The 144179-nt window shown below is 43.0% G+C and overlaps 2 protein-coding genes and 1 long non-coding RNA gene across 3 annotated transcripts in view; 1 reads left to right on the top strand and 2 right to left on the bottom strand.

The window, feature by feature from the left end:
* The window catches only part of MRPS28 (mitochondrial ribosomal protein S28), a 77206-nt gene extending 30984 nt beyond the window's left edge, over window positions 1-46222 (bottom strand). Inside the window, exons 1-2 of the mRNA XM_084849249.1 lie at window positions 46018-46222; window positions 23076-23257 (exon numbers count right to left, since the gene is read on the bottom strand). Of these exons, the coding sequence (XP_084705375.1) occupies window positions 23076-23257; window positions 46018-46179 (344 nt within the window). The 5' untranslated portion in view covers window positions 46180-46222. The remainder of the gene's footprint in view (window positions 1-23075; window positions 23258-46017) is intronic.
* A 4353-nt stretch (window positions 46223-50575) lies between these two features.
* Window positions 50576-98027, bottom strand: TPD52 (tumor protein D52). The gene is made up of 6 exons (XM_084849248.1): window positions 97820-98027; window positions 65522-65637; window positions 64943-65091; window positions 63581-63682; window positions 56250-56298; window positions 50576-54228 (listed from the first exon to the last, which is right to left on the bottom strand). Exons 1-6 carry the CDS (start codon window positions 97851-97853, stop codon window positions 54112-54114), a joined length of 567 nt encoding a protein of 188 aa, XP_084705374.1. The 5' UTR covers window positions 97854-98027; the 3' UTR covers window positions 50576-54111.
* Window positions 98028-98062: 35 nt separating this feature from the next.
* Window positions 98063-111666, top strand: LOC146346833 (uncharacterized). The gene is made up of 3 exons (XR_014790085.1): window positions 98063-98158; window positions 107999-108108; window positions 110467-111666. It is a non-coding gene; the product is annotated as an uncharacterized LOC146346833 (long non-coding RNA).
* Window positions 111667-144179: the final 32513 nt, after the last annotated feature.

The raw sequence follows: 144179 nt of genomic DNA, 5'->3' as shown, positions 1-144179 counted from the left end.
CCTGAGAGTGTGCTTTTCATTGTCATACAGTAACAATTTTCTTCAGTAACATGTTAAGCTTTGCTGTTTGAAATGTTGTGGTATCTTTTCTTTTTGGATTACCCATCCAATGTCTAATACCCAACCCACACACTACCTAAAGTAGATACCTGAGCCCCAGGAAATTTTAAGTCTGGTTTGGTGGAGGCAGCTGGAGGTTTTTTAAAAAGTAGCAAACTTGTAGAAGTGGAAAAGGCCACAGGAAGGGAAGGGCAAAAAGGAGTTGGGGCACACTATTTTGTCTGTTTTTCCTTCCACTCATGGAACAGGACACCACTGGTCAGAGACACTTTCTTAAGGATGTTTTTAAATTTTTCAGTGTAAGTCACCTTATCATAGTAATACATAGCAACTTTCATTAAAACCATTGCAAGTTAAACAATCATGGCAAAATACAAAAGAACTTATGCATAGGGTTTGATAAAAGATAGAGGTGTTCTTCTTGGTCTGGGTCTTTTACCATTCTCTGAAGGCTCAGCAAAAAGCTAACTTCTCTAACCTCTTTGGCAAGACAAGAAGGTTAAACAGTGTTGGCGGTATGATTGAAAGAACCTGTTTCTGGCCACCTCTATCCTCACGTGGATGGGATGGATCACAAAGGCTGGTGACCAGGCCTTCGCTGTTGAGTGGGTTCATATGGGGAGAGGAGGTCTTTCAAAGTATGAGGGTCTCAGGCTGTGCTAGGTTTTAAAGAGCTAAAACCAGCCCCTTAAATTGGGCCTGGAAGCAAATTCGTAAACAATATTAACCGGTGCAAAGACGGTATGTGCACATACACAGGGCATGTTAGGAGACATTCAGCAGTGCTCTGCACCAGCCAAAGCTCCCAAAACACCCAGCATGACAGAATGTTGAAAGAAGTTCCCCACGAAGTAACACTAAGGCGGTCGAAAAGGAACTGAGGGGAAGGCGGGAACCCATGCTATATATGCCAGAGACGGTGGGGGAGGGGTTCCCACCAAAAATCTATGCAACTTGGAAGTTTCCTGAACAAGTCTCCGTGCAGTCGCAGAGCCCATATGTGTGATACACAGAGATCACGAAGAAGAACTAGCATTGCAATGTGTCAGACACACAATTCCTCATGACATGGAATGGGCCTGTTTTCTTCTAGCAGCTACAGAACGACCTCTTTCTATCTGAGTCTTCACACTCACAGTTTGTTCTAACAGCAAAAGCCAATACAGACAAGGTGCTTTTTTCAACCCAGTATGCTCAGTGAACTTGTGCTGCTGTCATGCTTGATTTACTGAAAATTTGAAAGCACACTGCTTTGGGTCTGTGGTGCTACTGCTCCTCTGCATGCATTGTATATAGAAGGATTATATCTACCTATGCTCTTACGAGATGATTTGTTTTCTCAACTCAACATGCTTTCAAAACACATTATTACATACATTACAATAGGCAGCTCATCTAGAATCAAATATCAGATGCTGAGCAAAGTAGTAAAAGAGATATCAAGCCGAAGAAAGAACAGAAGATCTGAAAGAAAGCCACTTTTCTACATCTGGTACAGCCTGAGAAAGCCGACATTTTTCCACAAGTTCAATTAGTCCATTATCCTGTGACAGAGTGTTATTAGGTATAGTAGAGCATAACAGTGACCATGTTCGCTAACAATTAACCTTTCTTTCCCAAGCCTCTTTAATATTTTTAGATTCACAATGGAAAAAAAATATCCATCTGCTTTTTGTCAGGCCTGGAAAGCATCTTGCATTCTCACAACAGGTAAGCACAAGCAGAGAATACTGCTAGAATAGACGAGACCCTGCAAAAAATGAATACAAGTTTCTGCTATTGTCTTAGGAAATTCCCATTTTCTACTGACCATGGCTTCCTTCCAATATCTAATTAAGACTCTTTAGACTACAAAACAGAGAAAGATGTGTCTTTTATTTAGCCCATAGGGCACTGCAACTATTGCAACTAAGCGTTTAAACAACACATTGTTCTTCAGACATGGCGTCCACAGCAAAACTGATTTAGTTTCATGTCATAACATGCCAGGGCCTTTGGTTACCTGGGTGAATCTGCTGCTGTTTTAGTTAGGCTGAAAAAAGCAAAAACCCCAAGCAGACTATGTTAATGAGATTATAAACAGGCCTAGATATTTCAGTTTATACAGATTTTCCAGTGACAAAGGTACACAATAGAAAACCACCAAAAGTGGCAAGACATTTCTCCAACATTTATGTCATTCAATTGTTATAGAATCCTTGAAACGTAGACAGAAGAGAAAGCTGCACAGACTATTATTTGTTAAATCTTTACACAAGGCATACAACTTCTTAGTAAATATCCAAACATACCGGATTACATTGCAGACAAAATTACAATTTTATAAAGCATGCTTGAGCATGTATATTTTCCCAGCTGGTAAGATATCTGCATACAGTCAGTATCTGCCACTCCACACACACATTTTAAGGAAAAGAAAAAGAAAAAAAACAAAACAAGCCAGCATTTTTACCAAGCTAAATCTGGAGACAGCTACCTATTTCCTCTGGGAAGATACTATATTCCCATTCTAATAAAACCCTAAAAGATCCAGGTTGGACTATTGTAATGTATGAATATTCTCTTATGTGGAACTGCTCCAAAAAGTGTTCAGAAACTATAGTTGGTCCAAACCACAGCAGCCAGATTTTTGATATTATGCCAACTCTACTGACAGCTATTTGTTTCTGGGCCCAATTCAAAGTGCTGGTGCTAACCTTTATGGCCTTAAATCACTTTGGGCCAGGATAACTGAGGGGCGCCTCATTCCACATGTGCACTCCAGTCAACTTCTGAGCCCCTCTCTGTGTTCCCCCACCTTCAGAAGTGAGGTGGGTGCACCTGAGACAGGGACTTTTCATTCACAGCATCACAATTAAGAAATTCCCTCTTAAGAGAGGCAGCCTTGACCTAGTCACTACTTGCATTTCACAGCAGGCAATGAAAACCTGGCTCTTTTAAGCATATGTTTGGATGCTAATATTTTTATTATCATGCTGCAGCTTTAATATATTTTTTTCTTGCTCTTTGTATGCATTTGATATTACTGTCACGTATAGAGGGTAATATCCAGTGCCGTCCCAATGCTAGTGCTAATGATGTTGCGCTAGCGTACACCAACGCTTGTGCAACATAACTAGTGAAACAAAGTACAGTGGTGATTTGTCTCTGAAATTTGGTGACACAGCAGCAAAAAAAGGGGAATTTTTCTTCAAAAGAAGGCAGCACGCCCCCAAGAACAATGCTGGATACTACCCATATTGTTTGTCAAATATAGTTTAACTCTTTATGGCTTTTATTTGTGAAATAAACCTTGGAAGTCCTTCTGTGTACAAAATGTGGGGTACAAAATAAATAATAAATGAAAAGGCAGAAGTAAAAACATTACAATGGCCATCTTCTCCCACTTATTTAAAAAAAAAGTAAGTATACGACACAATGTTGACATCTATTAATATTGTCTACTGATCTCATGCAACAAACAAAAATGAATAAGGGGAAGCAGCCACAATGGGCAGTGTAAGAGAAAGGAAGCTTACAGTGAAGTTGGCATGTGTGATTGTAATAGATGTATTCCTAGTTCAGAACTTAATTTAATTATTACACCCTGAAGAGAAAATTAAAGCATCACTGAATGTAAGGAATAGAAAGATTTGCGACAATGTATTCGTGTGCCTTGTGACACAGAAAAGTGGAAAAAAGCTTTTGTTTAGAAAAGTTTGAAAAAACAATGGCATGTGCTCCAAATGAGTTTAAGCAATGAGTAAGCGGTGGTGGAAAAGATGTTTTACATCACTGCTAAGGATGGCATTCAACTCTGTAATTAGCATGCAGTACTCTAGTACTGCATGTCACAGGCAGATCATATTTCCTAGGGGTGCAGCCCTTCAAGAAAAAAGACAGGGAGTTGCAGGTAAATATGCATTTTATTATCTTTTGCATTTACAGGGAGATTTCCTTTTTGGAACATTATCCGATTCTTTTTTAAAGCTAAGCAACATCTACATCTAGAGGTCATGTCTCTTGTATCTTGGTTAAGACGCACACATCTTTTAACAGAAGCAACAACCAGTAGGATACGCTTGTGATTTATTGAATTGTTAGAAAGGATTCCTCTTGACCACTTTGGCGGAGCGAAATGTCTGGGAAACACAGGAAATGCAACAAAACTCTCTTTGGAAACAAATGCGGAAAGATCAAGAAGAAAATGCAGCAGGTTTTAGAGGAATCCTCAGCAGTCTAATATGAATGATTTCTGAAGAACAATGCAGATAAAACCCACTTGTATCTGCTCCAACTTGGACTCTATGTTAGCTTCAGCTCCAGCTCGATCTGCAGTGTCCTCTTGTCATGATTATATGGGCTCTTCAATTTGTGCAGCCTGAGAATAGGGACAAGATTCTTTGAAGTGAGGCCTACCACAAGCACACTTGAACCATATTGTTCTTTGCTTGTTCAAGTAGCCAGAAGGGGACTGACCCATTGAGTAGTAGAGGTTGTCAGTGCTTCACTAAGAAAAGGAGCAGTCTCAATGGCATTGAAGGAGGTTGTAGTGAGAACCCTTCTCAAGAAGCAGTCATTAGAGTCCAAGATTTGAATAACTATTGGATAGCTTCAGATTTGCCATATCAGGACAAGGTGCAAATATGTGTGCTGTGGACAGAACTCGAGGTTTTCTCAAATCATATTATCTGTTGATCAAGCTTACATCCTGGTTTTGGAACAAAAATGAACCTGATCACCCTGGTGGACCTGTGCTGGGAGATGGAGGAAGAGTGCAACTCTGTTGATTCTCCTGGACCTGTGAAATGCATTCAGTATCAACTCTGGGCTGATTTACAAGGATGGGAAAGGTGGTGGGGAGGCATACCATGTTATAGTCATGTCAGTAGTCCCTGTTAGGTAGGTCCCAGATAAAATGTGAATGAAACACTGCTCCACCATATGGTCATTACTTTATGGTAGGGGTGCAGGACTGGGGACCAAATATGGCCCTCTGGGGCTCCCCAGATGGCCTTACGCTCTTTCCCCTTACCACTGATTGTTTTGTGCTTTCCCAGCTTTTCTGCAGTGTTTTCCCCATTCCAAAATGTTGAGATGCCTCTCATGAGGCTGAACTACTGGCGATAAAAGTTTTAAGCTAAAATAGGCTTCCATTCTTGGTATTTTGGCCCCAACTCTTTTGCCTTGAGCCCCACCCATTGTTGGAATGCAGCCCTCAAGAGCTTCTCCAAAATGGAATTTGGCCCTCAGAATGAAAGAGGTTCAACATCCCTGGTTAATAGGGTGCCACAAAAGTCTGTTGTCTCCCATGGCATTTTACATCTACATGAATCCATGGGGAAGGTCATCCAGAGATTTTGGGGCATGGTATCATCAGTTTACATTCCAATTCCAAAGAAGGGCAACGCCAAAGAGTGTTCAAACTACCACACAATTGCGCTCATTTCACATGCCAGCAAGGCGATGCTCAAAATCCTACAAGCTAGGCTTCAGCAGTATGCGAACCGAGAACTACCGGAAGTACAAGCTGGGTTTCAAAGAGGCAGAGGAACTAGAGATCAAATCGCCAACATTCGCTGCATCATGGAGAAAGCAAGAGAATTCCAGAAAAACATCTATTTCTGCTTCATTGACTACGCTAAAGCCTTTGATTGTGTGGATCACAACAAACTGTGGCAAATTCTTAAAGTGATGGGAGTACCAGACCACCTTACCTGTCTCCTGAGAAACCTGTACGAGGGTCAAGAAGCAACAGTAAGAACCAGACATGGAACAACCGATTGGTTCCAAATTGGGAAAGGAGTACGACAAGGCTGCATATTGTCACCCTGCTTATTTAACTTATATGCAGAGTACATCATGAGAAATGCTGGGTTGGATGAATCACAGGTCGGAATTAAGATTGCTGGGAGAATTATCAACAACCTCTGATATGGAGACTATACCACCCTAATGGCAGAAAGCGAAGAGGATCTCAAGAGCCTCTTGTTGAGGGTGAAAGAGGAGAGTGCAAAAGCTGCTTTGAAACTCAACATTAAAAAAACGAAGATCATGGCATCTGGCCACATCACTTCCTGGCATATAGAAGGGGAAGAAATGGAAGCAGTGACAGATTTTACTTTCTTGGGCTCCAAGATCACTGCAGACGGTGACTGTAGCCATGAAATTAAAAGACGCTTGCTTCTGGGGAGGAAAGCTATGGCAAACCTAGACAGCATAGTAAGAAGCAGAGACATCACCTTGCCGACAAAGGTCCGTCTAATCAAAGCTGTGGTTTTCCCAGTAGCAACGTATGGCTGTGAGAGCTGGACTATAAGGAAGGCTGAGCGCCGAAGAATTGATGCTTTCGAACTGTGGTGCTGGAGAAGACCCTTACGAGTCCCCTGGACTGCAAGGAGGTCAAATCAGTCCATCCTAAAGGAAATCAACCCTGAGTGCTCATTGGAAGGACAGATAGTGAAGCTGAAGCTCCAATATTTTGGCCACCTAATGCGAAGAGAAAACTCCCTGGAAAAGACCCTGATGCTGGGAAAGACTGAAGGCAAAAGGAGAAGGGGACGGCAGAGGATGAGATGGCTAGATAGCATCACCGATGCAATGAATATGAACTTGAGCACGCTCCGGGAGAGAGCGCAGGACAGGAAGGCCTGGCGTGCTATGGTCCATGGGGTCACGAAGAGTCGGACACGACTGAACGACTGAACAACAACATCATCAATATGCTGATGATTCCCAACTTTCTCTCTTCCTCTCCTTTCTATCAGATCAGGAGGGTGGGGGGCATTATGATGGAGATCCTGAACCAGGATCTCAAGTAAATGACAGACTGGAGAGCCAGCTGTTGATGACCTATATGCATGTATTTTGTATTTGTGTGGGCATCAACCTAGCACCTTGTTTAGTATGTCTATGTCTGATACATTTTCACGCTGGAAAAGCTGCATGAGCAAAGAACTCATGACAAGGAGAAAAAGGATACTGAAGGTAGTAAAGCTACCTGCTTTTAATTGAAGATCATGACCTGCATGCCCTCTAGCCTAACTGAGTTAAGAGGAACTGCCCTTCTGCAATATGCAAAGTATGGGAAATCCAATTAAATGCAAATGCCTTCCAGACCTCCAAGTCACCAGCTTAGTCAAGTAACCCAGAAATGTACCTTTAAATTAGCTAATCTAAAGCCATGGCAAGAAACACGTTTTAAGTGAACTGTAATTGAGTTAATGGGGTATTGTAATGTATTATAATTATGGCTACTGTACTTGTTTGTTTTTGTGAACCACTTTGAGCAAAATGTATTGTGGAAAATGCTGTATAAATCGACTATGACTACACATGGTTCAATCTAAAAACATTCTCACCTTAAGATAGATCAGCAGGTTACAGTACCATGTGGGTACCCCTCATCGTATCCTTTGTTCTTAGGAACCTCCACCTGTTTGTTTCTCAGAAGCATGGTCTTTGTAATGCTGAATCAGCCAACCCAAATCCAATCAAAAAGCCAGGAAGACTTGTATTCAGTCTAGGAGCCACATTTTTGATTGTTTAAGTTCGACTTGAGTTTTTGTCCCTTTTGTGTTCTGTGCCTGAACAGCTGCCTGTGAACCTAGTCCCTCTGAAAGATTTTGCCCACAAAATTCAGCATTTACAGACCCTCTGTTCCACTGACCTGTGGGTCTCCTGGGCTTTATGTGGCTCTCTAACCATTCCTCATGATCCTTCTCCGTAGCATTATCCTCTTCTCTGAGGCAAACCCTACATTTCAGGCTCAGAGTTTCTCCTCTTGCTTGCACCACTGTGTTGCCTTGTACATCTAGATATAACTCAATACTCCACAACACACCCATTGCAGCATTCTGAGCACATCCATTTCAGTGTGATTGCTCATTCACACTGGGATCTCAGATGCATGTGAGTGGTAAGGGACCTCCACTTCATGAGCAACTTGTAGAAGTGCAGATCTTGGTGGCTTACCCTCTTGGACCTACAGGATAACTGTGTTGCATGGTGGAGCAACAAGGGTGTGGCCATTAAGCTCAGTGGTTTGCCTTTCCAATGGTCAACAGAGCTTAGGGCACTGTGCTGAGGTTTTCCAGGGTGTCAAGCCAAGAGCAAGCCAAGACTTAGCTAGTTTCCATTCACTTCCTGGTTCCCTTATCTCTTTCCATGTTTGTTACTTTCCTTCTGGTCAGCCAGGCACCAAGGAGAGGCTTTACTTTACAGCCCTCCATTCCAAATTCTATTTTTACCTGTATTTCGCACCATACAGGACTCAGGAGTTCCCAATAATGGCTCGGCCTACTGTTGCCCCACCCCCATAATCGCCTATATCAACCTACATGGACTGAAGACCACAATGTTGTGGTGTGAGCTAATTACCCCAGTGTGAGATAGTAGCCAGGGTAGCCTGTGCTCACTGAATTTCCAAGTAACTGACCAACCAGGAAGTGAAATTCTTTGTGGTCCTCTTCCTCTGAAACAAGGTAAATATTCCCACTGACTTTATTTCACCCTTTCACCTGATCATGCTCTGAATCTATCCCTCACATGGCTCACCCTGTACCATTGAAATTCAAGGTGTTCCCAATACACTTAGACTTCAAAAAAACCTGTCATGTTCTTTCCTTAGTATTCTCCCGGTTCCTGATTTAGTAATCTATAACTCCCTACCTCCATCTTTTTTTGCTATATCACTATTAGGAAGAAATTGCCTGTCCAGTCCTAGGGGCTGACATAGGGTTGTATCCAACGTTAGTGTAGCTTAAGTCCCATTCATTTCAATGGATATACTTTAAGTAGGATTAACATTGGATACATCCCTTACTAAACAATTTCTTTTCTATAAACATTTGTGGTAAAATAAAACTTTAAAACTGAATCTTTGTCAGTGTTCTTGAGTTACTTTCCCCACTTTAGTGCATAATCTCCCATGTGCACACCATTCCTCTGCAAAAGATCCCAATATTTTGTGGTGTTTGCACAAAATATTGCAACATGCATAGCTGCAAGCTGACATACACGTGTGAACGGAAACCACAGGGAGCAGTCCCAGCAACACAGCTGATCTGTAGTTTTGTGTACAGCCTTTTTGGATGGGTTGCAGTCCCCCACAAGAATCAGGTTCATAGCCTGGGGTGCTCTTGGATCCAGCGGTGCTCCTTAAGAACCAGGTGGCGGCGGCAGTGGTCAGGAGTGGTGTGTGTGTGTTTACCAGCTAAAGCTATTAAATATCATGAGACAGTGATGGCCACCAGTCTAGATGGCTTTAACAGGGGATTAGACAAATTCCTGGAGAAGGCTGTCAATAGGTACTAGTCCTGACGGCTATATGCTACCTTCAGTATCAGAAGAAGTATGCCTATGTACACCAGTTGCTGGGGAACATGGGCAGGAGGGTGCTGTTGCACTCATGTCCTGATTGTGGATTTCCCATGGGCAGCTGGTTGGCCACTGTGTGAACAAAAAGCTGGACTAGATAGACCCTTTGTCTGATCCAGCATGGCCCTTATTATTTACTTATTAGCCAGTTGTGCCCTTTCCTGGAGAAGACTGACCTGGCCACTATACTCTGTTCTATGTGGGCTGCCTTAGATAAGTGTCTCTGTTGTGTGTGTGTGTGTGTCGTTTTAGAAACTAAAACTGGTTCAAAAAGTGGTTTCCATGATGTTAACTGGTGCTCATCATGCAGCACATATCACAATTTTGTTTCATCTTCATTCAGTTTATTTCTTGGCCCAATTCAAAGTTTTTGGCATCTAAAGCCCTAAATAATCTGTGACTAGGCTCTCTTAAGGACCACTTCCTGATGTATGACAAGTGGTCACTTAAGGCAATCATGGAGCCTAGGCTGTGGAATGCCCAGATGCCAAAGCCTGACTGGCCCCATCATTGCTCTCCTTTCAGAAGACATCTATTCTGGAGGGCTTTTGCAGGAGTGGGAAATCTGTGGCTCTCCATATGATGTTGGAATCAAACTCCCTTCAGTCCCAGCCAGCCAATGTGTAGGGATGATGGGGCCTGTGTTTCAACAACATCTGGAGGGCTACAGATTCCAGGGATTCGCAGAGGCTGATTACCACTTAGATTTACTATTGAGGGGGGTGACTGACCTGCTGCTAGCCTTTCTTATGGCTGTGTTTAGTATTTACCATTGATTCAGTAGTTTTATTGCAGTGTTATTTTGTTAGCCACCTTGGGGATCTTTTTGGATGGAAAGAATACGTAGAAATATTTGAATTAAAATAATGAATTAATAAATGGTAAGTGATTGAATCATGCTAACTTAGAAGCCCCAGCTTCCAGCTAGAAGGAAAAAATGGTGCTTGTGAAAATATGGAAATAATTTATATACTAACAGAACAAGTACCTAGAAATTCAAGATTAATTGCCTTTATAATGTCTTCATTTTCTCTTCTTCATATTGGGAAGTCAACTTATCCAACTAGAATTTTACCATGTGAGCTGCAGTGCTGGTATTGACTTTTCTTTCTCACATTTCACCAGCTTCCTCTAATAGGCAAAGACCTGGGAGAAGATCCATCATTTGTCAGGCTGACAAGGCAATCAAACAGAATTCCTGACTTTAATCATGTGAACCATTTTTGGCTTATCAATTATCTGGAACGTCTACAGCTTTGTTTTCTAAATGCAAGACCTTTTCATCACCAAACTTGGAATATTATTAGGCTCTGTGGAAATGTTTGCCTTTTAAAACATCTGCTGTTAACTTTTCTAGGAGTACACTGGAAATGCAATTTTGCACTAGAGAAGGATTTTCAACGAATACAATGTGTGTCAACCTTATATTGCATTGAAAAGCCTCCAGCCAGTATAAAAATAATTCATAGCCTTGAATGTTATTACCACCCCAGCACACTTGCTGCTTAAGGATTTAAGCCTACACATAATAGAACTTTAAATATTGAGCTCCTAGGAACTCAATACAGAGGCACGGTATAACATACATGTGTGCCACAGCAGTGTGTCAGTTATGAAAAAGGAAGTGGAATGGTATTGTAACATGAAAAAAGGTAGGAAGGCAGGATACAAAATGTACTCCCCAAACTCAACTCATAATAATTAAGAAACTATATCTAGAAATAAAAACAGCCAAATCTGGAGCAATGGGAAAGTGATGAAAAAGATAAGACTAAGTTCACATCAGTGGTCAGAGCTATTTTTTCTTACATATATAAAAGTATCCACCTTGTTGACCTGCCAGTCTCACTAATCCATCCTCTACTTCCACTTAATATCATTAAAGTCAAGCTTTCAAGGGCCTAGACACAGTAGAGAAAACCACATATTTTCCCCCCTTAGGGCGGTAACCAGATGTCAATAGCTGCAGCTGTGACTACATAATTACCTGTTTGCATTAACATAGACCACAGTTTAGATTTAATAGGTCAGATGACAATGCTGCAAAATGCATTTACCCTATGATTACCCCTTTTCAAACATTCTCTCACTCGCAACTTCGACCCTGGGAACATTGCAGGCACAGACTTGGGTCAATAAGAAACATTGGCCGGCACAATAGGCCTTGCCTCAAACAGCGCTGTTGACAGACACCAGCACAAAGGAAGTGAATAGAGTCCCCCTCAGTTCTCACACAGAGCGAAGAATGAGTCAGTGTACTGCTGCTTTGGTGCTCTGTTTGTACAGTGTATACAGCTTTTGTCCTCAGCCACTGTTCTTGGCTCAATGGGGGCTAAAGAGCCTAGGAAGTGAAGGAGGAAGAATGGCTCTGCACTCTCTCCTGCAGCCAACAGAATATCCATGTGCACATGACAAGGTCAAATGTGAAGCCTAAAGTCACCAGTTGACTCTCTCCCACCTTAATTACTCCCCCAGCCCTGCTGCTCTTCTACTGAAGCTCCAGCTGTAGGGGCTTGGAGCACCTTCTATCAATAGGTTATGATCTTGAGATCCATTTTTGCCTAAAATTATTTTTTCCTGTTACTCCTGGCACCTAGTACATTACCTCATTGTTAGGCATTGGAGAATTGCAACTTCTAAAAACGGAAAAGTGTACCGGAACACTGAGTATGTGTTAAAAGAGCACTAAGCCAGTAGAGAAAGAACAGAAAAATTACTTGAGCAATCAACAGAAGACTTGCAATATGATGAATGGCCACTTCCATAGTTGCTAAAAAAAATTAGCCATACTCACTGAGGATAGACCTATCAATGGCTATTAGCCATAATAGCTAAAAACGGAACACCACATTCCAAAGCAGTATTTCTCAGATTATCAGATTTCAGGACAAAGAAGACAAGATAGGTATCTCCACCATACCAGATTGTGAGCTTCCAAGGGATACACTGCCTGTTACTGTTGGAAACCAAGGGCTGGTCTAGATGGATCTTTGGTCTAATCCAGCAAAAATAATTCTTACGTTCTTAAGGATCTCAAGCAAAGATTAGGCCTTATGCTAAAAAATAATGAGCCACAAATTTCCTAATATTTAAAAGCTGGTGCTTTGGTCTAGAATAATCTACACAAGGGGTACAAAAAGTGGAGCCCACAGGCAGCCCCTCAAGCCCTGTCTGGTGGCCACCCAGACTCCCAGGGGAACCCAGGGGGGGAAAGGCTTTTCACAACTCCCATTCGCAGTAACCACAGCAGTAAGTGCTCCAAATGGTAGCTGAGAAAAGGTAGGGGGAGCCTAGATCTTCCCTTTCTCGAGTAGCTGCACACTTGGGGAAGTGTTGAGTAGAACAGGATGCTTCAACCACTCCAAAGTGCCGTTTGAGCATCGGTGGAGGGGCAGTCACTGGCAAGGGTAGCTTGAGGAAGCATGGGCAGGCACATTCAGGAAAAGCGGCATGGGGTTTTGCAGCTCTTGCCGAGCACCTCTGTACCCGATTGCTGCAACCAATGATGAAGGGTTGGCTCAGCTGGGTTTGGACAATATGCCAACCCATCGTGGGTTGAACAACCCCTAGAACAAGCAGGGGTTTTCAGGGTGGCTTGTTGTCAAAAAATAAGCCATCCTGAGGAAAGCAGTCTGGGCTCGGACAACATGATAACCCCCTGTGGCTCGCTATCCACGATGAGTGTTGTGTCATGCAAATCCAGTCAAAGACTCTCACTCTCAGCTGCCTCTCCATGCACAATAATTAGGCTAAAAAAGCGCCTCCCCTTAAAGCCAATCTCTACAAAGATTACATCCCACCCACTCCCACCCTGCACACATAGCAGTTAGGCTTGGGGAAAAAAAACAAAAAAAACTTCTGCTGCAAGATTCTATCAAAAAATACCATGTTGGATATCTTCACAAGAAGCAATGCATAGAAGAGAATTTGATAATACGCATAAATGGATAAGATATAATCATTTACTGGAACTGTCACAAGGGGAATATAAGTTAAAATCAAGGAAAGGCTTATTGGAAGAAAGTCATGTATGTCAGTGGTTTTCAGATTTGCAAATTAAAGAAAGGTTTAAAATAGATGAGAAAAATGGTGGATTTGAACAAACAGAATCTGAGTTTGAAACAACACTGTACAAATGATGAACATGTTATTGCTAAACTGTATAAATTACTGTTACGGTATGAGACAGAGGATGAACAAGTAAAAGATTGTATGATAAAATGGGCACAAAATGTTGGTCATAATATATCAATGGAAGAGTGGGAAAATATGTGGGGAAAGTATTTAAAATTTACTTTATGTACAAGTCTTAAAGAGAACTTTTATAAGATGATGTATAGATGGTATATGTCATCGTTTACATTGTCTAAAATGTATAAAGGTGTTTCTGGAAAATCTTGGAAATGTGAAGACCAAGAGGGAATGTTTTATCATTTATGGTGGACTTCTAAAACATTTTGGAAACAAATACAGTCTTTAGTTCAAAGAATATTAAAGAGTACTATAGAACTAAAGCCAGAAACTTTTTTATTGGGACTAACAGATAAACATGTAAAAGAGAAGGGGGGAACCCTCTTTCTCTACATGACAACGGCTGCAAGGTTATTGTATGCACAAAAGTGGAAGAATGAAACAATACCAACTGTGAGCGAGCGGATCATGAAAATGATGGAGCTGGCAGAGATGGCAAAACTTACTATTTTAATTAAAGAAGGGTCAACAACTAAATTTATGTTAGATTGGAAACCTTTTATAGAATTTGTACAAGAAATAGAGAAAAATGATATCTATGTATGTGGATTTTGAACTCTGAGATGGTTCTCTTTTTTCTGTTGTTGTTAAAATTAGGAGAAAGGAGATAATGTCTGTGAACTCAATGTATGATATACAACTAAGACAAGAACTATATAATAATAATAATAAGAAGAAGAAGAAGCATTTGTTGTGTAAGGGGAGCCAAAGGTAGATATCTTACAATCTTAAGAGATATTTTAGTGTATGTGTATTGCTGTTGTGTTTCTGTTTCTGTTGTTGTGTTTTTTTCTTTTTAAAAAATAAAAATATATATTTATATTAAAAAAAACTTCTGCTGGCAGCAATGGAAGCTTCTTCAAAAAAAAAAAGCGTAATGGTTGCGGGGTGGGGGAAGGATGGGCTACTCCCTGGGCTGCATCTGGCCAGCAGGCCAGCTGTTCCCCACCCTACTACAAGCTGTGAGGAGCTTCAGTGGGCCAATTCCCTCTCCTGTCCCCGCCCCTCTACAACTGACACCACACGTTACATAAGTCCTCTAAGCTCACTGGTTCTTCTAGATCTGCTTTTGGGGCCGAGGGTGTTCTTTTAATTTGCAAACTGAAATAAGCCAATCATATGTTTGGGTGGCCTCATTTTGCTTCCAAACTGATAGACATGGGACCATCTGAATTCACTATTAGAAGGAACAAATAGGGATCCTTAAAAAAATGTTGCAGTATATCATCAACCCTCCCCCACAGGCTGGAACAAAAGTACTGCTATTTGGGGATCACAGGGGACACCCCCTTCCCACTATGCTCTATCCTTAAGACTTGGGGTCTGGCCTGGTCCTGAATGCCAGAGCTGATCCTAAGCACTGTATTTCTATATCAATAGAGGTGGGAAAGGGGGGGACGACAACTATAACATGAGAAGGTGTTTTTTTAAACCCCTAGTTCACTCACCTGATACTACTGTTTATCTGTTAGGGGCTGTAACAGGTCAATTCGCTCCCTCTCTACCATATTTTCTTTAAACTGTCACTTTCGACTTTTCATGACTGCTGTCAACCACAGACATAATTTCAGGATTCGAACAGTCTGCCCAACATCTGCCTCCTTTAGGCCTTTAAAAGCACCACCTCTAACCTGGAATAAAACAGCTGTCCTAAATCACTTTCTCCTACTGACAGCCCTTCAACCCAACTTGAATTGGGGATAATGTAGTTTCCGCAGAGAGGTTTGACACTCAATTTGATCAAATGGGACTCCTGTAATACAGAAAGCACTATTATGTTTGAAACTTTGAATACAGCTCAAATTGAACAAATTCCTCAACAATCCAGAAGATAATGTTTGATTCAAACCCCAATTTATTGCACAATATAAGAGAATTTCATAAGACGCTCTCAGACAAAGGGAAATTGATAGTGGTTTTAGGCTCCAAGTTTACTCTGAACTCAACTTTGAATAAACTCCATTGAACGCAGTGGGATTTGGTTCTGAATAAGCACACACAGGATTACAGCCCAATCCTATACATGCGTACTCAGAAGCAAGCCCCACTGAATTTCCATGGGGCTTACTCCCAAGTAACTTTGTATAGGACTGCAGCTCAAGTCACTTCAAACGTTCTGTAAGTGAATGGAGTGGTGTGAAGGATTCAGTTATAAATGGGCAAGGTACCCTTGAAGGAAAAAAAGCAGAATTAGATGCGTAGAAGAGGATTTACTATAGACTGTACACAACTGATTGATCATATGTGACAAAAATATGACCAAATAATGGCTAAGTATTTTTTTAAAACAGTACAACAGAAAAGATAACATAACAATCAATAAGACTGATACTTCTGCCAATTAGAAAGGAATACTTAACTGAAACAATGGGGCAAAACAAGTTCTTGTTTCTGAATTTTAAAAACCCCAGCTACATAGGAGTTAGGCATTTGACTGATTGATCAGTATGTGATAGGAACTCTTATCACCTGGTCAGGTTTTCCATATTTCTTTTTAACTGACACTCAGTGTTCTATGGCAACTGAGCATGCTTTGTCCTCACAGGCCTGTGTGTATTTTTTTTGCGGGGTTGCCTCCTTGTGCTTGTTAATTATACTTCTGCAAGCTCTGGGGCTTCCCCCTAAACATGCTTCTATATCCCTCTTCTTTCTCAATAGCCCCAATTTAGCTCCAAACTTATTAATACTCACCATCAAAGTGAGCTAATAGAGGGAGTGACTGAATACTGAATCAGTGCTCAGTCTTCTTTTTGATGTATGATAACATGTATACTTTGATTATAAACACAATAAAAGGTAAATAGAATTTAAGAGCTATTAACCTTTTTGCAATTCAATTTTACACAAGTAAATTAAAGGTCTTCAGCAAAGGAGATCGTTACCTTGTCGTGGTGCTGGAGCTTGACCACCTCAATGACGTCATGAGCTAAACCATGAAGGGACACCCAAGACAGGAAGGTCATGGCAGAGAGGTCAGACTAAATACGATCCCTGGGGAAGGAAATGGCAACCCACCCCAGTATTCTTGCCATGAAAACTAAATGGATCAGTACAACCAGAGATATGTCGGTATACCATCGGAAGATGGGACTCCCAGGTCGGAAGATGGTCAAAATGCTACTGGGGAGGAACAGAGGATATGTTCAACTAGCCCCGGATGTGATGACGCAGCTAGCTCAAAGCCGAAAGGACGGCTAGCAGCTGATGGTGCTGGTGGTGAACGACGCATCCGATGTTCTAAAGATCAACACACCATAGGAACCTGGAATGTAAGCTCTATGAGCCAGGGCAAATTGGATGTGGTTATTGGGGAGATGTCAAGATTAAATATAGACATTTTGGGTGTCAGTGAACTGAAATGGACTGGAATGGGCCACTTCACAACAAATGACCACCAGATCTACTACTGTGGACAAGAGGACCACAGAAGAAATGGAGTAGCCTTCATAATTAATAATAAAGTGGCTAAAGCAGTGCTTGGATACAATCCAAAAAATGACAGAATGATCTCAATTTGAATTCAGGGTAAGCCATTTAACATCACAGTGATCCAAATATACGCCCCAACCACAGATGCTGAAGAAGCAGAAGTAGATCAGTTCTATGAGGATCTGCAGCACCTACTGGATAGCACGCCAAAAAGAGTTGTTATTTTCATTACAGGAGACTGGAATGCTAAGGTGGGTAGTCAAACGACACCTGGAATTACAGGCAAGCATGGTCTGGGAGAACAAAATGAAGCGGGGAATAGGCTGATAGAATTTTGCCAAGACAACTCACTGTGCATAACAAATACTCTTCCAACAACCTAAGAGATGACTTTATACATGGACTTCACCAGACGGTCGACACCGAAATCAGATTGACTACATCCTTTGTAGCCAAAGGTGGCGGACATCTATGCAGTCGGTAAAAATAAGACCTGGAGCTGATTGTAGTTCAGATCATGAACTTCTTATTGCACAATTTAGAATCAGACTAAAGAGAATAGGGAAGACCCACAGATCAGTCAGATATGAGCTCACTAATATTCTTCATGAATTTGCAGTGGAGGTGAAGAATAGATTTAAGGGACTAGATTTAGTAGATAGGGTCCCGGAAGAACTATGGACAGAAGTTCGCAACATTGTTCAGGAGGCGGCAACAAAAAACGTCCCAAAGAAAAAGAAAACCAAGAAGGCAAGATGGCTGTCTGCTGAGACACTGGAAGCAACCCAAGAAAGAAGGAAAGCAAAAGGCAACAGTGCAAGGGGGAGATATGCCCAATTAAATGCAAACATTCCAGAGGTTAGCCAGAAGAGAGAAGGAATTATTTTTAAACAAGCAATGCGTGGAAGCGGAAGAAGATAATAGACTAGGAAGGACAAGAGACCTCTTCCAGAAAATTAGAAACATTGGAGGTAAATTCCAGGCAAAAATGGGTATGATCAAAACAAAGATGGCAAGGACCTAACAGAAGCAGAGGAGATCAAGAAAAGGTGGCAAGAATATACGGAAGATCTGTATAGGAAGGATAATAATATCGGGGATAGATTTGACGGTGTGGTCAGTAAGCTAGAGCCAGACATCCTGAAGAGTGAGGTTGAATGGGCCTTAAGAAGCATTGCTAATAACAAGGCAGCAGGAGATGACGGTATCCCAGCTGAACTGTTTAAAATCTTGCAGGATGATGCTGTCAAGGTGATGCATGCCATATGCCAGCAAATTTGGAAAACACAAGAATGGCCACCAGATTGGAAAAAATCCACTTATATCCCCATACCAAAAAAGGGAAGCACCAAAGAATGTTCAAACTATCGAACAGTGGCACTTATTTCACATGCCAGTAAGGTAATGCTCAAGATCTTGCAAGGTAGACTCCAGCAATTCATGGAACGACAATTGCCAGATGTATAAGCTGGGTTTAAAAAAGGCAGAGGAACTAGAGACCAAATTGCCAATATCCGCTGGATAATGGAGAAAGCCAGGGAGTTTCAGAAAAACATCTATTTCTGTTTTATTCAGTATTCTAAAGCCTTTGACTGTGTGGATCATAACAAATTGTGGCATGTTCTTGGTGGTATGGGGATACCAAGTCATCTTGTCTGCCTCCTGAGGAATCTGTATAACGACCAAGTAGCAACCGTAAGAACAGACCACGGAACAACGGACTGGTTTAAGATTGGGAAAGGAGTACGTCAGGGTTGTATACTCTCACCCTACCTATTCAGCCTGTACGCAGAACACATCATGCGACGTGCTGGGCTTGATGAAGCCAAGGCTGGAGTTAAAATTGCTGGAAGAAACATTAACAATCTCCGATATGCAGTTGATACCGCTTTGATGGCTGAAAGCGAGGAGGAGCTGAGGAACCTCATGACGAAGGTGAAAGAAGAAAGTGCAAAAGCTGGGTTGCAGTTAAACCTCAAAAAAACCAAGATTATGGCAACCAGCTGGATTGAGAACTGGCAAATAGAGGGAGAAAACGTGGAGGCAGTGACAGACTTTGTCTTTCTAGGCGCAAAGATTACTGCAGATGCTGACTGCAGCCAGGAAATCAGAAGACGTTTACTTCTTGGGAGGAGAGCAGTGACAAATCTTGATACAATAGTGAAGAGCAGAGACATCACACTGACAACAAAGGTCTGCATAGTTAAAGCAGTGGTATTCCCCGTAGTAACCTATGGCTGTGAGAGTTGGACCATAAGGAAGGCTGAGCGAAGGAAGATAGATGCTTTTGAACTGTGGTGCTGGAGGAAAATTCTGAGAGTGCCTTGGACTGCAAGAAGATCAAACCAGTCCATCCTCCAGGAAATCAAGCCAGACTGCTCACTTGAGGGAATGATATTAAAGGCAAAACTGAAGTCCTTTGGCCACATCATGAGAAGACAGGATACCCTGGAGAAGATGCTGACGCTAGGGAAAATGGAAGGCAAAAGGAAGAGGGGCCGGCCAAGGGCAAGGTAGATGGATGATATTCTGGAGGTGACGGACTCGACCTTGGGGAAGCTGGGGGTGGCGACAGCTGACAGGAACCTCTGGCATGGGCTGGTCCATGAAGTCACGAAGAGTTGGAAGCGACTGACCGAACAAACAACAACAACAACAAATTAAAGGTAGGCCTGCACTGGAGGTCACGTTCTCCTCCATGCATTTGGTTGTTCAACAAAGCTTGTGTAAATGGTCATTTGATCCTTCAGTGCTCTCATGTTAGACTCGCATCCTGTGCTTGCATATTGTTGTTGAAGGACAACTGAGTTGTCTGCCAAATATAATAAAAATTCTGATGAATCCTGATTTGCACTGGCTTGCACCTTGATTCCAAGATGTGACTCTTACTAGCTAATGCTTAATTATCTGCAGTACTAAAGACATACTCCAAAAACATTTACACATTCATGGTCTCACCAGTTTGGGCAACACAGTTTTTTGTGGAATATTTAACCACAAGAAGCAGCACCTCAATTTGTGGCTGAAAATAACTTCTGCAGAACAACAAAGTGGGTGGCGAACAAAAAGTACATTGTAAGGCATCTAAGCGAATAATATGATGTCCACAGTAGATAAAGAGTTATAATTTCCAAAGTATACACTACTATAAATAAAGTTGGGAGTTATTTGCTGAAAAATGCATAGGATTCAGCCTGCAATCACATAGCTACTATGTGTGTATGCTATAAAAAAAGCTGTCTACTGTTTGACAGTAGACATGCTGGCACCACATGCATTGTTTGGGCTAAGAGCTATGGTGAATAGCACTGTGTAAAAGAAGCTTTAAAATGCTACCCCTTTGAATTTAACCTCCTTTAAATATAAATAGCAGCTATTCCTTCTTTACATTTCTATGTGCAAAATGGGACAAGAAGAAAAGTCTTGTCAAAGATTTCTTTCTGGGATTTTGGTACTTTGTGGCTAGAAAAGCAAGGTGAAGTATGACTTGCTTTATTTGCCAAAAGACATGGAGGAATCATTACAAGTCACTGAAAACTACATTTCTTTTTTTTCTTTTTTTATAGCAGAGTGCCATTTCTTGTAAAAAAAAATCAAGCTAAGGAAAAAAAAGTAAAAATTTATTTCCTCAGTATATATCAATAAGGCTGTGCCAATGAGGCTTGCTCAGGGAGGAGGAGGAGGTGCAGCACACACACACCCCACCACTAGTTAGCTGTCTCCTTGCGAGCGGGAAACGGCTAGTGGTGGGGGGGTGCGCAGCATCTCCTACCTGGTCGGCTGTTGACCAGCAGTGTGGTGCACATCCCTGCCGCTTGCTAGCTGTCTCCTCGTGAGCAGGACATAGCTAGCAGTCCTTGGAGGTGTTTCCACCAGTGATTTACCCCCTCAGTTGACAAGGCACAGCGCAATCTCGAGGCCCACAACAAACCCATTAGTGTATCCTCAGAAGTAACTCCCATTGTTGTCAATGAGGCTTGCCTTCTTAATGCCCATAGAATTTACAGAAATCCCCCTCAATTGACATGGCACAGTTTAAAGACCAAATTCCCTAAGTATGGTAAAGTGCGATCTCAAGGCTCCGATTCTCCTTTGTTTGGTTTACTGCGTTAGGAAGAAACTACTTCCACCCTTTGTTATAGAGATCCTGTGGATTAAAATGGGGACGGGTTTCTGTCTTTGTGTTTACTGCTCTCTTTCTCAGCACAAGCCTATGTGTGTCTATTCAGCCCTGATTTGGCAACTAGAGTTTCCATTCGCCAAAGCTCCCTCCCCCTCAACCCCTCGCTGAACTTTCTCAAGTTGATACTTTTGGCACCAGGCTGTCCGGGTTGCTCAGAACGAATCACCAAGTTAGACAAGGTGCTTCGTATACAAGCCGCTTCACTTCACGGTGCCTCATTGCTATTCTGCTCCACCTCATATCACATGGAGGCACCTCCAAAGCAGTGCGCTTCAACTCATTATTCGGGCTTCAGACCGTAGCGGTGCACAGCCCTATATATCAGTCACTTATAAAGCAAGAAGAAGACAACAACATGTGCAAGGTACAAGAAACAATACGGCAATGAAAATGAAATTGCTTTCCAGAATCATAATTGATATTGGTGACATTCAGATGATCAAATCCTGACTTAGTAAGACAGGATATGCAATGAGCTCCATGCACCTACACTCAGTCTTTTGCTGCCACTTCAGTCCTGTCTTTACATGAATGGCAAGTGAACTGGGAACTATGATTAATGGCTTCCTGATCCTCGTCTTATCATTTGTTTTATATTTTTATGTTAGATTTGGATCCTATTGTTAATTACTGTATTGTTAGAGTTTTAATTTTGTTTTTATTTGGGATTTTTGTTGTTTAAAGAATGCACTTTATAAAACCACTAACAAATATAACAAATAAATACAAACAAATGTCTGGCTTCTTCGCTTGCCCACATAAACAGAAGAGTGAAGCAGCAGTAAAGGACTGTATGCAGGTATATGGAGACCATGCACATCCTGGCTTATTATTAACCCAGGATTTGACTGCCTGAACCAGGCCACTGTCATTAATCATTACTAACTTTAAGTAAATGTACAGCCTGTAAAAATAGCAGGAGAGTGGGATATCTTGGAACCTTTGTGCAGCTAGTCAAGAGATAAACAGCAAGATGTGATTCCTACAAATTCTGCTGAAGAGGAATTATCCTTAAATTATCCTACAGCCATCCTTAAAAACAAATAATGTATCCATAATACATACAAACTTTCACCACATTCTTCCATATAAAAATGTATGAAAGACTTCTTAAAAACTATGCAAAAACATAACATGGTTGATTCAATAAAAAGATAAATTTACTTTAAAACCTTTTGACCTGTTTAAGGCCATATTGATGAAACCTTTCAAAATATTATAACCTGGCAATACTTAGGTTCCTAAACAGTTATGACATGGAGAAAACACATGCAGCATTAGGATGAAGAACAAGGATACAGTTCAATTTCAGGCAGGCATGGAAACAGCATTTGGGGGTGGGTTTTTTTAACCTGCTAATATTTAGACAGGTTCAACGATAAACTGTTAAAAAGATCCCCTGCCTGTACTCTTCACTCCCTCCCACAGAGATCCTCATACAGATTGCTGTTTTACTGCTGCTAGTGGGGATCGCTGGTGTATATTTATGTGTGCGCGCGCGCACGCATGTCTATATGTGTGTGTCCACATTCATGAGGCCCCCAACTCAGCATCACATGTGGCCCTTGAGGATGAAATGTTGTGCACCCCTATTTTATGCTCACTTCCCTTACCAGCAGGAAGGAAAATGAAAAAAAAAATGAGGTAATGTCTAAAACCAATGAAGGTCTTATAAAATTTCAAAATTTGAGAGTCAGTTATTCAACAATTGTTACACAAAGCCCACTTCATTAGAATGCATAATATTCCATTTCTATCATACATATTAGACTTCAATCATAAATGCTTTACTTACTCGCCATCTACTTCTGGTCGCTTGCATACACAGTGAAATTTGCCACCAAAATCTACATAGAGATCATCCTCTAAGATGTAGAAAATTTGTCCAAGAACAATTTTGTCTTTGGCAGGTCCCATCTGAATTAAAGGAGAGCGCCTCAACATAGATGCAAAGGATTCCATGTTCTTGGAAGGCACCTAAACATAAAAGAATTTTTAAAAAGTTTGTGCGTATAGCTGGTGCACATTTAACCAAGCCTTCAATATTCTTTCATGTACAGAAGATCATTTATAATTGTATATACTTTGTATCCCTTTATTTTAGGTCACTTAGGTCCCCAATCACCATAGGCGGGAGCAGGCTGCATTCAAAGATCCACCCACGCACACCCAAACAATTGGCTGGTGCTATGTTCTGACTTGCTATAGGGAGGGAAGAGATGGACTGAGTCCCTCCACTCCTGCCAAATGAGTGATTAGTACTGTCAAAACTAGCATACCAACTATCAAAATGCTCTGCAATGCTAAGTACATTTACATAAGAAGTTCCATTCGAATCAATAGGACTCATACGTCCATCAAGTTTCCATTTCAAAATAAGAATACAACAGAAAGAAAACGTCACTTTTTTCCACAAAGGCCACTTATTCCAGGAATCTGAAGACTTTTCAATGAGTTTTCATTCCATTTTTCTAAAGCTCCTTTTCTCTTTCTAAGGCCTGCTTACCATCTAAACGGGGTTGGCCACATGGCATCCACGGGTGCAGCAATGCCTGCCAGGACCCTAGGTATACCTGCCAGAGCCCCACCCCACCCCCGCTTCTGCCACCTACCTCTGTACCCACTGGAGCCCTAACAAGATCTCATTAGGGCTGCTGTGGTGAGCATGCAGCAGGAGGAGCACGAAGGGGCGGGGGAGAGGAGCGCGAAGGGGCGGGGGAGAGGAGCGCAGCAGTAGCGGGGGAGGAAGAGTGCGATGGCAGTGGCAGGAGAGGGAAGGAAGTGAGCGCAGCAGGGAAGAATGCATGGCGGTGGAGAGGAAGAGGGGAGGAAATCACTGATGAAGGTGCACCCATCCCCACAGCACCATGTGGTGGTACCCACAGGCACTTTTCAAACTGAAAAATGTGTCTCCAGACCAAGAAGCATTTGCCTACCCCTAACATATAATGATCTTCCTATACATATATACCTTGCATTTAAGCAGCAGCACATGCACCATGTAGGTGTGGTCTGGTCACCACACCTAAAAAAGGATATTGTAGAGCTGGAAAAAGTGCAGAAAAGGGCAACTAAAATGATCAAGGGCCTGGAGCATCTCCCCTAGGAGGGAAGGTTACAATAGCTGCGATTATTTAGCTTGGAAAAAAGGAGGGTAACGGGAGACATGATAGAGGTCTGCAAAATTATGCATGGTGTGGAGAATGTGGATAGGGAAACTTTGTTCTCCCTCTCACAATATACTAGAACCCGAGGTCATCCCATGAAGCTGATTGATGGGAGATTCAGGACAGATAAAAGTAAGGACTTCTTCACATAGTTAAACATGGAATTTGCTACTACAAAATACAGTGATGGTCACCAACTTGGATGGCTTTAAAAGGGGGTTAGACAAACTCCTGGAGAAGTCTATCAATGACAACTAGGTTTGAGGGCTATGTGCTACCTCCAGTACAAGAGGCATTATGCCTATGTACACCAGTTGCTGGGGAACATGGGTGGGAGGTTCTGTTGCACTTGTGTCTTGCTTGTGGGTTCCTGGTCGACCGGTGTTTGAACAGAATGCTGGACTAGGTGGGCCCTTGGTCTGATCCAGCATGGCTCTGCTTATGTTCTTATGCATGTTGTCATGTGTGATAAATTCATGTGTGTCTTTTTTGACATTTCCCAACCTGCTACATGCCAGATGTATTTGATTTCATCTCCTTCAGCCCCAGCCAGCATGGTCAATGGTCAGGAATGCTGGGAGTTGTAGTCCAAAACATCTAGATGGCCGCACCATACATACACTTCTTAGACCCAAACAGTCTTTGTGAAGAATGTTCTGTACTGTGAAGCAGAAAATTGCTTGCTTGTTCTCCCACTGTAGGTTATCAGTGGGCTCTAAGCAAGGGCGGAATCGTATGCATGTTTAGACATAAAAGAAGTCCCTACAACTCCCAGCTGGGATTTGCAGGGATTTTTTTCTGTCTAAATATGCATAGGACTGCGCCTAAAATTTCCAGTGAACAGAGTAAACTAAATAATCTTATCAGATTGGCACCTAGCACAAAGAATGTAAAATATATTATATAAAATAATGGTTAGTGTAAAGCCAAAATAGAAGATCTTGTAACTGACCATACTAGCACAGGAGTATGTATGAGCTTTGTGGTTTAAAAGCTGAAGCAGGAGCAGAACAAAATTGCTGTCTCTAACTACATTCCATAACAACTGGAAGCTAGCAAGTTGTACCACAAGAATTAATTGGAAGTGTTCATTTTAAGAGGTGCATGTACTGTAGTGTTTTAGGATTTTATATATTATGTTTTATTTGAGAAGTGTACACCACCTTGTGAGGGCTCTTATGTCCTGAAAGCTGTTTAGAAAATGTTAAAACAAATAAATGAAAATACTTCAGAAGCACAGGTAAATTAAGTATCAAACAAAGTTGTTAACTGGTGTTTGAGTCTGAATGAAGGAGTGGATTCTTTGAATTAGTTTTTGCGGTGCAAGGTGATTTATTGCAAAACTACGGCTACAATTCAAATGGATATCAAAGATTTAAGATGCATTTAGATCACACACCAACCCAGAATTGGAACAGTCTACAATTTGAACACAGAGAATTTCTACAACATCAGGATACACAAGGAGCTGCCATAAAGTTACTGCTAAGGGGCACTTCACAGTAGAAAAACTAGCTATGTGAATCTTCCCTTAGAACGGTATTCCCAGTTTCAATTCAAAATATGTTTAAGTAACATAGATGGTTAAAATAAACAGTAGGAACCCTAAATATATCCTAAAAATACATATTAATACACAGTAGAAAAGATTATGACATAGCTGGGTTGCAAAGTCAACCTTGGACAAACAACTTAGTCTAGATGGAATTCTCTGTTAGTCAGATAAATGAAGTAGGTAATTTCAAGTAAATACAACATTCAGATAAATACTTAGGATACATTCCACACAATAAGCTTTAGGTAGATAGAGTATGATGAGATATTTAGAATATTCTTGCTCCAAATTCTACGTTGACAGCTTCAGGAAGGGTGTAAGAAGAATGAAAGGAAGTTGTCCCCACCCCCCACTGCCCCAAGAGGAAACCAGGAGGAACTAAGTATTCTGAAAGATATATGTGGGAGCAAGGAAAATGCATGCCTGGGATGTTGCATTTTCATTTACTGTTGAGAGTACATCAGTTATTTCTATTTCTCATCTATCTACTAATGGCTTGCTTAATCATTTAATCCATAGGAAACCAGCAGTAAAAAGAGGTGATTTTGATGACAAGTTTTAACACAAAATCTTTGGACTAGAGAATATGAAATACTTGGATAAATCACACATTTCTTGTTCAGTCTTGAAACAGTCCATATATCTATATAGACTGGGATTCGCACATAACAACAACCAAGAGTTGGGGATTGAGTATTGGTTAAGTACGGGTTGACACTGAATTATAGGGTTTGCACATAATGACAACCCACAGTATGGTTTAACTATGGGCTGTTAACCATGAACAACCCAGAGTTCATAACGCAACAACAAACCATGGGGCCTTTTCATGGGTTATTCATGGTTAACAACCCATAGTTAAACCATCATGCAGGGCTTACACATAACAGCCCAGAATTCAAAAAATAACCCATGATTCAACAACAACCCATGCTCGACCCATACTCTGGGTGAGTCATTATGGGTGAACCAGGTTGTAGTCTATTACCATGAATGCAGCTACAAAATCCAGAGGGAATCTCACAGGTCAAGTATCCTGGCACTAGTAAATTACCCTAAATTTCATAAATTTTGGGTTCCTCTGATCTTTCAGAATTGTTTTTCGTAAAGGAAGCCTGTAGCTCAGTGTAGAGCACACATTGCATGCTGAATGTCCCTGATTCAATCCCTCTCATCTCCAGGCAGAATTGGGAAGATTCCTGTCTGAAATTCTGGAGAGCTGCTACCAGCCAGAGTAGATAATAGTGAGCCTGAGGAGCCAGTAATCTGACTCAGCCTAAGGCAGCTTTCTATATTCCTAGCTCTAGAAATGCACTTACAAGTAATTTTAGGTTAACCCACAGGATTATCAAAAGATGTGTGTTGGGGGTGGGGGGGGGGGAGAAGCCCTCAGTTTTCCTGTGAGGCTGTACTGCTCTTTGAATTCTTTTGTTAGTTTCATACATCTTTAAATTCTGAGACTGATCAGAAAAAACTAAGCTTTAAAAAGAAATACATAGGAGTTTAATACATAGAAGAAATAGGAGTAATGTACTGGAGTGAATAAAATTCATTTTTTTAAAATCAGGTTTTTAATTAGATTTTTAAAAATTTAAATCAGTTCTTTTAAAAAAGCCTTAAATAAACTAATATTTTTCTCATTTTAAAAGACAGTTCCAATTAAATCTCAGCATGAACATACTAAACCTACACTTACAGGCCCTGATCACATTTAACACAAATCATAGAATAGTAGGGTTGGAAGGGACCTATAAGGCCATCGAGTCCAACCCCCTGCTCAATTCAGGTATCCAAGTCAGAGCATCCCTGACAGGTGGCTGTCCAGCCTCGTCTTGAATGCCTCCAGTGTGGGAGAGCCCACTACCTACCAAGGTAATTGGTTCCATTGTCATATTGCTCTAACAGTCAGGAAGATTCTCCTGATGTTGAGCCAGAATCTGGCTTCCTTTAACTTGAGCCCATTATTTTGTGTCCTGCACTGACTGAGTGCAGAGATTCTGGCCTTCCTTTCTGTGACAACCTTTCAAGTACTTGAAGAACGCTATCATATGTCCCCTCAGTCTTCTCTTCTCAAGGCTAAACATGCCCAGTTCTTTCAGTCTCTCCTTACAGGGCTTTGTTTCCAGTCCCCTGATCATCCCCGTTGCCCTCACTTACCCCTCTCCAGTTTGTCTGCATCCTTCTTAAAGTGTGGTGCCCAGAACTGGACACAGTACTCAAGATAAGGCCTAACCAGTGCTGAGTAGAGGGGAACTGGTACGTCACGTGATTTGGAAGCTACACTTCTATTAATGCAGCCCAAAATAGCATTTGCCTTTTTTGCAGCCACATCACATTGTTGGCTCATATTCAGCTTGCGCTCTACCACAATTCCAAGATCCTCCTTGCTTGTAATATTGTTGAGCCAAGTATCGCCCATCCTGTTAACTGTGCATTTGGTTTCTTCTTCCTAGGTGCAGAACTTGGCATTTATCCCTATTAAATGTCATTCTGTTGTTTTCTACCCAGTGCTCCAGCCTATCAAGATCACTTTGAATTTTGTTTCTGTCTTCCAGGGTATTAGCTATCCTACCTAATTTTGTGTTATCTGCACATTTGATAAGCATTTCCTGCACCTCCTCATCCAAGCCATTAATACAAATGTTGAAGAGCACTGGGCCCAGGACTAATCCTTCTGGTATTCTGCTTGTTACCTCTCCCCAGTCTGAGAAGATCCCATTGATAAGCACTCTTTGAGTCCAATTCTGTAGCCAACTGTGGATCCACCTAAGAGTTGTTTCATCTAGCCCACTTTGAGCTAGTTTGCTCATGGGGCACTTGGTCAAAAGCTTTGCTGAAGTCAAGGTATACAGCCAGGGCCAGAAATATTGGAACAAAGATAACTGTTTTGGCAGTTGGCCTCTGTATACCACCACATTGAAGTTGAAAGGAAACACACCCAGATGGGAGCGAAGTCAGGACTTTCAGCTGTAATTCAAGGGGTTTGACAAAAGTGGGGCACTAGCCATTCAGGAAGGACAGCCAGTGGCATACACACACACCCATCGTTGGTGGCTCATACGTAATGGAACAAACCAACATCATTTCAAACTTAAGGACTGCCTTTACTGCCTGGATGAAAATCCTTTGCAGTCAATGACTGCCTGAAGTCTGGAACCCATGGACATGACCAAATGCTGAGTTCCCTCCCTCGAGATGTTTTGCCCGGCCTTTACTGCAGCTGCCTTCAGCTGCTGCTTGTTTGTGGGTCTTTCCGCCTTCAGTCTTGTCTCCAGTAAGTGAAAAGCATGCTCGATTGGATGGAGATCAGGTGACTGACTTGGCCATTGAAGAGCATCCCACTTCTTTGCCTTGACAAACTCTTGGGTAGCTTTTGCTGTATGTTTTGGGTCATCATCCATCTGCAATATGAAGCAGCGTCCTCTCAGTTTGGCAGCATTCAGCTGAATCTGAGCAGAAAGTATAGCCCTATACACTGCAGAATTCATCCTGCTGCTTTTATCAGCAGTCAGGTCATCAATAAACACCAGTGACCTGGTTCCACTGGCTGCCATACATGCCCATGCCATAACACTGCCTCCACCATGTTTGACAGGTGATGTGGTATGCTTTGGATCATGAGCTGTTCCTTTCCTTCTCCATACTTTTCTCTTTCCATCATCCTGGTACAAGTTAATCTTGGTTTCATCAGTCCAAAGAACCTTATTCCAGAACTGGGCAGGCTTTTTTAGGTGTTTGCTGGGGAAGGCTAATCTGGCCTGTCTGTTCTTGAGCATTACCAGTGGTTTGCACCTTGTTGTGAAGCCTCTGTATTTACATTCATAAAGTTGTCTCTTGACTGCAGATGTTGACAATGACATGCCTACCTCCTCAAGAGCGTTCTTGACTGGGCTAGATGTTGTGAAAGGGTTTCTCTTCACCATGAGCAGAATTCTGCGGTCATCCACTTTTGTTGTCTTCCGTGGTCTGCCAGGCCTTTTGCTGTTGCTGAGCTTGCCAGTTAATTCCTTCTTTTTCAGGATGTTCCAAACTGTTGTGTTGGCCACTCCCACTGTTTTTGCTATCTCTCTGATGGGTTTATTTTGTTTCCTCAGCCTAATGATGGCCTCCTTCACCTCGCATGGACACCTCTTTGGACCTCATGTTGGGAGTTCCCGTGAACAGCTACCAAATGCAAACGTAACACTCAGAACCACCTCCAGGCCTTTTATCTGCTTGATTGGTCATGGGGTACCCAGAAAACAGGCCACCCCTGGCCATGCAGCTGCTTGTCAGCCGTTCATTCCATTACTTATAAGCCACCAATGATGGGTATGTGTGTATGCCACTGGCTGTCCTTCCTGAATGGTTAGTGCCCCACTTTTGTCAAACCCCTTGAATTACAGCTGAAAGTCCTGACTTCGCTCCCATCTGGGTGTGTTTCCTTTCAACTTCAATGTGGTGGTGTACAGAGGCCAATTGCCAAAACAGTTATCCTTGTTCCAATATTTCTGGCCCTGACTGTATTATGTCCACAGCATTCCCACAGTCCACAAGGTTACCTGATCAAAAAATAAGATCAGATTCATCTGGCAGGATTTGTTCTTGACAAATCCATGTTGGCTTCGAGTAATCACTGCATTGTTTTTAAGGTGCTTATAGATGGATTGCTTTATCATCTGCTCCAGAATTTTCCCAGGGATTGATGTCAGACTGACTGGCTTCTCTTTTTGTCCTTTTTGAAGATAGGGGCAACATCAGCCCTCCTCCAGTCATCTGGCACTTCACCTGTCCTCAGTGATTTCTCAAAGAGAGAATAGACAGTGGTTCTGAGAGTTGTTCTGCCAGTTCCTTTATTACTCTCGGATGCAGTTCATCTGGCCCTGGAGATTTGAACTCATTCAAAGTCATTAGGTGTTCCTTGACCATATGCCTATCAATCTCAAGCTGCAATTCTGCCCCTTCAGCCTGCACTTCGCCTTTTCCAGGGAGGTCATAGACCCTCTTTCAGGAGAAGACTGAGCTGAAGTAGGAATTAAGCACTTCTGCCTTTTCTTTATCATTCGTTATTGTTTTGCCATCCTCATTGAATAGCTGAACCACCATTTCTGTCCTGTCTTTTACTATGCATTTATCGGAAGAAAGCCTTTTTGTTGCTTCTAGCCTCCCTCGCTAATCTCAGCTCATTCTCAGATTTAGCCTTCCTGTCGCCATTCCCACAATTCTGTGCTACCTGCCTGTACTCTTCCTTTGTAGCTGGGCCTTCCTTCCACTTCCTTTCTTGTTTTCAGGCCATCTCTAAGCTTTTTGTGAAGCCACATTGGCTTCTTCTGTTGTCTTCCACCTTTTTGTCTTGCTGGAATTGTTTGTAATTGTGCCTTCAGAATTTCCTTTTTTAAAAACTCCCACCCATCTTGGACTCCTTTTCTCATTAGAGTGGCTTGCCGTGGGACCTTACTTATCATTGTTCTGAGTTTATTAAAATTGGGTTTCCTAAAATCCAGGGTACACATTTGGCTACACTTGGCTTTTGCTACCTTTAGAAACAAGAACTCAAGTATAACATGGTCACTTTCCCCCAGGGTTCCTGTAACTGCTACTTTATCCACTACTTTATGCTACTTTATCCTTCATCTCTGCTGCTTAGGATCAAGTCAAGGATAACTGATCCTCTAGTTCCTTCCTCCACTTCGTGTCGGGGGAAGTTATCAGCAACCCAAATCAGGAATTTCTTGGAGGGGCCATGTTTTGCCGATTTTGACTCCCAACAAATATCAGGGAAACTGAAGTCCCGCATTACTACTACAAGCCATGATGTTTTGGGAATTTCTGCTAACCATGGTCGCTTTGCATGTCATGTGGGGAGAGAAAACCACGTTCTCCATGGTTAGTAAGCCACCCCCGCTAGCCACGACCCTGCAGAAGTCTTAAGGGCCCCCAGAGTTGCTTACCGTATCATCTGGCGGGCTCTGGAGGCCTTCCAGGCTGCATCCACAGAGTCTGATGGCTAGAGCATCTGCCACTGCAGTGACACTCTAGCCTCCATAGACTTTCTCTATGGTCACATGGCCATTTTGGCCACCGTGAGGCTTTTCATGCAGCAGAGGATGTTGGGATGCACGCTACCCACTCCAGTAAGATCGCCAGGTAACTATGGAAGGAGAGGTTAGCAGAACTGCGTGGCACTATGCGGTTCCCAGTTGTGTGACAGGCCCGCATGTTATTTTGCTACACACACACACACACACACTGTAGTGACCCTAACCACCCTCCCCCTGGGCACATCTGAACAGGCCCACAGTCTCATAAGAATAAATTAGTGGTTCAGTCACACTCACACACATTGAATTAAATACCAATCAAACATGGACATTCATCTCAGTTTTTCATCTCATGAGAATGGCTCTGTCTAGCCTAACTACCAGCTTTTGCTTCTCAAAAGTTCTGGGCTTTCAGTTTCTGTGCAAAGACAAAGGCTGGATAGGATCGCTGTCATTCTGTGTGGTGTGGTGGTAGAGCTGAACCAAAGAGCTTAGTCAAAGGACTTAGGCAATGTACTTAGTTAAGTGAGAAAGACAATACAGTGGGATAGATAAAAACTGATCATCTTGAGAAATCAGAAATCAGTTGTTTAAAGGATTTTTAAAATTAAAAAATGTAAATACTGGGCTGGTTTGCATGACATGACAGCCCACCATGCGTTATTTAACCCACAGTGAGGCTGTGTTGCATGCGGCCACCATTTGGCATATCCAACCACCACTCAGGGGTTGTTGTGTCATGTGAATCCTGTGAGCATGAGTTATGCAAGCGTTAAGCAACTCTCGCATAACCCTAGGACAGACCATGGGTTATGCGAGAGTCATTGAACCTTCACATGACCCACACTAGGCGGGTTCACACAAGACAACAACTCTCGCGCGGTGTCATGCAAAGCAGGTCATTATGTTTTTCATTTCCTACTTTGTTTTTTTGAGGGTGAGGCTCGGCCCAGACAGGGTTAAGCAGAAAGGAGCCAAACTGGAAAGCAAAAAAAGACAAACTTGTCAAGTTTCATTTTCCTGTGTTCCCAGCCTTAGGCTAAGTATGGAATGCAAACTCATTGAAAATAATATCTTAAAGACATTCCCTCTAAAAGTAAAAGAAAATAAAATGCAAACATGCAAAATATACACAGTGAGACAAAGAGATGCAAACCCTGCTTGTAAGAATGAAAGAATATAAATAATACTCTATTTAGTTGTAATTAACGTGGTTTAGTGGTCACATTTGCATCAGGAAATATACGAAAAACTTTCAGTGGGAAACCTGATTTAAATCACTGATTTAAATTAACCTTATTTCTTGCAGATTTAAATCATGATTTAAACCACTGATTTAAATTGCCTTGATTTAAATGAATCTACACTATAAAATACAGAAATACAGAGTATTTGTGAACCGCCTAGAGAGCTTCGGCTATTGGGCAGTATAGAAATGAAATAAATAAATAAAACACTGCCCACTATCCTGACAATTCTATGTATCTATTCATGGTGAGAAATCTAATAGCTAAAACAAGGAACAACCTAAAAGAGCATCAGCAATAAAACTTAGCAAGTAGCTAGAGTACAGTATATAAAAATAAGTATTCTAAATCAACAAACTATTTGAAACTTCAACATCTACTGTATCTTACATAGAAAAATCAAAAGTAAAGAGATCTAGCATAATGAAGAAGTAACTCTACAAACTTGCGCTTTTAAAAGATTAGCAAGTACACCATCGGTAATATCATCTACCAATAATAGGGCAAATCCCATTCCTAAATGAACCATCAGTAGGAAGTAATTGGTGCAACACAAACTTCATTGGCAGAAATCTTAATTATCAATTGTTTTAATTACTGACCAGAGCAAGAGTCAGGAATCAGGGGGTGGGGAGTACACTGCCAATTTGCACACATACATATGCATGCTCACACTGGCCACATTTTGACAATCATTTTTCAGCTTAATAAACCAAGATAAACAAGCCTTTTGCATGTGCACACAGTCCCTTTGCTTCTCCCTTCACGGTATGAGCAAACCAGGAAGTTTCTAACCATTATTAATGAGTATCCTCTCCAAACATGTATGTAGGGATATGCACAGAGATATACACATCTGATGCTGGGAAGGATTGAAGGCAAAAGAAGGGGACAGCAGAGGATGAGATGGCTAGATAGCATCACCGATGCAATGAATATGAACTTGAGCACACTCCGGGAGAGAGCGCAGGACAGGAAGGCCTGGCGTGCTATGGTCCATGGGGTCACGAAGAGTCGGACACAACGACTGAACAACAACAATACACATCTGAAGGGACCTTTTAACATTGGCTGCAGCACATCTTGGCAGATTTGTCCCAATGATTCACATACAAAGGTTTCTTCCAAAAAGGGGGTTATTTTGTTGAACACACAGGAATCAAACATGTACAAAATAATTGCTTTGGGAATTAGTTCATCAGTAATGGGCACTTATATAAACTCCAAGATGGAATTAATCTGTTCATGTACTGCAAAGAGCCTGCACAAACTAAGCATATAAGACAGAAAATATAATGAATACTGGAGACATCCATGCACAGGGTTCGAAAGATGGAGAAATTAGCTCAAAGGCCCACTCAATTTCTAAATCGAGGGCTGGCTGCTGGGCATGGAAGGCTAGGTCACGGACATGCCTGGTGTGTCTGGACTGAAATAGGTTGGACTATACTTCTGGGGTAGCTGAAAGGGTGGGGGCTAGGCAAATCTGGGTTTTAGGGCTTCCTGGGAGAGAGAGAGAGAAGGAAAGAGGCACGCATGAGGAGGTTGGGGAGATAAAGGAAATCTACAGCGGTTTGTCTCTAGCTTGTGGCAAAGCACAGCAGCTAGTCCTTGAGCAAAGTCAGCATGGCTGGACAGAACAGAATGAATGGGGTAACTATACTAAGCACACTCACACCACCTACTTCTTCTTGTCTTCCCCATCAGGAAACAGCTGAGGACTCATAGATGCATTAAAGGCCTTTGTTGGAACATAGACCACTATCTTAAACTGAGTCAGATTGTCAGTGACGACTGGCAGTGGAAACGCTCTCAAAACTCTCCAGAGTTTCAGGCAGTTTTTCCTGCCTTACCTGGAGATGCTGGGGACTGAACCTGGGACCTTCTGTATGCAAAGCACGTGCTCTACCGCTGAGCTATGGCCCCTCCTGAACACTTGTGTGTCAACCTGATTACACCCAAACCTTGATTAAGAGACCCAACTCCTGCACACACTCACATAAGCACATGATAAAGAAAAAGTTATGGCAAAGAAAGCCTTGAAAAAGGCTGCAGATGGGTCACCGCTTCAACTAGAGCAGGTCCTAGGCAGCCAGAATGGGTGTTTTGGGAAGGAAGGTTGACAAGGCTCTCAGACAGAACCCCATCTTCTATGGTTTAAAGTGATTTCAGTTAGGCAGAGAGAGCCAACAGACACAGCCAGGGACACGGGGCTTATTGTGCAAAGAGACACAGGGTACAAAATCTTTGGGAAGGCCAGGAACACTGATCTCAGAACCCTGAGTTCTTACTGTATTTCAACAACAGGCACAAAAGGACAAATACTCTGGACCAAACTTAGACAAAGCTGACAAAAAAGGGGGAGATGACTTTGGTCAGATTGGGCAGTATTCTTAATATGGTGGATTCCTTTCCCCAAATCCTAGTCAGGATTGGATAAATTTAATCAAGGCAGTATCTCTGAGATTGTGGTGCTTGGGGTTGGGAATCTCTGCCCGAATACCATGCTTATCACTAATTTTGTAATGCCTTCGAGGTAGGCAACTCTTTTCCTGCAGAGAATTCGTGCCTAATTCCTGATCGAATCCCTTAATCTAATCACAAGGCATTTCCTTTTGGAGTGGCTTGAGTGAGTTATACTGCTGAATACCTGACTATGTGGCCAGATACTGATGACCGCATGGCACGATCAGTTGTTTTGGCCTCTTCGCCCCTTGCACCTGAAGACATGAGTCCTCAAGGCTTGCCTTTGCTCAGCCTGTGTCAGGTGTCAGCCTGTGCTTCTTAAAGTTATGAGAGGGGCCATAGGTCAGTGTGATAGAGCACATGATTTGCATACAGAAGGTTCCAGGTTCAACTCCCAGCTTCTCCAGGTAGGGTGAGGAAAGAATCCTGTCTGAAACCCTGGAGAGCATCTGCCAGTCAGTGTTGACAATACTGGGCTAGATGAACCACAGGTCTGACTCAGTATAAGGCAGCTTCCTATGTTCCTATGTAAATCACCATCTCACACAAAAAAACAGGGCAGAGTGTCTCACAGGCCTCATGCCAAGCAACCTGGCAATACCATAGTCAACAAACTGTGGTTAATATCTTTGGAACAAGCCAGGACAGCAAATAAACTCTTGTATTCATGCTCACCAATCTCTTTCAAAAGGTAGAACCAGGGAAAAGCAGAAAGGCAGGCAGAGCCTACTTCCATTGTCTTGAGGCAACCTCCTTGCTACTACCAAAATGGCATAATACAGTCCAGCTGAGAATCTCTCCAGTTCATCTCTTCATCACTCCATCTCCCTGTGTGTTTAGTGAGGCATTTTTTCAAAGTTTGGGGGGTCTTTACAGTGAATGTGGGTAGGGATGGAGGAGAAATTCATTCATCCCAAATTTTTATATGATTCTACCCAATTTGCGCCTTCCAACCCTATATGGGAACTCGAATGCACTTGAATGCCGAAATCTACACTTTTCAGAACTTTTCAATGCATTCTGCAACTAAAACATGTGCACAAAATGTATATATTAAACAAAGTTATGCACAAAGATGTATACATTAGGAGATTATGCATGAAAACACCTTATAGTAGGGAAATTTCTTACAATTTATTTATTTATTTATTACATTTCTGTACCACTCCACAGCTGAAGCCCTCTAGGAAAAGTGCATACAAAATAATGCACATATTAGAAGAAACATACGCAAAGGGTATATGAATTCTTGCAAGGAGATTTTTTTGTTCAAATTTGCAAAACCCGTGCAGAAACGGGCTAAAATGAGCTTCTGGGCAGGGAAATGAGAACCTGAAGAAAACCTAGGTCACAGATTCAACCAGTCCTAAATGTGGGGGCTGCTTGCCTATTGTCTTGGCAAAATATTATCCAGATTTCTAACCTGGTACTCTGCAGATACTACTGATTTGAAGGGCTTCTGGAGAATTTGCTATGACCTTCGATAGAGGCAGGGACCAGAAGAATTCCATTCCATTATCCTTCAGTGTCATATTTCTTGGTACAACGTAGTTGTACCTCACAAAGGTACTGGACAGTTTGTACTTCAGACCAGAAAAAAACAAAACTTGTCACTCCCCTTTGCATTCCCCTACTTCTTAAGCCCTACTGCCCAAATATGAAGCCTGCCGCATCTCCCGGCCATAACCCCTTAATTGGAGATCAGTATTGGCAATGCCAGCATTGTGAGCCACAACGACCCCCCACCCATCTCTCTCATTTAAATATACACTATCCTCACAGTAAGGCCATCTAGCTTCTCTGCAGCCAAACGAGCCACAGGCCTAGCCAAATTTTTAATTCACTGCCACATGTGCCCCTGGGAATACTGCTCTACAAGCAAAAGCAAATGATCAGAGTTTATATTAGCTGTACATATACATCACCCTCATAAACACATTAAACAAGGACTCATTATGATTATGAAAACATTTGTATTTTCTTTCAGGACTTTCAACTGATATCTAGCATCTATGCACCAATTACAGAACTAAAGGTTAAAAAATACAATTCTATTGCGACATAACCAGCCCATATAATACATATTCCCATCACTAGCTAAACACCAGCGACACAGCCCAGTAAGTTCTGATGCATTATCAGCTATTGTTAGTGTTATCCCAGCAATTTCACTAAAGTAGTGGTAGAGCCATGCAAGCCCACTTGCAGAACATCAATTGCAGCAACACAGTGAGCATACAGGATGATCCCATTTTGTGCCATCCTGGTCATCAATAAGGCCACTAGAATATAGGAAAGTAATCACAATTCTGTACAAGGCTTTGCTAGTGGTATGGAGACACTGGGACTGGGAACAGAGGGCTGAGTGATTGCCTTTGGGGTTAGCATGCCATTTTAACAGAGACACTAAGTAAGTCCTACACCTACAATCCCCCCCAAAAGGACACGGGATTTCATATATCGCAGGTATCAGATCAGTAAAGAAGGTGAGGTTTTCCCTTTAAGCGTATATAATTGGAACAAATATTTAATCCCAACATTAATGTCAGCAAGTTTATATAGTACTTACTATAATATCTATAGAATTAATGATTATGAATATATATATATGCGAAACAAGCAGCCAGTTAAATGACAAGGTGATGCAACAAACCAAGAGAAAACAAATATTAGCACCATCCTGTTTTATACTAACAAGTACACAGCCTCTCTCATCTCAAACACTGGCATAAATAACTGGGTAAATGAACTAAAAAAAAAAATCCAAAACCACCACCATGTTAGCAGAAAACAATAGCAGAAACTGGTTTTCACCCTAGAAACTACTTGGTGTTTATCTGACAAACACATAGTGCATGATTAGACACATCGTGGTCTGTGAGATAGTAGTGTGCATATGAATTACACATATTTATGTACATAGGTTGAGAGCAAACAAAGTTAATAAGGTGAGAACAGAAGGTAACGAGAATACAAATACATTCAGACTTTTGTACACATACAATGTACGATCTGAATATTTGTTGATGCGTGAAACCCAAAATATCACACAACTACTGAAACACTAGACATAAATACAACACAACTCAGCAGGAGATATGAGAACCACCCCTAATCCTTGTCAATATTGCTTCACAACTAGTAGCGTGAGGACTTGCAAGTGCTGACAGAAAACAAACAGGAGCTACATAAACTGATAAATTATTCTAGGTCAACACTTCATCTAAATCTGAAGCGCAACTATTCTTGTTCAAACACTAACCATTCAGATGAGTCATCTTAAAATACATTACCAATTTTAATATCCTAGTAATAAAGGCATATCTTTAAGCACTAGAGCTGTGATAAACACAGGCATTTAAGATCGTTTTGCAAAGAATATAAGCCTTTTCTAGATACTTGTAGCTCAGCTTTATGTCATTATTATCACACAAAAGTGTGGTAATACATGCCACTCCTATCACTAAGGCATTCTCTCCACTTGCTGCAACTAAAATTCTCTCTGCAATCAAAGCTCTTGTTCACTCATTATTCTTCGTACTGGGCGGTATGACACAGTGATGTAGTGGTTCCAGGGGCAAGGCCTGAAACAAGAGGAAACACTCTTTTCTGGAAGAGGCCACTTGTGGACCAGAACCGGCAAGACTGGCTGTACATGGAAGAGCCTATTGGATATTGCCCACTGACTACTGAAATATTATTTTGCTTTGTCTTTCTGACTCTTCTCTCAAACATCTTTCCTGTCTAATTCTTCACCTCACATTCTGCTTGTTATAGTCATGGTACATCTGTTTTATGTTCTGTACTTTGCACTGGCTTAGTGTTCAGACATGAACACTATTTTAACCATGGTTTGCTGAACAAGCCAGGATCCAGCTCACAGTTGAAGAAACTGCTATTTGTGTCACATAGCGTTGTTTCCCCATCTCTTCTGAGAATACCCGGCTCCTATTCTGAATGCCTGGGAATGAAGGACTGGCATGGCCTTACCACATCATCAATTTTCTCACCACTGACTAGCAGCCAAAATAGGGTAGGGCACATGAACACTCTCCTTCCTGGATATCTTCAACCACTCCAAGCATTCCCCAAACCAAATGCAGCCCTAAAGCTTACCTCCCTTCCACTATTTCTAGACACGCCCCACTAAGGCATACTGAAATTATTTTTTAACTGTTTCATCCCAACCCTTCTGAACAACACAATCCCTTAGTGCAGAACCTCAGCGATGGGCTTTCAATGAAATTTGCAAGCAGCCCAGAAAACATTATGTGAAAATTATCTGTTTGACACTCAACCATGTACCACTGGTTCTGAGGGAAATCCAGCAAACCCAGATGACTCTTACTCAATTTCTGTCTCAGGAGAGAAACCCAGACCTGTGAATTAGCACCCAGTTCTGCAGCTCTCAGCCATGTAAAATGAACTCTTTCCACAGATGTTTGAACCAACTAACATGAGACTCTATAGCACACCTGAACACAACTGAAGTCGTCACTCAACTTCCTGAGGTCACCATCAGCCATGATATGTAATAAACATTTTTAGACAGAAAAAATAAAGTTTCTCCACATTAGATTTTAGACACACACACACACCCCACATTTGTTATATGTGTGCTGCGGATGAATGCCAGGTCAGCTAATCAGAAAGGTAACATCATTTCTGAGCTTATAGCTGAAGAACATGCCAACCTAGCTTGTGTTACCGAAACCTGGATTCGGAGAAAATGATCTGCGGGTGGGAGAGCCAGTGGTGACTCCTTTGGCATGGACAGATCATTATCTGATCAGTCCTGACCTTCAGGTCACCTGTAACCTCTGCAGGGGTGGGGGACCAAATTTGATGGCCCGCCCCCAGAGACTGATGAACCTGGATGGATTTATGAAGTCTCTTGGGGATTTTCCTGCAGGCTTAGCCAGCGGTCCTGCTGAGGTCCTGGTCACTGCTTGGAATGAGGAGATGACCCGGGCTATTGATATGATCGCTCCCGAACGTCCTTGACCTAGTCGCAGAACTGTATCAGCTCCTTGGTATTCTGAGGAGCCGAGGGCAATGAAATGACTGTGTTGATGATTGGAGCGCAAGTGGCAGAAAACTCGGGAGGAGTATGATCGAACACAGGTAGGAATAAACTTGTGATCTTACTCTGTGGCACTGATGGTGGTGAAGAAATTCTACTTCTCTGCCACCATTGAATCTGCTCAGTGTTGTCCAGCGGAGCTCTTTCATGTGGTTAAAGGCCTCTTGGGTGTAGGCCTTGGAACGCAAGAACTCGAACCCTCAAAGGCCCTCTGTGAACAATTTGCCAGACACTTTTCAGATAAAATTGCTCACATTTGAGCTGACTTGGATGACATTGTTTTGACAGAGTCTGATATGGATGGGGCTGGTGCACCATCTAGTCATGTTCTGGATACCTTTTGGCTTGTGCAACCTGAGCGTGTGGACAAACTGCTTGGAGGACTGAGGCCTACTACTTGCCCTTTAGACCCTTGCCCATCCTGGCTTGTGAAATCTGCCAGAGCTGGGCTGGATATCTGGACCTCGGAGGTGGTAAATGCCTCCTTGAGGGACAGCAAGGTCCCTGCAGCTTTGAAAGAAGCTGTGGTGGGGCCCTTGCTGAAGAAACCAAATTTAGATCCCATGGTTCCAGATAATTACCACTCTGTGTCAAATTTGCCATTCAGGGGCAAGGTGCTAGAGCATGTGGTGTCCTCACAACTCCAAGCCGTTTTGGATGAACCTGATTATCTAGATCCATTCCAATCAGGTTTCAGGCCTGGTTATGGGATGGAAACAGCCTTGGCCACCCTAATTGATGACTTACAGCAGGGAATGGATGGGGGGATGCTACCCTGTTGGTTCTTCAGGACCTCTCAGCAGCTTTCGACAGCAATCATAGTATTCTTCTGGATCGTTTATCTAGATTGGGAGGCAGTTTTAAGTGGTTCCAGTCCTTTCTGGAGGAGTGGTCTCAGAAGGTGGTGCTGGGGGCCTTCAGTTCCACCCCACGGCCATTAGCCTGTGGAGTGCTGCAAGGTTCTATCTTGTCTCCCATGCTTTTTAACATCTACATGAAACCACCGGGGGAATTCATCAGGAGGTTTGGGCTGAAATGTCATCAGTATGTGGATGATACTCAGCTCTACCTCTCGTTTCCATCTGCACATGCCAGGGAGGCTGTGGAACTTTTGAATCAGTGTCTGGAGGGTGTTTTGGGATGGATGAGGGTGAACAAGCTGAAACTTAATCTGACAAGATGGAGGTACTCCAGGTTGGGAAACCAACTACTTCGGCTGGGGCGTTACAACTGGTCTTAGATGGGGTTGCACTCCCTGTAGAAGACCAAGTGCACAGTCTGGGAGTCCGCCGAGCTAACTGGGGAAGCCCAGATGGCTGCGGTGTCCAGGAGTGCTTTTTACCAGCTTAGGCTGGTACACCAACTGCAGCCCTATCTGGAGAGGACGGACCTTGCCTCAGTTATCCACATACTAGTCACGTCCAGGCTGGACTACTGTAATGTGCTATACGTGGGGCTGCCTTTGAAGACAGTTCAGAAACTTCAGCTTGTGCAGAATGTGGCTGCACGAGTATTGGTGGGGGCAAGGCAATTCGATCATATAACGCCTATACTGCGCCAGCTGCACTGGTTACCCATGCGTTTCCAAGCCCAATTCAAAGTCTTGGTTTTGACCTTTAAAGCCTTAAATGGTTTGGGACCAAGTTACTTGAAGGACTGCCTACACCCATATCGGCCTGCCCGCACTTGAAGAACAGAAAGAGAGGCCCTTCTCATTTGCCCACCCGTGAGCGCAGTCAAGTGGGTGAACACACTTGAGAGGGCCTTCTCTGCAGTGGCCCCACATCTTTGGAACAAGCTTTGGAATCAAAGGTCCACCATGCCCCGTCATTGCACACTTTTAAGAAGTCCTTACGAACACATTATTTTACCTTGGCCTTCTACTGATATGACTGTTGCTGTTGCTACTGTTGGTTTTAATTGTTGGCTTTTATTGTTTTTACACTTTTATCACTTTTAATATTTTAACTGTTTTTATGTATTTTATTGCTGTAAGCCACTTTGGGAGGGCTTCTGCCCTGAAAGGTGGCCAAGAAATATTTTAAATAAATAAAATAAATAAATATAACATTTACATTGCTGTTTTCTTTCTCTGCCTCTCTCTCAAGCCCGAGTTACATGATTTCATCGGACAAGACCTGCATTCATAAATTCATTTAACACTGTTGTGCTATCATGGTGGGACTGGACTTCACAGCTGGCTAATAGAAACTAATATTTGGCTACTGATCCCAGCCTTAATTTGTGATGTAACCCCTGTACAAGACTTCCATACTTCACTTCCCCTCCTCTCTTATTGCTGGACCTACTGGTAAGCTAAATACTAAACCCATATCTCATATTATCCTATTGTATTGTATGTATATCCCTATTGTATTATCCTAGAAAATTCCCAGTATTTCATTTATCAGCACCCATTATCACCACCACCCATCACTACAACTCACATTTTAGAGAGGAACAAGTGTCAACGGTGTCGAGAGGCAGTAGTACAAGGGATGAGGACAAACAAATTGAAACTTTGTATGGTATGATGGAAGGACTATTGGTTGGGAAGACAGTTGAAGTTGATGGAAGCCTGCAATCGGTTTTGACCAGGGTTACATTCCCCCTGACAAGCCAGATAAGGTAGTCTGGAGGCAGTCTTGGATGCAGTGCTACCCACAGACGACCTCAGTGGTTAGGGGCGCCTTTTACTAGCTTAGGCTGCTTCACCAACTGCAAAGCTATCTGGAAAAAGTGGACCTGGCCTCAGTTACACAGACACCTAGATTAGACTACTGTAATGTTTTATACTTTAGCTGAACAAAATTCAGCTCCCTGAATGTTTGTAGGGACTACGTGGTTCGATCATATCACACCAAATTTACATTAGTGGCACTGATTACACATTTGTCTCCAAACTCAATTTAAACCCACTGGTATAAACTTCTAAAGCCATGAACGGTTTGGAACCAAGTTATTTCGACTGCCTACACCTATATGAAGATGGGTCTCAGAGTCCAGCTCTTGGGCCCACCACTAAGGTTGATCAGATTAGTACATACCATGGACAGTGCCTTTTCAATGGTGGTCCTATGCTTGTCAAATTCCCTCTTGTGTAAATTCCACCTGGTCCCCTCTCATGGCCTCTAACCATAACTTAAACACCTTTTTATTCTGCCAAACTTTTTACTGGTTTTTTGGTGTCAACCATATATGATTTTATCTGATGCTGGTTTTATTAATCAATTGTTTTATTTTTAACATTTTTATTGTAAGCCATCTTGTGTGGGCTTACCCTAAAAAGCAGGGTACAAATATATTAAATAAAAGTCCAATAATATGGCTAAGAGCACTTGAGAGTTCAGTGAACAATCCTGGTTCTCAGACACCATTTGCTCTAGCAGTGAGCACACACTTCTACTTTAAAAAAAGAACCTGTCATTGGTGTGGTAAGATCCATACACATCCTCTATTAAATCAACATTTTAAAGCATGCTAACTTTCAACTACTAATCAAATAGTTCAGAGAGGCCATGCAAGTATCCTCTCTCATGCCCATAGTCTGACAGTTTTTCCATCATCAATAGTCAAGTCATAATTTAAGTTTTATCCCCTCGGATACTGAAGACTTGGAATTGGCTACATTAAGAGAACAACTTCCACCTCCCAAAATACTAGTAAAGGTACCATAATTAGGTCAAGAGCACTTGAAATAAAGAGGAGCAAAGATACCAGTATTTCCACAATTCTAACTCCTAGCTATTTCCCCCCAAATTACAAGGTAGGAAATCTACTCCTCTGTGTTTAGTGGAACAAAGTTATCCTAGATCACACTCAGAGAAGGGAGCAAAGGTATAGCCTAACCTCATCTTATCAGCCTCATGAAAATTGTATAAATACTGTGGAAGACACTGGGAGGTACACGTAGTACAGCACCTTTCCATGTAGTTGCACCTTTCCATGTAGTTGCTGGAGCTCTCTTGCCTCTCCAGTGATGAGAAATGGCAGCACTGTGCAAAGCATTGCCATGGAGTTTACCTGATGGAGGAGCTTTTCAAGGAAACAGCTTGAGTGCTAGGGCTCTCTCTAGCCACAAAAAAGGAACATTTATATCACATATAGTTATGGCTGCTTGTGAAAAGTATTCCTCTGTTTGTTGTTCAGTCATTAAGTCGTGTCTGACTCTTCGTGACCCCATGCACCATAGCACGCCAGGCCTTCCTGTCCTCCGCTCTCTCCCGGAGTGTGCTCAAGTTCATATTCATTGCATCGGTGATGCTATCTAGCCATCTCATCCTCTGCCATCCCCTTCTCCTTTTGCCTTCAATCTTGCCCAGCATCAGGGTCTTTTCCAGGGAGTTTTCCTCTGTTACTGTGGCTTATATCCTAACAACAGTGATTGCCATTGTGAGGGTATTCAGATTATCGTTCATATCACTCCTTTCATATCAAGAACTGCAACATATGGGGCAGGATGGGTGGTAATTTCCCCCCAATCCCTCTAGGGTAAGTAAAAAAGAAAAACCACCCTAGTCACATTAGGACACTCTACACAAACAGCTAAGGCTACAATCCTATGCACCCTTACCTGGGAGTGAGACCCATTGAGCATAATGGGGCTTATTTCCAAGCAAACATACATAGGCTCAGGTAGTCAGGATTGGAAACGAGAGCCCAATATGTTCAATGAACTTGCCTCTCAAAAAGCACACAAAAGTTGGCAAACTAAGGCTGCAATCCTGTGTACATCTACCTGGGAGCAATTTACCCCACTGAATTCTTTAGGGCTAACCCCCAAGTAAAAATATATAGGACCCATCTGTCAGTCTCAGAAACTGTTCCGAGTGCTGATACTCAGTCTTGGAAAATTTCAAATCATGTAATAATAATACAGCCCAGCCTCACAGATATGAGACTGAAAGCCCTCGGGCAAAAAAAAAAAAAAGTACTCCTGTTACTGCAATTCACTTATTATATTTCTCTACCGCCCCATAACCGAAGCTCTCTGGGCGGTTCACAAAAATGGGATCTTACACCCTAGTAACACCACCCCCAGTGGGAAGGGAATTAGGAAGGGAGCATCCCACGGCGCACTCCACCAACGCGTCCGGCAGGAGGGCCGGCCTCGCCGCCCTCCACCCCGGAAGAACCCCCGAGTCACACTGAAAGGAAACGGGGGAGGGCGAGAAGGATGCACGCCGCGCGCAACCGCACCTCGCCTCCGCCGTCGCTGCCGCTTCCTCCCAGGCCCGAAAGGGCTCGGCGCCGCCAGCCGCGCGTCGTTCCTGGGGCCTGCTGGAGGACGCGCGTCCCTGCCAAGCCCGCTCCCCGGTGTAAACGTCGCGCCGCTGCGACTACAATAGGAGCAGCTGCCATGACAAAACCCTGCCCTGCTGCTCCTTCCCTTCGGCCAAACTCCGCCCACGCCGGAAACGGTCACTCGTTACGCCCACCCTAACAGAAAAACCATAGAGGTAGAAAGGCTTATAGGCCTGCTTTTAGACTATGGATATAACCCCGTCCGCGTTTTGCCTCTATGATATACACCGGAAGGCTCTCGGGCGTCACGGCCTAGAAGACTCGGGCCGTACAGAATCCGTTTCATTTTCGTTCCCCCCTCCACGTAGTACGTTGGCAACCAACGGCTTGCCTTTTCCGCTCGTGCCGACGTTCTTTCCCTCACCTGGCATTATCACGTGACTACCATCTCACGGTCCGGAAAGAAACGAACCGGCTCGGCGCCGAGCGCCTTAACGGTGTTAAGACGAGAGAGTCGCGCATGCGCTTAGGCAGCACGCCTTCCTGCAGTTACGCAACTGTATCCATTCGCTGAGTGTGGAAATGAGACACACACGTACGTGCACACAGGAGGGAGGCAGCAGCAGGGTTGGGAGAGGCCCAGAGTTTGCAAAAATGCCCCTCTATGGGGTGGGAACAAAAGACCCCAATCAGGACCAAGCGTGCTCAGTAACCACAAAATGGTGGCCCACCTGGGGATAGGGAAACAAAACAAAGTGGGTAGTAAAATGGAGTGTCCTGGAAAAGGCACCTTTGACTGACTGGCACCCTCAACAGGAGCACTCCACATTGCAACATTTTGTTTCCACTTTAAGGGCGCAACCCTATGGCCGCTAGTCAGAGGCTAGACGCCCATAGGATAGGCCGGTTCCTGGAGAGCTGACCCCCCCCCCCCCACTGCCTCGCAGGCAGTGCGAATCGGCCTGTGCTCCGTGCTCGTAAGAGCAGTGCGGAGTAGCGAAAATGGGGAGTTTCTAGGGACAAGGTTGGAAATGCTGGTGCGAAATATCCTGTGTGTCGTCTGGCCGCCGCTTCCCGCACTCCAACGTCCTGCGGCTAGACAGCCAAAGTTGGCTGTCTAGCCAAGAAAGCAGGGCAGGGGGGGGAGCGAGGAGGAGATCCGCTCCTCACCACTCCTCCCACCCTATACTGGATAGGTGGTCACCCCTGGGCTTGGAGGCAACCATGGATCCACACAGGATTGCTCCCTCTGAAACACGTCTCCATCTAAGCTCCTACTGGGGAAAGAGCCTTGGCAATGTATCTTATTTATTCAGATTTCTCACAAAGAATTGAACTTTCTCCAACTCATTTGCTGCAGGTAACCTAATAGTTCAGTGAGATACTTATTCCTAGTTTGGTCATAAATCAGGCAGTGCAGAAGTTAGAGATCCTCCCTCCCCTTTCATATAGGCAACCTGGTGTGCATTCTGATGGTGTTTTCTCCCTACATCGCTCTGCCTAATGAATGGAATTTTACGTGGATGGTGGATTCAGAGGACGGCATCTTTCGCTCGTAGCCCTCCATCTAGCCCATTACTGTCAGCACTGACTGGCAATGGCTTCCTAGAGTTTCAGGCAGGAGTTTTTCCTGACTTGGGAGGAGCAGAACTGTAGGTGGCAACCACAAACAACATCTGCCTACTTGGACAACCCAAAATTTGTGTACTTGTGCTGACCACCATAATAAATTGCAAGGAGAAGATAGATTTGTGTCTTCGCTGCATGGGAAAAAACAGATATCCAGTTTAGGCCTAACTCATTTCATGGAAGATCAAAATAAGAAGACAGATAAAGGATACTTTCTGTACTGCACTGCATTTTATACCACAGTATAAGTATTCTAAATCACACCCACCAATAACTTTTGCACAGACTCCTATGGCTGTAGTAGAGCAAGTCTGAGAAACCTATAGTTAAGCTGTATTCATGACATGTACAGCGCAGTCCTATGCATGTCTACTCAAAGGTCCTATTGAGTCCAATTGGCCTTATTCTCAGGTAACTGTGTAGGATTGCAACCTCAGTGATATTGCAAAATCGGAAATGTTAAAAGAACATGAAAACAGACTGATTTAACACAGTTCCTCTCTGCCCAGGAGTGTTGGGCGTATTTAAGACCTACCATCCTTACTAAAAAAAAACTACGTTGGTGCTTGGTTTCAGAATGACCAAACAGAGGCCTAACACACTCCGGATCTTTTTGAAGATTTAGAAAACAAATGCCCTCTGCTGTTGTAAGTATAAAGAAAGCCCAATATCTTCACTTAGAATTGTTTGTTCAACTGCTTCCACCTTGTGGCGATTGTGAGGCTAGCCTTTTTAGCTGACTGTTACGATCCTTGTGCCCAAAACATTATCAGGAAGAAGTTGATGTTCTTGGGACAAAAATCTTTTAAAAGGTGGGCAAGCCACTGGGTGCCATCAGTATGACACCCAATAATTAAAAACATCCCCAAACTGATTAACACCTAATCTCTTTCTAGACTTCATCTCTAACTCAGATCCTGGAATCTTTAACTGCTTATTTAGTATCAGGGCCAGTCCAAGACATGTTGCTGCCTGAGGCAAAGAACAAGATGGCAGCCCTCCCATCCCCAGTTCAAAAGCCCAACTGGGCTGGCAATTGAATCTTTCTTCATCACTGGCAATGCGACAGCATCTTCCATGACACCTGAAGTAAGCTAGCTAAGGGGACAGGCCACTTGGCACACAGCTCTCTCCTCAAACACCGTACTGCTGCCTCCCAGCATCTGCCACCCAAGCCAACTGCTTTACTTTGCCTAATATCTGGACCGGTCCTGCTGGCCATGCTTGCGCTACTGGACACAAGAGCCAACTAGACAAAATCGTTGACTGACAGACATGTGAGGAATAGTCTTCCCATAACAGGATTTCCTCTGTTCTCTCAGATCCAGTCTTGGGATACTTGCTGTATCCCATCACAATACCTAGATGTCCAGGTTGGAACAGTGAGCTAAATACTTTCCCCTCCAACTCCATCTGCAAAGAAAACTGTAAATTTTATCTCAGATGCATACACAGAAAGTATTGTTCATGCCTTTGTAATCCTGAGGCTTTACTATGCTGCTCTAGGGAGTTTCTCAAGAAAACGCTACACCCAAAAATGCGTACCCAAAAGTATAAGATCTGTATTGATTTTGGCATAGCTTCTAAACATGCAACTATGATGCACAACATTCCCAGACACCCAGCAAGGTATTCATACCATTTTCAAATGTGACAATGCATTTGGTTTTTCCTATACCCATGTAGAAGTGCATCACATGTAAAGCTACCCCAGTCACTGTGGACCTAAACTACCACAAGATGGTAAAGTCATTTAAATCTCAAGTTTATGCATGTGAGGATATTCGACTAAAAAACTATGACTACTCAAAGCTGGTAGCAACAAATGTTTTAATTTTAAGCAGTTCTCTTGTCACTTAAACAATCTGTCCCATTCATACCAAGATCAAGGAGTCCCCAAAATGCCAGGGGGGAAGACAGGATATCAAAGTTAGGCTCAACTGCCACTTAGGTAAACTAGATTGGTTTGTAAGAATGGTCATGTGCTCCCCTCCTAGTGCCAGTCACCACAATAACAGTGTGAAACCTTAAGCCAGGGGTGGGCAGAAAGTTGGTCTCCAGATGTTTTGGACTTCCAATTCCCTGCATTCCTGAACATTAGCCATACTGGCAGGGGCTTCTGGGAGGTGACATCCAAAACATATGGAGATCTTCTACCCACTCTTGCCATGAGCCATTTTAAAAGCGTACCAGCTATCATAACACTGTACAAACAGAATTGAATTCTTTAGGGCTGCAAAAGTGAGCGAGCTGCACTCACACCCCAAGGAGAAAAAGACACACACACACACACAGAGTTTCCCTGTAGAATCGCTGATGTGCCGTTCAACTACATGTGCAAAGGGAGCTATCCCCATGTGCACTGTGTTCCTGCAGAATTGGGCTCCCAAATGCCTGCCAAACTGCCAGTTGGTGAGCTGTCAGGAGCCCAATTCTGCAGGGAAACAGGATCCTCCAGGATGACAGCTCACACATCTGGTGGTAGCGGTGGCCGCAATGGTTGATATTTGGGGGCAGGGCATCTACAGTGGACCACACAGGTGGTCTCCAAGACCTGTGTGATGGCCACAAGTTTCCTACTCCTGTTGTAAAATATGAGATCCCCTTTATACACAGAATGAGGCAGAGTGCTAGATGAATAAATAAGGTTGCTCCAGTCACATCTAGTTTGACCATAAAACTCCAACCTGGCTAACAAAGGAAAACAAGGTGAATTTAAGGAAGAGAAGACAGGATAGAGATGACTGATGATACGTCACTATGACTACTTGGAAAAGACAAAGGACATAGACTCCATCCTATCTGGAAGCAGTCCTGCACATGAGTAGGGCAGGGTGTTCGCCATCTAGTAGCATTCAATTCTAGATCAGGATGTTAGACCCACCTGGGATAGGATGAACTGTTTGTTGCAGGCACAATTAAAGAACTAGCTTGTGGGGGTCTTCCCTAAACTGTTTGCTGCCTGAAGGCAACTCTTCCTATAACTTGCAAATCCATAGGGCCAAAGTCCTGAAAGAGATGGAAGTAGCTATAGAGGTGACCAACGCTGGAGTCATGTCTGGGGCCTTGCATAGACCAAACCTGTCTTTATGCCTTAGTTCCAAGGGATTGAACTATGGTCAGCATTGTACTTGAAACCCGGTTAGCCACAAGGGTCTGAAAAGCCCCAAGGGTGTTTCTGGATAGGGACTTGAGTTTCTTAGCAAGCATAGTGATCTTTCCTGCTCCCCTCGCTTCTGCTGAAGATTTCAAAGGCAATGTTCCAGCACCGTGGGAAAAATCTTGTTTGGGTTTGAATTGTCAGGGCCCTTGGATGTTTCTAGGGATGCAAGAGCTCAAGTGCTTCAGAGAGAAGTGGCTGGAGCATTCCTCTCTAACTCTGACTTTCCACACAAAGTCCAACTGAAGGAAGAGGCAGAGTGGTGGCAGCAGACAGGGCAGTTATTTTCTACTTCTCTAAATGTCTCGTTCTCCACTTCACCTTATTACAACCTTACGAGCTGTGTGGTAGGCATGATAGAAAATCTGAAGCAGGCACAGAATAAGCTATCAAGAGGTTGTTGTTGTTGTTCAGTCGTTCAGTCGTGTCCGACTCTTCGTGACCCCATGGACCATAGCACGCCAGGCCTTCCTGTCCTGCGCTCTCTCCCGGAGCGTGCTCAAGTTCATATTCATTGCATCCGTGATGCTATCTAGCCATCTCATCCTCTGCCGTCCCCTTCTTCTTTTGCCTTCAGTCTTTCCCAGCATCAGGGTCTTTTCCAGGGAGTTTTCTCTTCGCATTAGGTGGCCAAAATATTGGAGCTTCAGCTTCATTATCTGTCCTTCCAAGAGGTTACCTAGAAATTAAGCGGTGCATTTAAGTGAAGCCTACTAGAGAAGTTCTCCCCTGGCCTGTAACTCTTTCCCCTTAATCCAAGATACCGGAGGCTTATTTAGCGGAGAGGGGAACACTGCTTAATCTCATCCTCTAGGGTTCAGAGTTAGCTATTCCAAATTGAAATAGAATCCAGTTTAAATTTAATCACAGCGGCAGGACTAGTGTGTACATTTACACAAGCTGGGAGCTTTATCTTTATCTCCCCCCTCTTTTGTTCAAGAAAAAAAAACACTATTTACTGATTTGATTTGCACACCACCTCTCTACCAAGAAAAATGGCACTCAAAGGCTGTTAACATTAGCTATAAAGGCAATCGACTTCATCCTCATATATTATAGATCAGTATGGATGAGTGACACAGCTCTCTGGCCCTTTAGCATTATACAATGAGGGACTAGAGAGTTCACACTGGGCATACTTCAGACTCAGATTTTTTTTTAAAAAATGAAAAAAGTGATGCAATCAAGACAACACACCAGGCATCAAGAAGTATCCCTTTCCTACTAGCTGCAAGGTAGGCTAGTCCCCAAACATTTCACGATTTCTCAACTATTTCAGTTTGGTGTATACAAAAAAAATAAGCACATATCACTGTAGTCAGACTTGGTGGGACAATGATGTTGCATAACTGCAACACACTAAGATTTAGTCGTAGTTTGACTATGACTGAAGACATATAAGCAATTTGACTTGCAGATAATGTAGGTTAGCAGACGTCTCATTTTGCCACCTTTTCCAAATACAATATGCGTGCATTTGCTCAAACAATATAGGGCTAGATTAAGTATTTCATTTGGGGATTAATCCAAGTAGCATTGTGTCTCTTATCTGTTTTACATCTTTGGTAACATTTTTTTCAGGTAGCAGCATTTCCATGGATGCATTTCCAGGCATCACATCAGTCACTGAAAGACCACTACTTTTATTTCTAAACACAGCCACTTACTCCACCTCATATGGCAACACCATCCAAAAAAACATCAGTATTAAGGCTGAAGTCCTACACACTTACCTAGAATTAAGTCTGATTGATTTCTAATTAGACTTCCATGTAAACATGCATGGCTCTGGGCTTCAAGAGTTTAACACTCTTGAAACTGTCAAAAGAATTTAAACACACAACTCCCAACGAGCCAATTGAGAATGTAATTCTTTTATTTTTACATGTTATCAAGTATTGGGCTAAATCTGAAATGCTACAGAAGGCTGTCAAATATAGCATAGGTTGCTTTACAGACATGATTTGTGGCAATTTTGGTGCAGCTATGAAGATAACGCCTAAGTTACAATGCACCTTTTAAGAATGTGTTGTAGTTCATCTCAAGCTTAGTGATTAAAAGTGCCAAAAACATCTGCTAAATATAATCTTGCAATGTGCCAGACAGTTATCTAATGTATGCACATAGTATATAAAGGAAGAGTGCATTTCGCTTCTAGAGAAAAAGTCTTTTACAGGACCAGCAACAAGTTTTGGTTAACATTTTAAACAGAAAGTTACTTACACTTACAACATTTAAGTGTATTTTCATGTTTCAATGTAGGGTTGCAAGCTTAAAAGGATCCTACTCCCCTACAGGGCACATTTCAACTGATGCAGATACAGGGTCTCCCTACACTCCAGTATGCACTTGGCAAGATTGGAAGTGTGTATAAAAGTCTGAAAACTTGCACACAAGTAATAGGACAACCGGGGGCGGTGTAATGGGACTAAAGCGTGTTGTAGAAATGGCATGGCCAATTATTGTTCCTTTTAGACAATGAGGGGGGAAATATAAACACTTAATCATTGTACTTTTATTAGCATGGTGCTTTTAAACCATTCCATTTGCTGTGTTAGCTCTAAGACTACATATTTTGCATTAACAATCTGCTTCATATCTTATGAACTCATTTCAGACAAGACAAAAAACTGAATTGAGTTAGCTTGTAATATCCAAGAGAAAACTGTATCTCTGCTTAGCTGGAACAGCCAAGCTACTGTCAGAATAAATCTTTTCGGAGGAACCTCAATAAAGCAATGAAGAATGTGAGTGGGAACCATCCTATTTCAGTGTCGACAGATGCAACATATACACCATCAAGTTTACACTGCTTATTTGCCAGTGGAAGTTCTTGCAAAGAGACCTATTAAGGATGTTCACTTAATGAGTGAATGAAACCATTTCAGGTTTTGGCAGTGAAATAAGTAGGACAGACATGAAATGAGGTAACCACTAATTATCGTAACATCCAACATGTACAGTGTTGAAGCTCCCATTTCTAAACTTTTGTAATGCAATACCTTAGTGATTAGTTTAAACCAGTAATAATCTTATACTCAAAATGCATAAAAATCCCCATCTCACAGATAACACAGGCAAGAGTGTCTTTTACAGTTTCAAAAAAAATACTCTGAGCCTACAGAAACCATTTCTATTCAGTAGCTATAAAGCTAAGTGCTAAATAGAAGGACATCTTGGAAGAGTCAAAAGCAGAGGTGTTGTGCTTCAGCATTTGTTTGCAGCATCTGGCAGTGGGTAGCACAAGGGAGGCAGGACAATCACGGACTCTCCTCTTCTGTCTGCTTTGTAGTAGCTTCTGTGGCACTGGCATTGGCAGCAGAGTTCAAGACTTCTTCAAAGTCACCACCAGCAGGCTTGTTTCCCCCAACCTTATACTGAAGAGAAATTTAGAAACTTCAGGTTAATCTCTTAGAAGTTAAACTACAAATATGGCTTAACGTTCTATGGACCAGTTCACACATCACAGCCACCCACCTGGGTAGTCACGAACGTGCTGGCTCCTGGCCACCCACCCACTCCTGCTGAGCTAAATAACCCAGGGATGCTCTGTCCCTGAGTTGTTTATTATGATGTCCAAACTCGGAATTGTGGGTTGTTGCAGAGGAATAACCCAGACTTGTAACCCATGGTTTGTTCTTGGGTTACAAGTCCGGGTTGTTCCTCCCCTCAACAACTCACAATTCTGGGTTCAGCTGCAGTGGGACCAATCAGGCAGCAAGATCTAGCACACTTGCTCCCATTTCATTCACAATAACCCACAGTTTGTTAAATGTTCTTGTGACATGCAAGCCGGGTCACTATTTGAGATGCCTAAATGTTTTAGTATGTTATTGTACTATCCATTCACCAAACTTCTCCCAAGGTCCAAAGTACAAGCCTGAATACTTCCTGGAAGAGCTGTAAGCTTTCCTCTTCAGGCCATCATTCAGCCACCTTGGGGCAATTAATTCACTTAGTTATTTCTACTGGGAAGTAAGACTGAACGTTTGAAAGTCAGCTTGATAAAATGAATAAAGTAAAATGTATGCCTGAACACCTTAAAATATAGATGGAGGTTACCCTAGGCCATAGCAAAGGATACTTTGCCTGAGAGGTGGAGAAGAAATTGGGAACTCCAGTATTTGAGGCTGCAACTAATGTGTTAGAACATACCATGTTAGCGCTTTACTGGTCAGCTAGAAGAGTACAGCAATCTGCATACATCTCAGTGCAGAAACTGCCACAGCTGAACAAACCCATCCCAACTTTTTCGGTAGGGGCAATCTGTCCCCTCCAGACAATTGCTTAAACACTACTTTCCTTAGAATAGTCATAATACTGGGGGTGTACAAAATGTATCTAGATCAGATCATTTGTGTAGCATGTCTTAAGCATACATTCTGGGAACACTCACAACATTGTAATGTACAAGTTAATATGTAATTGTATGCAAGTTTGACTTCCTGAGAATCTCAGCTGTGTTTAAAATTTGTCCACATAGGTAGAAAGGAAAGGAAAGTTTGGAACTGTGCAACAATTGCCAGAGAGGTAGCCGTGTTAGTCTGTTGCAGCAAAAACTAAGAACAGTCTTGTGGTACCTTGAAGGATAATACATGACATAATCTTCCATGGACACTGTCCATTCATGCATCTGATGAAATGGACAGTGTCCACAACAGCTTATGCTAAAAATTTGTTAGTTTTAAGGTGCCACAAGACTCTTCATTGCTTTTGGAAGTGAGTGGTAGGTAGTTCTTCAGAAGCTGAAGAGGTCTTGGGTAAAAGAAACCTGTTCCCTGTGTAATTCTTTGTTCCCCCATACGGGCAGAACCTTATATCCTGTAGTTTTACATCGAACCAATCCATACAAATGGTGCATTTGGATGCAAAGCTAAGTCAGTGTGCAACTGCATGCGCCCAATTGCTCCCACTTGGCTCCACTAAACCACTAGAAAACTTCCAGGTGTCATTCGTCTAGCATTACATCCAAGCAGGGGATTCTGGCTTGTAATTTCAAACCAGCCAGAATCCAGAAGCCATGGTTTGAAGTTGGCTTCTTGAACACTAAGTGAGGATTCTCTGGAATCCTGGCTTAGTGATATATACAAACCAAGCCAAAAAGAGGCATTAGGTATCAAGCATCTTCAGAAGTGGAACGAAAGCACTGTCCTGCTCCTGCATTTCTCAGCTCCCCTTAAGAACCACAAAGCTGCCCTCCATTTCCTCTTGCAGTTGCAATGGTGCCAAATGTAAGCTTTACTGTGTTGCCCAACCACGTTGTATTGCCAGGGTAGACCACAGGAATTCAGACTGTTTTCCACAGTTCCATGGAAGCTGAACACCTAATCTCAGCATCTTGGAAAATCTCAGCTAAACTCCTTGTATTTTAGAAACCAACTTTGTAGTTAAGATTTACCTTTAGGTTTTCCACTTTTTCTTCAAATGACCTGAATGTTGGTGAATTTCTAGTGGAGAAAGAGACAATAATATAGAAATTCAAATTAGAAGTGTATATGCAATGGGAGGCCAATTAAAGAAAAAGTCCCACATACAGAGTAGAACAGTATTTTAAAAATGCGACCTGTGATGCTCTAACTCAGGGGTAGGCAACCTGCTACACTCCCATGTTTTTGGAACATAAACCCCAACTATTGGTCATGCTGGCTGGGGTTTATGAAAGCTGTAGTCCAAATCACTGGAGGGCACTTGCCTACCCCTGCTCTAATTTTAGTAGCACACCAGAAAAGTTCTGATTATAGATAGCACTTTTGTATATAACTACTGGAAAGTCACTCATCTATTTTTCAGCCTGATCCTACATTTGCTTACTCAGAAACTCCAGAGTCAAATGGGACTTATTCTCAAGTGTGCACAGAGTAGTACCTTACAAATACATTTCTTTCCCACCCCTTTCCTCACTCTCAGCAAAATACTACTGGACCAGTAACAGCATATTCTGGATATGTTCTTGTTTTGATTACAGAGTAGTGGTCCAAATGATTCGTATAAAGCCTAATACACGCTTATCTATTTTAAGCCTTGTATAATTCCACTAACCAAGATCACATTAAGATAATTTGGGGGGTACCAGTGAACTATACATTACCTCATAGCAGGCATGCTAATTGAATGCTGTAGGCAACGTATACTAAATGGCAGCATTAAAAGAAAGGAAAATTAGTCAGATTATAGAAGAGTGGTAAGCATGTCCCTGCCAATTCCATGCAGCGACACATCAGAACACTTTTTCCAACACACTCAAGGTAGGCATGCATATTTATCATCACACACAGCTAAAAGAAGAGCAGTAGCAACATTTACCCCTTCATGGATCACTGCCTTGTTGTGGCGAAGGGGCTTGCGTAACTCAGTGAAGCCATAAGCTATGCCGTGCAGGGCCACCCGAGACGGACAGGTCATGGCAGAGAGTTCTGACAAAATGTGGTCCACTGGAGAAGGAAATGGCAACCCACTCCAGTAATCTTGCCAAGAAAACCCCATGGAACGATAGCATCACTGATGCAATGAATATGGACTTGAGCACGCTCCAGGAGAGAGCTCAGGACGGGAAGGCCTGGCGTGCTATGGTCCATGTGGTCACGAAGAGTCAGACATGACTGAACAACTGAACAACAACAACACGCAACATTTAACACATCATGCTAGTTTAAGAACCACCCTCTGCCATTTGTTTTCTACAGTAACTGATCAGATTTAATCAAGTGTGCCTGTGGTTATGTATTATTTATAGAAGGCCAAATATACACTCATATTTTAAAGCTTCACCAACAGGAATGCATGGACCAGTATGTTAGTCAATCTCAAGGCTTTTTCAGTTAGCTTCTCCCAAAAGTGCTGCTCCTCTTTTATATAAACACTCCACTATCTTTTATGTTCCTCCCCACAACTATCCTGTGGGATAAACCACACACTTGTTTTTTCAAAAATAAATCTGAAAAGATGTCCATGGGAGAACTAGATCTGGACTGTCAAATTGTACACTAGAGCACACTAGCTTTCAGAAACACTAATGCTTGTTCCTTCAGCAACAGGGAGTAGCTAGCGCAACAAACATTAGGCAAGCACAGTGCCAATTCTATGTGCCATTAGTTGTTGCTAAAATTTGATTAGGTGGTTGTTAACTAGCCAGTTGTAATGACATGTTACAGATATGACCAGCAAGCTTTATTTTCTAAAGCTATCTATTCATTACAAGGGACAGCAGTGATTCTCCATAAAATCTTTCTACCTCTAGAAAAAGCAAAAATGGTAATCACATAACCCTGTCCAGATGCTTCAATTCTCCTCCAGATAAGGCATTGCTACAAGTAGTTAGGCAAGACCAATTCAGTTCAACCTTCCAAAAGCATTATGGATACCAACAGTTGGTAGGTAACATCTTATTTCATAGCTCTCTCTCAGCTTGGAGTCACTGGATCCTATTTTACATGTCCACATATGTTTAGCCCTACCAAGACAGTTAATAGCCCCTTTGAATATTGGGCATTGGGAACCCAGAATCCTGCTTTGTGCTCTGGGCATGCCAGCCACTGAACTCTGCAGAATGGAACATTAGCGTCCAGGTATTCCCAGACACAAACACACACACACACCCCCCTAAGGTGTATATGCACAACACACCCCTCACTACATCATTTCCTCAACCACATCAGCTTTCCTGCTCTCATTCCTCTTTAAATTCTATTCACTTCCTTGCCATATTGTCTTGATTGCAATCTCTCACACGTAAGCTCTTCCCATTTTCTTCCTTACAGCTTTCCATCTGTTCTGCTCTTTGGTGAGCAAGCAGTCTTAAGGCAGCCAGGTAGCAATCCCAGTTCTGCTTTTATCCTGGTATCCACTTGACCTATATTCCTACAGATCCAATTTGCCTCAAAGTGTTATGCAAGCACACCTTAAGACAAACAAGTGGCAACAGAACTAAAAAGAAAGCTGAACGCTTTACATTTCCATGGCATTAGTATTTCTACTAGCATTTCAACAGGCACGTTATCCTGTTTGAAATGCTTTCTGTGCGCATTACTTACGGAGTTGAACAAAGGGGCACACCTGATTGGAATGCCAAGAGTGCCCAGGTACAAAGCGGACTCATGATCATAACTACAGAGAATTAAAGGCAAAACACATTTTGGGGCATTGTGATCTTGCACAGGAAAGTACAATAGACACCAGTGGCTACATTCACTTGTCATGCTAAACCATGGCAGATGTGCAGAAGTCACAGTGAACCTCAGGCTCACATATTCCCCTTCTCCACCCCCACATGGCTGATGAGGAATTTGGAAACTTTTGTTTCCATTTATACATAACCACAGCTGCCTGTGCCATCCAAAATGGAAACTGTTTATCATCAACTATGGCTTCTTGAGCACCACTTTTGGTGAAAAGGCAGGATACAAATTTTATAAAATAAATGCGTTGGTTTGTTTGAAATAACAAGTTAGTATAAAACTTCAGTTTGTCATGCCAAACAAGGCAGTTAAGCAAAAGCAAGTATCTGAACTCCTTCTGCAGGCTGGGCAGAAGAAGGAGAACATATGAGCCTGTAGCTCATGGGAACTCATTCACATCACGCTAAGCCATGGTTTAGTGCAACATCCAAATGTGGCTAAGGTTTTCATGCTTCCAGTGTCACATTCAAGAAAAGAGCGCCTCACATCTCTCCAAATTTGATGCCCAAATATCTCATTGTGGGAGACATGAGTTTTCCCTCTTCAGATGTTCCACTGGAAACATGCATATGTACACATCACTGTCCATTCCACTTTCTTCTATAGGACTGCAGCATTCTTTCATACCTTAGAAGGAACAGGCAGGAAAGAAAATATCACATTTTAGAACTATCAATAGGGAAAGCTATTGCAAGGTCATGATCTTATTTTTATGTTGAAGTTCTGTTCAGAAAAGCAGGAGCATGTTAAAATTCCAGTGCAGCTCTTTCTAGGTTCAAAGGGAACTATCTGTTTCAATTACACCTACCAACGCTAACAACATAGCCAATCTAGGATATTGATAAACTGGAAAGTGTCCAGAGGACAACAACAAAGATGGTGGTGGCCTGGAGACCAAGTCCTATGACGAAAGCTTGAAGGAGTCAGGTATGTTTTGCCTGCAGGAAATAGTAGGAATTAATGACAGCCATGGGTGATGGGATATAAATAAGTCTTCAAATATCTGAAAGGTTGTCATGTGGATGGAGCAAATTTGTTTTCCGTTGTTCCAGGGGGTAGAACCCAAACCAATAGGTTCAAGTTACAAGAAAAAGGATCAACTTAACATTAGAAAATGTTTGATGACTGTACAAGTTGTTCCAGCAGTGGAGTACACTACCTCAGAAGGTTGTGGAATCTCCTTCATTAGACTATAAACACAGCCTGGACGGTCACTCATCAGGGATGCTGCAACAGCAGATTTCCTGCACTGGGGGGGGGGGGGTCCCTTGCAACCCCATTATTCTTGTATGTTATTTATTGGCAAAATTCCCTAGAAAGAGCCTATTAAGGCAGTTTAAGTAGTCAATCCAGAAGGAACTTTGTTAAAGATTTACTACAGCCTATCACACTGTGTCAAGATATTTTGTCTCAGCCATACCAAAAAAATAGGTTTGTCAGCTCAGCTACACAGGTGTAAGTTGTTTTGACTGATGTTTAGGTCATATTAATGGCATGTTACATGTCACTGTTTGAGATATTGAAGGGGAAAGCCACTCACTGCTCTGACAAGTCACTAGTAAATATACTACACGCCACACATTTGTAGGAAGAATTGTGTATGCTGTTTCCTCACAGCATATTCACCTCTACGTAGTATTTCTACTATATCTTTTTAGTACTTCTCTTTCTTGAAGCAAGGACTGAAGTTTAATTGAACCATTTAGAACTGCACAAAGCATAAACCCCAAGATGTACTCTATAAGAGAACTGCATACTATGGGCTGTCAGGATCTACCAGCTATGAGAGAAAGCCTATTCGCATGCTCTACACCAACTTGTAACATCTTACCTAAGGGAATGTGTAAATGCCTGCACTCTGTAGGATACCAAGCAAGCATTTAAAAATAAAAAGAAAATTGCAGTATAAACACACACAGATTTCCACAGTAAGAGTTGTGAGCTTATTCTATGTAGTCCTCTACACTAAACTTAAGAGGAAAATGACAGCAATATAGATGGTTGATTTTCAGCAGTGAAATCTAGCTCTGATATTACGTAGTTCTAAGGGAATGTTGTGCAATTAAATGCAGGGCATTGCTTCAACTCCTCAAGTTCCCACAGACAGCAATAAAGAGATGCCAGTTTTATGTAAATTCTGCATGGAAAGCTGCCCAAATTGCAATACGCTAACAAAAGGCTGTTAAATGTACAAATCTGTTTTCTATACAATAGCCTGGTTTGCACATAAAGGTAATTCATAGTATGGGTTGTTCAATTCTGGGCTGCCGTAATGGTGAACGTGGCCGCACTAACAAACAATAGTTTGTTACCCACGAACAACCCAGGAAGAAAACCCAGGTACTGGGTTCAGATGACACACCATGGCTTGTCATGGGTTATTTAACCCATGATGAGCCACAGCACCTGCAGGCACCAGGTTGCATATGCAACCCCTGCGAGAGGGTTGTCATGTTGTTAAACAATGCTTGCATAACCCATGGTCTGTTTTAGGTTATGCAAAGTTTAACCCTCGCATAACCCACGCCCCTTGGGTTTACATGACACGAAACCCCCAAGTAGGAATTGCATATTCAAAATGGTAGTCATGCGCAAACTGCACGTGCCACAGCCTCACTGTATGGTTATTTAACTCACAGTGGGCTTTCATGTCACCCAAACAGCCCCATGGTTTGTTGTTGGGTTGTGAACTCTGGATTGTTTAAACCATGGATTGTTGTTCCATACAAACCCAACCATGGGTTGTTCATGGATAGTTTCACCAGGCTACAGAGGTGGCAGGCAAGAGTGGTATAAAAAAATCCAGCGCCTCTGCACATCAGTACTACAGGACTGCAAAGGCATTTCAGATACAGGGATGGAGTGGGCAGAGGAGGGAAACAAACAACCCAGGGACTGGGGGAAAAAAGGATGGTTTGTTTGACCATCTGTCAGGAAAACCCTGGGTAGGGCATAAAACCATGGCTTAAATAAACCATGGGTTAATGTTATGTGTGAACCATGCCATTGTGTGCCTTGCTATTACACCATTAAGTTGCATCACTAGCCCCCCACCTTCAGCATCATAAACATAGTTGCAAATGACAATTTAAAAAAAAAACACACTTCCAGGGAATAGAATTCAGAGGTACCTCACATAACACTCATTAGCCAAAAGAGCCCTTGGATAAGAACACAAAACATTTTACTGGAAAAGCCTCACAATCATCCAAACAGCACAATAAGAGTTTGATTCTAAGCAATGCAGATCAGAGGTTTTACAAGACCCAGAAGGAACAATCTTAGGAGGGAGCCAGTGTCAAAATATGCAGGGGCTCAGAAAGCTCTTGATTTCTATAAGCCTGGGATTCATGCAGCTCACAATACTAGTTTTTGCTTCCCTCTTTCATGATGAGCAAGTAGCAGAAGCAAAGAGCTCATGCACACGTGGGTTGCTGTTTCCAGCCTCAGTATTCCCTCCCACCCACTCTCAAACATGATTTCATCAAGCAGAGTACATCCAGATTAAGGAGCTCTCAAGGGAGCCGATTCTGTACAGCACTGGCCTGACTACTGGGCGGATTGTGGTGGTGAATGCCAAGGAAGGAGGTGACATATGTAATTTTTGCTTCAGGCACCTTGACATCTTAGGTGCACTGAATCAGAGCATGCATAATGTTTGAGGCACATTGGAACGGTGACAGTCTCAATGGGGAACACTCCTAATCCAAACAGTGAATTTGAGTTTAACTAAAATTCTGAGAGTGCCTTGGACTGCAAGAAGATAAAACCAGTCCATACTCCAGGAAATAATGCCAGACTGCTCACTTGAGGGAATGATATTAAAGGCAAAACTGAAGTCCTTTGACCACATCATGAGAAGACAGGATACCCTGGAGAAGATGCTGATGCTAGGGAAAGTGGAAGGCAAAAGGAAGAGGGGCCGACCAAGGGCTAGATGGATGGATGATATTCTGGAGGTGATGGACTTGACCTTGGGGGAGCTGGGGGTGGCGACGGCTGCCAGGAAGCTCTGGCGTGGGCTGGTCCATGAAGTCATGAAGAGTCGGAAGTGACTGAACGAATAAACAAAATGGCATTCCCCTTGCCCCACAAAAAAAGTGTGTTATTTGCACTAGAGCATCATATTACCTTGTATGTCTTCCGTGAGCTAAAGAACTACACCGACTGGTTTCTTGCAGTAAAGGCAAAATTTGCATGGCCATTTATTGCCCATTACATGTATTTTGTATGTCAGTGGCTAATACCTGGGGGCCAGGGGTGGTAGTTCTTTGCTCAAACATGACAAAACAAGTCGCCTACTAATAAAATCAGCCTTCCCCAGCTTGGTACCCTCTAAATGTGTTAGACTACAACCATGCTGGCTGGGAATGATAGGAGTTGCAGTCCAACACATCTGGAGGGCACCATGTTGGGAAAGGCTGAATAAAATCAAGATGCAAGTCCCAGTTATAGCCCACACAGACTCTAAGGTACCGGAAACAGTAAACACTCTGTGTTTGGCACAGTTAAACTCCAGTATGGTGTAAAAAGATATGGAAAATTAAAGTCATACTTCACATCTTCCAGCTTCTTCGTTATTGCAGAGCCAACTGTTGAGAAAGCAGCAGAAGCTTTCTGCCCAGCCTGAGACAATGTTTCTGATGTCTTCTTATACCTATATTCAAAGAACAGCCATCCCCTGTTATTAAAATACCTGTGCCCATGCACCTGAACCTCAAGTGTTACAGGAGCAGACATTCATATTGCTCTACTCTTAATGCACTTGAAATTAAGAAGTCATGCATTCCAAGTTAAGCACCTCAAAACAGCCTCTTTACCCACCAGCATTTCCACTGAGTTCAAGCATCAGCTCAGATTCATCTGGAATGTTAGAGTTTATACCCTGCTTCGTTTCTATCAAGATGAATTAAGGAGGCCTCATCTGTTGCCAAATTGCTGGGGGGCGGGGGGAAGAGCAGCAACCACAACAAACACAAGCCAAAGTTTTCATAGGGTAGCACTTGGAATTACAATTTGATTTTTTAAAAAATTAGGCTTGCCAAGAAGAGATTGCTTTTACAACATACATGGAAATCGGTGAGCTGCCACATTTTCCCATTTGACGTATCCAAAAACAGCGGATATCTAAAAATATCTAAAAAAAACGCAGTTGTGTGCATATTTGGTTGGTCCTAATGAAGATTTTGCCTGAACAAAGGTTTTAGAAAATGCAGGACAATTTCAGGTGCTTCACCCTTAGACAGTGGTGCCAAAATGCCATTTTGACTCTACCTTTTAAATACTTACTGTTGCATTAGGCAATTTCAGCAGCTGTAGCCTCCCTGAAGGAGTGAACTATCTGGCTACATGTTCATATCCAAGTGTTAAGGTAGGAACTGTGTGGCCCTCCAGAATGTTGTTAGACTGCAACTGCCATCATCTCCCACCACTGGCTGTGCTGGCTAGGGCTGATCGGAGCTGAAGTCTAACAACTTCTAGAGGACCACATGTTCCCCACCCCTGTGTTAAAGGAATGCCAAGACCTACTTAGCCTGGAAAGCAGCTACTCTTCTGCATTGGCTGGTGATCTTGCCAAGACATACAGGTGATTAATGGAATCATGTGACAAAACTTACCTAGCTGCACTATTTCAGGCTGCCTGAATGTGGGAAGAGGTTACATGTTTGAATGCTCTCCCCCATTGAAAATACTGCCTGCATATAGAACGCTAACATTTCAGAGAGGAGAGTTCAGCTTCCTGTGCAAAAAGAGTTTTAAAGGACCATTCAGACATACAACATGCCCCCACTGGATTCTCCCAAATTTTGGCTTCCCTCAACAGTACCTATAAAACTTAGCTGACTGTAAACTCAAGCACATCTTGAGTTTACAGCATATCTGTATCTTCAGGTAATGATAAAACAGAGCAACATACGCATTCGTTGATGTAACATCTTGCCACCCTTTGGAAAGGTTCTGCCTCAGCTCCTGCAATGAACTGATGCCCAGCTTCCTCTTTATTTCTGCTAGATGCTTCTCTTTAGCAGCTAGCACCTGTGACAAAGTCTGGATTTCTTCTTCTACCTACAAGACAGAACCCATGAAGAAAAGCAGTTAAGAGAAAATAAGCTGCTGAGGAACTTTGTTAGGGTTGTTTCCTGTTTAACACCTCCATTAACATTTCCTCTTTTCGAAAAACACTAGTACACTTGCCTTTATTTCATAGGATCATAGGAAGCTGGCTTGTACAGAGTCAGACGATGGGTCCATCTTGCCCAGTATTGTCAACACTGACTGGCAGCAGCTCTCCAGGGTTTTAGGCAGGAATATTTCCAGCCCTACCTGGAAATGCTGGGGATCAAACCTGGGATCTTCTCCATGCACAGCATGTGCTCTACCACTGAGCCATTCTCTGGGCTTATTTCGTGACACTTAACAGCAACTTCAGCCTTGTGTGGCACATTAGTTCTGTGGACCACACAGAATACAAGTTTCATTTCAAATTAAGGTTTACCTTAGCAAGCTCTCTTCTAAGTTCATCCTGTTCTTCTTCAGATAGTGCTTCCGCAACATTAACTGAAGCAGCAGCATCTTCTCCAACTTCGGGAACGGCTTCATTTTTCAGCAGACCTTTGAAAAGCAGCTCAAAATTGTCAGATGGGATTGCACTATTTAAGATGTGCCACAGTTTGCTTTATTCTAACGTTAGTACAAATGTCAGCCATTAGAACAGATTGCATGTATGAGAGTAGGACTAGTATACTGCAAGAACCTGGAGAGGGATGAATACATTCTCTTGTCAAATGTGGGCAGTGTCAAGAGTATCTTTTTAAAGCAAGTATTCCTAGTTAGAGAATTTCCTCCCCATAGGAAGATAAGTTTTCAGACTTTACAGTTAAAAAATAAAACTGCAAAGACACATGAAGTTCCACTACTGACTTCAATAGATTTTAGGATAATCACAAAAAGCGGTAAACATTTTAGAGGCAAGAGAACAGAGGTTTTCCATAAAAGACCCAAATTTCCTACCAGTCCCAGTCCAAGCCACCTGAGAGAAACAGTCCAGTTTCTGGCAGCCACTTTTGTGTATGGACACCAATTTCCTGGCAACCCTGGGGCAGCTGCCAAGGTTCCACTGCCCTGGTAGGGCCTACTGCTGATGCTTGCTCTGGAAAGCCCTTAATTTTTTATTATTATTTTTAAACCTGGGCTGGCACACTTGAGCTGTGCCAGACAACTTGATCTAGCCCCAAAGCCCCTGGCCTAGCAGCGTTCTGAGGCATTATGGGAAATTAGAGGCATGGCTAGACAAAGCTTCATAGAGCTGTTTGGAGTGCTGCCACCACAGCAGCATTAGCCCCCCAGGGCACACAGAGGAGGGTACCCACTGGAGGACGCTTTGCCTGAGGCCCCTGCCATCTTGGAATGTGCCTTGCACTTAGAAAGGCCCCATTGCCTGGACTTTGAACAAAATGTATCGCAGATTACTATTAAACTGCAAAGTAACTACACCAAAACTTTCCTAAGAGCACTTCGCTTTTCTTTTAAGGAGGTTTGCCTTTAAAGGGGGGGGGGGGCAGCAAGAAGGCATGACAACTGGAACCAAAATTCTGTTTTGAACAATATTAAGAAACAATAGAAAGTTATCCCAATGACGTTCAAATGCATAAATGCAATGCTAGAGAAAACAGTCCAGGTTTGACAAGTACAGGCAACAGCAAAAGCCTTCTTCACAACACTGACCTGCCTTATCTAGAGATCTTTCTAGGTCAGGAATGCTGGCTATGCAGATTCTGGTTCTGCAGTGTGGCCTATGCTACCTTTTAAATTCTTCTGGCCATACTATTCCCTAAGTTTGATCAAAGGTTTCCCATTTCAGGCCTTCACTTTAAAAGCCACTCGCACTAAACACTTAAGGCTGAAGCCCTTGCATCCCCCCTCCCTCCCCACACACAGAGTGCACAGCTTGTTAGCATCCAAATGATCAGTCCCAGCTGTTACAGCCTGATGTGGACAAGATGCTTGCAATAATGCAACTGACATGCCCTCCCCATCCCTGTCATCCCTCCTGGCTAATAAAAGCTAGCTGAGGGGTATGACTGGGTGGGTCCAGGGAGTGATAAATGCTTCCCTACGGGAAGGGGTGGTCCCTGCTGTCCTTAAGGAGGCAATAGTGTGACCACTCCTGAAGAAACCTACTGTGGACCCAATAGTATTAGACAACTACCGCCCAGTTGCAAATGTCCCTTTTCTAGGGAAGGTACTTGAGAGGGTCGTGGCAGAGCAACTGCAAGCACTCTTGGAGGATACTGATTACCTAGACCCATTCCAGTCTGGGTTTAAATCTGGTTATGGGACTGAATCAGCCTTGGTCACCCTGATGGATGACCTTCATCGACAGAGGGACAGGGGAAATGCAACCCTGCTAATTCTGCTCAATCTCTCATTGGCTTTTGATACCACTGACCTTCTGGATCGACTCCATGGGATGGGTACTGGAGGCACTGTGCTACAGTGGTTCCAGTCCTACCTACAGGGCCAATTTCAGAGTAACATTGGGTGACTATTCCTCAGCCCCTTGGCAATTGAGCTATGGGGTGCTGCAGGGTACTATCTTGTCCCCAGTGTTGTTTAACATCTATATGAAGCCACTGGGAGTGGTCATTAGGGGATTTGGAGCTAAATGGCATCAGTATGCTGATGACACAAAGCTCTGTCTCCCTGTGACATTTGAATCAGGAGAGGCTGTGCAAATCCTGAATCAGTGCCTAGACTCAGTAATGGGCTGGATGAGGGCCAATAACCTGAAGCTGAATCCTAGGAAGATGGAAATCCTGCGGGTGAGCGGTTCCCCGGTCCAGGAGATAGGTGCATTGCCTGTTCTGGATGGGGCTGCACCCCCTCTGAAAGTTCAGGTCCGTAGTCTGGGGTACTCATCCATCATGGTCACTGGAGGCCCAAGTGACCGCAGCGTGTGCCTTTTACCAGCTTCGGCTGGCTTGCCAGCTACAGCCTCTTCTGGACAGGGATAGCTTGACCACAGTGGTACAGGCATTGGTAACCTCAAGACTGGATTACTGCAATGCGCTCTATGTGGGGCTGCCCTTAAGGCTGGTCTGGAAGCTGGAGCTAGTGCAGAATGCAGCAGCTCGGCTGTTGTCGGGAGCTGCCCCTTTTCAGTGTGAAACTCCTTTGCTGAGGGAACCGCGCTGGCTGCCTATTCACTTCCGGGCCAGGTTTAAGGTATTAGTACTAGTGTACAAAGCCCTAAACAGCTTGGGACCAGAACACCTAAGAGAGCACCTCTTTCTTCACCAATTTGCCCAATCACTGGGGTCATCAGAGAGCATGTTCCTGGTGGTTCCACATGGACCCATGGCCCAGTTGGAGCCCACCAGGAAAAGAGCCTTCGGCGTGGTGGCCCCCTTCCTGTGGAATTCCCTGCCTTTAGGGGCCAGGCAGGCGCTCACATTGTGTTCCTTCCGGCACCTCCTGAAGACGATATTTTGAGAGGCCTTCCTTGCGTGACCAGCCACGGTTTATTAAATTCCACCTTACTGGGATTTGTCTTTTTAAAAAATGTTTTAACTCTTTTAACTTGGTGTTTTATTCTTTTACCTTGTTCAGTGCTCCGAAATCTTCTGATGTGGTGCATTATATAAATATTGTAAATAAATAAATAAAAATAATATTGAATGGATCCCACAGTTAAAGTTATTGACAAGGCACATCTATCTGTTCACTACACTGCATAACCACTCTTGCAGCAAACACAAGATGAAAGGTAATTGCTTCTCCCCACCCACACCCACACCCCATTCAAAACAACACTACTCATGCCCTTACTAGAAGGATGTCTTCAGTAAAGCAGGATGACACTTTGTAGGTTATATGAAACAGTGTAGAAGCGGAAGCCAAGAATATTAATTTCAAGATTCAGAGAACCAATTCCACATAAATCTGACACACAATTCATGTGTTGCAAAGGACTCGGATGTTGTAGGAAGAAGACAGCACATGGTGCCGACCAGTTCTGCTGAGTCTCAGTCGCCCCATCTACCCACTCCCATTGACCAGAATACAACCTACAGTGCAACCAACACCCCCTTGCGGCTGCACATTAAAGGACAATCAGTCATGGTGGGAAAACTATTTTGCAGGGAAGCTAGTCCTCCATTACAAATCTTCTCATCAAGGACCCCTGCCCCCACCTGCCCCAATGTGCTTCCAAGGAGCCCTGGAACTCCCTGGAATAGTTTAAAAGCTACTTGACTACAGTACTGAAGCCCACTGTAGTAAATATTATCAAAACAATCTTGTCATTCCACAGCCCCAAGAGATAATTCTGTTTTCAGTAGCAAATGGAAGTTCTCTACTTAAGAGTTCTCTGCAAAGTTCTTTCTCTGCAAAGAACTCTAAGCAGGTGCCAGACCTAGAAAGTCAGGTTGGAGTCTTGTTTCTAAAGGCCCAAAAGAAATCATGGTAAAATCAAAGGAAAGCACTGAATAGAGAAATATTCTACATTACAGTAATTTAAATGCTATTTATTCTATGCCTATCCTCAAGGGATAGTGCATAATGACAAGTTCTCATTAAATGGCCAAACACTTTAATTAAGTTTCCAAGTTACCCAAACTCCCCTAGTTCTTTGCAGTAAATGAATCCTAGCTTTAAAAAAACCCAAAACAAATAGAAACAGCTAGTAAATTCTCAATCTCTAGTCATTTAGCCATGTTGTGTCTTTATTGGGGTGGATCAGATGGGGAACCCCCACAGACCTAATACGTTATCCGTGCTTGGTCTGTGACTTGCAGAGGAATGCACCATCCTGCATTTTCCATTAGGATCATGGGAATCCCTAGTGTCTGGCATTTATGCCATGCAGTCCATCACCTCAGGATGCACAAAAGTACACCCAAAGAGATAAGGAAATACCTGTCCAGAAGGGCATCCTGCTGTTTGTTCAACCAAACATTTAAATGTGTGCATATGCATTCTTACCTCTTAAGTCCTATCGAGCAGCATCTTGTTTTTAAATTACTGATCAGCTTTTTTATTTATTTATTATTAAATTTATTAATCGCCCATCTGGCTGGTCACCCAGCCACTCTGGGTGATGTACAACATACAATAAAAACATTTTCTAAAATACCCTAACCCACCCCAAATGCCTGCCTGAACAGCCACGTTTTTAATGCACGACAGAAGCTCATTAAAGAGGGGGCATGATGGAGTTCCCTAGGGAGGGAGTTCCACAGAGTGGGGGCCACCATAGAAAAGGCCCTCTCCCTCGTCCCCACCAGTCTAGCTGTCCTGGCTGATGGGACAGAGAGAAGGCCATCCGAGGCTGAACTTGTTAAGCGGCCTGTATGGTGCTGCTGGAGGCGCTCCTTAAGATAGGCTGGGCCGGAACCATATAGGGTTTTAAAGGTCAAAACCAACACCTTGAATTTGGCCCGGAAAACAACTGGTAACCAGTGCAACTCCTTCAGCACTGGAGTGATATGATCTCGCTGGCGGCTGCCTTTAATCAGGCGAGCCGCCACGTTCTGTACCAGCTGCAGTTTCCGAACCGTCTTCAAGGGTAACCCCACGTAAAGCGCATTACAGTAGTCTAAACGAGAGGAGACCAGGGCATGTACTACCGATGGGAGCAGATGGTCGGGAAGGAAGGGGCACAGCCGCCATATCAGATGGAGTTGATACAGCGCTGTCCGGCTCACAGCTGACACCTGAACCTCCATGGACAGCTGGGAGTCCAAAATGACCCCCAGGCTGCGGACCTGGTCTTTCAAGGGTAGCCGTACCCCATTCAACACCAGGTCAACATCCCCTAGCCTCCTCTTGTCTCCCACCAAAAGTACCTCCGTCTTGTCAGGGTCAGCTTGACCGTCAGCTTCACACAGAGAATATTGCACAGTTACGAAGATTAGACATTACATGTGAATTTGAATTGTTTTCCCAAAACTTGTTTAAGATTTCGAAGATCAGGGCATTTGACAGGGCCACATAGGTAGCCATGGTTCCTTGTGGAATGTCTTATGATGTTCAGTGGAACAGGGATATGCTGTACTTTGCATACTAGTGCAATGCAAGCCTACCCACAGTGGAAGGAAAAAAGGGTTTCCAATTCTCTAAACTTGGATGTATGTTGAATGTATATTTTGAGTGCTCTGCACACAACCAGTTTGTGCCACAGGTGTTTGGTAGGGTGCGAAGGTTTAGGATAGAAAGAAGGTAGAACAAATTCCTGAGATCTGTGGAAGAGAGTATTGGTCTTTGGTGTGAAAGAGGGGTCTGGTTAGAATTGCTATGTCCTTGTAGAAGATGCAGTTTTGATCTTTGACTGAGAGAGTGTTTATCTCTAATACAGCTGTTATTACTATCAGGAAGGCCACCTTGAAGGAGAGTAGCCTTAGCACCAATTTCAGCTATTCAAAGGGTGGCTTTGGAAGAGCTTACAGTACTGTGTACAGTTTCCAAAACGGAATCTGTAGACTGTTGGAGGACTGATTGGGTTCTATGGAGGAACCACCAGAGGTGTAGATGTAAGCCTAGAATCTTGACTATGGTTTAGAGTACAGATGAGGGCAAAAGCCTGCCTTCCAAGTGTGTTAGGTCTGAGACAGACTTGTAGGCCTGACTGTAGGAATACTAATAGTTCCTAGAGCTATGCACTTCTGTGGTTCATTTCTTTCCTTTTACACCAATGTGTGAAGGCTTTCCATGTGGCTTCATAGATTTGCATGGTCAACTGTTTCCTGAAAAGGGATATTAATGACCTCTATTGAACTTCACAAAAAATTGATATCCGTTTAGTTTCCATGTGGCTAAGTATAACCACACTGGGCCCTGAGTCAGTAAGTTTGGTTTGTTGGGGAGAAACCATGGTTGTTGTCGTACTAGGTAGATTAGCTCCAAGAACCATTTTGGTCTCTATGGCCAAAATGGAGCTATGACAACCACCAGTGCCTGTTCCCTCAGATCTTGCATTACTCCTCCTAGAAGAGGAAATGGTGCAAAGGTGGAAAGGAGACCTAGACACCATGCTGATGGTAGTGCATCCACCGCTTCTGTTCTATTAGAAATTTGGAAGAGAAACTTGGGGTTTTCCAGCTTTAAGGGGAAGATTAAGAGGTCTATGCTAATATCGCTGAAGTGTCTGAGATTGGTGCCTCAAGTTGAAGACTTACATGCATTGTTGCAGTCTTTGTTGGCTTTGCTCTATGACATTTCTCTTTGTGTCTTGTTCCAGAGACAGGCAAGAAAGGAACAGGAACAGGCAAAAGTACAAAAATTCAAGTCACATGATTTTCACCTTCAGATCTAGGGGTAGTAGTAAAGGCCCAGCCTACATACCCTTCCACATGAGAGAAAGAAGTTTCTCTGTCTCTCATTACACTTAAACCCAGGCTCATCCAATGAAGCTGAAGAGTGGCGGATTTACGACAGACAAGAGTTAGTACTTGACACTGCACGCAGTTATGGAATTGACTAGTACCACAAGATGTGGAGATGATCACTAGCAGATGATTTGAGAAGGAGATTCATGCAAGGTAAAGCTATCAGTGGCTATGCGCTTCCTCAAGGATCAGAGGCAGGATGCTCCTAAATACCAGCTGCTGGGGAACAACAGTATTGCCTCATGTCCAGTGATGTGGGATGGAACATTTTCCAAATGGATTTTTTCCAGTGCTTTATTTTTCCGCGGAAATTTCAGTTTCCTTAGTAAAAATGAATGTAGGCCAATTCAAAATACAACAGGCAACCTTCGCGGTTTCAAAGTTGTGATTTTTTTTTTTAGGTGATTATCCTTAGCAAGTATGTAAGAGAATACATATACGTCACTGAAATACATCTCTGTCTCAGAGTGAAGTGGAACCAATAAATAGCGGCAGCAAAACTGAAGGTGCCCCAACGGCCTTAGTGGTAGAGTGTTGAACTCTGTTGAAATAGACAAGTGTTTGTCAGCATATCATGCTCATTTCTTTGGGATGCTAAAAATAGTGTGTCAGGAGTTTTCAGTACCTTTTTTCCTTAAATTTAAACAATATAAGAGAAATACATGCCATTATCTTTAAATCTATACAAACATCCAGTAAACATTTCTACACAATATAACATTTAAATCACATCAAGTATGCTTTAATTTTTTCCCTCAGATATTTCAGGTCAAATACTTGCGGTGTTTGGGAACAAAAAAAATAACACAGGGTACTTTTTTTAGCCTTGTTTACTAAATACAAGAAAAACAAACATGCTAAATTAGATCTCTCTAGGGCAGAGGTGGACAACTTGTGGTCCTCCCAGTGATTGGGGAGAGGGGGATTTTCTAGAGCTTTATTTTTCCACAGAAAATTTTCTGTTTTGTCAGTTCATTAGTTACAATGAATGGATGCCAATTACAAATACAATATTAGAAGTTATAATCCATTTTTTCAGGTGATTATCCCTAGCAAGTAAGTGACAGCACCCATATACAGTCAGGGCCAGAAATATTGGAACAAGGATAACTGTTTTGGCAGTTGGCCTCTGTACAACACCACATTGAAGTTCAAAGGAAACACACCCAGATGGGAGCGAAGTCAGGACTTTCAGCTGTAATTCAAGGGGTTTGACAAAAGTGGGGCACTAACCATTCAGGAAGGACAGCCAGTGTCATACACACACACACCCATCGTTGGTGGCTCATAAGTAATGGAACGAATGGCTGACAAGCAGCTGCATAGCCAGGGATGGCCTGTTTCCATGGTCATTGGTTTCCCATGACCAACCAAGAACATAAAAGGCCTGGAGGTGGTTCTGAGGTTTACATTTGCATTTGGTAGCAGTTCACTGGGATTCCCAAAATGAGGTCCAAAGAGGTGTCCATGCAAGTGAAGGAGGCCATCATTAGGCTGAGGAAACAAAATAAACCCATCAGAGAGATAGCAAAAACAGTGGGAGTGGCCAACACAACAGTTTGGAACATCCTGAAAAAGAAGGAATTAACTGGCAAGCTCAGCAACAGCAAAAGGCCGGGAAGACCATGGAAGACAACTAAAGCGGATGACCGCAGATTCTGCTCATGGGAAAGAGAAACCCTTTCACAACATCTAGCCAGGTCAAGAATGTTCTTGAGAAGGTAGGCATGTCATTGTCAACATCTACAATCAAGAGATGGCTTTATGAATGTAAATACAGAGGCTTCACAACAAGGTGCAAACCACTGGTAACGCTCAAGAACAGACAGGCCAGATTAGCCTTCGCCAGCGAACACCTAAAAAAGCCTGCCCAGTTCTGGAATAAGATTCTTTGGACTGATGAAACCAAGATTACCTTGTACCAGGATGATGGGAAGAGAAAAGTATGGAGAAGGAAAGGAACAGCTCATGATCCAAAGCATGCCACATCATCTGTCAAACATGGTGGAGGCAGTGTTATGGCATGGGCATGTATGGCTGCCAATGGAACCGGGTCACTGGTGTTTATTGATGACTTGACTGCTGATAAAAGCAGCAGGATGAATTCTGAAGTGTACAGGGCTATACTTTCTGCTCAGATTCAGCCGAATACTGCCAAACTCATAGGACACCACTTCATATTGCAGATGGATAATGACCCAAAACATACAGCAAAAGCTACCCAAGAGTTTGTCAAGGCAAAGAAGTGGGATGTTCTGCAATGGCCAAGTCAGTCACCTGATCTCTACCCAATCGAGCATGCTTTTCACTTACTGGAGACAAGACTGAAGGCAGAAAGACCCACAAACAAGCAGCAGCTGAAGGCAGCTGCAGAAAAGGCCTGGCAAAGCATCTCGAGGGAAGAAACTCAGCATTTGGTCATGTCCATGGGTTCCAGACTTCAGGCACTCATTGACTGCAAAGGATTTTCATCCAGGTAATAAAGGCGATCCTTAAGTTTGAAATGATGTTGGTTTGTTCCATTACTTATGAGCCACCAATGATGGAGGTGTGTGTGTATGCCACTGGCTGTCCTTCCTGAATGGTTAGTGCCCCACTTTTGTCAAACCCCTTGAATTACAGCTGAAAGTCCTGACTTTGCTCCCATCTGGGTGTGTTTCCTTTCAACTTCAATGTTTTGTACAGAGGCCAACTGCCAAAACAGTTATCCTTGTTCCAATATTTCTGGCCCTGACTGTATGTCATTGAAATACATCTAACAAGTGCTAATAAGTAGTGACAACGAAACTGAAGGTACCCCAACAAACTCAGTGGAAGGGAGTTGAACTCTACTGAAATAGACAAGTAGCTGTACGCACATCATGCACAGTTCTCTGGGTTGCTAAAACTAATTAGTGCAGCCTTCCCCAACCTACTGCCCTCAAGATGTGTTTGGACTAGAGCTATAAAATTTCTGGAAATTTGAGACCATGGGAAAAAAAATGGTTTTTTTTTTTTGGGGGGGGGGTGTCAGGAAAATTGGAAATTTTGGAATACTTATTTTTTTACTGCTCTTTACAGATCTAAAGTCACTTTGTTGCTTTAAGACAGCCTTCCCCAACCTTGTGTCCTCCAGATATTTTGGATTTCAGCTCCCATCAGCCTCAGGCAGCATAGCCAATGTTCAGGAATGCTGGACATGATAGTTCAAACCATCTGGGCTGGGAAGGGCTGCTTTAGGAACATAAAGCAGCCTTTCTGTTCCAAAATTTATTTTATCTATGAGTTTGTTCATAAAATTATTATATTTTAAAACTTTTAAAAGTAAACTCAGTAAATGTGTAATTATTGTCTGAATAGAGAAGAACTACATTAAATGACTGCTACAGCATCAGAAACCCAGTACAGAACAAAACCCAAGCTGTCAAGAATGCACATTTACTGTCAAGAACGCACAATTGTGACTCTACTCACATGTTGGGAAACAAAGCATAAATGACTATCAGTAAAATATACTTTAGATCAATCATTTTAATAAGGAATGAAAGAACTAACTATGCCGGGAATCTTACAGAGAGGATTAAACAAAAAATTTTCCCCATGGCTTCATTTCCAGACACATCTCTAGTCTTTCTATAAAAATGTTCTGATCATATCATTTTAAAAAATCATTTTGGGGGGAGTAAAGGCTGGGTGACAATATATAAATACTTTGTCTTAAATTCTGAAAGAAAATATTTCATAATCCAAAACTGTTCAATTGGGGGGGGGGGACAAAAACAGTCCTTGGGGGGGAAAAAAACCCTGGAAAAAACAGGTTTTCCCCCCAATTTTCCCATTTTTTCCCCCAGGCCTTCACATCTCTAGTTTAGACTACAACTCACGACATCTCCAGCCAGCAATTCCGACTGATGGATGCTGTGAGCTGTAATCCAAAATATTGGGCACCAGGTTAGGGAAAGCTGAATTAGTGTCGCAACAATTTTCAGTACCTTTGTTTCTTTCTTACTTTTAAACAATGTAAGGGAAGTACGTGCTATTGGCTCTACATCTTGAAACATTTAAATCATGTTAAGTGTGCTTTAATTCCCACTCACCCCAAAAAAACTATTTCAGGTCAAATACATTTAGTGTATCGGGACAAAAAAATAACATGGGGTACTCTTTTTTTAGCTTTGCTGTTTAACTTAGCATGTTTACTAAATACAAGTAAAGTAACTTTCTATTTTTTTTTATACAAACTGAAAGTGTTCCTAATCAAGTTTTATTATTTATTACATTTTTATACTGCCCAATAGCCGAGGCTCTCTGGGCAGTTCACAATTAAAAACGTTGTTAGAACCCCTACTGTAAAGAAATACATTGCTAACACATATGTAGCCCAATTTGCATTGGAAAATTTTCCATCTCAGAACGTTATGGAAACCTACATCACTGCCATCAGCTCTAGCCAGCTGGGATGACTGCAGTTGTGGACCTCCTCAAGTTTTGGTCTACAAGTTGTCCACTCTGCTCTAGGTCATCAGAATTTTTTCTGATGCAAACTGATTTTTTTCCTATGCAAATGACCTTATATAAATTAACTGAATTTGCATTGGAACATTTTCTGGAACACCCACATCACTGCTCATGTTCTACTTGTGGGCTTCCCATGGGCATCTGGCTGTCAACTGTGGGAAACAGGATGCTGGACTAGACAGACCTTTGGTCTAGGATGGTTCTTAAGTTCCTACAAGTCTTGTGGCATGTGCAGGGAACTCTGGTAACAGGTGAGAAATTTGCTCTTGCATGGGGCTTTTGAAGGAAGCCCAAGTAGCACTCTGCTGCTGCCACTTCCTACAAAACCTCAATGGGGAAAAGTACCCCAACTCCATTCTTCTGAGAACTGGGGAGGGGGAAGGAAAGAATGAAAAAAGGAGAGGCGGTCTCTCTTCTGCAAGCTGGGCTTTTGCAGATGCACTAGCAGTGCCTCAACGTAGCCACCTGCAAAAACTGAATGGGAAGGAGAAAAGCCATCTTTCCCTTCATCAAGATCTTTGTGGAAACCAGGAGGAGCTGTTTCTTTCACTTTTCATTGGGTTTTTGCTGGATGCAACAGAAAATCCCTGCTGACACTTGTTAAAAAACAACAACTTACAGGACAAAAAATGCGTTGAAAGAGAAGAGAGATTTATTTATTTATTTCTATACAGAGATAGAGGTAGCTTCTCTTCTACAAGCAGGGCTTTTGCTAGAAGTATGGCACTTTCCACTGGCAAGCAAATCTATGGAACTTTGCCCACTCAGCATATGTAGCAGTGCATGTTTAGCTATTTAGAATATACATTACACACATTCTTACATGATCCTAATTTCCATATAAGAAAATGCAGATATAAAAAGGTAAGTCATCATGTGTACATATAGTGGAAAGCCTCAATGTTCACAGAAGAAACACACTGTCATAGGACATGCACACTAGCCAAACAAATGGTATAATAATCCATCTCTCTGAGGGAGGATTTGTCATGTGCAGTGTGGCCAATTGTAGGAATCCCAGTTCAGCAAACCTCAATCTTACTTGGATTTAGACTCTAGAAAAGCTTTTTTTAAAGTTCTCTTGTTGAATTTAAGAATTCTTTTATAGTAGTGGCATGTATTTGGCTTTATCCCCCAAACCTGCTAAGTTGCAATTCTGACAATACATATAAAAGTAGATCATTATCATCCCCACTTTGCCCCCACCCCCCGGGGGAGGGAGAAGAGGCTAGCTAAGGTTAAGGCTAGTCAGCTCATGATAAAAGCAAGAGTCAAACCAAAGACTGATTTGTAGCTATGTCCTAGCCACAGTACTACACCCGCTTTGGACTTGCTGGCAAGTGAGATGCCAAAAACAAGTCAGGAATCAAATAGCAAAGTTTCACAAGTGGTCTGCTGTGGAGTACCATTGCATATCAATCAACTATTAGATATTGATCAATTGTGTCAGATACAGATAAGACTATTCTATGAAAGCTTCAGGCACCGGGAAGGGGGGGGGGCAGGATTACTCCAAGATCTGAGTATTAAAGGTCAAAAGCAAAAGGAAAACAAGTTTGAGCAAGCTCTGGGCCAAGAAGAACCATGCGACTGTTTGTGTGTGTCCAAGGATTTTATCTTGCGTTTCCTGAACAGCTGTCTCCCCACCACCCACCCACCCTGTTGCATGGCTTCTTGTTACTCTTTAACTGTAAGATCTACCAAACTCAGAACACTAGCTATCAGTCCATCTATAATACAAAAGACGCTTTCAATTCTGAGAGACTTTTTATGACTGCGTCCAGTTCTAGTGGGTTAGGTCAGAACACATTATTACACATTTCAATTAATACATTTTTCAAGCTATCGTTTTCACAATGCAAGCTATGTTCTACCCCTATAGTGCTGCTTTTCTTAAGAGTATTGTAGCAATAAAAACTCATGAAGAGAGTTACCAGAATTCTTCAACACAGGAGATCCAGGTGGGGAGAACATCATGCCGGGCGATAGGTAGAGATAGTTTTTATTAACTCCAGTATCAAAATCAAAGGGGGATTTGTAATCCTCGTACAGGTCCTTATCTAGCCAGTCCATCACAGAGATCTCACAATGCATAACAACTCATTTCTTTCTTGAAGCCAGCGAAGCACCCATCCTTCTCATTCTCTTCGCACAGGACATTTAACTTGCCAAAAACCAAGACACCAGTTTAAAGATGCCAAGCGATCATATTGTGCCATATTTCCACCGGAGAATCAGACGTTGATACAATTGTGAGGTTTAGTATAAGAAATTACTGTTGAGGTACCCCTTAGCTGCAGTAATTTGTGCCGTACATGGTTAAGTCTGTAACTTCTCAGTATACCAGAATGCTCTCTCCACATAACAAGGCATGTGCAGTATGCTGAATGCCTAGGGTCCTGAAAAGCTTTAGCCCTGTGCAGGATTATACCAAGAGTTTTCAGTCATTTTTTAAAATGTCAGCTGACAGCAACTGCACCAGGATACCCTTAATCTTCTAGGACACAAAAGGATTACTAGCCGTAATCTATCCTATAAGCCATCTGTGTAGGACTTTATGCCTGATTAATGGAATAGATTTTTCCTCCCTAAAGCAGAGTTTTTCAGCCCTGCTTGTCTCTCTGCAGAACGTTACAGCTGTTTCACATGTACAGCAATGCATCTTTGACACTGCATAGTAATGTTGGAGAGCTGTAGCCAGCTTCCTACAACCTGTACATAAACATGGACAAATTCACGTTTAGTGTTTGCACACAGTAGGTTTGTATTGTATATTACATGTATAAAATGCACCTTGGTCAGCCTAAACAATCACTTTCCTTTTCTTACACAATTATGGCTTCTAGCAAGTAACTGACAAAAAGCTGCTGTGCATTCTAAAGCATCAAATAAAAAGACCACTAGTCAGCCAATTAGCCTTCACCTCAGATTAAGAGACTTGCATGTGTTGTAGTCTTTGTCCAGTTCTGCTTCAGTCAGGGGTGGAGGGCATGTAATTCACTCAAGAAAAACAGCAGGAAACACTAGGAAGTTACTGTTGCTGCCAATAATAGGTCAGGAAGAAAGAAACAAGAAACCAGGCAGTCATGCTTAGAAATAAGGGTTGAGATTACCACAATTAACAGATATGAAAGGAAAATAAGTCAGCAAACCATGTGTGTGGCATGGCAGACAGTTTATGATTTTGAAGCAAGACATATGCTCCAGGGTTTGGGTCAAAACCTTGCGATGGCGGTAATGATTTGCAAGGGGATATTTCATGATTTAGAAACTTCAGACACAACACGAAGTGTGGCAGGATATTTTAAATAATATTGTAAGTTCATTTGTTTTGCCATATTTTTCGCTTTGATAAATTGCCTTCTTTTATTCACCACCTCTCTGATGTAATCTGGAAATAACATAACTTTATCTTGTTTCCAGGAAAAGCTTCCACCCTCTCTTGCCAAACACAGGATATAATTCTTTGTGGAGACTTTTGCAAATTGGACTATGATCATATAGTCAGTCCCTTTAGCATTTGGCACACAAAATGCCCACTCAATATCAAGTAAATAATCAGATGGGATAGGGAGTATCTCATGCAAAAGTTTATCCACAAAGATAGGCAATTTTACATCATTAGACAGATTTTTAATCCCAATAATACGTACATTGGATCTTCATGTGAAGGCCTCCAGTTGAGAAATTCTGCCATAGACATTTTTAAAACATACTTGTGTCGTAGTTTCATTCCCTGCCATTCGGTCTTCTAGCTCATTAATTTTTGTCTCCATTTTTTGCCATGACGCATTAATTACATCCACAGCTCCTTGCAAGGTGGTGATGGAACTTTGGATTAAATCCAACCTTTTGGCTTGCTCCGTAAATTGCGAAGATAAAGTCTGTATCAGAGTAAATAATTCCCCTATATCTTCTGTTTTCGAAACTTTTGACATAGGAGGTACGGGGCGAGTTGGCAGTGATGCCAGCCCCTTTCTTCTCCTCGGTGTAGTCATGTTTCTCTCAAACAGATCTCACAGGTCCTCAGATGTTCTCAAATATTGTTAATATTTCTTAAATCATCCCTCAGAAGTTGTTGATATTTCTTACAGCATATATTATGGAACACGTCAGCCCTGTTTTCTCCTATGAAATAGGAGTCTCAGTACAGCTTCTTGGTAAAGCTCTGGGGAGATAATCCTGGAATCCAGCTCCCCCACTATCTCGTGGAGGGTACTTTTCTCCAAGATGTTATCCAGAGCTGCCTTGCCCCCCCCCCCTTTTAATTCCAGGGAGGAGATGAAAAGGGTTTTCAGCCTTTTAAAAAGCTGTTTGAGAAAGCTCCCACAGACAGCCCGTGGGGTGCTACCAGAGCAACATTGGTTCCAACTGGAAGTCCCCCAACCCCAATGGCATTTCAATGCCTGCTGAAAATGCATTTGTTTAACCAAGCATTAGATTTTCTTATTATGGATATTGATCTCACTTCTGTGGTTTTAACCCATTTTGCACACCACCCTGGAATTCGTTAATGATAGTCAGTATATACATATTTTAAATAAAATCAATAGTGTTGAAGCACACTGCCTTCTAGAGTGTCCCCCTCTCCTCCCACTAAGTTGCTAAGTTATAGCTTGAGATAGAATTTTCAACAGTTCACTGGGCCAGCTGGGGAAAGAGCAGGGACTCCAAAAAAAGGAGAAGGCTTCTGCTTGTGCTAGAGCATGCATGACCCGCAATCCTCCAGTGAAATGGGTCAGAGAAAGAAGTCCTGCTTCTCAGGCCCTGAGGAAACTTGTGTGAGAGATCTTTCAGAAGGTTATGAGGAAGCCTGTACAGGGGGGGTCTTGAGGGACACGGCTGAAAGTCTAGGAAACAGACCTAATCCCAGGGCAAGAGGTATTATTATAAGGATAATAATTAGTCTGCTGCAGCAAAACAACATTTTGTGGCACCTTTCAGACTAACACACTTTATTATGGCAAAGCCCACTGCATCAGCACCAAAGCAGACATTACTTTAAAGATGTAGCTAACAGCTATGTCTTTTTTTTTTTCATTTTTACTCTAGTGTAAGTGCAGGAGGCCCAATCTGGATAGGAGCATGGGAGGCAGAGGGGCTTTAAAATTTTCCCCACACCCTACTGCTATGAGCCTAATCAAGATCAGGCCCCTACACTTACACTGCACTAAAAATGTTAAGAAATGTTTCCTTTAGCCCTTAGATGCACGGAGCATGTTCCTCAGTTTTTGAGTATATACAGTATACACATATAGGTGTAAAGGAGAAAAAAATTTAAAGGTTGATGTTAAACATGGCAATGGACTGGAAAAATCATGAAGCTAGCATTGTTACTGTTCTATTAAGCAATAATTCTACTATTCTGTCTAATGAATGCCAACTTGATTGCTCTTGCTTGATTTCTCTTCTCAGTGGCTATGTTTGCATGCAACACTAAACCATAGTTTAGTGTAGAGGTAGGCAACTGGTGACCCTCCAGATGTTTTGGTCTACAACTCCCATCAACCCTCATCATTGGCTATGCTATCTAGGGCTGATGGGAAGTGTAATCTAAAACATCTCAAACTCCACAAGTTGCCCACTCCTTGTTTAGTGTGATGAAGATGAGCCACAGTGAGTCTTTGATGCATACATTCCCCTCCTCATGCAAGACGAGGATGAGTTTGGGAGCTTTTGCTTTTATTTTAGACTAACTGTAGCTTGTCATAAATCCAGGCAAAGTGCAGTTAGCGGAAACAAGCCAAATTCAAACCATAGTTTATGAAGCTGGTTTGTTTCCACTAACCAAGTTAAGACTTCCACTAGCCATTTCTCATCCATTGTGTAGGTATGATGAATGCAATACTAGGAGGCATGCAAATGTGAAAAGCTCTCAGTAGAGCTTAGTGCCCTAAATTCACTATATCGCTGCCCGTGGTTAGTTACCACTGAGAGGCCCAACAGTTTTTTTTTAATCAATCAATTCTTATCTAACATCTGCCTTTAATGAATTACTTCCCAGCTCATTTCTTGTTGGCCACCACCAAAGTTATCATTCCGGTCACTATACAGTTGTATTCAAGTATTAGCTAAAACAACCTTAAATATTTGAAATGTTATCTTTACCTGGGAAGTGCTCACCTGTAATTTTTTTTTTTTTTTTGGTGCTCCAGGTAAATTAAATCAATGAAGTCAAAAGCAGTGGAGGACTTCACTTACAACAAGCACTATTTCCAGAGGAGAAACAGTTGTGTTCTAAATTGGAACCTCCTTCCTTTGCTCCTTTCTGGCCTTCTAGCAACATGACAGTTGGAAGGGGGAAAAGGTTCAGCTGTTTCTCAAAAGCAAGGAGGAGAGATGGCTTATTATGTACCAATGAAGACTATCACTTGCATTCTTCTCCTTGGTGACAAAAACCTAGTCTTTTTTAGGACTTTAAAATTGCTTGGACTATGTAGGCAACACTAACTAGGAGCTTGTTCAGTGTATGCTCTCCCACCAGAACCAACACACTTCAACACCACCTCTTCTGACATAGAGTGCAACATTCAAACCAGGAGACATCATGTTCCGTAGAATATGAGATCTTCCTAGCCCCTCAAGTCATCAGTATTTTGGGGGTTCAAGTGAACCAATACCTTTTTCATGTTAAACAGAAAATGATACAATAGCATAGGACTGCATCATGGGTCAAGTCAAGATGTGAATTAACTGGACTGTCAGTCAGCAATTAAAGAGGTTGTGTGTATGTAATGTCATTAGGACTGTTATGCATTAAAGCAGATTCCTATCTTTGAAGTGACTGCTGCTAGAAATGTGACTGCTGTCGCTGTGTAAACTTGTTTTAGCCTATAATTCACAAAGATAAGAGCCTTTGTGCCAAAAACAACAACAACAACAACAACAGTGTCCAACTGGCAGGCAGCCATGAATCTAGAAGCAGCATGCTTATATAAACTGCATCATACAGCTCTGACGTCTCTATTCCAATTTCAGAGACTGGAGTAAAGGAGAAAGCAGCAGAGCTGGAACAGTGACCGCCATACTATAGGGTGTGTTTAGATAAAAATTTAAGAGGATTTTATCTAGTAGAGGATATCTTCTACAAAAGGCTACAAAGTTTGATTTTAAAATGTTGCTTTCAAGCAGTTGGAGACTGTATGCTCTGAGAAAAGATTTTTTTTTTTTTTAAAGATCAATTTAAATTAGTAATAAAATTAGATCATGGATGTCATTTTCTTATGTTGTTGTTGTTGTTCAGTCGTTCAGTCGTGTCCGACTCTTCGTGACCCCATGGACCATAGCACGCCAGGCCTTCCTGTCCTGCGCTCTCTCCCGGAGCGTGCTCAAGTTCATATTCATTGCATCCGTGATGCTATCTAGCCATCTCATCCTCTGCTGTCCCCTTCTCCTTTTGCCTTCAGTCTTTCCCAGCATCAGGGTCTTTTCCAGGGAGTTTTCTCTTCGCATTAGGTGGCCAAAATATTGGAGCTTCAGCTTCAGTATCTGTCCTTCCAATGAGCAGTCAGGATTGATTTCCTTTAGGATGGACTGATTTGACCTCCTTGCAGTCCAGGGGACTCGTAAGAGTCTTCTCCAGCACCACAGTTCAAAAGCATCAATTCTTTGGTGCTCAGCCTTCCTTATAGTCCAGCTCTCACAGCCATACATTACTACTGGGAAAACCAGGATCTGTAGAATTTGTATACAGGACTTTGTCCCACCTTTTAATGCACAAGTTCCACTGAGAAATCTATAAAAACAGGGAAGTCTGGTAACATCAGTCCCACAATGAGAAATGGAACCAAATACTTTAAAAATCTTTGGGGGAATAGCATAGATGTTTTGCATACAGCAGTCAAGGAACAAGCTTCAATCCCAACAGTCTATATCATTTGTAGGCATGCCTCTTGGACAACAAAGTACATTTAGTAACCAAGCCATGCCTCCGCATCAGATAAACTCCTGCTCCCTTCCACAACCCAAAGTTTAGGGGTGGGAGACTTGGAAAGTCTTGCTAGCTTGGCCAATGTACAGCCAAGGCACTCCCAAGAGCTTCTGAAATGCGAACAGCTACATAACGCCCAGACTTCCTCCCAACTTTGGAGCTGGGGAGGAAAGGGATGATCTCTGCAAAATTACCAGGATGATCTCACAGCATTCTGCAACTCCAGGGCTGCAAGGAAGGCTTGGGCTTGTTGCATGACACCGACACATTCACCAGAGAGTATGGCAAGCAAAAGTTCGGAAGCCTACTTAGGATGTATCTACCATCAGATTTAAAGGACTGGGCATGCAGACATACAGATACCCGATATGTTTACGTTTAATATATAGTTTTAAGGTTTCCAATACAAATGCTTTCTGATGGGGAACAAGCCATATGTGACTTGCATCACTGAAACACACTGTCCGATTTCCTAGTCTTTTTATCCAGACATTTCCCTGATGAATGGGAACCTTAACACAGTCTCCATTTAGTTTAAACTAGAAAAGTGCAGCCATCTACATTCTCTAGTTTCTCTTACTAAACCTAAAAACTGCAGCCCACTTCCCAATTTGGGGGGTGGGGGGATGCGATGTTTTGCAGACTGGAAGCAAGAGCCTCCATTGTCCTGGGTTTTTGTAACCACTGTACAACTATTTATTTATTGGGATATATGTACCGCTGTAATAAAATAGTGTATCTAATAGAGTAATATGAAAAGCTCCTATGCGTTCAGAGATGGAATGGTCAACATAAGATGAATCAATATGCACAAGATAAAGGTCATGTGAAAGTATGTAGGGGGTAGCCAAGTTATCACCTCCTGAAAGTACCCACCCTCCACCTGCACACTTGCCACCTAGTGGCCATTTGAAAAGGCCACCGTTTACCCCGCAACGTTCACTGTATTAAGTGCCTCTAACTATATACGGACCGGATATGTAAGTACTAGGAATCTAGGAAGCTGCCTTATACTGAGACAAGACCATTGGTCCATCTATCTCAGTAATGACTACAATGACTAGCAATGACTCTCCAAGGTTTCAGGGCAGAGTCTCTCAGCCCAACCTGGAGATCATCAGGGGAGGAACTTGGGACCTTTTGCACGCAAAGCACATGCACTGCCACTGAGTTAGAGCCTTTCCCTCAAAGGGCCTCCTGCCCAAGAAAAACAGGAACACCAGTGAGGTGGTAAGTATGCATTACATGCAAATATGTGTAGCTGAACCCAAACAGACCTCTCAAAAGAGCGATTCTCTGCTCCAGTATGCCACCGTATGCATTTTTCATTCTTGCAAGCTGCTCTACTCCCAAAGCAGCATCAGGTTTTCATGGGGGGATGACAACATGGGGAGGAGCCCTGTCAGGGTCAGTTTAAATATGTACACCCCCCCCCCATGTAGTTAGTTCTTAAGTCACTCATGGAACAGAATCCACACAAACACACACCCCTGCCTCCTTGGTGCAGCCTACTACGTGACTTAAAGAACCACTGTGGCCAATGCCACCTCCACCCATATTATTCCAGATAACCTAGGTGCAATAATGCGAATAGTTGTCCAGCCTGCTGATAAAGGTAATTCCACGGGGAGAGGCTATTAGAACAGTTTTATCTCATCACAAACCACTATGCACATCATAGCTTTCTTGTCTAATGTTTTATTTCAGAAGCAAGAGAAGTCTCCACAAGCTCCGCAGGGACCAAACAGCAGCTTTTTCAGAAATAATTGCAAGATGGCAATATCTGAAGATAGCTTATTTCAGGTTTTACAGTTTTTTCTCCGATACAGCACATGGCTGCCAAGTTTACATTTCACCTGTACTAGAGAAACACTAGAACTAGCCTTAACAATCTTGTACCCTTCCAGATAATATAAGCTATTTAACCATTCTTCCTACTCAGTAGGACAATAGGTAAACAATCAATTCACACATGTTTATCTAAAGGAAGCTGATCCATGAACACCCATAAGTCACATGGAGTTAGAAGGAAAATGCCCAAAGGTCATTTTCCATAAACGTATAAGCGTTCTACACTCCCCTACCTAATTTTTACATGGAAAACTATACTGTGTAAATAAAGTAATAGGGCTCCCCCTACTGGCATATTTGCAAAGTTCCATTGTGTCTGGTCGTTCAAAAGCTTTGGACAGGTGTTTACGTGGAAAGCACAATGCATGCAAGAAACCATGGACAAGAACAGAAGCACATCTCCAGTGCCCCTCTGATTTCCAAGGGTGCTTCCAGATGGAAGGCTGCAAGAGATTGCAGTATGTGCATCTATTGAGTCCCTTTGGGGACAGTAATCTAAAGTTGAGGCACCACTGTACAAAGGCCCTCTCCTTTGTAAATAAAGAATGTACCTCTGTTAAAGAGGGTGCTCGGAGAAGGGCTTCTACAGTAGTGTGGTGTAGGAGTTGGAATGTTGTACTGGGACTCAGGAGGTCTGGGTTCTCATCCCTATTCTATCATGAAGCTCACTGGGTAATTCTGGGCCAGTCACTGACACTAATCTGCCGCACAGGGTTGTTGTGAGGCTAAAATGGAGAGGACCATGTAAGCCACCTTGAGTTCCTTGGAGGAAAACAAAATCAGGATATAAGTGTAAAAATAAAATAAATACAGAAGATCTTGACACTGGCAGATTAGTGTGTGTTCGCATACCAAAGCTATTTAGATTTAAATGTAAGGGATAGCCCTCCAACCTATGAGTCAGTGACACTGCCACTTAGCAACTACTGCAAAGTATTTAGGGAAGAGTTGTCTTCACCTGCACCGAAAGGCAGGTATTAGGTAACAAAAAACCCAGAAGAGGAAGTTGCTACAGCATTTTTAGTATTAGCTCACTTTTGTCAGAATTGCGAAAGAACCCACATGGCCTTTGATTTTTGCTTGTTTTAGCAAAGGCTGAAAGTCCAGATAGATTCTCACTTCACAGTAAACACTTTTAAAAGTGTGTTTATCGAAAGCTGTCACATCACTATTGGACAAACTGAAGTTACTTCATTGACTGTACAAGGTCAGAAGCCAGGCACTGAAATCACGTTACCTTGGCAGCTGCAAGTAGCATTAGGTCACAGATATAGTTGCGCCATTCCCAACTATTTCACAGACTTGACCCTTTGCTATTACTGTTAGACCAAGAAAACCTAAGTTCTTTAGGTCACCAGGAGGCCTCAAATCACCTGCCATCTTGTGACCCCTGTAAAGCAAATATCTTCTTGGTACACAGTGACTCCACATGATGCTCTTGTGCAGCCAGAACAGTATGGTACAGCTCTCACCACTACTCTGCATCAGATTGACAAGAATCATCATTTGATAATCTTGAGGATTATTTTGCACGTAATGCCTGCTCTGGTGCCGATATCCTGATCAAACTGCCTTTACTGCATTACTGTCATCAGAACACAGAGGTCACAGTTCAAATTAAGTGTATATACTCACAAGCTAGGGCTATGCAAGAAGAACTCAAACCTGGGCCAACCAGTCCTGCATTTCAGAACTGCTTATGCATTGTAAACCCTGCTTGCTTCTTCTATTAGTGCTTCGAGACATCCCTCCTCTTCATTAAGGAAGTTGCATAAATGATACCAAATCATCTGCAAGATTTCAGAACCTTCGGTATGAGCTTTATTTTTTTAAAGAGTAAACAATGGTTCTAAAAATTCTGTATTGCTCTTGTTGTGGTTTCTATTCAGCTACAGATAATGGAAATCACTAGTACAGTGTTGTATTTAACCATTTGCCTAGTCACTGTTGACAACCAGGACTTCAACTCCCAGCATTCCTGGTCACTGGCCATACTAGCAGAGGCTTCTGGGAGTTGAAACCCAAAACACCTGTCTTCTGCCCACCCCTGACACATTTACTTGGACACAAGTAGATGGCCCATTAAGACATCAGTACTCAACACATGGACATGGAAGTGGAGTCAGAACAAGGAAATGCAGTCTCCCTTCCTCTCCATTCATTTACACTTGATGTGTGGAGGATAATTTCTGATTAGGGCTTTAGTATCTTAGAAATATTTGCTAAGAATTACAGGCAAAGCCTACTAGAAGCAAGCAGACTCTTAAAAGCAGGTAGCAGATCTGTAACCATGCATCAAATTTGCAGGGAGGGCCCTCTACCCCAATGTACTTCACTTTCTCCATCTCCAAACCTTTATCATAAGCCTACTCTAAACTCTTTCTAGAACGCTCTGTCCTTTCCCCAAGTTTCTGATACCACATTCCCAAAGCTAGGGCCATCTAGGAACAATACATATTTGACAAGCTACTGACCTTTAAACAGGCAGCACTTTCAGTAAAACTACAGGGATTGGCTGTCTTGATTAGTATGAATGGGCTTAATTCATTAAGAGTACTAAGCAAATGCTTGTACACAGAAAGTCACACTAAGCCTCGAATCCAACAACAATTTTTGAACATCTTCCCATGCAAGTTATACACACAGAGAAGAAACATAATCAGGTGCGGAAACTGTTGAATAAGCAGACAAAAGTTACAGTTTTATATACAATTGCAGCTTAAAATTAGAACCTTTTCTGCTTTCTAAAGTGTGCACTCATAAGGTTATTAAAGTTCAGGCTTCGGTGGCAAACTCTCCAGGAGGATGCTTATAGAGCAAAAGTTCTCATAACAAGAGACAGGGAAAACAGCAACATTTAACAACTACATCACATGATCCTTCCAAACATCACAGCAGCGCAATCCTCGGCACACCACTGCACCATGGGGCTTGAGAAAGCATGCATAGGATCCAGTAGCCTAATGTTCTAGTATCAGCACTATACTTTCAAGATTTCTAGTGTGCATTGTTACTGAAAGTCAGGTGGTACAAACATGCCATTAATAGAGGATGTCAATCTAGGAAAAATGTTCCCTCAGAGTTATGAACATGCCTTCATGCCACAGTTAACTCAAGACGCTGCGGGCCAAGATACTCAAGTAAATTCCATTAGAGTGAGTGTCATTGTCTCCAGTGGTTGTAAAGCACACCAGCAGCATACCAGGGAGTGAAGCAGCACTGGTGGTGGCAAAGCACCCTTGTAGGCATGAATACCCCTACCTTACATAACTGGCAACAGTTTTTTTTTTAATATACATATGGTACTGTCTTTATGGTGCTGTCTAGTGGGCCACAATACAGAACAGAAGCAAGCATGTATAATACCATAGATTTCAATGGGCTTTAGCACCCTTAACTCTACTGAACAGTGGCCAGGACACAGAAACACTTTTGGTGACAGAAACACTGTCCTCACGGGTCATAATAATTAGTGCTTGACCACATATATACATCCAAAAGAAGCAGATATTCATGAGGTACAAGTCAGCATAAGAACATAAAAACAGTAATGGATCCGACCAAAGGATATCTCACCCACCATCAGGTTTCCCAGTGGCCAACCAGATGCCCATGGGAAGCCCACAAGCAGACATGAATGCACTACCAGCAACTGGTATACAGAAGTATATATTATACTTTCCTGCACTGAGCAGGGGGTTGGACTCGATGGCCTTGTAGGCGCCTTCCAACCCTACTATTCTATGATTCTAGTATAACATATTGCCATCATGACTAGTAGCCATCGATAGCCTTATCCTCCATGAATCAGTCTAACCTCCCTTTAAAGCCATCCAGGTTGGTGGCTGGCACTACATCTTGTGGGAGCGAATGCTAGAGTTCAACTATGCGCTGTGTGAAGTACTTCCTTTTATCTGCCCTGAATCTACCACCACTGAGATTCATAGGAGAACCCTGGGTTCTAGTCTTATGAAAGATGAAGAAAAACTTCCCCAAGCAGGTCATAATGTTTATTTAGGTCAAGCATTGCCATTTGTGCTTGGACAGGAAAGCAGTCCAGAGACACTTTATACAGCAAAAACATCCATGTATGATATGCAAAAAGGTGTGAAGCAGCTCAATACCTAGGTCAGCTTTCCCCAACCTGACGCCCTCCAGATGTTCTGGACTGCAGCTCCCAGCATTCCTGACTACTGGCCATGCTAGCTAGGGCTGATGGGAGTTTATGTCCAAAACATCTTGAAGGCACCAGGCTTGGGGAATGCTGACCTAGGGGTTTGTGCAGGCCATGTGTTACAGCCAGGAGTCTAACAGCTTGTGAGCTACATTTGATAATTTAGACAGCCCCTGGATTCACATTTAAGAGCCCACATTTCCATGAGTCCATCGTAATTGCTAAAATAGCCATTGAGAATATACTAGGTATCTCCTCAACCATGGAATTTCACATCTCACCACTTCTGCATCTTAAGCTTTCCAGCTCTAAGACATGCATAATTTTGGATCTGCAGTATCTGGTTTTCATCACAAGAGAGGTAAGTAAACAAGAATTCTTATGCTTTCTTCAAAAAAAAGATTTCTTCTGAATATACCCAAGAAGCCACAATGACACCCAGAACAACCCTCATCGCCATTTTTAGCCCCATAAACAACTTCACAAGTTTCCTCAGAGAAGTTTTGACATCTCAGTCCGCTATGCCTGGCCTCCTAGTTCATGTTAATTTGGTTCAAGGTATGTTATGTATAAAAATTCCACTTCAAAATGACATTGCAGCTTATTAAATGCTTTTCATGTGACACTTGGCGTCTAATTGCTCAGTACCGCCGACTGCGGTTTATGTAAAAGGAATGCAAAACCGAGTGTTCAGCAAGTGCCACTGGAAAGCCCAACTGCAATTCTACTCCTTAAAAATGGGAGCTTTGCCACTAACTTCATTAGGGCTGCACCCTGAGCCATTTAAATGTATAATTTATTCCTACCTGTCTTCCTAGAAATACCAAGGCAGCTTACAATTGTTTAAAAACAAAGGTAACAGATAATCTAAAAGCAAATGAGCTCTAAAAACAGCTGCCAAGCCCTTTTTAAAAGCATGAGGCAGCAAGACACTTGCAATATATTGAACTCAAGTTATATCGCAATCTCCCTGAATGATGCCATTTTTTTTTTTTAAGGAATCCACAGATTTGGGGTGCTCTTGGTAGTCAGCCATTATTTGCCTTCAAGAGACAAGGACCTGGGCAAAAGGAGGGGGTCAGTTGTGTTTCATGCAGGAGAAGCTCTGAAGCAGTAAGAAACTCTTCGAGGGCTTCTAAGAAGCCTGGCATAAAGTGACAGCTACTCCCCAACTGAAGAGCAGAAACTTGTTTCTCCCACACCACAGAAAATAGGGTCCTGACTTTCTCTGCGATGCATGAAGAATTCAGTGAGGAGCAAGATGCTGGGCAACAAAGGAATATGGTTATGGGCTCAGGGGCTAAATCCAGCCTTCCAGGTGGCAACGCCCCCTTACCCCGCAACCACTGATAATCTGGTAATTTCCTAACTTTTGTGTAGTTTTGCCCCCATTCTAAAAGGCTGAAATGCATCTCCTAAGGTTCAGTTGCTGGCAGTAAAATTAAGCTACAATATACAAGACACTTTTAAAAATTTGTAGCCCCACCCACTCTGCCTTTGGACCTGCCCTTTTTGCCTTCAGCTCTGCCCAACAACATCCCCAAAACTGAATTTGGCTCTTGGGCTGAAAAAGGCTCCCCACCCCTGATATATGGTCACCAAATCAAACTACATGCACGGTGACAGAAGATTTGTGGCTGCTGCTGGCCCTATAGAAACAACATGTGACAACTGCTGCTATAAGTGTGTTTTGCATTTTAGTGTAGCCCATGAATCCCTGCTCAAGCCAGTTCAAGTAAGTGGAGAGCTCAAGAAAGCTTTTTCAGGCAAGTAGGTATTTCCTAGTTACATGCTCTAGCCTACGATCATTACAGTAGATTCAAGGAGCTTGGCCTTAGGCAACTGAAAGTAGTTAAACTCAGACATAAAGCCATAGAAACAAAGGACAATGTTAAGAATATAAGAACTGTGCTGGCCCAGACCAAAGGTTTTCACATCACAGTTGAGTCTGGGCAGGTTTTCGGTTGCTTTCCATTTCCAGACCACAATAAAACACCCAAAACAAAGGCTAGAACATATGTTTTAGTAATCTCTCCTACTTCTCTTAATCTTCTATATGCAAGGACAAACTACAAGATTTTAGTACTACCATGTGATGCACAATAAAGGAAGGGTGTATAGAGGACTCCCCTTCATGGATCACTGCCTTGCTGTGGCGAAGGGGCTTGCGTAACTCAGTGAAGCCATAAGCTATGCAGTGCAGAGCCACCCAAGACAGACAGGTCATGGTGGAGAGTTCTGACAAAATGTGGTCCTCTGGAGAAGGAAATGGCAACCCACTCCAGTATTCTTGCCAAGAAAACCCCATGGAATGTATCACAAGGCTAAAAGATATGAAGCCGGGAGATGAGCCCCTCAGGTCGGAAGGTGTCCAATATACTACTGGGGAAGAGCAGAGGGAATCGACATCTTGGGAATCAGCGAACATGGACATCTTGGGAATCAGCGAACTAAAATGGACAAGCATGGGCGAATTTAATTCAGGTGACCATCATATCTACTACTGTGAGCAAGAATCCCTGAGAAGAAATGGAGCAGCACTCATAGTCAACAAAAGGGTGGGAAAAGCAGTACTGGGATACAATCTCAAAAACGATAGAATGATCTCAGTACGAATCCAAGGCAAACCATTCAACATCACAGTAATTCAAGTCTATGCCCCAACCACTGAGGCCAAAGAAGCTGAGGTTGATCGCTTCTATGAAGACCTACAACACCTTCTAGAACACAAAAAAAAGATGTCCTTTTCTTCATAGGGGATTGGAATGCTAAAGTAGGAAGTCAAGAAATCACCAGGATAACAGGCAAGCATGGCCTTGGTGTACAAAATGAAGCAGGACAAAGGCTAATAGAGTTTTGCCAAGAGAACATGCTGATCATAGCAAACACTCTTTTCCAACAGCACAAGAGGAGACTCTACACATGGACATCACCAGATGGTCAATATCAAAATCTGATTATGTCCTTTGCAGCCAAAGATGGAGAAGCTCTATACAGTCAGTCAAAACAAGACCTGGAGCTGACTGTGGCTCAGATCATGAGCTTCTTGTTGCAAAATTTTGGCTTAAATTGAAGAACGTAGGGAAAAGCACTAAACCATTCAAGTATGACCTAAATCATATCCCTTATGAATATACAGTGGAGGTGAGGAATAGATTTCAGGGATTAGACCTGATAGACAGAGTGCCTGAGGAACTATGGACGGAGGTCCGTAACATTGTTCAGGAGGCAGCAACTCAATCCATCCCAAAGAAAAAGAAATGCAAGAAAGCAAAGTGGCTGTCTGATGAGGCTTTACAAGTAGCTGAGGAAAGAAGGGAAGCGAAAAGCAAGGGAGAAAGGGGAAGATATATCCAACTGAATGCAGACTTCCAAAGAACAGCAAGGAGAGACAAGGCCTTCTTAAATGAACAATGCAAAGAAATCGAGGAAAACAACAGAATGGGAAAGACTACAGATCTTTTCAAGAAAATCGGAGATCTCAAGGGAATGTTTTGTGCAAAGACGGGCATGATAAAGGACAAAGAAGGCAGGGACCTAACAGAAGCAGATGAGATTAAGAAGAGGTGGAAAGAATACACAGAAGAACTATACAGGAAAGATCTGAATGTCCCTGATAGCCATGATAGTGCGGTCACTGAACTTGAGCCGGACATCCTAGAGAATGAAGTCAAGTGGGCCTTAGGAAGCATTACTAACAACAAAGCTAGCAGAGATGACAGTCTTCCAGCTAAGCTATTTAAAATCCTAAAAGATGATGCTGTTAAAGTGCTGCACTCAATATGCCAACAAATTTGGAACACTCAACAGTGGCCACAAGACTGGAAAAGGTCAGTTTACATTCCAATTCCAAAGAAGGGCAATGCCAGAGTGTTCAAACTACCGTACAATTGCGCTCATTTCACATGCCAGCAAGGTGATGCTCAAAATCCTACAAGCTAGGCTTCAGCAGTATGTGAACCGAGAACTACCAGAAGTACAAGCTGGGTTTCGAAGAGGCAGAGGAACTAGAGATCAAATCGCCAACATTCGCTGCATCATGGAGAAAGCAAGAGAATTCCAGAAAAACGTCTATTTCTGCTTCACGGACTATGCTAAAGCCTTTGATTGTGTGGATCACAACAAACTGTGGAAAAGTCTTCAAGAGATGGGAGTACCAGACCACCTTACCTGTCTCCTGAGAAACCTGTACGAGGGTCAAGAAGCAACAGTAAGAACCAGACATGGAACACCCGATTGGTTCAAAATTGGGACAGGAGTACAACAAGGCTGCATATTGTCGCCCTGCTTATTTAACTTATATGCAGAGTACATCATGAGAAACACCGGGTTGGATCAATCACGGGTCAGAATTAAGATTGCCTGGAGAATTATCAACAACCTCAGATATGCAGACTATACCACCCTAATGGTGACAGTGAAGCAGATTTAAAGAGCCTCTTGTTGAGGGTGAAAGAGGAGAGTGCAAAAGCTGGTCTGAAACTCAACATTAAAAAAACTAAGATCATGGCATCTTACCCCATCACTTCCTGCCATATAGAAGGGGAAGAAATGGAAGCAGTGACAGATTTTACTTTCTTGGGCTCCAAGATTACCGCAGATGGTGACTGTAGCCATGCAATTAAAAGAGGCTTGCTCCTTGGGAGGAAAGCTATGGCAAACCTAGACAGCATAGTAAGAAGCAGAGACATCACCTTGCCAACAAAGGTCCGTCTAATCAAAGCTATGGTTTTCCTAGTAGCAACGTATGGCTGTGAGAGCTGGACTATAAGGAAGGCTGAGCGCCGAAGAATTGATGCTTTCGAACTGTGGTGCTGGAGAAGACTCTTACGAGTCCCCTGGACTGCAAGGAGGTCAAATCAGTCAGTCCTAAAGGAAATCAATCCTGACTGCTCATTGGAAGGACAGATACTGAAGCTGAAGCTCAAATATTTTGGCCACCTAATGCGAAGAGAAAACTCCCTGGAAAAGACCCTGATGCTGGGCAAGATTGAAGACAAAAGGAGAAGGGGATGGCAGAGGATGAGATGGCTAGATAGCATCACCGATGCAATGAATATGAACTTGAGCACGCTCCGGGAGAGACCGCAGGACAGGAAGGCCTGGCGTGCTATGGCCCATGGGGTCATGAAGAGTCAGACACAACTAACGACTGAACAAATAGAGGACTTCTGAGAACAAACACAAGTGACAGGTGGGAGAGGCAGTTGCATTGTCAAATGGAAGTCCAGATTCCCACTCAGTACAATCCAAAATCCACAGTTGGGGAATAGTTTTTTTAATGTACTCAATAGAATGAACGAGTCCTGTTCCTCCATAAATCCCCCCCCCCAATACAGCATGACTGGCTTACTACATTTTGGAATTAAGTAATACACACCAGGGGGGGAGGGGGAGATGAAGACCAATACATTCATAGTGTAACCTAGCCTATATCCAGAGAGTAGCCATCTTAGGGCCAAAAGAGACATTGCTTTAAATCTGTATCTTCTAACAGGTATGTCTTTCGTTCATTTTTACCCTAGAATAGGTGCAAGGGACCCAGTCCAGATCTTAAACGCTCCCTATCCTCCATGCCAGCGTCCCAATCTGAATCAGACCCCCTGCTCCTACTCTAGAGTAAAACTGGAAAAAAGGCATAGCTCCTAGATACAGATTAAAAGTAATAGCTGTTAAGTCTAGTGCAGGAAAAACATCAAAGTGTCTTGCAGCACCTTTACGCCTAACACGTGTATTCTGGCATAAGCTTTCCTGGACTGCAGCCGACTTCATCAGATATATAGAATTAATATAGAGAATGTCAGGTTTTTATAGGGGAGTGGGGGGGGGAGAATTATAAACAGCAAGGTCAGATACCTAACTTCCAGACACCTGACTGGGGAAAAGCGAGAGCGACGGTCTTCTTCCAAGCCGCTCTTTCCATTTGCCAATGTCGCACCCAAAAGAGTCATCCCATTGCCCGGCCCCCCATCACCACCAGCCTGACCCTTACCAGGGCCAGGCCGCGCGTGGTTTGAAGGCGTCTCCACCCACCCCCACGCCGTAAGCTGTTCGATTCCTGGGCTGCCATTTCGGCGTCCAGGGAGCGGAGCCACACCTCGACCTTCCAGTGCCCGCCAGGCAGGACTCTAACGCGGGCGCCGCCATCCCGCCCCCGCCCCTCCATCCCCCAAGGCCAGCCTAGCCCGGTCCTAGATAAGCTGCATCAACAGAAAAGCTCCCCGACGGCCGAATTCGCCTCGCCGACACCCCCGAGCGAGCCAAGCGGGCCCCGCCTCCCGGATGCAACAACCGCCGGGGAAGGAAGGGCAGGAGGAAGCAGCCTCCAGGGCGACGCGAGCTAGAGCAGCCCGGGCTGGCCGTGTGGGCGGGCAAAGCGGCGCTTCCCGCCGGCGGGCTTGGGCGGGGGGTCCCCCGGAGGCGCCACGACGCCGGCGGCTCTCTCGAGCACCCCGGCAGGCGCAGAGCCCGCGCAAGCCTCCTCGCCCGGCGGCGGCTACGACGGACTCAGCTCGGGCTCACGCTGCCCGCGGCGAGGCAGGCGAGCGAAGGGCGGAGCCGCCCAAGGGCCTCCGGCGGAAGAGGCACCCAAACCCGCCACACCTCTCGCGCTCTCCCAAATACGCTTGCTAGAGCCACAACGGGGCCAAAAGGGGGCTCCAGCGGCCGCCGCCTCCCCCCCCCCCATGCTAGGCAGCGCACCTCCCTCTATGGTTGCAAGGAGCTCGCCCAGGCGGGCGAGCAAGGAAGGAAGGAAGGAAGGGCGCAGCACGCAAACTTAACGCGCGCAACTGCTGCCGCGTTGCAAGGCGAGCCGGAGGACCCCGGCTGGAGGGCCAGTCAGGGCCAGGGGGGCGGGAAGGGGAGCGGGGGAGGCGTCAGCCAACAATGCCCGGCTCTTCGGGCGTCCCTACAACGTCAGGAAACAAGCGCCCCCTGGTTCCCCCCGCCCCTTACCTTGCTCGCTGCCGGGGTCCATTTGTGCGGCCATCTCCCGCGGGGCTCTCTTGCGGCCGCTTTCTCCCTTCGGGTGTGCCCAGACAGAAAGGCGGGGGTGGGGGGAGTCGAGGGACTATCTGCAGCACCGCGACCGGCTCACCGCCCGCCCCGTCCCACCTCCGCCCCCTCAGGCGCCCGGCGGCGACGGCTGCTTCCCCTTTCGCTCAGCCGCACTCGATCCGCCCGCGCCTGATATAGGGCGGGTTCGCGTCCACGTCAGCCAGGGCAGGCAGGCAGGGAAGCCACCTGACCGCCGGCTAGCCCCGCCTGACCTCGCGGAGGAAAGGTGCGCTGCAGGTGTGTATGCGAGTGAGCTGCAAGGGATGGAGGCCCCGCTTGGTTTCAGGTGTCTCTCCTCCAAGAAGGGCAGTGCTGGGGGAAACACGCAGCAGGTTCATAGGAGCGACAGTGCCGGGATTTGGGAATTTTGTTTGTTTGTTGTGAGTCTGAGCACAGTCCTACCTGTTCCAAGTGCGTCTTGAGCCTAGTGGAGCTCAGCCCAGAAAGACCATTTGTAGAGCTATGACGCAGTGGCAGAACAATTCATATTGAAAGCAGTAGCACTCCTGAACATGTGCAGAGTGCCTGCAGTACTGAGCCTGCCTCCCGCATATCTGGCATTAGGGGAAAGCATTCCAAGATAGGACTGACTCCAGCATTTGTTTCCTTAGAAATTTACCCACTGAACTTTAGTTTAACTTAATAACAATCCTGCAGGCACATTGGGACTTGAAAATTATCACACCAGGAACCAAGAAAGTGGTTGCTTCTGCTCTGTGTTGTCTGACTGCGTGACATTTTAGCTTATCACACCATATTTCTGTTTTGATATGTTCTAGTTACGCATTTAGACCTTTCTCTTTAAATTTGCAGAATGCTTTGCAAACTTAATAGTGTTCATTTGCCCAACTGCCCTATGAGATTAATCACCTCACTACAGTTTCCATTTCATTCCTCTTGTGGCCTTGGCCAACTTGTGGCTTCAGCCATACATTTACCATGTAAGAGTAAAACATTAGGGAGTGTACTTATCATGGTGCTACCACCTGCTCGTACAAACACATGTCAGAAGTGTGTTCATCTCTTCCAGTAATGGTAAGCATATTACAGCAGAAAAGCTTTTAGCACCTTAAAGCAAGGGTCCCCAACCCTTTTTGGACCTGTGGGCACATTCGGGAATTTGAGAAACTGCTGTGGGCACCACTACAAAATGGCTCCCATGGAGGATATGGCTAGTCACATAATGGCTGTCATGGGAGCCTGACTAGTCGAAAGAGGTTGGGGGAGAGAAATAGCAAAGCTAGAGGCTGGGGGAGAGGGGGAAATAGCATGGCAAAGAGGTAGAGGGATGAGAAAGAGCAAGGGTAGGAGGGAAGGATAAACAGTGACGTAAAGGTGGTGGGGAGAAAGAGTGAGGCAGGGGCTCGGAGTCAAGAAAAACAGCACAATAAAGGGGTGAGTGGGAGAGAAGGAGGCTAGGGATGAAGAAGGGAGAGAAATGGCAAGAAAGGGGGTTGGGTGGAGAGAAGCAGCAAGGCTATGTGTAATGGCTGGAAAGTTGTATTTTCATATATAGGCATTTCAGTATGTATTCATTGCTATGGATATATCCAAATCCATGTATGTATATTTTAAAAATGGAGAAGTTAAGAAAACCCTCTATGGGTGCCCATGGGCGCCTCATGGGAGTTCCCTTTACGGGCACAATTGGAGGGCCCCATGGACGCAATGCTGGGGAACCCTTCCTTAAAGACTAACAAATTTTATTAAAGGGACCAACTTTTGACCTCCCCAGACCCTGTGGAAATTTTTGATACAATAGCTCAAGAGATTAGGCCCTTTGTGGTCAGCTCTAAAACCTCCCACCCAGCTAAATACCCTAATCAGGGTTGGTTTGATGCACAGTGCACAGCTCAGAAGGGCACTTTAGCAAAAGCCATAAAGAAGCTGAGATATGAGGACACTTTGGAAAATTTCAATTCTTCTATCTCCGAAGAGAGTATAAAAATGTATTACAATCAAAAAAGGATGAGTACATATGACAGTCATGGATGGAGTTAGGTCTGGCAGCTTTAGAAAGGAACTCATCCAGATTCTGGGCCCTGGTAGTAAAAAGGATAAGAGGTTATAATGGTATTATTGATAACCATATCAATATGATAACCACTTCAGCAAAGGAGATCGTTACCTTGTTGTGGTGCTGGAGCTTGAGCACCTCAATGATGTCATGAGCTAAACCGTGGGACACCCAAGACAGGAAGGTCATGGCAGAGAGGTCAGACTAAATACGATCCCTGGGGAAGGAAACGGCAACCCACCCCAGTATTCTTGCCATGAAAACTAAATGGATCAGTACAACCAGAGATATGTCGGTATACCATCGGAAGATGGGACTCCCAGGTTGAAAGATGGTCAAAATGCTACTGGGGAGGAACAGAGGATAAGTTCAACTAGCCCCGGATGTGATGACGCAGCTAGCTCAAAGCCGAAAGGACGGCTAGCAGCCGATGGTGCTGGTGGTGAACAACAAATCCGATGTTCTAAAGATCAACACACCATAGGAACCTGGAATGTAAGCTCTATGAGCCAGGGCAAATTGGATGTGGTTATTGGGGAGATGTCAAGATTAAATATAGACATTTTGGGTGTCAGTGAACTGAAATGGACTGGAATGGGCCACTTCACATCAAATGACCACCAGATCTACTAATCTGGACAAGAGGACCACAGAAGAAATAGAGTAGCCTTCATAATTAATAATAAAGTGGCTAAAGCAGTGCTTGGATACAATCCAAAAAATGACAGAATGATCTCAATTTGAATTCAGGGTAAGCCATTTAACATCACAGTGATCCAAATATATGCCCCAACCACAGATGCTGAAGAAGCAGAAGTAGATCAGTTCTATGAGGATCTGCAGCACCTACTGGATAGTACGCCAAAAACAGATGTTATTTTCATTACAGGAGACTGGAATGCTAAGGTGGGTAGTCAAACAACACCCGGAATTACAGGCAAGCATGGTCTGGGAGAACAAAATGAAGCAGGACATAGGCTGATAGAATTTTGCCAAGACAACTCACTGTGCATAACAAACACTCTCTTCCAACAACCTAAGAGACGACTTTATACATGGACTTCACCAGACGGTCGACACCAAAATCAGATTGACTACATCCTTTGTAGCCAAAGGTGGCGGACATCTATGCAGTCGGTAAAAACAAGACCTGGAGCTGATTGTAGTTCAGATCAAGAACTTCTTATTGCACAATTTATGAGCTCACTAATATTCCTCATGAATATGCAGTGGAGGTAGGGATGTCAGAGAATTCCATCACGGATCTTGGTGAGGCCGAATGCCAGTGCATTCGGCCCCCCGAACTCCGTGGCGGAACAGCCTGCCGCCCCCCCCGCGGATCCCCCCTGGGACGAGACTTACCTGGGGCAGATGTCCGGGCGGCAGCGGCTTCGGCGGCGGCAGCTGCAGCGGCTGGTCTTCCGACCGGCTGCCACCGCCACCATTTGCAGTCTTCTCGTTTGTTGTTGTTGTGTTTTTTTTACAAGACATGATAGGCTACGTAAACATTTACATAGCCTATCATGGCTGGGTTAAAAAAAAAAAATGTGCACGCAAATGGCGGCAGCTATGGCCGCCGCCATTTGCGTTCCTTATTTTTAGCTGTCTTAGTCTATGTAAATATTTACGTAGACTATGACAACGAAAATAAAAGGGAACACAAATAGCGTAGTGGGTGCTATTTTCATCCCTTTTTGATTCGCTGTTTTAGCCTACGTAAATATTTACGTAGTAACCTATGGCTGCGAGAGCTGGACCATAAGGAAGGCTGAGCGAAGGAAGATAGATGCTTTTGAACTGTGGTGCTGGAGGAAAATTCTGAGAGTGCCTTGGACTGCAAGAAGATCAAACCAGTCCATCCTCCAGGAAATAGAGCCAGACTGCTCACTTGAGGGAAGGATATTAAAGGCAAAACTGAAGTACTTTGGTCACATCATGAGAAGACAGGATACCCTGGAGAAGGTGCTGATGCTAGGGAAAGTGGAAGGCAAAAGGAAGAGGGGCGACCAAGGGCAAGGTGAATGGATGATATTCTGGAGGTGACGGACTCGACCTTGGGGGAGCTGGGGGTGGCGACGGCCGACAGGAAGCTCTGGAGTGGGCTGGTCCATGAAGTCACGAAGAGTCAGAAGCAACTGACCGAATAAACAACAACAATTGATAACCAATCAATCATTGCAGTGGCATGCTCATTTTTCTTCACTTTTTTGCCCCTGACCCCTGGAATCAATGCAGACTCTACTTATAATACGAATTTTCTCGTCCTCTCCTCTTGTGGTAAATAGGAACCTGTCACCCCAGATGAAATAAATGTTTTAATTAAATCTTTACATGTTAAAAAAAAAGCCCCTGGAGAGGATATGCTCCCAGGATAATTGTTTAGAGCAAATCCTGACTGGTGGTGCCCAGTTCTTGCTGCAACATAAGGCCGATCCAAATAATTTTAGACCAATTTGCTTGCTCAGTGTTCTCTCTAAACTGTATTCCAAATATTTATTATATAGACTAGAGTCTTGGGCTGCTGAAAATTCAGTTATTGCTGAAGAACAAGCTGGGTTTATAAAGGGAAAGTCCACAATAGATCAATGTTTTGTACTCCATCATTTGATTCAAAAATACTCTTAAGATGGTAGAAGAGAGTTGGTTGCTTCTTTCATGGATTTTAGTTCCACTTGTGATCTTACAGACAGAGACGGTCTACGGCAAAAATGATCTGCCACAAATAGACAGCTCCTGTACTTAATACAAGTGCTCCACTCTAATACCTCTCTTAGGGTCAGATTAGGGGCAAATGGATTGCCCTCAGAAAACACCAACTGACAGAGGTGTGTGTCAGGGATGTCTTCTGGCCCCCTTCCTTTTAAATTTTAAAGAGAGCTTCGGCCATTGGGCGGTATAGAAATGAAATAAATAAATAAATAAATAAATTTTTATATCAGTGACATTGTACAGGAAGTGAGTGGTTCGGAATACTTTCCGGTTTCTATTTTGGATGTCAAGCTCTCAGTTCTTTTGTACACTAATGATATTGTTATGATTACCACCACATTAATTGGGATGCAGGGATTATTGATCAAACTGAGTAAGTTTTGCACAAAAGAGCACCTGTTAATAAATTATACAAAAACAAAAGTGGTTGTGTTTGGGAAGAAAAAAAACCCCATACATGGAAATTGGATAATAAGCCCATTGAACAGCAACATAATTTTAAATATTTGGGTCTCAAGTTTTAATGCTCAGCTTTCCTGGAAACCTCATTTGATGGCAGTTAAACTGAAATCTATCCACTCTATACAGTCCCTGATGCATCTTCTTAAATTTGAAGGAAGGAGTTTTGTCACGCTGGCAGTTGAGATATTTCTGAAAAAGGTACTTCCCCAACTGTTTTTATCAGCTTAGGCTGGTATACCAACTACGCCGTTATCTGGACAGAGATAGCCTAGCTACGGTTATCCATGTTCTGATAACTTCTCGTCTGGATTACTGCAATGCGTTATACATGGGGCTGCCTTCGAAAATGGTCCAGAAACTTCAACTGGTCCAAAATAGGGCAGCAAGATTGTTAACAGGGACTGGCCTGCGAGCTCATATTATGCCAGTACTTTTCCAGCTGCACTGGCTGCCAGTCCATTTCCGGGCCCGATTCAAAGTGTTGGTATTAACATTTAAAGCCCTTAATGGCTTGGGGCCAGGTTACCTGAAGGATCGCCTCCTACCATATGTGCCTACCCGGACCGTAAGATCATAATCAGCGGCCCTTCTCCGTGAGCCCCTGCCAAAGGAAGTGAGGCGGGTGGCTACTAGGAAGAGGGCTTTTTCTGCTGTGGCACCCCGGCTCTGGAATGAGCTCCCTAGTGAGGTTCGCCTGGCGCCTACATTGTATTCCTTTCGGCGCCAGGTGAAGACCTTTTTATTTTCCCAGGCATTTTAGCATTTTAGCTTTCTAAATTTTTATCTTTGCTGTTTTAAATCTGTATTTTAAACTCTTGCACTGCTGCTAGGTTTTATTGTGGTTGTATTGTTATAATTGTGGTTTTAATGTTCTATATATTTTAAATTGTTTTATTGTGTGCTGTTTGGTTTTAATTTTTGTGAACCGCCCAGAGAGCTTCGGCTATTGGGCGGTATATAAATGAAATACATACATACATACATACATACTGTTATATGGTGTAGAGATATGGGGGTATACCAATGTTTCCATCTTAGAGGTGGTGCAAAATTCATTTATGAGATTCCTGCTAGCTGTCCCTCAAGGCATACCCATTGCCTTTCTAAGGGCAGAAACAGGAATCCTCTCCATAGAAATGTGCTCATCTTGCGCTTGCCCTATATTGGCTGAAGCTCTCTTGTATGAATGATTCCCGCCTGCTAAAAAAAATGTTTCTTGGAATAACTGCAAATTCCAAAGCAAAGTTCTTGGGTAAATTCTGTAAGACATATCCTACATACTTATGGGATTAGCACAGAAGTTTTACCTGCCTTCTCTTCCAAGAGAGTTAAACAGTTCAAAGAAAGAATCCATCTATATTCTCAGCGGTGGGACTTATATACCATCACCCAAATGTCATACTCAGTGTGGTATCCATTATATAAAATGATATTTGGTCTGGAGCAATATTTTACAATGTTTACTGTGGCTTCTGTAAGGAAAGCATTCACAGCTTTAAGATTCCAGTGCATGCCCTCTGCTTATCTGGAGGGGAGGTTTGACCATACCCCACCTCATTTATGACTCTGCATCTGTGAGCCTGGCAAAGTTGAGGATATTGAACACTATTTACTTCCCTGCCATTTGTATGAGGCCCCAAGATATAAATTTCTCCACCATATCCTTTTTTTTCTGTCAAATAGACTTCCCTTGGATCAGATTTGTATGTTGCTTGCAGGCACTGATATATATGTTACCACCCAGGTTTTTCCTCCTGGCTGCCAGAAAATTAAGAGCTAGCCATCATACTGTACCCTCTTATAAACCTAGGGGGAAGGACTTTGCAGCTGTTACTTTGGAGGAGAAGTGGGATGCAAACGTGTCATTTTAACTATTGTTTGTGTACTGTTTTTAAATTAGTGTTTGTTGCATTTTATCCTCTGTGTTTTTAAAAATTGATGGCCTATGGCTTTGAACAATAAAGGTTCATTTAAACAAATTTTATTATGGCATAAGCTTTTGTGGGCTAAAGCCTATTTTATCAGATGTAATTGATGAAGTGCACTCTAGTCCATGAAAACTTGTGCCATAATAAAATCTCTTAGTCTTTAAAGGTACCACAATATTCTTGTTTTTTTGCAACTGACTAACACAGCTGCTACTCTGGAAATTGTTACTGAGCATGTTAGCACATAGTGAAAAAGCCACATTTTAAATAAGCATTTGTATACATGGTGGGGAGTACCGTATGTGTACAAAAAAAATACCCCACAGGCTGACCTTGCAAAAATATTTACATAGTCATGTGTTCAAGGTCACACAATTGCTGCATGGTACAGGTAGGGTTAATTGTGCCCAGTTCAGCTCTGTCGGCAGTATCCTATTTGACACTACCACTAACGTAAATTACATTGTATTGGTGTAAATATCCTCTAGCGCACTGCCAATAGCATATGCTGGTGCAGCAGGCAAACCTTTTATCTCCTGGACACTAACCTCAGATTACAGAACCCATTGCTTTGCGGAATTTCAGACCACTAACTCCAGATCCACGCCATAAACAATTAGTTTGGTTTTATTCCATTTTAAACGTAAGGTTTTTATATTATGTTTTACTATGTTATGTATTTTGTGGTTTTAAGTTTTGTTTTGTGAACAGCCCAGAGTGCTTCGGCTATTGGGTGGGATAGAACTTCAATTAAAAAATAAATAAACAAATATTATTGGGACCACACCACCATGCCTCTAGGACTGAGTAGATGATGGAACACAGGGAGGGGGTTTTGGGATATCCAGTTAAAACCATCTCCTGAGTTATTATTTACAAAGCTGGGTAAAAGTATAGACTCTTTTCTATTATGCGAATACATGCTGAGAAATTCTAGTCTGTGGTAGTGATTGTGGATACACCCCTGCTGCATTAACTGAATGTCTTTGTTCATCCTCTTTCTCCTTGTGATCATCATGTATTATTACCTGCTGAGCTATGTTAAGCTGTATACTAGTGTGATTTTCCAGGTGGTCAAGAAAAGATTGGGCAATATCTTTTCCCACATTATTTATTTCTGAAATTAAAACAAAACAAACCTTATCCAGTAAAAAAAAGAGGAAAACATCACCACCCACAAATAACAAAGAGTCTTGTGACACCTTAAAGATGAACACACTTAGGTTCAATCCTATTGGATCCGCCTTTGATACTTGTAAGCCTCTGATCTCAGAGGCTTATGTGTATCTAAAGCAGAGCAGGAGGTGCATTGCAAAGTTATAAAGTCTGTTACTAAATCAGAGCTCTAAATCAGAGCTCTTGCCACCCCCATCAAGGCCATGCCCCGCCCCCTGGAGGAACCAAAGGAGGCTCTACGAGCCATATGCAGAACATCTGCAGCATGGAGGTTCCACATCCCTGCTTTAACACTTTCCTTTGAAAGGATTTAAATCTTTTCCTGACAGATAGAAATTTCAGGGGTTTGCCATAAAGCCTGTGGAATTAATCACATACTTCCATTTTTATCTGATTCTAAAAGCTTGGATCCAAAGATCTACTTGTACATTTTTCATTGTACAAGCTAGTCTGCATGGGGGAGGTCATTAGTCTCCCCCCCCCCCCGTCACCAGCTGCAGCTCCCTGTGCCCCCACCCAAGCATGGAGGCTGCAACTGTGAAGGGAAATCAGCAACAACAAAACCACCCACACCTGTATACAAACAGAAGTGCTCCCACTCCTGCAAGGAGACCTTTGAATCTAAGCCAAAGTCTCTAGGGCTGCAGCCAATGTCAGTTTGCTTGGGAGTAAGCCCCTTTGAGCTCAGTTAGAAGTTCTGAGTTAACATACATAGGATCAGGCTGCATGCATGCATGATGGTTTGTAATCTTCAATATCTGAATGGCAATGTAAGGTAATAGTTTTGTTTCCCAATACAGTGCGATTAGACTTTTTACTCTTGGTCCTACAAGCATGCACTTTCTGGCTATGTTCATACGTGTCAATAAGCCAGAATGGGCTCCTCCTACCAGCATGAGTGGCTAAACTGATGATGCAGCAAAAGCTTCCCATTAAGTCAGCCTTCTCATGAATGAGAAGTGAATCTGCTCAGCTATTCTGGCTTATTAATATGTCCGAACGCAGCTGTTCTCTTTGTGAACTTCAGCAGCATCCAAGCATAATTTCTTTGGACCCAGTACAAACTTGTAACACAAGTTCCCCCACCCCCAATAAAAGCTCTCTTCGGTTCTGAAAAATTGGATTGATTACTGGCATTCTTCAACTTTTTTAGACGTCTTCGTTTTTAAACACTTTACATTTCTGACTGCCTAATATATATATTTTAGCCAGGCATGGCAGTGTGGCATGTGTGTATACCATTATACAGTGTAATCCTATGCATGTCTATTCCAGAGAAAGCCCCAATGAGTTCAATAGAACTTACTTTCAGGTGAGTGTTTGTATAGGACTGTAGTCTTTGTTATTGTTCTCTGACCATGGTGTCTAGTGTCAGTTCTTTTGCGCGCCCTTGAGATCAGAGGCCTGCACACCTATGTTCTGGGACCCGTAAATCATATCAACAGCACTGTCTCCTATTGTCCCAGGGATCTTAACATCCATGATTATTATGGAACATATCCCTCCACCCTGCTGCCACTTCCTGTTGGCTCCTGTCTGTGCTTAGGGAATGCCAGCAGAAACTAACTAAATAGCTTTTTCATGTGTTATATTTTTAATCCACCAATAACCAATGTTCTCTGAGCAGATTTCAAAGCACTAAGGAACTCTGGGACCTATTGTCCTTGAGAGAATGTGTCACACAAGGAGGTACTTATCTCTCCTGACACACGCAATAGAGATCCAGCCCTAGATATTCCTGGACAGGTGCTCTCTCTTCTCTTTCTCTCATTCTCTCTGTCCTAGGCCCACGCTACATGGTCAATTTAGTGCGGAGTGACAGCACATCCTGGTCGCTCGTGACAGACGATGCTGTCACCAATCCACATCAACTGTGCAGCTTCCCTCTGGAAAAGGTGCATTTTTGGAAAGTCCTTTTAATACTTTTTTCCTTAAGCACAGCTCCGGCATGGTTCCGCTGCACTGTGGAGCACCGGGCTCCTTCTCCCCTCATTCATCCTTCTCCCTGGGTGTGCCTATTTCTGTGACCTGGCAGTGACCTAGTCGAGGGGTGGGGCAACCCCTTCCCCCCCATTCCCTCTTTTTCCCCATTCGCAGTAGGGCTGCTTTCCCATTCGCAATGTCTAGCCTCTTTTTCCCATTCACAGTAGCGAAGTATTGAAACAGTCTTGTTTCAAGCATGCACAGTAGTGCAGTAGCTTTCCCCATTCTTTCCCCATTCACTGTGTGTAGCCTGTTCTTCTCATTCATAAGAGTGCAGTAGCACTGTTTCAGGAATTCACAACAGCACAGTAGCTGCTTTACCCGTTCACAGTTTATAGCCTCTTTTTCCGATTCAGACAATCGCAGTAGCACTATTTCCAGCATTCAGAATAGTGCAGTAGCTGCTTCACCCATTCAGATTATGTAGCCTTTTTTCCCATTAACAATAGCGCCGTATCTTTTAATTGTTCACAATATCCCAAAGGTGGATGAGAGGGGAGAGGTGTGGGGTAAAACTACAGGGGTTTAATTCAGCACTTCCAGTAAACTTCCCTGAACAGGGGAGCGTGGACAGGGGGTGGGGAACAAGCCTCTCTCATTGGCTGAGCAGCAATGGAGGTGATAAAGTTCAGCTCTACTCTCCCCACCCAACCCCAAAATATGGCGGTTTCAAGTGCTGTGTGACCCATGAAAGCGGGTTTGTAGGTTCCGAATACTCCACTTTTCTTGCTTCGTGTGCCCCTGACCAAAGTGATTTCATGAAAATCCAGATATAACCAGAAAGCGCTTCTCATTCTGTTTCCATATAGATGGCAGGCTAGGTGTGGGTCAGGAGTTGCAGCTCCATGTTTAGAATGTTACACATTCCATTCGATCGCTGCTTTTGATTGGCTCCAGCAAATCCTACAAGATCTGCTTATATGGATATAAATACAGGGAAATAAGTTTGCCTAACTATGCTCTTTTATGACCTACAATTTAGCCTCATGTTTTTCTTCATGCAGCCTGGGTCGGAGAGCTTTGGTCCTCTAAACCATTCCCCTTTGCCATACTTGGGCCCTGAACCTCAGTAATTCCACCAGGTCCCGCTCCTGTGAATATCATTCTAATCCTTAATCGTATTTTCCGAATACTGTTTCTTTGGGGCATGTTTGACGTGTTTTATTTAATGCTGAGGAGAAATTCCTCCCCATCTCTTGACTTGACAGAGTAATGGATTCCTTTATCTTGTCACATATATCTCCCCTATACCACCCTTGGCCAAAGATAAGTTTTGCAGTTCTTCAACTTGAGAAATGTTTATCCATATTTCAACTTCATTTGTGAGTCTTCTTCTGCACAGTCAGCCACTGATGTGCTTTGCTGTTAATATCCGCTCTTGTAGGCTGGAAAGCATCCATTTCATTTTTATGTGTTTTAAAGCAACCCCAATTTAAGTCCTGTCCTACTTTTGTGCCTTCAGGCTTTTGAAATGCAATACCATGGATCAATATATGACTCAGTGGCTAAGGGCCTACAGAACAAGAATAGTTGCAATACATTTTAAAAGGAACCAAAGCTCTTGCATTAGATGAAATTACTGGGTGTGTATGATACAATATAGGTGTCAGTGTCCTGTGTCAGGATAGCCTATGATATTCAACTCCACAATAGTTTGCTTCCTCTTTCTTAGTATCAAAATCTAGAGGAATAAGGGGTTCAAGCATTGTGACTAATAGAATAAGTAGCCCATAGTTCTAGGGATGCGCATGAACCTGTGCATTTCTAAGATTGCTATGTAGTCTTGTATATCTCAGTAATCATGGTTAAACTACACTTACATAAACTAGTCTATAAAAGATCTACAGTTTAGGAGAGATTTTCATTTTCCCTACAGTTCTGTTTCAGCAAAATGGAGTTTGTACTAGACATGCCCCTGAGGGTGGAAGCTAACTGTAAGAGATAAATAATAAATAAAGGCAGGAAGTGATGGTCTTTTGTCTAGATTGGTGCTTGTAACTAGCTATTTTTCTTCCTTTCAAATAACCTACCCACAGAATTCTAATATGGAACAGGAACAGGAGATGTCAGTGGTTTCTCTGCTCAGTTATACACTCAAACCATTAACAGTACTCACAAATTAAATTATTTTAAAAGGTGTGGAAAAAATATTATACAGTCATGGCTGATGTTCATACTCTTGTGTGCCTAATTCGATTGGCTGTTCAGGAGAGTTGTTGCCATAGCTATTGCCACATCATACTGAAACTGCTCTATCTTTAATTGTAAAGGAGTAAATCTGGAGGCCTGGCGTGCTATGGTCCATGGGGTCATGAAGAGTCGGACACGACTGAACGACTGAACAACAACAAAATCTGGAGACTTCACTAGACTTAGACCTAGGGTATTCTTCTTGACTTTAATACAATGAAGTAATATGGGCCAGGAGATCCGATCCCACATTGTAACTCTTATGGCAGTGGACAAATTTGACATTAAATTCCTAAGAAGTATGTTTGATAGGAATTTTGGGCGTATATCACAAAAGCCTGGGGAAATACATACCATCTTGAGAGTGATGTAACCACAAGGTTTATCCTAAAGATACCCCTACCTGCTTTAACTTTAAAAATACAACATCTACATGTGCCTGAAGTACCAGGGCTTTAAAAAGGAAACTAAAAACCATGGGGTAGTATCCAGTGGTGGTAAAACACTAGCGCTAATGATGTTGTGCTACCATAAACCAATGCTAGTGCAACATCGTTAGTGCTTGCTAGTGCAAAAGGGAGAGACAGTGAATTGAGACAGATGTTGCTTTTCTGGGCAAGAAAATGAATTATGCCAGAAGTATACCTGTTAGGTTTCTGCCTGTATCATAGCTATTAAAAGAACAAAACTTCTATCAAAGAAAAAAGGGTGCCAGTCTTGGAAATAAGATATTGGCTCACTGGTGCAAGATGTATTGTTTACACTACTTACATCAATTGAGAAGTAAGCTGCCAGTCACTACTATACAGAACAGGTGTCACAACATGTCTTTAAAATGTCACAACATTCGTGCTTTTGAAGATCCTGCTCTTTTCTTATCTGTTGGTTTGTTCATTTAGTACTATGTACACTACACTATGTATTTAGTACTATGTACACTATGTCTTTAATATATATTTAAAAACGTGATTATTCTACATGTGATAATCTAAGCTTTGTTTAGGCATACTGTGTACCAATTTTTGGTAATACATATTTAAATTATAATGGATATGTGACTGACAGAGGAAGCAAATGTGGTGGTTTATTCAATATCACATTTGTAACTAAGCATATCCCTGTTTAAAGATAAGAGCATGGGCATTTGCAAATATGGTGTTTTGTTATTTAGTGGATGTGTTTAGAGAATCCACTAAAGAAATTCTCTTTTTATATTATACAAAAGTAAATTCATTAAAGCTACCAAGATGGCAACAATAAAGTAGAATTTGTATGCATGCTATAGCAGAGTCATCTCATTTTGTAGCCTTTGAGCAACAGCTTTATAGAAAGCAGTTGATCAATAATTCTGAACCCTCTGCAGACTCCTTTACAAGCTAGGTTTGATAACATTTTCTATCAACATCATGAATCTGTCAGAACCTATAAAGAGCACTGAAGGAACATAGTAATGTCATCCTATTGGACTTGCATGACAAATTTTATGATGAAGTTAAGAAGCAGGGCTTGATCAAACAGTAAATTAAGTATGCTGTAGAGTAGGCCTTACATGACTTTAATTTCTATCTAAACAATCTCTGTGTGGACAGTATGCACATCCTGCTTCTTGTGCAGGATTCTTTTATAAACCCTTACTAACAATGTGGTAGCTGTTGTTGCAGAGCAGCTTTCCAGCCGCATGACTCTAGGAGCTCCTTCTACAGGACTGATGGTACAATCACCCTTGCAAATTTCAGCACAAGTCTACCCTGATCCAGTGATATAAACCCAAAGGCACAATTAACAGAATCATGTTGCAACCTGTCTTCTGCCCATTGCTAAGCTGAATGAAGTGGAGTGGGAATCTGGTGAATATTAAATTAGAGGCTTAGCTTGACACCCATATCTCAAGAAGTTATCTGATAACTCAGAGGAAATGTTAGGTGATCGCAGGTAACTGAATCAATACTCATGGTTCTGTTACAGTGCAGAGGAAAGCCAACCATCAACCTGTATGAGCATGGACGTTGCCAGGCATATGACCATACATCAGAGTCCTGGGGCCCCAAAGCCACCAAAAAGCAGTTCAGGGATGCATCAGAGCAATCCCAACTTGTCAAGGGCTAGAATGCACAATTGTTCCTATGATTAGATTGATCTTACTACACAACGATGCAATTGTTATTTTCCCACTTGTGTGCAATTTTTAAATACTGGTATCTTGCATGGCTGAGGAACAGAATAATCGTGTTTTCTATACTGGCCAGCTATGAGATTATTTGGATAGAAGGACATCTGCCTTTAGGAGTGCCTGTATAAATAGAGGCAGAGGAGCCATACAGGTAAGAACCCAGACATATAACTGAACAATGGGCTGTGTGGGTTGTATCCAGTGATATCATTCCACTAGCACAAAATTTCTACCAAATGTGGAAACCCCGTTTTCATCCTTGCTCAAGTGAGAAATCAAGTACTTTGATTCCAGTTGTGCAAGCCATTGCACAATCCATTCTAGAAGCCATTGCACAAAGGCATTACATGGCCTGTTTTACAAGTAGTTGTGCACACTGTTGCACAACTCATTACAACTTCATTAGGCTAGGTGTTGCTTGTGCTAGTTATTCCACTGGTGGTTGTGCAAGCAATAACGGAACAATGCCGCCACTTATAGTTGTTCTGCTAGATTACTGTTGGATACATCCTGTATGTGTTCATCCAGCACATGTGTTCATCCAGCAGGAAGCAAAGATTCTGCTTTGGCAGAGCATAAACTTGGGAAATCAATGATCCAATTATTCTAAGTGTATGATTCAGTGCTGCATCACAGAATGCTAAGGAACTGGCTCACTAAGTTTATGCTAGTTTACATCAGCTGAAGAACTGAGTCTTAGAAGTCCAAAATGCTTTTACTATAGCTGTTGCCTTAAGTTTGGCTGAAATATATAAGGTGAGCAGTTTTATTGGTGAATGGGAGACATTAACAATTCTGTTAAATTCAGATTATGCTTTCAAATAGGATACAACTGAGTAGAAGGTGGTGTTAAGGTGAAGAAGATTAAAGAGACCTTTCCTTTCCTTGATATTCAAAAGTGTTTGTTTCCCCCTCCTGTATCCTTACATGGCGATGTACCTGAGGGCAAAAGAGCTGAATCTTCTTAGCATGGATTAAAAGCTTTTAGCTTGAATAATTCAACAATTAGCCTATACAATTTAATTACGGACGCAAATCAATTCTCACTTTCATTATGGGAACAAAATTAATGGATTAAGAAAAGATATATTGTCAACAGCTTCCTGGAAAAAATGAAGTCTTATGGCACTGTGAAGACTAACACATTTGTTGTACCATAAGCTTTTGTGAACACTGTCCACTTCATTGGACAGGGGGTTGGACTCGATGGTCTTATAGGCCCCTTCCAACCCTACTGTTCTATACTATTCTATCATTAGATGCACGAAGCATTAACCTCAGATTGGCAGATCTATATACGCATGCTGGCGGGTGGGCGTGGGGAGATGTAAATTGTGCTCTCAAAGGGAATTGAAATGCAAAATGTACAGGCAGTGATGATTACCTTAACAGTTGCCATTCACAAAATGTTGTTGAGTGATAAGGCGGACATGGTGAGCTGATCGGTGCGATAAAAAAACCACCATTGTCCTTATTCAAACCACAGGAAATAGAATTGACCCTCTTGATTAATTATACTTCAGCAGTTTCAAGGTTGCTATCTATCTTTGAAATTCCTTTATTCAAGAATGGCCACCTTAATGGATGTGCTAGGCCACACTGAGAATAAGCCACGGTGGGTGAGCAGCTTGTCCATTGCTCCTGACAGATGATTGCCCACTCGATGGGTTGCCATGGCTTGTTTCTCCTTCAGTCCCTCTCAGTCCTCCCAGCTGCTGCCAACACGTATCCCAGGGGCCTTTGCAGCAGAAATCCTACATTCCTCATTCCCTACGTCAATACCCTTTCTGCAATTGGTCCACTGGGGTTGCCAGCTCACGAGGGAAACTACCCCCCGCCCGGCATCATATCACAAAAGAGATGTAAGTTTCTGAGCCCTTATGAATGGGGATTACATTCACAAACTTTTAATTTTAGGAGTCTTGCATAAATGTGGAAGACTGCAATACTGCCTGTCCACTGTTGAGCCCAGCATAGCCATATCCCCCACTCATCAATGTCCTTGTCAATTTCATCCTCCACTCCAAACTAAGCCAGGAGTTCTTATTTTTCTTCTTGTTCTTGTTAAAAGGATTTTTAATAATAACAAAGCAAAGCCAAAGATGCCTCTGAGCTTTCAGGCAGTCTGCAGGCAGCAACCCAGGGAAGCCTCAAGGGAGGAAGTCCTGGCTAAGTCCTCTCTAGGGCTTTCCAAAATATTCAAGCAGCCAGAAAAAAGGGGGTGGTGGTAAAAGGGCACACACACCCCTCGGCCACCTCCTTACAGTCAGGTAAGAACTGAATCCCTACAGCCTGAGAAGTTTCTCAAATTCTCAACCCTTCCCACAATTTTTGTGTGCAATTTCTTTTTGTCCCTTCCTGCACAACAAATAAATAGATCAAAAAATTCAGCGCAGTGCTATATAAAATCACCCTGCCAGGTTTGGATATCACAACAAGCCACCCTAAACAACCCTACTACAAGCCATCTGTTCTCAGGGTGGCTCATTTGCAAAAAACAACCCATGATGGAAGAACCACTCCAGGTTCAGATGTCAGGAGCACCCTAGCGGCCTCTTTCAGTAGACTCCAATAGCCAACTCAAGACACAGACAGAAGGTTTGTTTTCAAGGCTTTAATCCTTTTACAACTTAATGACTCTTTCAGATGCTAATGACCAGTGACTAAGCAAGGAACAGCAGAGTGGCCTATGCACCGTGTAGGCAGTTGATCCCCATTTGAAAGACAGTCACTTGAAGACCCTGAACTTATGGGCTAGGGAGACATCCTCCCTCTTTCCCTTGGGTCCATGAGAGGCAGCCATTGCTTGCGTGCCAAATGGGCGCTATGCCTCCTTTCCGTGCCCTCCATCTGTCGCCGCTCCCTGCATCTGCGTTGAGCGTCCAGCAAGCCCCGTTCCTGCACTTTCTCACTGCTAGGATCACTATCTATCTCAGGAATGTCGGCAGGAGGAATCTCTGCCAGCTGCTGTGCCTGTGAGGGATGACCTGGCTCCTCTCCCATGGATTGCTGCTCCTCCTCAAAATCAGAACTGCTCTGGGGTTCTATCGGCTCAGTTTCCACCCTGACATCAGACACCATACTAAGCCACCCCACAACCACCCACAATAACAACCCACTGTGGCCTAGCGTGATGTGCAAACCAGGTCAGAGTGCCCTGGGCAGTTGAAATGGTCCACCACTGGTTTCTGAACATTGCAACTAGTTATATCAGGTTTGTGTCCATTCTTTTGCATAGAAACTGGCCTGTTTGTAGAATGCAATAGAGCATTGCTGGCAAATGATTACAAATATCACACTAGAAGATGATTAGGTTGATGATGATGATAATTATTTCTATACTGCCCCATAGCCAAAGCTCTCTGAACAACTGATGTTGTGGATGGCGTTATTAGGTCCTGTAATAGTGTTGCCAGAGTAGATATAGGGACAAGAGTTGGCATCTGTGTCTACCACATGGTCATGTCCCTGTGTCTGTATCTCGGATGCATGGTCTGTGGTTGCTGCTGAGTATCCTTTTTAGGTTGGTGGCTGCCTATAAGAAAGTCCAGGCCTACCACCCAAGGCCTGTGAGAGGGAAGTGTTATTCCCAGAAAAGTTTTAGTATTCAAAAGACCACCAGGATTCCGATGGCTTGCAACCCCCTAAAGACCTGTGTGTGCTATTCTCAGAGCTGAACTGAAAGTTCTTTTTAGAACTTTATCACTCAAAAGTGGGGTCTCAGGAGGGCAAAAGGTTTCATGAAACTAACCCCTTAAGCTCACTTTTTTTTTTTTTAAATTACCACTGAAACCCATTTTGTGGTCCTGTTAATAGCAATCACCTTCCTTTTTTCTTTTTCACCAGTAAGGCTTTTCTTTTTTTACATGTCTCAAGGGTTAGGGCAGGAAAGAATATCCTCCCTTTGATTTGGCTTAAGAAGTCATGAAGTCAAATATGAGGTGGATATTTTAAAACATTATCTCCAAGTATAGTGTCACCATAGTAAGGCTTGCCTGTGGGAAGAATAAAATCTTAACTGAGTCATACATACAAGACAATTTCCTGAGAGGTAGTCGTGTTCATCTGTGTTGCAGTAAAAACAGCAAAATGTCTTGTGGCAACTTAAGAGACTAACAAATGTATTATGGGATAAGCTTTTGTGGACTAGAGTTCACTTCATCAGATGAAAGCAGTAGGTTAACCCTGGCTAAAGCCTCTGTGCTGAAGCTTAATATAGCTAATGCTATCGAATAATCAGCTCACAATGCCTTTTTCCAGGGTGTTGCCAACTCATGTTTGAAGTACTTTCATTGACTCGTTTACTTTACCTTTTTGGCACATTGCTTCAGAATCTGAGCTTCTTACAAGGCTGATTGATTTAACTGCTCCTTAGTCATACAGAGTTAATGAATGAATTCCAAAACAAGGACACATGCAAAAAGACACTCTTGCCACAGTTTCATTTTAGGAGAGTACTGATGACATTTCTTTAAGGATGGGTAAAAGTAGAAGGAAGGAATTTGCAGGGAATGGAAGGTACAGTGCTATTTGGTATTTGTCAAGGTTTTGGCTATGAATGGCACCAGTCAGTATCAGTGTATTAACCTTGACCCTGAGAATTCTAATCTTGCATTACTGGTTTGTCCAAAACTGTCATGGTGGTCATGTGCATGATAAAGGTGCAGATACAACATTTCCAAGGCTGTATATTGTCGCCCTGCTTATTTAACTTATATGCAGAGTACATCATGAGAAACGCCGAGTTGGATGAATCACAGGTAGGAATTAAGATTGCCGGGAGAATTATCAACAATCTCAGATATGCAGACGATACCATCCTAATGGCAGAAAGTGAAGAGGATCTAAAGAGACTCTTGTTGAGGGTGAAAGTGGAGAGTGCAAAAGCTGGTTTGAAACTCAACATTATAAAAACGAAGATCATGGCATCTGGCCCCATCACCTCCTGGTATATAGAAGGGGAAGAAATGGAAGCAGTGACAGATTTTATTTTCTTGGGCTCCAAGATCACTGCAGATGGTGACTGTAGCCATGAAATTAAAAGATGCTTGCTCCTTGAGAGGAAAGCTATGGCAAACCTAGACAGGATAGTAAGAAGCAGAGACATCACCTTGCCAACAAAGGTCCATCTAATCAAAGCTATGGTTTTCCCAGTAATAACATATGGCTGTGAGAGCTGGACTATAAGGAAGGCTGAGCGCCAAAGAATTGATGCTTTCGAACTGTGGTGCTGGAGAAGACTCTTACGAGTCCCCTGGACTGCAAGGAGGTCAAATCAGTCAATCCTAAAGGAAATCAACCCTGACTGCTCATTGGAAGGACAGATCCTGAAGCTGAAGCTCAAATATTTTGGCCACCTAATGCGAAGAGAAAAGTCACTGGAAAAGACCCTGATGCTGGGCAAGATTGAAGGCAAAAGGAGAAGGGGACGGCAGAGGATGAGATGGCTAGATAGCATCACCGACGCAATGAATATGAACTTGAGCACACTCCGGGAGAGAGCAGAGGACAGGAAGGCCTGGCGTGCTATAGTCCATGGGGTCACAAAGAGTCGGACACGACGTAATGACTGAACAACAACAACAACAACATTTCCAAAGCTTTGATGTATACTTTTAGAACTCAAGTGTTATGAAGAAGATAATACTTGGATCAACAGAGCTTCTGGTCACTTGCGATAAAAGAACCATATACCCTTGGGGAGATCATAGCGTCACAGCAAGCAGTTATATTAATCTTTAAAAGACTCCAGTATTGCTAAGTTCCCTGGTTTATCAGTTACTTCCTTTCCTTTTTTTATTTCTTGGGTGGTTTAATACTATTCATCTCAAATTATTGTTCAAAGAGTTTCATTGGCCTTTGGTTTCCAGGACCTCACAAGTCATTAAGGTTCTCTTACAAAACAATGTATATTTTATCTTTTTAGTCATCCACAGTGTATGTCTACTCAGAAGTAAGTCTCACTGAATTCAATGAGGCTTACTCCTAGGTAAGTGGGCATAGATTTGCAGCCTGGCTGGGGAATGCTGGGACTTGTAGGACTTTTTCCTTTCTAAGCATTCATAGGATTGCACCGTTAGTCTGAAATCACGTGTGCAGGATCACAGTCTAAAGCTGCATGGAAGTGGTTTAGGCACAACTCCTTGGAGCACAACAGATTATCCCTGCAGTGACAGCAGTAACTTCAATGACATTGAAAAGAAGACATGCAGCATGACTCTAAGCATCTTCAGTGTCAAATGTGTGTGCATAGGATTGGGACTAAGGCCTATGTGTGAATAGGACTGGACAAAGGCAAATAGGAAGCATGTAAGAGGAAATGGACCAGGACAGAAAAGCTGCAGGGTGCTTCCTTCAAAGGGGTGCCAGCTGTGCCCTCATTGCACAGCTGGAATCCTCCTGCCTAATGAACTGAGCTGCTGTGGTGGCAGTGGTGGTTGTCTAAATGGTAAGTGGGGTAAGGGCTATTTCATGGTCACTAGAACACGGACAGATGGCTCTGCACCTCCTGTAAAGAGCAGAATTCATTGTTTCTCTTTTACAGAAGATAGTTTGCAGCGCAGCCACTGAAGTCATTGCACACAGTAAGGCAAGGCTACCAGTTTTAATCCAATCATTTCTTGTCCACATAAACTGCGATCTTCAGAGAGATGCATGCAGGAAAGAAGAACTCCTTGCTATGCAGTTAATTATTCATGTGCTGCCCACAGCTCAGCTTCCTTCCTGACATTCTTACATAGACAAAACTCCTCCCAGGCCTCAAATAGGGCTGCCATCTGGCCATTTTTTTTTCAACACAGCCAGATCCAGGTAATTTTTAAATCTCAGTGTCAGGAGGATTCGTGGTAAGCTTGTTTGGGCAGGGTATATGTGCAGCTTTCTAACACTGCCAAAGAATACCCTTTCAGGCATCTTTACCACTTATCTGAAACTACAACTTCCAGGGTTCCTTGAAGGGGAAGACATGATAATTAAACCATTTTAGACTTGTAGCCTAGAAATGTCCTTTGGTAACACCAGACTGAAGACATCTTTTGCCAAGATTACTTGCATTTCAGGTGAAGCCAAAATGAAGTAGAAAATATCCAGGGAATGAATCATGGCTGAGTACTTAAGTACCAACAGCCCAATTTATCTGATCTTCTTAAAATCAGCATCCTAATCCTGAAACTAAAGTTGGCTTCTGAAAACAGAGCTATTAAATTAATACTACATTCATATTTTAAAAGAGAGTACTCATAAGATTGCCTCCCACCATTTATGCATAATGATATTCCATAGAGTAGGAGTCACCCCAGAGGTAAACATTTGGGACAGCTTCTAATACATTTCACTATGCATGCCTAAGGCCATACTGTGGTTGCCTCCATACAAATGTTCAAAATTTGACTAGGGAAATGAACTATAGGAAGCAGCTCACAGCTGTGATCTTGTGCAACTCATTTAGCAGGGTGATAATATTACAAGGTTTTAAAAACAGGCTATATTGGCACCTCTTCCTCCCTTCTCCACTAGCATGGCCACTTGTGCATCACCAAGACAAGACATCCATGGATGTAGTCCCACCCGCCAATGTCAGCAGACATGGCCAAGCCCATTATTGACGTCTGGCAATTTGGACCCCCTACCTAAAACTTGTTGCCCACCGCTGAAGTAAAGGATGTCTTCAAATAGAGGACTGTCCTCTGACAGTCCTTCCAATAGAGAACAGTTCTCTGTAAAGGAGAACACCTGATGGACATTTCCTAACATCCTAAGGCCCAGTGCACTCCCGCACGCATACAAACATACATGTTAGCATCAAAAACCAGACTGTTCTCTGCAAGTTAATATCAACCTGAATGTCCTGGTTCTGTGCTAAGCAGTTCAAGCACTGCAGGCAACATCCCAGTTGTTTCCTGCAACCATTATAACTTGTCTTTATTTGGTTTAAGATCACTCAAGCACTTGTTATCTCAGCAACCAGATCTGATACAGTGTCCTGGCTACCTGTAGTTAATGTGTTTATGAGAGAAATTTGCTCTATAGGCTTCTGTAGTAATGCCATCTGCTGATTCTTTCCTACAGATTTCGGCCAAAAACAACAAATGCTCCTTTGGTGTCAGACTTCTGCCATACTAAACCTTTTGCCACACATGATTTAAAATGATTCTGCAAATGTTATTGCAAATTTTGTACTCAGTGGCTATAATTCTGCACAAAAAGTTAGGCTGCAATGCTCTACGTACTTACCTGAGAGTAAGCCTCCTCAAAAACAATAGTACTTCTGAGTAGTATTGGGTTGCACTGTTAAACTCTGGTTCTGGTGGGGTTTAAGCAGCTTAATTGTATGCTGGCTGGGGGATGCTGGGAGTTTTAGTCCAACACATCTGGAAGGCCATCATGTTAGGGAAGGCCAGTATACAGGATTGCATGTGTGTACGCACTTGTGCACAAGCACACACACACACACAGAACATGAATGAACTGCCCATGAATTTGTTTTCAGCACAACTGAGCTCATAATCCCTTCACACAAATATCAAATATATAGCAGCATAGGGGAAAAAAACCCAAAGATGCAATTTAGTCATTTATATGGGGCCAAGCATCCATGCCCCTCCCCACTACCACATACACATTCATATGCAACTGCATTGCTGGCAAAGTTAAAGGTGTAGTTCTTGAAAGAGACAAATATGTAATCCATAATCCAGGGGTATTTTTTTCTTTTCTTTTTGGTGAGTTTTAACAAAACAAAAACATAACAAAACAAAATTTAAAATATGACAACATATTCTAAAATCCTCAGTTTTAAATATTACAATATTCTAGGAAGAAGAAAAAAGAGAAAGAATAGGTTACATGTAAATTTCAGTAAAAGCAGACCAGATATCCAAATATAAGTCCATTTGCAAGTTATGCCTATATACCACTCTTTCAGTGTTGCTAGCATTGTTAAGTCTTCAATCCGTTGCATTATAGGCAGTGAGCTCTTATCTTTCCAGTATCATGATATCAGTCTTTTAGCAACCAAAAGGGCACAAAGAATCCATTTATGCTGACCGTGTGTTACATTCCAAAAAGCAGGTAAAGTAATTTAAGAGAACATTTACATCAGTAAATATTAAAGCGCTTTCCAATACACAATTTATCCGTATAATAACTTCCTACCAAAAGGAAGCAACTGTTGGGCATTTCCAAAACATATGAATAAGTGAAGCATTACACCTCCAACAATTAGCTGAGTTTGACAAAACCTTTATTAAAGAGACGTTGTAGTGTCCCATAGACCTGAAACAAAAGTTTTTTGCTGAATAAGGTGTAACTGAAGATCCATAGAGATATCTGATACAGACGCCAAAATGGTTGTCCGTTGATTAGACAAAATAGGACATTCCAATGTCCTGTTCCAAACATGTATCATATTTATTCATTGATAATAAGTATTTGTAAACATGAATCCTGGATCGATATATCTGGTCAGTTTCAATAAGCAAAGGACACTCCGAGACAGTAAAAGCAGCAGGACTGAATCCAAATGCTAACAAATGTTTCAATTGCAAATACTGCCATTCCACTGTAGCAGGCAAATCAAATTTATCTTGCAAAGTTGAAAATAGCAAAAACTCACCACCAGCACCCAGTAATTGATCCAGGGTGTTAATCTCTTGCAGCACAAGGGCTGATTTCAATTTCAGACAAGCATTCATGGGCGGGGCAGGAGGGACATTCCAGTGGTGGGCAGGGCCAAAGGCAAAAGGGGTAGGGCCAAAATAGCAAAAATACCAGCATATTTTAGCTCAAAGTTCTTATTGCCAGTAACTCAGCCTCAGGAGAGCCATTTCAACCTTACAGAGGAAAAAATGCAGACCCCAGGAGCATCTCTACACCAGCCTAAAATCCTGCATCGAAAATGGGGCTTTCTGCTTCTGTTTTAAATGCAGGATCACAACTGACTCCCTGCACATGTGCTTCCTCTTCCTCTTCCCCCTCCCTTTCCCCCTTATCTGAGTCTTCCATATGTTTCAGTGGTATAGCTCCTCTTACTGTGGCTTTTTCTTTTTCATGAGGGAATTCAAGCGCAGTAATTTAATAGCTCATTATCTCTGATCTTTTTAACAGCGGAATAAAGGTCATTTAGTGCAGGAGATGCCCTGGAGGTTTACAATGTCATCTAAAGGGCCCGCAAACTTCCGTGAATGAGCAATCTCAATAGCAGGATAAAAGCTTTGTGAAGAAGCCCCAGGCAACCTCCAAATAATCATGAGTCAGAGGGAAAGGGCCATGGCCTTCTGAGCAACCCTGGAGAGCTGGATTGGGATGCTGAAGGGCTATATTTGGCCCCCAGAATCCGTACTTTCTTGAGTTCTGACTGAACTCATTTTGGTGAGATCTGTGATCTAAAAGAGATAGAGATACTTCATACTTTAATGTCACACCTCTTTTGGCTTTCTTTTGTAACTTGTATATATTATGGCACATATTTCTGTGTAATCCATTGCCATATTTGGAAAGTACATATTCAATGGAGCCTTACAACTTACAGAGCCAGATAATTTGCAAGGGGGTATGTTGTGAACAAAAGTGTTTTTCTGGCCTCCAGAGCATTCTTTGGAAAATAGAATGGGCCCTGAGAAAACAAAAGTTGGTGATAACTGAGCTAAAAAACAGGAAACCAACTTGTCAATAAAAAGAGCATCAAAAGAGAGCCAGTGCGACATAGTGGTGAGAGTATTGGACCAAACCTGGGAAGATACAGGTTCTACTTTCTGCTCAGCCATGAAGCTCACTGGGTGACTTTGGGCCAGTCACTGACTCTCAGCCTAACCCACCTCACAGGGTTGTTGTGCTGATAAAACGGAGAGGAGGAAGAGGAGGACCACGTAAGCCGCCTTGGTTCCTTGCAAGAGGAAAAGAGGTGGGATATAAATGTAACAATAAATAAATAATATTTGCAGCCTCTGCAACTGTCCAATGATCTGCATTTACCAATGAGGTGAATAAGCTCCTCATGCTTGGGTTGATAACCTTGTACTGGGAGGCAGCGTGGGGAAGGGCCCCTGTTTTGCATGGAAAAGGCCCCAGGTTGAATCTTCTCCAGGTAGGGCTAGAGAAGACTCCTCTCTGAAACCCTGGAGAGCTGCTGCCAGTCAGTGGGGAACCAGTGGCCTACCAGATGTTGTGGATTCCAAATCCCAGAAGCCCTGACCACTGGCCCTGCTGATGGGAGTTGTAGTCCAACATCTGGAGCTGATGGGAATTGTAGTCCAACAACATCTGGAGGGCCACCAGTTCCCCACTCCTGGTGTAGACAATACTGAGCTAAACGAACCACTGTCTGATTCTGTATAAGACAGCTGGGGATGTCGGAGAAATCCTCAATGGAATCAAATGAGTTTGGATTTCTATGAATCCAACCTGCAGGTTCTGCAGCGCACCAACTTTTCCAAAGTTAAACAGATTCTGCATGCTTGCAGACCTGTTTTGTTTTGTTTTACTTTCCAGAGTTTTAGGCAAATTTAGTCGGAAAAATACATAACATAAAAAAAATTCACTGGCCAAAAATGTGCATTCCCCCCATAGGCTAAAGCATGAAAATACACATTTTGGGGGGATTGTGTGTGTGTGGGAGGCTTTGCACAAGTGCACACTTGCAGAAATACAGAAATTTGAAAAAATCTGATTCCTTCAGTGAGTGCATGACAAAATGAAAAGCACCTGACAATCCCCAAAATGCAGACTGAAGGGGTTTTACAAAACCCTGAAGACAGCTTCTTATGTTCCTATGACATCAGTACTGACAACAGGGCAAGGGCAGGCCACTTGGTGCCCTACAGATATTTTAGACTACAACTTCCATAATCCCAGACTATTGACCATGCTGGCTGGCACTTCTGGGAGTTGTAGTCCAAAACAGCTGCAGGGCACCAGGTTGTCTACCTCGAAATAGATTATCATCTGTATTTGGTTATTGCATTTATATCCCATCCTTCCTCTAAGGAGCTCAGGGTGGCATACATGGTCCTTTTCTTCCCCACTCATTTTATCCTCACAACAGCCCTTTGGGGTCGGTTAGGCTAAGAGATAATGACTGGATTCAGATGATCAGTGGGGGAAACAATACAGCATTGGTTGTTTCCCCCGCCCTGCACATCCTGGTCACATAACTGGGATTACCCTAATTACCCACACCACATGGTTGGTTACCATGTCATCTGAACCTGGTGTGCAGTGTGGGCATATGCATTTTTACCCACCCTACAACCCACAGCTTGCAGAATGGGTTGTAGGGTGGGTGAAAATGCACTACGCCCATGCCAGGTTCAGGCAACCTGCAACATAGTGTGACCAGGGGCAGGAGAAACAACCAAAGTTGTGTTGTTTCCCCCACTGATCATCTGAACAACCCCAATGACTGCCCCAAAGGTTTTCCAGTGAGTTTCATGGCTGAGTGGAGATTTCAATCCAATTCTCTCTAGTCCTACTGCAACATCATAACCGCTATACCACACTGGCTCCCTTGCCAGTGATGATCCTGCCTTTAAACATCAACAAATATATGATAAACAATAAGCTTCCCAATTTAGGCAGCTTGGGAACAGCTGGTCCTTGCTTAATTCTACACTTGCCCTGTGCAGAGGGCCCATTTTGCAAAGTAGTGAATATGTAAATACATTGCAAAGGAGTTCTCTTTAACCCTAACTAGACTGGGCAGAGGACTGTACACACCTGAAATCCTGCAAATAATAATGTGGTGGCCTGTCATCTTTTATCCATAAGATAAAATAATCTTACATCAATAATTCTGCACATCCTGCACAAATTGTGTACGTTTGACTTGTACATTTTAAAATACAGTTGCTTATAAAGAAGAAATTATCGAGGAAGCTTTAAAGCACATAGCTGGAGCCAAGAAAATCCTCCCTGAAGTCTGATTTATTTACAGAAAGGTAACACTCAAAGAACACGTCAGGAAACCCTGCAGCGTTAGCCTTTCTTGCAGAACTGGCTGCTTATCATTCCCAATTCCTAAAGAACATTCTCTTTAGCTCCCTCTGCCGGAGTCCTATAATTGCAGCCTACCTTATGGAAAAAAATAGTAGAGCAATTTGCATATTAGGGGGCCTCTTTATGAATCACCAAAAAGAGGAAACGCATCCCCAAAACAGAGTACAAAAGATGACAGTAATTTGCATAAAATGTGCATATGCTTATTTATATGTACTGATGCAAATTTAGAAATCATTATTATAATTTAAATAGAAATACAGTACATTTCACCATAGTGTTGGAAGGCTATGACCTGTGTGTGCCTGCCAGTTCAATCTGTTGTTTAGGTGCTCACTGTTGATGAGCAACAGTTGTTATGATGGTTTCTTTAATTTTAAACTGGCATTGGATGGGACAGCCCTTCAAACAGAGGATAGCCCATCCAACAGAGAACTGTCCTTTGTAAAAAAGGACACCTGGCTAGTCAGAAACAGCAGGAGGCAGGGAGCATTTCAGTCCTGCAGACATTCAGGAACAGTCTTTAAAGTTGCCATGCTTCCGCACACACACGCACACACAAGTCTAAAAGGGAGACTCCAGCATGAACTTTTGGAGTTGGAATCCATAAGCAGGGTTGACACATTCTGTTGTAAGCTGGACCTAGGTTACCAGGAAGATGCAGGGAACAAACAAGATAGAGGGCTGGTCCTCGCTATCGAACAGCCGACCGTGGCTTATTTAAGCCACGGTGGGCTGCAGCATGTGCTGGTGGCCATCTGGAATGTTCAGTGTCCAGCTGCAGCTTGTTGTGTCATGTGAACCTGGGCAGCAGGGCTTGTGCGAGGGTTAAACAACCCTCATAACCCAACAACAGCCCATGGATTTAACCCTAACACAACCCAGTGGAGGCTAGTGGCTCCAATGTCAGTGAGCAGTGAATCCACTCCGGGTATCAGCCAGAACTCTAAAGGAGCTAACTAAAGTGCTTCACGCCAGAAGATTTATAGATTCAATAAATTAGCCTAAATAAGCCAGAGTGGGCTGTTTTGATTGTGCAAACTGGGTCAGTGCCTTCTAGTAGGAATTCCCTTTTAATCATGAATCACTCTGCCCCCAGCAGCCTGCAATATCTCCTGCAAGGCAGGTACCTTGGGGTATCACAGTAACCCACCTAGGCTTAATAGAGACTGTAGCTCCAGGCAGAAAGTAATTCATGTTCTCTGTTTGTCTTGCTTTGCCAATTCATTACCAGCTGGGAGTTGGATTACACCTACTCTGATCAGAGCTTGTACCCTTTTCACTTGTTTGCATTTGAGTCTGCATAGTAATGGAACACTCCTTGTTTGTTTGTGTAAAACTTTTTGACCCTGCTCTTCAGCCAAAAAGGCTCTGAAAGCAGCTTATATATAATCAGTGAAAACAAATTAGTCCCTGCCTGCAAGCCTATCTAAAAAACAGGACACAAAAGGAAACTGGCTGAGGAAGGAAGAGGAAGACAAGCACCAATTAGGCACCAATTCTTCAAGTTAAATAGTAATTCTTATGATAATCAGCTGGAATGGAAACAGTTCAGGGAGACTGGTAGTCCAATGGAACTGTTCTTTATGTAGAGCCAATGGAGTGGTCCAGTTCCCCTCCCTTTTATCCTGCATTCCTATCCCTTGCATTGCCTGGTGTCCTGGCCTCACTTTGTAATATCATCCCCACCTCTTTCTGCCTATGAATTGTCCCTCTTTGTCCCTCATTGTTTATTTTCTGCAGCAGATGAACACACTTCCCCCTCTGGAATTTGTTGCTACTCATCTGGTGCTCTGTTTCCTGGAGCCTCCCATGAAGGTTTGTTCTGCTGAAGACTGAGTTACTCTCTGGGGAGAGGAACTCTGGTGTGGCATGATTGGCTTCTGCTAATTGGGGAGGAAGTTATAAGCTGTAGTTTAATTTTTAAAGCAAAATAACGATCACGCCATTGTGAGCACTGCTTCTGGACCTGTCGTCTCTAATACAAATTAGACTGCACATAGCCCTATTAAAAGCATACATTGAAATAATAATAATAAATCCAATTCTATTTGTACATTGTATAAAAACATATGCTCAAAGTGGATATGCACCAGGAGCAGAATCTGATTGGCTTTCAAGTCTACTTCCATTCTCACAAGTCACCATCTCAACTCTGTATAGGTGGGGCCCATTTAATTCTTTTCAAAATAGTTTGTGAGGAATAATGAGGAAAAGTGCCAGCATCTTTCTACAACTCCCTTGGGTTTGATTAGAGGTTGGCCTGGAGTCTCATGGTAGCCCTTTGAGCAACTATGCTTCATGTGAGCACCAGTTGCGTCCTGAAAATTGCCTCCTGGAAATCTGTTCATTTGGGGAGCTGTTTTTGTTTGAATGCTAAATCTGCCATTTTAACTAAGCCACCATCTTTGTGTGTGTGAGTGGGTGCCATATTTTGCCCACAAAGCTCTGAAATGACATGATGTCCTGGGCACCTGGAAGGACAAGCAGCCCCCAGAAGGCAGCCACATCTGCCACTGGAGACATTAATCCCCTTCCCCACTCCAAATGAGCGCAACTGGCTATGAATGAGAGCCCCAGTCAGTTTTATGCATTTGTTTTGGAACAAATGAAACTGAACTGAATGGGCTCCATTTGACTGAATTTCTCATTTCTTCTTATATGAATGCCTATCCCTAAAGGTTTGTACTAAATTGGCATGACTAAAGGAGACACAATGGAGCTATAGTTGTCCAGATTTGTTTTTCAACTCTGTCTCAATACTGTTGCAAGATCTTACAGAGATCTTGGTTTCACTAAGCTGTCCAGTGGTGTAGTAGAGTCCGGGCTCACAGGGATGCAGTGCTGACACTTTTTGATTAGCAGGGACACTGACGTCATCTGCCACCCTCTACTCAGAATTCCCTGTTCCCTCTGAGCTTAGCTGCAATCCTCACAGTAGCTGAGGGAAAATGGATTTTCCCAGCAAAAAGATATTGCCGTGAGCTAGCCCTGTTGCAATGAAAAGCATTTGGGGGTGGCTTGGTCTTGAATGGGCAATTAAGATCTACTCCTGGAGGAGATGAAAACTGCTAGAACTGGTTTCTTGGTATTGATCAACATGGCTGCCTGAACTTTTGGACTTTTGAGGGTGTGGCTATGGGGACTGTCATGACGAGTGCCTGCATTTCAACATTTACCACTGTACCACTGAACCTGTCCTATTTCTTGTCCCTCTTAATGCCAGTCCACCTGACACTACTTTCCTTCAAGCTCCATCCTCCTTTGCCTTGATCATCCTTGCCAAACAAAGGTCCAAGCTCTTTGAGAGAGTCTGTAAGCATGCTTCATAGATTCCATAGCCAATGACTCTAAGTGATTTGCTGCCATTTACTGGATAACAGTGCATCTTTACTTCACTACAGTCTGGAACCTGGCTGCAATGAAACCCAAAGACTTCAGAGGTTATTGGAGTGAATGTTGAGGTCACAAGGCTCTCTTAAAGTGCTCTGCTCTTTGGAAAGCAAGATCTTTGTTAATGTGTTACCAATACCATCTTAAAGCACTATGAACTAAGCAGTGCCAACTTTCCTTCTCCCTCCTTTTCCCTCATCTCTCATCATGGTTCCTGATTGTGAGAAATCTCCTGTATCAGTTTACATTGTTTAAAATACCACCTCCCTCTCTACCTTCCATAGTTGCCTTTGCAAACTCCTACTACTCAACATCTCAGTTCATGGAAAAGTGGGGTGGCCATGAGTCCTCTTTTACAGAGGACAGTCCTAGATTTGAAGGGCTATCAGAAGACAGTTCACTATTTGAAGGCATCCTCTGTTTGAAGGTCTGTCCAGTCCTAGTCTGGTTCAAAGATAAAGAACCCTAGGCAGGGAGTTCAGAGGCCTTGACCTTGCCCATCAACAGCACCTGGACAGCAGACTGAGCAGGCACACAGGTCATCTGGTCCCAGTCTTCCACACTATGGTGAGATGTACTGTATTTCTATTAAAATTATAATGATTTCTAAATTTGCATCTATACTTATAAATTAGCATATGCAAAATGGATGTAAATCCATGTCCTCTTTTTTTGGTGATTCGTATGTATGGAAAAGAAATTAGACTTTGCCATTTGCTGAAATCAGTGCTAGGGTGGGATGATAGAAACTCCTGCTGTCAGCGCAGCCTAGACAAAGGTGCAATACAGGTCTCCTGGGTTCACGTAATATGTTTACAGCTATTGAAAAAATGTTACAGACATGTCCATTTTGACTAATTAAAAACATATTTTCAAGATGGCTGTTGGGAGTTGCCAGAGCTCGAACCTTGTACCTTTGGTTCTGTGAACTATTGGAACTGCACCTTGAAACATCTTCCTAGCAATGAAGTATTTTCTGTCTCTGGAGAAGACCCATCCATCAAGACTACGTAAAGCCTATAGGTGCACAATCCTATGCTTGTGTTTAGACAAAACTAAATCCTACAACTCCCAGCATTCCCCACCCAGCCATGCTTGCTGGGGGATACTGGGAGCTGTAGGACTTTCTCTGTCTAAAGATGCATAGGATTGCACCTTTATAGGCTTCCAGTTTGAGCTGGGATTTTGCCTGGGTACCAAGGTGTTTAGTGGGCCGCGGTGGCTTAGTGGTTAAGACGCTGAACTGCAGACTGGAAGGTCGGCAGGTCAGCAGTTCGAGACCCGAGTGCTGCGTGACGGAGTGCGCTCCCGTCTTCGGTCCCAGCTCCTGCCAACCTAGCAGTTCGAAAGCAAGAAATTGCAAGTAGATAAATAGGTACCGCCTCGGCGGGAAAGGTAACAGCGTTCCGTGCACCTGGGTGTTCAGTCATGCTGGCCACATGACCACGGAAGCGTCTTCAGACAGCGCTGGCTCTTCGGCTTAGAAACGGGGATGAGCACCGCACCCTAGAGTCAGACGTGACTGGTTGGGGACACCTTTTTACCTTACCAAGGTGTTTAGTGTGTTTCTGAGCAATCCTCAGGTCTTAAAGCCTTGGCTCACCTGCCTGGCTCCTGATTCCCAGCTCCTGGCCCACCTCTGACAGTTGCCAGTGGCTCAGCCTTGGTACTGGTAGAAAAAAGAACCTGGGTAACAAAATGATAGGAGACTTAGTGAGGAAGTGGGCCAGGCACAGTGAAACCGTTCCTGCTTCTCATTGACTCTATGCCTGCCTGCAGGGAAACACAGTAAAGTGGCCCTTCCCTAACCCAGTGCCTTCCATACAATAACTTCTATCAGCCCCAGCCAGCATGTCCACTGATCAAGTATTATGAGGGTTGTAGTCCCAAAACATCTGGTGGGCACCACATCAGGAAAGGCTGCACATTCAGCTATCAATTTTTAGTTACGGTCAGATGAAGCTGACTTGATGGAGATCAGCAAGCAACAAGAGTAGCCCATGGCAAGGGTGGGCAGAAAGTAGATCTCCAGATGTTTTAAACTTCAGTTCCCAGCATTCCTGACCATTGGCCATGCTGGCAGGGACTTCTGGGAGTTGAAGTCCAAAACATCTGCCTTCTGTCCACCCTTAGCCTGTGGGGACCATGAGAACTCGTTATTTTAACAGCTCCACTCTTGAAGATATGCAGTGGTTATTCATTTTTATCCCACCCTATCTCTAAGGAGTTCAGGGAGACATAGTCATCATCATCATCCCCTTTTTATCTTAACAACAACCCTCTGAAGTAGGCTAGGCTGAGAAAAAATGACTGAATGAGCTTCAGGGCTGAGTGGGGATTAGATCCTGCATCTACCTGGTCTATGTATTTATTTACTTATTACATTTTTATTCCACCCAATAGCTGAAGCTCTCTGGCCTGTTCTAAGTCCAAGGCCCTAAGTGCTACACCACACTGGCTTTCAATGATTCTTGACTTGCCATAGATCAGCCTCCCCCAAAACAGGTGCCCTCCAGATGTGTTGGACTACAACTCCCATCATTCCCAGCCAGCAACATAATGATAGGAGTTGCAGTCCAATGCCTGGGCGGTACCAGGTTGGGGAAGGCTTCCTTATATTTTACTAATTGCCCTCCAAGGGGTCATGTCAGAGCCTGTGTTATGCTTTTCTCTCATGTCTATTATGTGCATACAGTTTTCTAAAAAGAAAGAGTATTCCTTTTCTAATTTTGTTATGCCAGGACTTGGAGGGGTGGAGGGCATAGAAAATGGGAAGCCCAAGAAGAGAGATAACTGCAATATTCTACAGAATGACACATAACACAGCCAAGGATGTTTGAGAGGATATAAATTATCTGGCTATGTCAGAAGCATTTAGCAAAACTTCCAGGGGGAGGGGGGAGGGGGGGAGGGAGGGGGAGAGAATGTTTCATGTAAGAAAACCTACAGAAAGCAAACAACATCAAAGGAAAACATGGCAGGACTTCCTTTTTTATCTCCTCTTTTTTTTGAATACCATTATCATGTTATCTCTTTTTTAAGAAGAAGAAAAAATATCTCCATTTTGCTATGGGAGGCTTTGCTTTTGCCAGGATTGTTGATCATATTTCCTTGTGCATTCAATTTACTCTAGGAAATAAGTCTTTAAATACCATGCCTTAACAAGACAGGTTTTTAATCCAAAATGTGTTCTTTTGTCCTTGATTCTGTCCATAATTCTATCCTAACATGCTGCTTAGATTTAAATGAATCTGCCACTAGCATGTTTTGTTACTGCAAAGAATGAAATCAAAAGCCAGTAAGATGTTGCAGACTGTGCATGCACATACCGCAGGAGCATTTAAAACGGGGAGCAGCCCCCCAACTGCTCCCCAACTGCCCCATCTTCCTCTTCCCATCAGGGAAGATGTTGGCCAAGAGGGCTATGAAAGGATGCAGACGGCTGCCCTGTTGTCCTCCTGCTCACTGCCCTTGGCCTCAGAATGAAGAGGAGACAGTGTTTATGTCACCTGTTGTCTCCTCCTCCTTGCTCACCTGTAGTCAGCCAACACTGGACAAGGGAGTGGAACCATAATCACAGAGCTGGAAGGGATTCCACCTCAGCTGGTGCACGGAAGAGAACATTAGAAGAGCCCTGCTGCATCAGACCAAGAGTCCATCCAGTCCAGCATTTTGTTCACACAGTGGCCAACCAGCTGTCAATGGGAAACTCACAAGTAGGACAGGACTGCAGCAGCACCCTCCTGTGCAGGAGGTCTACATGCATCCATCAGTACATGCATAGCGCCCTTTCCTACATTGGCCGATCATGCAGGCAGAAGGGAAAGGTTTCCACGCCGGCTTCTTGGCTTGCAGCATGGCCATGTAGCACATAGAAGCATGGGGGGGCTAGCCCAGCCTTTCCCATCTTGGTGCCCTCCAGATGTTTTGGACTTCAACTCCCATCAGCCCCTACTATCATGGCAAATGTCCAGGGATACTGGGAGTTGTAGTCCAAAACATCTGTGGCCCAAGACCCCTTTCACCTTCATATGTCCTCTCATCACATGGGGGACATGGGGGGGGGGCATTGTGTAAATCTCACCCTAAGATTCCTGATCTGTTAGTATAGACATTAGACTTCCTAGAAGTTACATCCCCCAAAGCTGCTTGTGCCTGGGACACTGACTCATCATGACACTATTCCAGGTGTGAGGAGCCCAGGGACATGCCATTACCAAAGGAACTTAGGAAGCTTCCTTATACTGAGTCAGACCATGGATCCATCTAGCCCAGCATTGTCAACACTGACTGGCAGCGGCTCTCCAGGGTTTCAGGCAGGAGTTTTTCCAGCCCTACCTAGAGATGCTGGGGATTGAACCTGGGCCTTCTGCATGCAAATCATGTGCTCTACCACTGAGCTACAGCCCTTCCTAGGTTACCTGATGTCCATGCTAAGGGTGAGGTTTTTTGAGAAATGGGATCTTTGGCACCCAGGACAGTGCCATTTCAGTGTTCAAGACACCAAGGAGGAAAGGAGGTGTTATAGAATCATAACATCCCTTGTAGACCGTGGGAATGCTGTAGACATCATATACCTTGACTTCAGCAAAGCTTTCGACAAAGTGCCCCATGATATCCTGATGAGCAAACTAGCTCAAAGTGGGCTAGATGAAACAACGATCATGTGGATCCACAGTTGGCTACAGAATCGGACCCAAAGAGTGCTTATCAATGGGACCTTCTCAAGCTGGGGAGAGGTAACGAGTGGGGTACCGCAGGGCTCAGTCCTGGGCCCAGTGCTCTTCAATATTTTTATTAATGACTTGGAGGAGGAGGTGCAGGGAATGCTGATCAAATTTGCAGATGACACAAAATTGGGAGGGATAGCTAATACTTTGGAAGACAGAAACAAAATTCAAAGTGATCTGGATAGACTGGAGTGCTGGGCAGAAAACAACAGAATGGCATTTAATAGGGACAAATGCCAAGTTCTGCACCTAGGAAAAAGAAACCAAATGCACAGTTACAAGATGGGGGATACGTGGCTCAACCACACTACGAGCGAGAAGGATCTTGGAATTGTCGTCGATCACAAGCTGAATATGAGCCAACAATGTGATGTGGCTGCAAAAAAGGCAAATGCTATTTTGGGCTGCATTCATAGAAGCATCGCTTCCAAATCCCGGGAAGTACTAGTTCCCCTCTACTCAGCACTGGTTAGGCCTCATCTGGAGTACTGTGTCCAGTTCTGGGCACCACACTTTAAGAAGGATGCAGACAAGCTGGAGAGGGTTCAAAGGAGGGCAACAAAGATGATCAGGGGACTGGAAACAAAGCCCTATGAAGAGAGACTGAAAGAACTGGGCATGTTTAGCCTTGAGAAGAGAAGACTGAGGGGAGATATGATAGCGCTCTTCAAGTACTTGAAAGGTTGTCACAGAGAAGAAGGCCAGGATCTCTTCTCGATCATCCCAGAGTGCAGGACACGGAATAATGGGCTCAAGTTACAGGAAGCCAGATTCCGACTGAACATCAGGAAAAACTTCCTGAGTGTCAGAGCAATACGGCAATGGAACCAATTACCTGGGGAGGTGGTGGGCTCTCCCACACTGGAGGCCTTCAAGACGAGGCTGGACAGCCATTTGTCAGGGATGCTCTGACTTGGATTCCTGCATTGAGCAGGGGGTTGGACTCGATGGCCTTGTAGGTCCCTTCCAACCCTACTATTCTATGATCTATGATTCTATATCGATATTCAGGTCTGTGTGTGGCAACACAACCAAGGGTTAAACTAGATGTGATGATCGCTAAGCTGTATATAAGACCCATCTTTGCTGAATTTCATATAAAAATGTGGACTGGGGAATGCAACATGGGAGAACAGGAAAGGAGAGCTGAAACATCCCTCTGCCCACACTCCTGGCCCTCAATATCACCCCAACTCATGGGGTCCAAGATCAGAAGTAAACCTGGCTGTGGAAAATGGTGGGGAAGAAGCAATTTGGGGGCAAAAGCACAGTCATGCGTGGGTTTTAGCTTTCCCTTTCTTCCACTATGTTTCAAATTGCCCTACCTCTACTTTATATAATTTAGCACAAGTCGACTTGGGTTGGGCCGCCCTAACATCTACTTTACCCCTGAAAGCCAGCACACATGGATCAAAAACAAATTGTGCTTCTCATGTGCTGAGCTTCTCATGCTCAGGTGCTGAGAACAGGCCCAAAGAATGCACAGATAATGCTATTGTTCACTGTCTTGTGAAGACTCACATGACCATCCTATAAGACGAACAATAGTAACAGACGCAAAGGCAAAACAGGCCCATTAGCTGCTTGTTTTTTGCATGATGTTAACAATGTGGAGTTGGTGGGTTGACCAAGATGGGCAGCTCTCAGAATGCTCTTGCAACTGTCTTGTACCCTTGTACAGAAGTCCTCACAGAGCAAACAAGTATAACTGAGTTCCAGTGCGGGTAGGTGTTTTTGTTTTTAAATGAAAAACTGCTTTAGGGTGTGGGACTATAGAGCAAAGAAGGGGCAAAAGGAAGTTTAACCTTTTCCTGCCTGCCATTTCTCTGTTCCAAATTGCAGCCTGACTGCTTCGCAAGTTGCTTTCCCCCTTCATGTTCCAGAACTGCATTTGCCACAATATTTCCTCTTGACACAAAGTTGATGTGTATCCCCACCAATCCACCCACCACTTTACATGTATCTTTGAGATAAAGGCTGTAGGGGCAAGATAATTGTTCAATGCATAAATGCATCTGAGATTAAAAAATAAATACAGGCTCAGTTCAGACTTAATGGGAAACTGTGTTTTAAATTCCTACTACATGAATAAGCTGCTGCAGGCCTTGGTCTAGTGCACTCCCCCTCCCCTCTCTTCTGGACTAGAAAAGGACACAGTTTGCTGTTACACCCAAACCCAGGAGTCTGTGGTTTGTTTAAACTAGTTAGTGAAGACGCCAGGATCTGAAAACACTGTTTGATCCCAGCTTTAACTAGAATTTAAGCAAACCACAGTTCCCTGAATTTGAATATAATGGGAAATCATAGTTTGTCTGAATGTAGAAGCAGATGCTTCCAGTCTCCTCCTCCTCTTCCTGACACACTGAAAATCAGTGGTACTTCCTTTCAGCAAAATGTTTAGGTGTGAAATAAGGACCATGAAATGATCTGTAAGTCCAAAACAATTGGGCTTATTATCTGCTTGTAACTCTTCCTGCAGGATTCATTTGGATTTGGTTTTATGCAATCGCTTCCCTTGGTTCTCATTCTTTATCAGTGCATGCACTCAAACAGCTGTTGCATTTCATCCAGAGGGGGCTGCATTTCTCTGTGAAGTCCAATAAGTGTTTATATAACCACTTCAAATGGTTAAAATAGATTTGGAACATTCAAGAGTAAGATAGTAATGCAATTAGTTTTATAACACAGGAGTCCAGCCCTTTGATGTCTATCAGTGCTGGAAGGTTAGGTGAAACATTGCCAAAGAGTTAACAATTGTGCAGCAGAGATCAGCATAGCTGTTGGGCTTTGAATGCATTACTAAAACCTGTTCTGCTACTTAGGATTTCAACTCAGGTTCTGAGGTCATACAGCTTTCTATGGCTGTTGTAGTCCTGGACTGTAACTCTCAAAGCCCACAGAGTAAATTATTACAGCAGAAAAAAGAAAGGAAGTACATACTTCTCTCCTATGCCCCATTCTACTGTCTTACATTGGCTACTCCTACATCTCAGGACAGAAATCCTTAAAGTAATAAGAAATGGGAATGCCTGGATGGAATACACCACTCCATGCAATGGTTCATCTGTGCCATATACTGCTAAGGGCAGGTTTACACATGCACTTGATAACTGCAGTGTCAGGTGATACCTTGCACATGTGAAGGGGCCATCATATGACAGGAAGCATCTCTTCACAGGGTCATACCACAGACGGGACCTTCATGTTGCCTCACTTCATCCCAAACACAGTGTTCCTCAATGGAGTCAGTCACACCTTCAGCTGCCAATCCTCATGTGTACCACTATCAAGTGCAGAGAAGTCAAGTCATATACATGTTCTTTCACTACCAGCAGCATACAAGTGGGACCTACCACAAAATGCCCCATTCAGTTTTTTCAGACAGTCAGCAATGCCATTCTCCGCAATACTCCAATCTATTTCCCCCTCATCCCGTTTTCTGCCCTCCCCAACTGTCAGTCAGCATTCCATGTCGGGAGGCCAGGTATCTACTTTGCGGAGGACAGTCCTCTATTTTGGAGAGCTGGCACTTCTATTTGAAGGTGTCCTCTATTTGAAGAGGTGTCCAGTCTAAGTCTGGTTTAAAGTCAAAGAACCATAAGAAGGGAGAGCAGGAGCCCTGACCCATCAAGACTTAGCACCTGGACAGCAGACGGAACAGGCACCCAGGTCACCTCCTCAGTCTTCTTCACTATGGTGAGATGTCTTGTATTTTTATTTAAATTATAGCCATTATTTCTAAAGCTATTGCACCTATAAATATAAATTTACATATGCAAATGTAATGCAAATTGGTGTCCTTTTTTTTGGTAATACATTTTCTCTTTTTGGGTGATGCATAAGTGGCCACCCTAATTCCATGACCCCTGGGCATGTTCAGACCTGATTGGGCTGTTTTGGAGTTTCCTCCCCTTTAGGGGGTGTGTGTGTGTGTGTATGAAACTTCTATAAATGTTGGGGTTCCCCCGAGCTTACTGATACCTCCCCTCTTGTACATAAGTGGTCCCACTTTGGCTACATCAGAAGTAGAGAGAATGATTGCCCTTCAAGCGATGGGAAAGGGGAGGCCTCATCAAACCAATGTCTACTGGGTAATCCATTGGCCAGGTTCACGTGATCACTGTGGCTTGTTTAAGCCACAGCACATGCCAGGTGCCATTTGCCTAATCACCCACCCCGATGTGGCTTGTTACGTTGTCCAAACCCAGGCGGCATGCTTGTTTGAGGGGGAAACAATCCTCAGATAACCCATGGGCTGTTGTTGGGTTATTTAAGGGTTTTTTCCTCCTCAAACAAGCCATGCTACTTAGGTTCGGGCAACACAACAAGCCACACCAGTGGTTGTTTAAGCCACTGTGATTGTTCAAACTGGATCTCAATGGAGTGACAGCTTGGAGTGAAACCAGTTCCAAGGGTTCCAAGGCAGAAACGCAATAAGCAAAGATGTCAGAATGGAAAGATGGGAGATTATAAGGAAAAGTTTTTATTCAACTAGAAGCTGTCCTTGAATATATTCATGAGCAACTCAGTCTAATAAAATGTAGGTATTACACAATGATTTATTCACCTCTGCCCCATTGTATAATTTACATATTGATCATAAAATTCGATCTCGTTTAACGTAATGGATTTTCACTGTCTTCTCATTAACACTTTGCCTGAAAATACTAAAGCTCAGCACTGGAATAAAGTCAAACTCCCTTATTCTTCAGAATAACTATATTCCCCTAATCCTTATCACTAACCAATAAATGGGCCCAGTTCTCCTTCACATATATGATTTCCTCAAAGGAATGGTATGTTTTTTCTCCCAATCAGTAGAGTGTTGTGGCTCCGATGTGGGGTGGTGAATCCACTCTGCCTTTCAGTCACAACCAGTCAGAACTCTAAAGGAGCTATCCAAGGTGCTTGGCTTTAGACTTCTGACTGGTTCTAACTGAAACACGGAGCGGATTCACTGCCCCACTGACATCAGAGCCACTAGCCCCCACTGGTCCCAGTTAAAGTCTAAGTGTGGTGACTTAATTTTTTGAAGTATCAGGCCCACGTGATTCACTCAGCAGATGGATTTATGAACACCTCCAGAATATTATATTTTCAGTACTGTTTTGCTAGCACTATAAATATATATTGTAGATGTGCTTGGGCACATAGTTATATACAATACAACCTGTGTGTCCATATTCATTTTCAAAGCTACACTTTTATATAAATTTTTTCATGCCAGTGTTATTTTCCCTTCCCTTTCCTAACATTTACAGCAGGCTTCCTCAACGCTGTACCCTCCAGATGTGTTGGACTGCAGTTCCCAGCATCCACCAGCCATGGCTGGGAGTGCTGGGGACTGTAGTCCAACACATCTGGAAGGCGCCAGGTTGGTGAAGGCTGATTTATAGTACTGAGTGGTATGACCAGGATTCAAGAAGACAGTTAGGATTTTGCTCCTCTTCATAAGGATTTGCTTCTTTGTTTAAGGTTATATATGTGATTTAAATGTTTAGTGAGCAAACATGCTGAGGATACTATAGGACTGAACTCAACAAAAAGAGAGCTGTCCCTTTAGGCTTCAGTCCAACACCCCATTTACCTGGGTGTAAGCCTCATTGAACCCAATAGGATTTACTTCTGATTAGACATGTGTAGGATACAGATATCTGAATTCACACACCTAACCATGTAATCTTATATGTGCCTACTCAGAAGTAAGCCCCATTGGGATCAATAGGACTTACTCTCAAATAAGTAAATATAGGATTAAAGGCTGAATTATCTTCCCATTGTGGAATGGGGAATGTTCAGTGGAAATGTATCTATTATGACAGAATCCCAGGAGCATTTTCTAGCATATAAGAAAATTATATATTTGGATACATACAGCTACATATTTATGTATCTATTAAAATAGTGCTCATTCTTTAATCTGTGTGTAGATAGATAAATAGAGTAGAGAGATAGACAGAGATATAATCAAAAGTAAATGTGGTATATTTTTTCTACTATCATATTAACTATCCTGATAAATTGTCCAAAGGTCAATCGAAATGGCTATGTGGAGGAATAAAAAAGAACATCTCTACGGTGCTTCCTAGTTTCCTTCTCACACAGTCATACCCTAATCACAGTGAGGAGGGAGCTGAAAATTATCTTTCCAACCCCGCATACCATCATAATCCAGTGTGACAAAAGTATCTTTGTTATACTTACACGTGCTCCTTTGCTATTGCCTACTGACCTGACATTTCTTAATCTGAGCTTGTTTTCCAGGTCACCGATTTGCTTTCCCAGTCCTTTGCATCCTTAGCCGCAATAGGGTGAAGTCACCATCAACCATCATTGTCCTGTCCCCATTTTAGCCTCACAGATACTTGGCTGGTAAGCAAAGTAAAGCTTTTAATGTTGTTAACGAAAGCAAAGCCCAGAGGTTTAGCATGGCTGGTATCTTTACTTCACAGCATTTGTTAATTAAAGTAACCCAGCTTTCTTACATCAGTAATAGCTATATGTACAGAGGGACACCTATAAAAATGAAGGGTATAAACACACAAACAGACAGAATAATATTAAATTTCATTTCTATACCACCCAATAGCCAAAGCTCTCTGACCAGTTCACAATTCATGACAATGAAAATGACAATTTCCTTTAAAAACAAAAATAATGATATCAGAGAATGGAGGCTTCTAAGAATATGTGAGCAAACAAGTAATCAAGTCCAAACCCAAAGAAATAAATGTATGGTAAGGTATATATTGACTTGTAGGAGGAAGTCTCTCTTGAGGTTGCTTCTGAAGACCTGGATATCTGATCTTTGTTTTTCAAAAAAATATCTGCGTAATTGTATGCCAAACGAAGAAGCAGGGAGAGGACTCATCTGCCACCAGATGGCCAGGAGGGAGCATTTAAGACAGGGTGTATTTGTCTCTCTAATTTCTGGGCTTCTTGCAATTCATGGGTCCTCCTCCCCCTTCCTGCTAGAACTTGGCCAAACATGGAGGCATTCATACCAACCTTTCTTTTAATGGGCAAAGCAAGAGCAAACTAGTTCATGGAAAAAGCAAGCACTCATGGAACAACATTGCTAATAATACAGTTTCTCCTTCCACTGACTGTTATTTGGATCCAGCCAGAAAACAAATATGACCTAGAACTGCCTCTCCCACCCTCCATATCTATTCTTCCACAAAGCTATAAATCTTAGGCATTGCTGTTTTATTAGCTTATCTAGTTCTTAATCAAATTAAGATATATATACACACACACACTTGCTTACTCTGTTACAACAATAATGTTCTGTTATAAAGTTCAGGGTGATTTCTCCTGAATTCTCCACCTTGCCAAAGCCTTCAGGTACAAAAGCCATGATGGCAGTGGTGGGAAGAAAAAGGTAGAGCAGAAAGAAGCAGCATGGGGGAACCCTGAGAGAGGCCTCCTTCCAAGTAAAGGCCTGTGTAGTGGGTAGAGTGTAGTGTGGTGTAGCGGTTAGGACTTGTAAACCCAGGTTCAAATCCCCACTTAGCCATGAAGTTCACCGGATGACTCTGAGCCAGTCTCCTACTCCCAGCTCAACCTACCTGACAAGGTGATTGTTGTGAGGTTAAAATGGGGGACCAGGGCTGTATGTGGCTCAGAGCTTCTTGGAGAAAGGGCAGGAAAAAATGTAATCAATAAGAGACTTCTTATGAGTAATGCATGGGAGGTAGGAAATGGGCATGGCCAGAAGGCTGTATGTAAAAGGCAGAGGAAAGAGGATGCTGAAGAGATCTGGCGCTCTCCATGGGCAGAAAGGGAGCAAGGGTGTCCCCCCCCCCCCGATGTTTTTCTACTTCTGCAAATCTTGGGATTCCTCCAGGCCTGCAGATAGTTTCATCTTGTGTATGGATGGTGCCATTTGGGCTATAGGCTATAAGTAGTGATGATGATGATGATGACGATGATGATGAAGATAAGCACCCTGGGACCCTTCCTGTCCACACCACATACTGTTGGCCTGGTTTGTGATTTTTGATCTCAGAGAAAAGTGGTCCCTTGTGTATCAGGGTTAGGAAGGAAGGGTGATTGCATATATGACTTTTTTCTACCCAAGACAAGGTACTGATTAGTTTACAATGCTTTTGTTACTTGATAGAGCCTGTTAATGAACTTAGAAATGTAAATGAATGCCAATTAGGAAAAGAAGCATCTCCAGGGAAAGTGTGGTGACAGGCAACTGACATGCCAGGGAAATGTAACCATGAAAGAGATGAAAGGAGACTGTAGAAAATGAAGACTGACTGGTTAGAAAACAAAAATGAAGACAATGGCTGTGTTGTACTTATTAAGCTGGATAGAGAGGATGTGTTGAGGATGACTAACTTCACTTCTTAAAGTTCAGGAACACTTCTGTGGAATTTAAGCTCTTAAGCAATTAGCAGGGGAGTGGAGCAGTGTGTGTGTGTGTGCGCGCGCGCATATGTATTCTTTATGCCAAGATGCACCAGGCCAAATCCCTGGAACCGGTTCTCAGCACCCAGACTTTGCTGGGCTTGGAACAAATGTAGCATTTTTTTTTTAAGCCAGTATCTTTGAACGTGTGCAGAGTGCTTTTCCCTCATCAGTACTGAGGACCCATAACCAGAATCCAGGCATCTGGGGATAAGAGGAAGGGCTTTGGGAGAACAGAATGTAATTCCAGGCACACTTGAACACCAGTACATCTCCTCTGAAAAACTGAGCACAGACAGTCAGGAAATGGATAGTTGCATGCAATTAAAGTCTGAGCCCAGATATTAATGTACCTGCTTTAAAAAAATCAAACAAACCCACACACACACGCACATAGGAAGCACAATCCATGTGGGTGCATGCATGGAAGATTCCTGAAGGTTCAATAGAGCCTTGTTTTCCTCCTTTCATTGTGAATTGGCAGAAGGAATAACAGACGTCTACCATAAGTAGGACTAATATTGGCTACCACCCTATATATGTCACTTGCTTTCAAAATGTTAGTTCTGGGAGTTCTTCAAATCAGAGTCAGATGGACAGCTGGATTTTGAACACCATAAAGGTAGTCGCTTAACAACCAACACTGCAATTCTAATCCAGTGGTGCCAGGGAGGGGGGTTTGGATGGAGCAAGGGGGGAGCTCTCCACCAGCAGGGCCCATATCTGCCCCAGCAGCCCCCAGATCACCCACAGAAAGCTATACAGTGTAGATCTACCACCAGTGGTGTTCCTCGCAATGATAGGTCTGAAAATGTGGCGGGGGGGGCAGGGTATGGGCAGCTTTGGATCCAAAGCCCCTCCATGCCTTTGAGAGGCCCAAGGGTTTTTGGGGGGCAGGATACCAGAAAAAGAAGCTCTGCCAGGCTGAAAAGCTTGGTAGAGCCATCGCTCCAATTCTCACCCTGCTCCTCAGACAGGAGAAGGCTGGGTTTAGGAAGCACCAGAGGACTCCTCATTTTGCACCCAATTTGCTTCATGATCACTATTTTGCAATAGAAATTGCAGATGTGGGCCCCTGATCCAGAACAGGCCCATAGGTAGGGGGAAAGGGTTAAAGCCCCCCTACCCCTCACACTAAGGTCTTGAACTGGATTGGGGCCCCTGTGCTTACTCTAGAGTAAAAGTGTCTGCTTCGGGCTACAGATTCAACCTAAGCAGGGGGGAAACAGAATCCTCTCAGATAAGTGGCTGTGTGAATCCGTGCCACAGGAATTTGTGTGTGTTGTGGGGTGGGGGTGGGTTGCTACACACTAACACAACTATTGACTTGACTACACATTCTGCTTTGTCAAAAGGGCAAATGTTTATGCAATCATTGATCCTCATGGGAATTTGGTTTGGCCCTAATCACAAACACTTTCTAACAAAAATCCCATCTTAGGCTGGTTATTTTGAATACATTTTTTTTTTTTTGCTCTATCATTGGGTTGGTTCCCCGTTTAGTCACATTTAGAGTAAACCTATTGAAATCAGTGAGACTTAAGTTAGTAATTAAGTCTCATTGATTTCAATGGGTCTACTCTTAAGTATGATCAAATCTGGAACCAATCCATTGTCAACTGGAGATGGGGAGAAGATTCACCTTTGCCTTTTAATTAAATAGATCAATCAATTTGCATCCATGTCTCACAGCTGTTTAATATTTAACCCCTATCAAGGAGCATTCTGAAACACTGCTAGACCCAAACTCTAACAGTTAGCTCTGGCTTACCTTAGACTTGCATGTCTGACGCAAAATCCATAGGGCAAGATCCACCCACAATATAAACAATATTATAAGTCCCATGGATGAACTTCATGGGCAGAATGTAGCAAATGCTTAACTCTGTCTTTCTCTTTCACTGAAATCAGGAAGACTTAAAACCAATAAGGTTTAACTTTAACATGAATTGTGCTAATTTAAACCCTGATAACTTCAGTGCCAACATCAAGGCACTGAAGGAAGGTTTACAGCTCTTTGCCAAGATTTTATTTTTGAATCTAATATTCTATGGTCATCATCATCTCTTTTAAATCATATTCTTATTAG

The sequence above is a fragment of the Heloderma suspectum genome, chromosome 4, assembly GCF_057233095.1.
Source record: "Heloderma suspectum isolate Gila_16-S chromosome 4, 16-S_ref, whole genome shotgun sequence".
NCBI lineage: Eukaryota > Metazoa > Chordata > Lepidosauria > Squamata > Helodermatidae > Heloderma > Heloderma suspectum.
Note: the sequence above shows the minus strand (reverse complement) of the source record. Positions and strands in the feature narration are given on the sequence as shown.

Excerpts from the sequence above, each read along its gene's own strand:
- TPD52 (XM_084849248.1), bottom strand. The coding sequence starts at position 97,853 with ATGGCCGCACAAATGGACCCCGGCAGCGAGCAAG. Across the intron at positions 65,092-65,521 it reads TTAGAAGAGAGCTTGCTAAG|GTAGAAGAAGAAATCCAGAC; the intron begins GTAAACCTTAAT and ends TCTGTCTTGTAG. Across the intron at positions 56,299-63,580 it reads AAGAAGCTGGAAGATGTGAA|AAATTCACCAACATTCAGGT; the intron begins GTATGACTTTAA and ends TTTCTCCACTAG.